The sequence below is a fragment of the Astatotilapia calliptera genome, chromosome 2 (assembly GCF_900246225.1).
Source record: "Astatotilapia calliptera chromosome 2, fAstCal1.2, whole genome shotgun sequence".
Classification (NCBI taxonomy): domain Eukaryota; kingdom Metazoa; phylum Chordata; class Actinopteri; order Cichliformes; family Cichlidae; genus Astatotilapia; species Astatotilapia calliptera.
Window position 1 is genome coordinate 34595756 of NC_039303.1, and position 111521 is coordinate 34707276.

The following is a 111521-nucleotide window of genomic DNA, read 5'->3' on the forward strand; positions in this document are numbered from 1 at the left end:
CAAAGCTGTTTTTCATGCTGTGCAAGAAGGAGTAGTATGAAATGGTTTCATCTGACTGGAGGAAAATGAGCCCTTATGTCTGCAGCTATGGTATCTGTGTGCAGATTCCAATGGGATTACAGTACATTATTGCTAATTATACTTATGTAAAAATGAAAGGCAGCCCACATTAATGTCACTTTAAATACTGAAAAATTAAGTCACAAAAGTGCCATTGCTAAAGATATTCAGTCTGGCTGCATGGAAAACAAATCACTGAGGTCCTCATCTTGCCCACTGGAGAGCAAGGTGATATCAATAAGGTCAGAAATGTGGTCAGTGCTAATAAAATCACAAAAGCACTCTGTCCAATTCAACTCCACGAGGTACTATTGAGGTCTCAACCTGTAAATTCATCTCAATGTTCCTCTTTGTAGGAAGAAAATACGAGACCAGACTGATTATTCATGATCACAGCATCTGAATCTGACCTACAGTCCCTTGTTCATTGTAAACAAAGAAAAATCTTCTGGATAAGAATATGCAATGTCACTACAGCACTTGGTAGGTTGCTAATTCTTAACGCTCTGCTAGAGTTACTGGAGACCCGGGGCAGACTTTAACAGAGGATGACATTTTCAGATCACTCTCCTGAATTAAAAAAGGAGAGAGAATAAAAAACACGCCCGAGACAATCTTTAACACAGTTTGCTTCCTACATAACATTATAAATAATGCAATCCCGAAATGCATTCTTAGGATTCATGAGAGGAGATTTAAACAAACCATGAAAGGCATCAGCTTTCCACTTTGATTTTGGATTAACCTTGCACCCTCCCAAAACTGTGAAAAGTTGTACAAATCAGAAGGGAAAAATGCTAATTCCCAGCCAGGGTTGGTGTGCTACTGAGCATGGATGTATGGAAATAAAAGAATTTACAACCTTTTACAATTTATCCATCACATGCTGTCGAGAGTGTCAAACCTGTTAATGTAGACTTCTAAAAAGGATAAAAGTCAAATGTCTCAAAAAATTCCCCAAAAGTAATGAAAATTGTTTCTGTTTGATGTCTAAAAACGAATGCATAAATGTTTCTAAACGCTACTAAAAGCATCCCAAATGGATTAACAACTGTAACAGTCGTGATTCACTGATTGAATAAGATAGCTTTCCAAGAGACTGTACAGCCAAGCGGTTGTAAATGTGGCCAAACCAATTGTTTGACATGAATTCAAATCCACATATTTGCATGCAACATGACGGCTGGTGTCAGGGAAGAGGTACTTCAGAAGTACTTCAGCTGACAGGGCTGCGAGTGCGTAGCAGACATAAAAGGTTGGGAACCCCAACCTTTACATTATCTGACACAGCGGCAGTGGCGCCGTCCTCTCCAGAATGAATAAATGACATTAAAACAGGAAGACGCTGAATGATTTCATCTATATTCCGCTGAAAACAGCTTGAGGGAGAGTGTGGAAAATGCATAACATGAAACATGACCAGCAGGCATGTAGAAGAAGAAAGGCGCTGAAAATAGAACACGCTCATAGTCCTTTTAGAGTCTTTCACAATTATAGCTCATCACTGCGTGGAGCCTTAAGAGTTCTGCCAAATCTGACTACAAAAGAGAAGCACATGATATGTGAGCTGCTAGGGCATATGCTACCATTATTAAACCCGCTACGTGGATTTATTTTTTAATATTACAGATGTTTTGCAGCTGTGCTCAAGATCAGAAGCTGTGCAATCCTGTCATCAAATCAAATTGGATTTCGGGAAAGAAAAAAAACATCTGATGGGCTTCTGATAGCCTTTGTGCTTGGAGGAAAATGCTCTTTCAGTGTAAGTACAGGAAGGTTACTGACCATAAAAATGCTCCAAGTGAATGCAGATTGATATAGCTGGAAGGTCCTGCAGAATGACAACATTAAAGCCATTTTAAGATGAAATTCCTCTTTGAGATAGGACGTCACTCCAAGCCCTTTTGGGAGAGAAAAATTGTGCGGCTCTTTTTCTTTACCAGCAAAATAAACCATTTAAAGCTCAGAGAGACATTCAGTTTCAACCTGGACTGGGCCATGAATAAGAGTTACCGGGCTTTATGATCACAGATGAAAGGAAAGGAATAAAAGAAAATATCACCGGCCTTGTAAGAATGAGGGAGAGCAAGGCTTTTGATGTTGAAAACCAAGATTCTTTTTTTTATATTTAACTGATTCTTAGAATAGCCATCACAGCCAGAATGTGGACACAGGAGCAGTGATAATATGGCAGATTTTTGAGGCAATGTCAGTCAGTAATAATGCAGAATATCCATAAATGAAAACTAAAATTGAGGCCAAAATATGCCAAACGTGTCATAAAATCGAAAAAATAAACTTTAGCATAGTTTGTGTTGACACCTGTCAGTCAGCTCGGGAGTAAGAGCGGGTTCAGATGTCATTTAGTTAGTGGGGATTTCATTTGGTTGACATTTGGGTTTAAATATAGGCTGCTGCTGCTGCTGTCACGTCCACGGAAGCGCACAGGATTACCTTCCTCTCCTCCAAATATATTCCCTAAATTATCCCACACTGTGTTGCATTCTGGGGCCCTGAAAGGAGTCTCGGGGCTTAAGACGCACACCGTGTAATTGTAACCATAATTACTCGCGACATCCAGAGTTCAAATCCGGCTCAACACCTCAGCCTGCCATCACACGTCAGTCTCCACCCATACAAACTGATGAGGCAGAAAAGCCCTATAAATTTTTCTTTCTTTCTTTTTCCCTGCAGAAAGCGACACTCGAGAGGCAACTTGCAGGGGAAGAGGAGAGGGATCTGACAGGCTCTTTTCCTGTGAGCTCCACAAAACAAGCGCTGAGCGCACACTTAATCACTGTCTTTGAAATTACTTCCTTTCCTTCCCAGTTAATGAATTGATAAAAATGTGGTCTGTGCACAGCCTCATTCATTCATTCATTCATTCAAAAGAAGAAGAGGCGAGAAAAGTCGAAAGAACAGTAGAGGTTGCCTAAACGCCCGACACCTTTTGATCTGGCAGCTCCACCGGTCAGAAGAGCGCGTACACGGTGCATACACAGGTTGTAGCCCTGAAGCTCATCCGGCAAACCTCATCCATCACACAGATGTCTGGTTTTAAAAATACATCTGGCAGACTGCGACCAGGACGATGGCCAGTACTCAACTGCAGCAGCACAGCCAGTTTCCATCTCAACACGCACAAGAGTAACCCAAAGGCAATTTAAGAAGCCAGTTACTGTCAACACCGCGTTCATCTGTTTGCTCTGAATGTGAGGGTAACCGGTTGAACACATTTCCTGCAGTAATCACTTAAGAAGAAGAAGAACCCTTGAACAACAATCTTACCTTTCTCTCCCTGGAGCGAGGATTTGGCTCAGCTTGGACTGACACGGCTCAGCTGCTGGCGAAGAAGACGCTGAAATAAATGAGCTACTCCGGTGGATGCAGCCGCGACATGAGCTGAAGAAAGTGAGGAGAGCAGCAGCGCAGAAGATTTGAAACGGCGGAGCAGCGCAGCGCTGTACCGGCGGCGGAGACTGTGCCTCTGACGCTGACATCAGAGGGCTGCTTTAAGGTGGCTCCGCTCGTTCACATCAGCGACACGGCACACGCGGGGAGGCTTCCAGGCGCCCGGTTTAACTATCGCAGTAAAGATTATAAGCTGCGAATAAAATGAAACTGTAATAGAAAACTTGCGTTGTTGGAGCTGAGGTGGGGGATCGGTGGGAGCTGAATGGGAGCCGTCCAAAGAGAGCTCAGGAAGTCATTTAGCTCAAGGTTGAGAGAGAGCGCGCACAGCTCCGCAACTCTTCATCATTTTACAGCAAACCCAAAACTTCAGTCAAGCCTGGAAGATGTGAAACAAAATTCCGACTTTCGGTTTTTCCTTCCAACCCAGTTCTGGGTTATGTCAGCCACAAAATATCAGCAAACAATGAGCATAAACCTTTCTGTTATAGGTCCATAAGTACGGAAAGGATGGCGCACTTCTAACATTAATGGAGAACTACTATGCTCATTTCCAGCCTTATATTTTATTCTTGGAAACCAACAGATTAGCTTTGCATGATCAACAGTTCAAAATAAACGCTAGTCACCCTTTAAACCAACTTTTCTCTGATTGGCTGCCCCTGTCAAACAGAAGATTTGAACAGCAGGTGGGCGGGGCTTCTGTAGTTGGAGTTTGCTGTGTGCCTGAGAGGGTCACAGTAAATATATCCCCACTTGGATGCCGGTTTAGCTCATTTGGTAGCGCAGGTGACCCATATGGCAAAGGCTAATTCGGACACCTGGTTTGAATTTACCTTGCTCGATCCTTTGCCCAGATTTTTTTATGTTATTGCAATAAAGGCCAAGAATCTACCTTAAAAAAGGGTATTCCTCTCTAAACATTCTGTAGAACAAACCATAGATAAACTTAGCATTTAAGGATTATTTTCATATAAACTGACCTTATTATTCAAAACTTTGGCCATGTTTATATCAGTGTGTGGTCTGTAAAGGTACAAGAAAAAAATGAAAGAAAATATAAAGTACTGGAGAGCGCAACACACTGCACCATGCACAGCACTCCAAGGATGCAACCACAGGGTTTGAGTCAGTGAGCTTTCATTTCCTCAACAAATGATGAAATTAATAATTTGTTGCATAACCAAGATACACTGTGCTCAGTTCGAAAAAATTTTCCCAAGGGTCCACTTGAGCTCAGGCAGTTCTCTGAATCTTTTAAATTATCCTGCAAACTGGGTTCTATCCAACCTTCATAGGGTATAACCAAAAAACTGAAATAAAAAGAAAAAAAAAAAAGAATTCAGCACTGAGTATGTGGGAGTTTTTTTCAATTGCTTTTAGAAAGTATTTTCTTCAATAAACTTCAAAATTATCCTGAAATGAAGAAATGTGGACAATATACACACACGTGCACAACAGAAGTTAAACATTCAAGATTCTGACTTAGGATAAAATAAAAAAAGAAGAAACTTCAAGTCCACGTAGTGCTTTTGTTTTGTTTTAAAGCATTTAAAAAAAAATACAAGTAGGGTATGATCCAGGTTGGCTCGCACCGAAATTAGACAAATACCATTTTATAATGGTGGACTAGAATTCACGAGAAAGAAGCAAAACTCAGGGATTTAAATTATTTTAAAATAAACTATGAACTGTGAGTGCTGTGTTCTTTAGAAACAACAGGTGTTATTTATTTGCATAAAAAAGGAAAAGTCTTACACTTATTTATTTTTCAAGAGTGCAATTAATAGGTTTGCAGCTGACAAGCTGTACAAGGGGAAAAAAAAAACACATTATGCCATCATTGTTAAATGTACAAGACAATAAGGACAGATAAATGTATTTACATAAAAACGACTCGCACACTTGGAAGAGGCGAGGGGAAAAATATGTACAAGTCTTTTTTAAAAAGGGGGGATATAAGAAGCGAGTTGGCGCTTTTTTTCTTCTCTGCCGGGTTCAGCTTCTACCTCCGCTGTGCGTCAACCTGACCATCGTCTGCTTTCAGCTGCCAGCTGATGTTACTCTGAACAAAATGTTTAAGGCCGTCATAGCCCTGAGTGAACAAATACTCCAGGTACCAATTCCATGGCTTGGAGTGCTGAAACACACACACACAGAAACATGTCAGGTCAGATTGCAGACATCTGAAGATTTGTGTGATCAAAGATGTCTCTATTAATCTATGAAACATGACCGATGCACATCAAACTACACCTGAACTTTATTATAAATGCAGGGAAATGAAAAGGAACCTCTCATACCTTTATGGAATTGAGGTCCATGTCCTTTTTCCCCGGCCAACACTGATGAAAAGAGAACATTAATATTTATCGACAGCCAGCCTTCGCGAATCTCACAGGATCACTGCTGGATGATGCAGTTGGACCCAACCAAAAAATAAAAAAGGTGCGGATATTATTAAACTTGATGAAAAACCCCATCTCACGCTGCACTCATTAATAATAAAATCTCCTTCTGTATTAATGCATCATCTGTGAAAGATACATTAACACCACATTTAGCTGGTCTGTAAGATGAATAACCGCGCTGCCTGCTGATTCAAATTCCCTGTGCGGTATGAAAATAAGCATGGGTTTTACTGTAGAATGTAGGATTCAATCCAAATCAAGACAAATGACGCGCACTCACCTTCTGGTGAAAGTTGACCGCGTAGCTCATGAAGGCAGGATGGTGGACGAGGTCGAAGCTCGACCCGTACTGTGGCACGTTACTCTTGAGAAGCAGCTCCTCTCCCAGCTGTACGCCCATCCCTGGATAAAACATTCTGGAGTTCCACAGGCAGTTGACCATGATGACGACGTAGTGGTTGAACTCACGGAAAGTCTGGCGGCTGATGTGAAAGGCCTGCTGAGAAGCACATTTCCAAAAGGAGAAACTAAGAAAGTGGAGTAAGAGTATAGCCGAACTACAGAGATCTGATGCTGCGATGATTAATCTGAATACCATTTACCAAGGCTGTTTTACTTAATAAAGGCTGCCAATGACATTTTCAGGCACACATACTGGCTTGACTGACATGTACTTTCAAATTCGCAGCTCACAGTGACTGCTGTAATAAAGGACAACTTTAAGTTCACATCTGAGAAGATATTAAAGTCACCAGGTTTAAGTAGATGCTTGTAGACTCCTAAGGAGCTTTACTATTAAATCTACGAAAGTGAATGAAGGGGCAAAACACAGAGAGAGCATCGACTAAAACATTAAAGCAGAAAATTAATGTATAATATTGTTCACATGTTCATTTTCACATAACAAAAACAATAAGCATCAATCTTTACCTCTGTCACTTTCTCTTGGCTCTTGGCTGATGTCAAGTTCACTTTGTACCTGATGAAAATAGAAGAAAAATAAATAAATAAAAGCAATGGACCAGTGGCCTCTGTGATCATAAATCACTGCACAACAGCCAGTTCTCTATGGTCAGACGTTTTAATTTTGGAGTCACGGCTTTTTACTCTTAGCTTTGGTAAAATTATTTTAAAACCCCAGGGTGTACTCAATTAGTTAGGCTATAAGGACGTGTGTTATTAAAGCCTGGAGTTATAAATGATACTAGAATTCCACGTAAGGAAAGAATCTGGGCTTTAGGGTATTGCCCCCTGGCCTCCATCATTAATAATGCCTTAACATGCAAGTTCAATTAAGCCATTTGATTCCAATTCAGTCCCTTTATCAAATATGTATAAGCAGCATATGACATACTACATTTAGGGCATTGCTAATGTATGCATTAAGATAAGCTTATGGCAGCTTCCCATAGAGGTGCTGAGCACCCACCTGTGCATGATGTAGGCCAGTCGGTCCACGCTGACGGGGTCAGTGGCAAACAGGGCTGGGTAAAAGACTCCAGCTGGAGGCATCACTATGAGAGGGAGGCCATACTTCAGAAATGTGTCACAAACCTGCGGGAGGAGAAAAACATGTAACAAACACCCACAGAGATTAAAAACGTTAAAGCAGAGGCTCAGACATAGAATATGCATCCCCGCTGAACCTTTTAGAAAGAGTGTGCTCTGCTACAAGTTGATCTTTAAAGCTGTTCAGGGAATCTCATGTTCTCTCCCTCTACTTGCATTTTGCTAAATAAGACTGGGCTTGTGTTTTTAAGGTGTCAGACCCTACAAATACCATCATTCTGCAAGGTAGGGGTGGTGAAACATCTCGAGGATGTTTTATTTTTTGTGTCACTATATAGAGACAATAACAAATCGCAAACACAGATTATGACAAAACAGATAAAATCATTAACTCCAGCTTCTTCTTCTTTTTTACCGTCTCATAGAAGTCCAGGACGAAGCTGAGGAGGAGACAGTGACAGCCTTCAAGCTGAAGGCCCACAGAGGCCAGTCGACCCACAAAGTGAATCAGCTCCATCACCGAATCCTTAAACCCCGACAGAGTCATGTTTCTGGAACACAGGGCAAAAGAGAGTCACTTTACCCAAAACGGATGTTAAATGACACCTGTGACAGCCTTTAACTCATGTCCTTTGAAACTTTGTTGCAGTTTTTCATATAAAAACACAGGAATCTATCCAAAGCAGCTCACTGCAAACACAAATGACAAACACTGAATCAAACAGATACAAACACAATGCGTGATCAATGATTTCTTCAATGAGTTGTACACTGGGTAAATACCACAGGTGAACTTGGAAATGGCACTGAGTAAAATGGATCTTTCCACTGACTGAAGGCATTTATTGCAGGATTAAACAAGTGATGAAGCTCAGGCATTTAAACATAATTGACTCGTACGCCACCCTTCAATTTGGAAGCTAGAAAATCGTTTCCCTGGAATATTAAGGTGCCACTTGTTCCCAAACAAATTTCAAATAAAGGACTTGTATAAACGAGCTCAAAACCCAAAGGGAAAACATACAATAAAGACTGATTTGCTTTAGCTGCCAGTGGATAACAGATGGATTCAATTCAAGATAAATAGTTGCAACATATACAAATGTCAGTTGTCTTTCAAGATTTAACGTAATCAAAAATTTAAAAAAAAAAAGTTGCAACAAGAGACTTGACATTTAACTTAATTTGCCAATAATCAAAATTAAAACTACTGTTTTGTCCTTGGGGAAAAGTAATTAGTCAATTAAGGCACAATAAATAAAAAGCCAACTTCTATGAGAAAGCATTTCGTGACACAAAGTACAAGTTTCAAGCATCAAGAAAGCAGGAAGCAGATGTAATTTTATAATTAGGTTATCATATTTGGCACTTTAAGTTCTCAGAACATGGGTGTCTAACCAGATATCCGCTATGTATTACATTACTTGGCCTGCAGGATGTGTCATTCACTCCCTAATAAACTTAAGCTTGAGGTCTGGCTTCTTTCTCTTTACAGTTCTACCAATATTCAAAAAATCCCATCTCAAAGCAACAGTGAAAAACTATATCATGGATTTTTTTTTTTAACTTCTAGGCTGAAAATCTATAATTCCATATCATCAGGTTGTTCTAAAGGCTTTCCAAATCTAGGATTACATTCAAAATCATTTACATACAAAGCCTTGAATGATCAAATTACATCATCATATTTTAAAGACCTCTTAATAATTTCGAACTTTCCTTTCTGATAAAGCCTATAGTTATGGTTTAAACCGAACCATCCACTGCTTATACTCCTACAGGCTCAGGCGGAACCTCCCATGATGTACTGAGTGTTTTGTTTCGGTACCTCTCTTTTCTTTCCTCTACGAATTTCTCACTATTGTAAGCCATTAACTTCTGTCTGCACTCTCCTGTAGTTTGTGTTTTGTTCTGTTTGCTGTTCCTGGTGTTTGTATTTTCCTCTGCCTTGTCTTCAGCTGTTGGTCGTGCTGACAGTTTTTACTTCCACGAGCAAAGCCTGTAATCCTGGAGAAGCTACGGAGAAAACAACGGGGTCTCAGAGCAGGAGCTGTTCCAGCGATCATCGTGGAGAATGTGAGGTGTTTGGACAGTACTATGGATGAGCGCGGTGAGCTGACTGAGCCCCACGGGGGAACACAGAGAGTGGAGTTTGATGTGCTTCATGGAGTGTTGCAGCGAGGCACTGACACACTCATACATACGATTCTGCTGCAGGACTCTGACTTCCTCCCTACTTTCTACTGCATGCTAACGTCAGATTGCTAAATCATGCAGGTTTACTTCCCTTGAAGTGACTATTGCTCAGAAAACACGCTATATACATGGAACTAAATATAACTGAACAGATGTGAAACTCACATGGACGTGTGGCTGTTGAGGCTGATGTCCAGGTCGTCTTCCAGAGCATAAATGGAGTGCCAGGTCAACCACTTCAACAGCATATTGTTAAGACACTCCATCAGTCCACACTGCAGAGATACAAACACGAAAGAGAGAAAAAGAACCAATTATGCAGCATGTTAAACACTGAACTACTCAAGGGCTTTGTTGCGCTGTTTTTCACTACTGCATTTTTTTTTCCTAATAACTTTGAACAGTAATGGGAGCAAGTTTGATCTGTTTGTGTCTGCGAAAGAAAAGCCTACCTTGAAAAACAGCGAGGATGTGAAGAAAAGCTGCATGAGAGGCTCAAACAGAAGCGTTCTGATCTCTGAAGGGGGAGACAAAAGGTCACTATTGTACCTGACGTACAATTCAATGCGTTACAGTTCCCTACATAAAGGACAAAATGACAGCTTGCTAAGATGAGAACATGACTGTGATTTTATTCAAGTGCACGACAAGATCAGAGAGAAAACCTGTGTTATGTAAGTGTACGTTGACAGACATAAGGAGAGAAAATTGAGCTGTGAAGAAAGACGGTCATAGAAAGCAGTGATCTGTGGAGGCAACACTCACGGGAACTTGGAACAACCGGAATGTTGCTCAGCAGGCCGAGGATCTGCGGACGGAGTAGTGAGCCGTCCCAAACATTCAGAAATTTATAGAGGAAAACCTCTGAACTGGAAAAGCCCTCCTGTTGGAGAAAATTATGATGTGAAATAAATCTTTGGCTCAGCGTTGGTACACAGCACGTATCAGGTACGCGTGTGGCGCCAGGTTAATGAGCATCAGAAATAATGACGATGTCAGTGAGCTGTGGACGTCGCTATCAGGGGCTCACCTGCAGAAAGTGCTGTGCAGACAGCAACTTGTTCAAAAACTGGAGAGCTTCTTCTGAAGTCTGACTGGGTCCTCCATCGCCACAGAATAAAAACTCTTTAAAAAATACAGTCAAAAAGGGTATTTACTGCGTGAAAAATTCAGAACACTACAAAGAGGACAGCAGGAGATTTCAGATGCACTGCATCTTCACACGGAGACATATTCTCATATGTCTTTAAACCCTTCTGTAAAAGAATCCCTTTAACATGGCAACAAAGTTATGTTGGGGTTCAGCTCAAGGTCAGCTCTGCTTTTCCTCTAACTTCTAGAAAGAACATGTCACAGCAGTTATGTAGTGTGCAGTGTGCGTTCCCGACTTACCTTCGTGAAAAGCGTAGCCTAACCAGAAATTGAGGCGAAGGAGGGCAGACTCATCCTGCACACAGTCCAGGTACTGCAGCGCCAGACTGGAACCCAGCAGCGAGCCCATCTGAGCAGGCAGCTGGTGGAAACACATAAAGCAAAATTATGATTAAGAAACTAAAATAACCAGAAAGACACATAAAGACAACAGGTACACAGAAGCAAAAAACAAATAAACAAACACAGAAGCTGAAATAAATAAGAGTGTAAGAACCAACAGATGATCGTGTCCTTATCACAGGGTTGGCCACCAATCTAATTTTAAGCCAGTTCCTCGGTATCTGGTAATCCCCATAATGGCAGTACTGGGACACTTCTTCCACCACACTGGATAGTTTATACAGTCCCTTATTGTGGCTGAACAGCTGCCTCTCAATATGGGGACTTTGTCAATTTAATACACGAATTAGAATGAGAGAAAGACAGACTGTAAATGGACACAACTCAGCTCTTCAGTAATTATGGAGCAACTGTATCGTTAAACTGAAAAAGCACCATTCTGCTTTTGACAACAAGAACGCCGGCCGTGAGGGAAATAATCAATGATCCTTTGTCAATGCCGTAACCGAATAGTTTTATGAGGGAAATTGATTGTACTCATCTGTCTTTCCTAACACGTGGCAAAGCACCACTCTCCCTGCCATAAACACATTTGGCACCAACGCCCTCCAAGCCTTATTGTCCACGTTTGCTTTGTGGGCAGTGAAAGAGGTGAATTTATGTAGCATGACGCATAAAACCCTGCAATCCTTTTAAAATGACTTACATTGGTTTATCAGGTCACTGAATCTGCAGGGCAAATAGACATTTATGGAGAGGCCTCTCTAAATGACCATTTGCTTTGCAACTTTGTCCAATGCATTACTCGGATACATCTCCACTAACATCCCTTGCTTTCATTACTCATAAAGGACAAATAACACGCTGATGATATCTGTAAAAATAAAAAAGCAACAGCCTGTTTAAAAAACAAATGACAAGCACTCTGCTCATGAAGTCAGTTTGTGCTCTAATATAATAAACAGCCACAGGCCACTTACGCTGTGGTTTCTCTAGGTCAAAGTTTTTAATGGCCAAGCACAATAAACTCATACAAATACAACAGTAACACAGCGCCACCCTGTGGCCCAGAGGATATATCACAATTTAAACACAGCTACTAAAGGGAAAAAAATTCTTATGGACCAGTCAGACTTGAGGTGTTGTGCCATTTTGCATCAATAACATGTCTTCTTTCCCACTTGTGAAAATAAAAGCCCAAAATACACATTTAGATATTTTTACTGCACTTTCTCTGCTGTTTAAGCAAAGTAATAATGTTGGATTTTGTGTATGTAATCAAATGGTGACGCTTCAAGTGTATGTTTAAGTAAAGAATTTATTTTACTAGTACATTATAATTGTATAACATTCTATAAATACTTGTACTCTGATCCAAAAATCCTCACTTCAGTAGCATATCCAAACTTTCCAATTTGATATCCATGCGCCCAAAGTTTTTACTGAGTCACTCAAAGCCTGCTGAACTGGTGACTTAAATGTGATTTGATCCAAGATCGGGATTTCTTGCCAATTTACACGCATAATTTAACTGGCAATGCCCAGTTTGCATATTTAAACATAAAAGAAAATTCCTAATACAAAAAAAAACTTCTGTAATGTAAGTAGTCACCTGAGGAAGTTGGTATTTTTGTTATACGCCTGTTATGAGACCCCTTAAAAGGACTTCTCCTTCTCTTTTGCCTTTCTTGTGAACCTGCTGTGGGGGCTCAGTATGAGATGCTGCATCTTTACATATATATTCCTTATGAAAAAGCCTGTTTAAAGCCACAGACAGCTGGAGTCCTCACGACAGAGTATTCTCTCCTGTTTTACTTCGTCCAAGTCCACTTTAAACTTGCTGCCTGGGCGCATGCATAGTTGACGAGTTATAATATCAGTTCTCCACAGGTGAGTTCCTTGCACTCACTCTTCAATGACGAAATTTACATGATAGGGACCCAAGCAGACACAAAACGTATAAAACCCGTTTAAGCCACAAGTTCTTGCCATCCATTCAAGTAGCCAGTGTACTTGTTCTAAAAGTGAAAAAGTAATTTTCATTATATATTCTCTTTTCTCTTAATTCCATGTTAGTAGTTTAGATCATAGATTTGTCTTTTGCTTCACTATTAGTCCATCCTGAGACCGCAGTGTTCCTTTGACAGCTGTCATCACTGCTGGTGTTTCTTGGTAGTTAGGAAGAAGGGATTCTCATTTTCCTGCTGCATCTGATTTACTGGGACACTTCAGTGGCCAACTAGAATACATTATATTCTGTTGCTGAAATGATTTACAGCTGATCTGTAAAATTGAACTAGATAAGAGGAAGCAACACAGCGAAAGAGTGTCGGCACTTGACAGATGCAGAACTCTGAGATTTATCACAGGAGAAATTACCTCTATACGATGCATATTTTCCAACAGCTGAGCAAAAGAGTGGAGCTCCACCAGTGGGACCATCCTTCTGCTGGAGGACTGCTCAGACTGAGCTTCTTTGTTCAGTGCAGGAATCAAAGCAGGAAATTCCAGGTGGCAGTGTTTCTAAGAAAGAAGCAGAAAGTAAAAAGCAAAGGAGTTAAAATCATGATAAACTGCTTGAATACAAATAATTATGTATCTCCTTTGACTAACAGTTCAAAACACAATGATAATGAACGGAAGGGAAAAAAGCATCAGGCAGCACAAGAAAATGTACAAAGTAATCAAGAAAATGATCTGCAGTGTACATCTGAATGAAAATATGCCAATTTTTTTTGCTGGCACAAATAAAGTACACACTAATGTGAACCTCCAACAAATGAAAAGCTGGGAAGGTACTGTCAGGCAGCAGCAGTAGCTGACGGTTGGCTACAAACCCAATTAAAAGATGCATACCCTTTTTCTTGGGTTGGTTTTATCCTTGTTTGTGACCAGACTCATGCTGGAAGCGCCTTGCAAACCGTTCCTCTTCTGGACAGCAATCAATGCTGATTGCCAGGGAGAAATGTGGTTCCTAAACCCACTCTGCAACAAAAGATGAAAACCACCATGTTTGCTTTGTTTTCCAGAGAATGGTCGTATTCCAAGAGCAAGTATGTTTTAGGTACAAACCTTCATCCGTGATGGAATGGAGAGTGTCACCAGTTCAGGGCAAAACACTTTGTAAAGTGACAGTAGGTGCAGGAGGAAAGGCTGTCTTCCCTGAGAAGAAAACAATAAACAATCAGTCCCATCTTTGTACTCTGCATCACATTTTTTGTTTCTTTCATAATGAGATGCGCGACATGGGCAACTGGAGGGTAACTGTTTATGGGAAAATTGTGCCGTTGCATTTCTGCAATTAAATTCCAAAATGATTCTCACACTGAGGAAGGAAATAATGAAATTCACTTGATTAATGACGACATCAAAACTGCAGGATGCTTACCAGTTTAGATTGTAGTTCCAGTAGCTTCCTGACTCTGAAGACTCGCACTACCGCGACAAAATGAGATGTTAAAAAACCTCAGAAAAGTGATGAGGAAAAAGGTGAAACAAAGAAGTAAACTGAAAAAAGGGAGAATAGTATTTTCATAGTATAGGGATCTGATTTCAAGGATAAAAGTATTTGGCTTACCGCTTTCCTTTCGGGTCAAAAGGTACAAGAGATGGCAGATGAAAGGACACTGAAAAATTTTGACAACATGATTAATCAATTCACACCTTTAAAACATAACTATTTATCTTGCCAGCTGTTAAAAACACAGTCCAGCTTAGTGAAAAGCGTGCCTGACATGTGTAAATGCCATCGGATTTGTCTAAACAGTCATTTCAACCCATTATTATAAAGATCGCCAGCACTTACCAGATTTTCATCTGTGACAAAGTTGAAGATGAAGCCATAAATTGCTCGTAGCTGGTCCTTTGCATCAATCATATCAAATACAGTCAATACCCACTTTATGAAAAGAACCTGCATGGAAGAGAAGTAAGTTTGATGGTCGTTAATGTCACACTCTTATCAAATAGAACAATGAAATTATGTCTTCAGTGTGACCCCAGGAATAAACAAGGCATAAAACTAAACAAGTCTGAACTTCAAAACACACCAGAAGAACTTCAGAAGTGGAGTATTTGAGCCTGAGTTGCATTTTATTTTGAAAATTGGCTGGTATCTCTTAACTGCTCCTACATCTCACTTCCTGCGCTTTTCAGCTGCTCTTTGGAATCCCAAAATATACCTTGTGCTAATTTTAGTGTGGCAGAGCTGAAAAGTTGGACTTGGTGGATTTACAATCATTATACTAAACAGACACGACTGGAGCTCAAACAGAGCTGCAACACAGCCAGACTCACGCGTTCCCTGGACAAATATTCCTCCAGACAATAATTAATGAACAGAAAATGAGAAGAAGCTTTAGGCACATCAAACAAAGTTTTACTGCCCCAAAAGTTAACTGAATCCCTAAAGAAGGATTGGAAGTTATAATATTTCCTTTAGTGCAAATATTTTACGTGCACTTACTTGAGTGCTGATGGGCATCTTGCCAACGCTGAGCCAAACCACTGCTCGAACAACAGCCTCCTGTGGCACCACAGAGGCAGGAATCAGACACTTGAGCACCCGGACACATGGAGAAGTCCCTGCACAGAAAATTCAGAGCAAAATTTATCAAAAGAAGCCTTAAAGAGTGCAGAACGACGTAATATCAAAGACATTACCACACATTTTTTCACACTGTCCAAATGACTGTACAATTAAAAGAATGAAACTCACATCACATCGATTAGAAATAATAATTCTTTATAAACTATACAATTAATATTATATTACTATATAGATCTTTTCAATTAACCTTCACAATATTACATTGTGGAAGACTACAATAGATCTGTTGTGCTTATGCTCTCTTTTTCTATTGACAGTACAAAGACTGGCAGGTTTGGTGAATTGTTGTTTTCAATTAAGTGTGTCTTCAGTTAAGTGTGAAAAGTGTAACCAAAAGTACATTTGCTAGGTCCTCAATCTGACAGACTCCTGCTCTCTATAATTCTGTTACACAAGCCCATCCTCCCTGCTGGAAATTCCCCAATTTACCCAGTTTGAGGCTGATGCAAAGACAGTCTTACCCATACGGAGGCTCATGGCAAACTCCAGCATAATAGAAACTGCTTCTGGGGGAAGTCCCTGACTATAGGCCACCTTTTCCACTTGCACCAGGTTCTTCTCCAGCTCATCATTCCCCAGAACAGGAGTCCCTGCTTCAACTACACGGAGGAGAGGTGACATTGTATTAAAGTGTGTACATTTATATAAATGGAAAAAACACTTACACTGATATTTCCTAAAAGACTTCAGGAAAGACATGATTCTAAATTGCCCATAAGTATGAATGTGAGTATGAAAGGTTGTCCGTCTCGATGCGTTAGCCATGCGACAGACTGTCAATCTGTCCAGGGTGTACCCTGCCTCTCGCCCTATGGTAGCTGGGATAGGCTCCAGCCTACCCTCATAAGGACCAGCGGAAGAGAATGGATAGATGGATGTAAACAGTTTTATGTAAAGAAGTGACTTGCAGGGCCTTAAAATGGAATGTGTTAATGAGCTGAGAAGCAAACAAAACAAAACAAAAACATAAACAAAACAGTTTCACACACTAGAATAAGTCAGCAACTTTGATATCGGATGACAGGGTATGAGCTGATATAAACAGTTTGCTTCATCAGACCCCCCAGAAAAACAGTTTATTACATGTTTACTCACTGCGACATAAAAACTGTCTGTTTTCGCAATTTAGCTCAGTGTTAAATCCATCATCAAATATTCACGCATTTGCTGGCTTCTCATTAAGAATAACAAAAACACACCACAGCGCTGCTGTCATCTAGAGTCAAATCACAGAAATAATTTAGACTTTTCCTGGTTACAAGGACATTGGGGGTTATTTAGATACAACACAGCTCCAGGGTGAAAATATTTGTCAGATTAGTTAAAAGTAATAACAAATTAGTTGGCTGATGCTAGACAATGTTTGATGCTTTATTGCTTACATGCTAAAGTATTTAATCAGAAGGTGTGTGGTACATTCCTTTTTCTGCATTTTCAAGAAAATAACAAAAAATACATTAAAAATGTGAAGACAAAAACAACTAAAATGATCTAAAATAAAACATCCAAGTGATGTCAGTCTCTTGAATCATTTCATCCTTGAATCCTTTTATGCCAAGTTAATTAATTAATGCATCCAATGCCTTTTAAGATGTTTAATAAGTTGCAGGAACCAGGGTCACTGTAGGCAAGTAATTCAGGAATGCATCACTAACAGTGCCTTTAACCACTTCATCACTAGCACTAAATAGAACTAACATAAAATAACAAGAATAAGAACACAGATGGTGAAGATATGGAAGAGAATCCTGGATGAATAATTAACTCATATCTAAATATTTATGAGAGATACTAATTTCTGGAGGGAAAAATAAAGCAAAGAGTCAAAAGAGCACAATTAAAGAAATATAAAGACTCTTGAAAATCACATGAGATGGTTCAAAATTCAATACAACACAGTTTTTCAGTCCTGTTGTCATGCACCACAAATGTTCAAAGTCATGCAAAAACCAAATCATGGGAAATCCACTTGTACTGGAAAGAACTGCAGCTCCACATATTCTTTCTGGTTAAGAAATGCTACACTAATGTCTAATCGGCTAAAAGACTATAATAAAGGTTGTGCTCAATTATTAAAAATGATGAAGTTAATCAAATTTCTGACATGTAGTAAAGCATAATGTAGTGTGTTGAAAGCCTTTTTACCCAGTTAAAGTTACTTGTGACTGCCGTAGGTCTATACTTTCCTGTTCATGTAAATACTGGAATGTTTGTGTTTTCAATGCTGGCTTAATACTAGGTCTGACAGAAGATTGCTTACCTGCTTGTTTAAAAATAATGATGATTACCCGTCAGTAACTACAAGTTACATCACCACTCCATTGGCTGCAAGTGATATTTTAGTTGAATATTTACATCTTAGGTTGTTTAAAATTACTATAAGACTCTTCTAACCACCTATTTGAAGGAAATCCTCCACATAAGTCAACAGATTTTGAAATACTTAGTTCAAAAGAAAGCTATCAATCTGTAGCAAACTGGTGGTCTGTCCAGGGTGTACCACACCTGTCACCTTATGACACCAGGGATAGGCTTCAGGCCCCGTGACAATGAATTGGGTAAGCAGACGATAAATCGATAGATGCCCCGATGGATGGTTGGTTTAACCACATAAATCTTTTAGAACAAATTAATCTATGTTTTCACTGAGAATGTAAGAATAATAGCCCTGTGATACAGTTGTGACTCACTCGCTGTCAGCTATGACACGGAAAGGGGCAAGTTGTTAAGGAAATGATTGGATGAGATGGATAGTAAGAGTGACTATTTTTCCATCGCAATTCAGCGAAACCTCTCAGGTCATGTATCAACTTTTCGTCCATGATTTCAGGATGAATCCAAGTCGCTTCAAAATCCTAAAGCTCTACTCCAAATGCTCCCTTTTACATATGTTAACATAAAATATTAGAAGCGCTTTAAAATATGCAGAATTCCAAAGCCCACTGTGATCCCAGTAAGTAAAACAATCAGCTTTCTGGCAACCTCCTTAAAAACTGAACTGCAGGAGATTCATAAAAGTGGAAAATATTCCAGAGCTGTATTACCTGATTAGACAACACGCGTACCCTAATAAAGAACTATATGTGCACCACATATAAACATCAAGGCCATCTTCATTGACATGAGCAGCAGTCAATTAACTTCTAAATATGGCATAACTACACCGAACCAAAACCTGCTTAGGGGAAGTGGGAAGACGTTTTTTCAAAATAAAAGATTAGATTTATATTACTGCAAAACATACAGTAACAAACTTTGGGTGATGAGTAGAGACTTTAATCAAATCCAGTGAAATACATATTTTAATTTGTTTAGCTCACAACGACTATGACTGACTTAAAATTGCTTGAAGTAGAGCTACGAGATAATACGAGTCCCACAGACGTATTAGAGTATTTTCCTCATTCTTTCTTGTTTTAAAAGAATATCCATGCAATCAAGTGAGAGGTTTAAGCGAGCTTGCTGACCCCTTTGTGTTTTGGCACGACACAATGCCTGTTACCTAATAGCCAAAGACGCTGATATTTTGGCTTCCCCGGGGTCCCAATGCTAATACAGGGGAGGCGTATGCTAGCTAGCTGCGTTACACGCCACATTAAATACAAAAGTAACGAAATCATACACTTTTTTTTTCAGGCCTCGTTGGATTTTCTCCATCTGTTTTCTGCTGAGGTTAAACACTGTATAGTTAGTAACAGTAACGCCACAGCCTGTTGTTGGGCGGAGGTTTATATTTAGACGTACCGTCAGAGAAGTATTTCAGAGCTAAAACAAACGGGTCCTCCGCCTCGTTCTTCCTCCTCTCCTTTTCTGCAACTCTTATACTTCTGTTACCGCTCCGACTGGACGCAGATTGGTCGCTTACAGACGATTGGTCTGAATCCGACAGATTTTGCGTTGCTGCCATCTCTACATTGCCAAAACTTAAAAACACGGTAACCCCCTTCGTCTTCGGCCATTCAAACAAAACTCAAATCATCCGCGCGACCGTTTGCCCTGCGCTTGCGCAGTCTGGGCTTCCCGTTCTGTTGCTTCGCGGGAGTTGTAGTCCTTTCGTCTTCCACCTCGCTGAGTGCCCATCGTTATTCTGTGCCTCATAGTCACTGGTGTAGATTTGTTCTTCATAATAAATGTTTTACATTTTTAATAAAGTGATGAACAGAATACAAAGGGACCGGTCAGATATCTTAAACACTCTGTGAACAAAGAAGCTGACACTCTAAAATTACTCAGGTATCTATGGGTTGCATTTATTTAAGAGCCGCAGGCCTAAAAAAACTGGACCCTATTTTGAGAAAGCAAAAATAATGCTGTGTGTTTACCCTAACTGTATGCATAGCAAGCCACTACTGCTCACTCTGTTTTCAATCCGTTATATGTTTGTAAAGCACATTTTTTGTGAAAATGCAGTTTACATTCATATGACACTTATAAAGAACTACAAATTACAGATTAATTACAGATAATGAACTTAAGGAGGGTTAGAAGCCTTCATATCAACCTAGAAATAGCTGATATATAGGCTATATCAGTCTTTTAATTTACTTTGGTGCTCACAGCAAAAAATTTCACTTCATTAATGAAGTTACATTTTAGCACCTCATATCTTGCCAGCCATTCTTGAATCCTGTAGCCTTCAAACGCTTTGTCCAAAATTAAATACCAACACTTCTGAGTCTTCCTACATATAGACGCCAGATCCTTAGTCGAATGCAGTCTACAGTGGGAGGACAATATCCCAGATGTATACAATCTTTTTTTTTTGTAGAACAAAGCTATTTTAATGCCCTTCTTGACTCAACTCCAGAGGGATTTATTTCTCCTCCCTGTATCAAACTTGGCATCTTTTGATTGTTTTAGGCAAATCTGTAAACCATTACACTATAGATCATCTCACATATATTCTGTGGCATAATTTCCATGGAATATTGATGCTTAACTAATTAATGTAACAGCCATATTGGACGTTATGGATTGGTTAGAATATTTTTGATAACTCGCCCTTTTTCCAGTCTTTTCCAAAACTGGCACAGAAAATCTTCAGATCAAGCCTTGCAGAAATCAGCCTTGTCAGGTGGATTTTTTTTTTTTTAAATCTGTCATTTACAATTTAAATCAAAAGCACAGTCGACAAACATCAAGTGGGACTTCGTATGAACTTTTGGAACAAAGATTGTAGCTCATCCCAAAATATCAATGTGGCAACCACGATAACAGCTTGTGAAAGTGTGGTGCTTCAGTGCCTCCTTATTTATCCCCTTTAGAAAAACATCTTTTGCAAGAGAAAATAATGCCCTCCTGTAATTCAGCAGCAAAACCCAAAATGCTATGTCTATCCTGAATTTTTTTTTTCCATAGTTATATGTATCTATGTTAGTAAATATGCCTGTAAAAGACATGTCCATATCTAAGAACACGCAGGGCAAAGGATCTAAGATGCCTATGCCATTTTGCAGGGATTGAATTAGTTTTCCAGAGATCATATTATATTTCATTTACCTAATATTTTCTTCAGTATGCCAGAAATCTCAGCTACAACTCACAAACAAATTTCTCTTTTCATGTGGACAAAGCTGTTCTGCAAACATCTGTCATAATTTGCCCTTTGGGGAATGCATAATGCATGATTTTTAAAGCGTGTCTTCTTCTTATAACTTTCATCCAAACTGTAACAAATATCCCATCCAGCTTTCATGCTCAGCAGGAGGAAAAGTGGCTTAAGACAAACAACCATCAGAGCCAGTCTGTACAGTGAGCCTGTTTGATTGTTGCTCATATGAGGGTTTTTTGTTTTTTTTTGCTGTGTCAGACACAGCTTTGAGTTTAGGCCATCAGGAGTCATCTTATGAGAAAATTCACATAAACAAAAAAAGGTGCGAAAGTCAGTCCCTTCTGACAATAATAACTTAATGCCAGCCTGAGTTAAGCAGCATTTTATAATAAACCAATCTATGTGCAATGGACAGAATAAAATGACCAAGACTTCTCTTGCAGAGCTGTTGCACACAGTACTTTTCTAGGTAGTATGTAGGATATGTGCTAATATGAAGGAATTACTTTGACAGGGACTGGCTGAAGTTATATAACAAGGCGGGGGGGGGGGGGGGGGGGGGCAGCTCGTGATTCATATTTAAGGTATTTTTAGTTAACTTTAATGGAATGAAATGCACTAGTCAGGCTGAGCTCCAATTCTTTATTTTAAGTATATCATTTACAGAAATATTGTGAGTCTCAAAATTGACAGTATTTTCAACCGCAGTAGGAATTATTTTCATATCTTTAGAGAAGAAGAAACAAACCCGTGATTAGAATTTAAGACTTCCAACTGTGAATTACAAATGGTAAAATTGAGTTTCAATGAGAAAATACTCTTCTGATTTGGTTGTGTTCTGCAGTACAAGCAGGCTGCCGACGTCTGAGGCAGCGAGCACCATCATTCCCAGCTAAACAACTTCAGTGTAATAACAGAACTGAAAGGATGATATTCAGCTTATTTTACTTTGAGAAGATTTCATGCGTACTTCTGCAAAAGTCTACTGAGATGAAAAATGAAAAAGGATTTATAGGTTGTTTTTTTAACTGAAGGAGTCACTGGGTAACACTGCATCAACATCAGACCTGGATATGTAAGACGAATTAAAAAAGTACAGCAAGTCCAAAATTCGCCTTATCAGTGCCTTTTTTAGTTTAAACTCTGTAAATTTGACCAAATTAAACATGCTTGAAATTCATCATTAACCTCTCCTACCTACAATATAAAAACAAATTAGAAAGAAAAACAACAAAGATTCTTCAATGAAAAACAGCATTCTCAAATCAACCTAAAACATAACAGAGATTCTTAGTAGAGTAAAACATTGAACACAGTGTAGGACTGAAATAAATAGGGAAACAGGGATGGATAAACGTGACAATGAGCTGAGCTCATCAGTTTCCAAAGGTACGATTGTCCACGGTTATGTAGAGGATGGATGGGTCAGGAGTTCTCAGTTTCACAGTAAGAGTGTAGAGGAGTAGGTGAGAGTCATCAGTCAGCAGCTGGATGGGACAGAGGATGTGTGTGTGTGTAGTATTATTACTAGGAGTGAATGTTTCCTTCAAAATTTGAATGACTACAATCCATAGACCAAGAGGAAAGACCTTAAGACTGCTTGACCTTGTTCTTTTCCTGATCGTTGATGTGCTGTTCCTCTCTGCTGTCCTCTCTTTCTGGCCGGTCATCACTCTGGCGAGCAATGAGCAATCGGCAGGTGAGCAGAATACCAAAGACTAGAGCGTGGGCGTACCGTTTCAGGGGGTCTCCTACTAGCTGGTGAAAGAAGAGCACAGCCAGCATGACAAGCAGCAGCAAGAAGTTGGCTACGTCCTTTGGCCGGCCTGGTACAAGGGTGAGAACCACCCCACAGCCCACCTCCAGAGAGCCAATGATCTTACGTAGCAGGACTGAGCTGATCCCGATCTTCTTCAGGCCCGGCAATGCTTTGGCATAACTCTTGTATGCCCTTTTCTAGAAAGAAAAAAGAAATCTTCATGAATACCTATAGTGTGTAACTTTGGCCTACAGGCTGCTATGAATGTCCTTTAGTGAGGCCATGTAAGGACCAGGTGGAGTCACCACACTCAGGTCAGCAGGTACAACATCTAGATGACAGTTTATCATCACTGTGGCTGCACAATGACTCTCCAGCCTATTGCTCACTATTGCTCACTGCTCAAGAAAACCTTCAAACTCATCCAATTATGATATTCAGTGAGCTTGGGAATGCAGTAATTAAACCAACAGGCATGCCATCGATGATCTTCCACAGGATAGTTCAACATCAGCACCCGCAGGTGCATCTCACAGAAATTGCTCGAATGCGCCACCATTGCTCTCCAACTGCTAAGTTGCTTCTCTATCTATCTTATCTATCCATCCATCCATGGGAGCTACAAGACATTTTAGGTTATAAAGGCCAATCTCTCACTTCCAAAACTGTTAATTATCCCGCATGCTTCTTTGTATCTTTAAGCTGAATTACAGCATGTTTTAAGAAGAAAGAAAAAGGAAGTGCTTTCATTCATTCATTATTCATCCATATTCAGCTAAGGATAGGCCCGTTTTAAACTATTTTATGTATGCTATCTGTTTACAGGGATGACTGCTAAAATAATTTGAGTCTTATCCTAAAACACGGTGGCTTAGCATGCGTGCTAAAAGTATTGTTGCAGGCAATAATAGCAGGTCATTTGTATAACCGTACAGGACTCTCCACTGGGAAAACAAGCAACAGACAGGCCTATTAAAAGAGCAACCCAGCATCTAAAACACTCATTTTCCCGTCCTTTTACTATTTAGGTCAGCTTCCCTACACATTGAGTCTGTAGTCACCGCAGAACAATGGCCTTTACCCCCCCCCCCCCAAAGATGCGGACACTTCACGGGTAAGACTCAACGCTACTCACCATTTCGTCGTATGCATCTTTGCTTAGTCTCGGGGTGAGCTTAATGGTCCCCATAAACACGAAAAATAAACCCAGAGCAAAAGAAAGAGCCACAATGGTTATTGTCCTTGGTGAAGCCATTTTTCAGTACCGTGCATGCGGCCGGGCGCTTCCCGCTGAGCTGAATGAAAGTCGGAACGTTTCCCAGTGAAGATGCGCGAGGGGGATGGGCTTCTGGATCTACCATAAAAATGGCGACCGGGGTCCCTGCCTGCTCCGCATCCAGCAGCAGCAGGAAGGGAGCTGCTGGATGCGGAGCAGGCAGAAGACCCACTTCTCATCTTAGTTTAAGAATAAGATTAAAGGGAAGGGACACGCATCCTACGTGAAACACTCATAGTGCTGAATTATGGCATTAGCTCACAGCCAAGATAAAAGCTCTGGGTTCAAGTTGCTTAACAACAACTTTATATATGAGTTTTGTGCCTCTCTGCGATTTTAACGAAAAGAGGTAACATATAAAACCCACTTCTGTGCTATATGCTGAGATAAATGTTTGCATGCATTATCATGGGCATGAATGACATGGTAATTTTGTGCTTTCAATTATTTCCAGAGTGTGAATGGTTATGCAGCATGCGCCTTTAATGATTTTAAAAAACAACAAATGGGTGCACAGATTTGAAGTGGCTCAAATGTAAATCTGCATCACCACTGATATTTGCTTGAATGTCCCTTAATAAGTTGCACCTCAACTAGATGCTTGTGGGAGCCATCAACTAGCCTCTGACATAGTTCTGGTTGGATATTTGACCACTCCTCTTGGGAGAATTTGAAGTTTATTTAAATTGGTGGGTTTCCTGGCATGGGCCCAGCTTATAAGTGCAGTCCACAAATTCAGTAGGGTTTAACAGGGTTCAGGTTGAGAAGCTTAAAGTTGGCCTGCTTTATCCATTCCAAATCCATCCTCCAAATTTCAGTCGAGCTTGAAGATGTAGCAGGGGCTTCTTTCATGGTTGGCACCCTCTCAGCCCATGGTGAAGAAAACCTTGCTTCACTGTCAATAGTGACACTGGTGTTCCAGCAATTTCCATTTCATAACAGGCTTGAGCCTTGCTGGTCGCTGGGTTGCTCCTGAATATCCTGACAAATTTTCTCTCATATCTGGGTGCCAGATATTCTTCCTGACCTTGGTGAAGGTCACATCTAAAGGACTTATACAATTGTACATCTTTTTGGTGACTGCTGAGGTCTTTGTAGTCCAGGACAGACCAGCATAAGCCCTCACAGTCACCACTGATGTAGACAGGGAGCTGGTCTGCACTGACATCTTCCCGATGTCAAAGATGATTTGCTTTGTTTTCCTGGTGTTCAGTGTCAGGTTGTTTGCTGAAATCCAAACTAACAATTTCAGGATCTTATCTCTTTTGGTAGACTTGTCACTATCTGAGATGTGTCCACAAACTGTGTTATCATTTGGTAATGTGCTGATGGTGTTACTGGTATAGGCTGGACTGCAGTCATGGGTGTAAAGAGTAAAAACGGGGATCACTGGTCACACAACGGACAAAAAGGAGAGCAGTTGTAGAGTTTCATAGGGAGTAGTAGGAACTAAGGCAGCAGGGTTGAATGAGTCTGTGCGAGAAGGTGCTCTGCTCCCTTCTGTAGTATGGAACGAGATGAGATGAGTCCATGATGGAGAGCAGTTTGTCGAGTGACCTCCTGTCGCTCACTGACTGAAATGTCTCCGGATTCTGGGCAATAATGAATCCACCCTTGTGTATTAGTTTGTTGACGCCACTGGCATCTCTGATACTGCCCCCACCCCCCCCCCCCACCACCAGACAAAAGGAAAATAAATTCCACTATGAAAATGTGGTATCATTGCAATCTGATGATTGGTTTAACATCAGCTTTCAGTGAGTGAACCATTGACAGGCTGTCAGTGAAAGCTGCACTCAGCGATCCGCAAACTGCGAGCAGCTGTGGAAGCGCGACAGTCCTGCCTCCTGTGGAGGACATGGCTGCTAATGCAAATTCATGTTTTCACACATCATATTTGCACATGTTAAAGAAATTAGACATGAAATGTTGACACAGCTCTTTCACTTATTAAGTGGATTTTGCAGCCATTTCCTCCTGCGTTAATTGGCAATTTTCTTTTGTCTGCACAGCTTTAGAAATAGGATTTTTGTAGATTTTAAAGATTGAGTTACAATTAAATGAAAAATAAAGCATATGTTGCTAATGTCGCCAGACTTTGGCATTTGATGATCAGAGCACCGGGTGGTATTTTAGGATCCTAAAAAGAAAAGCTTCCCTAAATATCCCTTTTATATAGTCACTAGTTTCTCTTACAAATTGAGCAGGTTTTTATAAAAGACAAAAGAAATATCTGTTTAATGTAAAATGTGAGTCTATAATGTATTTAATTTACCATTCAACCACTCCTTAAGCGAACACCCATATTTCTATGAGAGCTGTTCAGCTTATTTCATCATATTTGATTGGATTTATTATACTTTTCTCCTTGCAGTAATAATGCTGTGACATATTTTAGGACAGCACTTTCACCAGTTTAATATGAAAAGGTCCAAAATTTATCAGTAAGAAATGAAGAAACCACAAGCTTCATCATAACTGATGATCAGGACCACCGAACAAATCACAATTATCTACATCTTTTGTTCCTTTAGTAGGTTTTGCTGAAAGCTATTGAAGTGCAGCTGATATGGATGAAACTCACAAATCATTCTGCCAAAGCCAGAAACTGCAGAGCTAAGTCTCAAATCTGTCGAGCAATCTGGTAAACAGTTTCTCCAGATGGAAGAAAGGTGGAAAAATGCATGACTAATTATCAAACGACACCTAAAAGTACAGATTCAGCACCTTATACTACATTTAAGCCGTTCAACCACCTTATCTTCACACCAGTTAACATCACGTGAATGTTTCTGGACTGTGGGAGAAAACAGAGGAGGATTGTGCAGCCGCTGCCCAGCACGAGCCAGTTTCCTGAAATTATGCAAATGTATTAACAAATGTTTATTATATAATATATACTAGTGTATTATGCAAGTGATCCACTCAACAATATGCAGAACGTTCCCCAGTACACTGTTTATTATGGGAAAATGTTTAAACAATAATTACAAAAAACAAAACAGACAAACAGTTTAAAAATCCAGTTTTCTTTTCATTCAAAACTGCAAAAATGTATATAAACAAAATCCTCTTAGATGTATTGGCCGTGTACACAAGTTTATATTTAACACATTTTATTTTTACAATGTGATATTATTTTATCAAAGCACAACTCTTCAGACCTGCCCTTCACTACACTTCGGAGTCTGCAAATTCCCTCCAAAGGTTCAGGAATCAGGTTGAAAGTCTACAATATGGAAAGAGATACAGAAATAGTAGTGTGTGTGTGAAGGGATGCAATGTGTTGTGTACGTCTGCTGTGGACCCACATCCTCACACTCAGGTGGCAGGACACACGCACGATTCACTCTCACTGTCCCTGATCCTGACGCTCTTTCAGAGCTAGTATTGCTTTCCGGTAAAGATCTGTCAGGAGACAGGTTGAACTTATAATATTAAAACTGCGATTTCATGCTGTCAGAGTCCAAAGTGTGGTTAGTGTGTTTTATTGTTGGGTGGAAGAAGTGGATGAGGCTCACCAAAGGTTGCAGAAAGGTCCACGGGCTGCGAATAAGCTGCTGGCATCTCCTCTGTGTTGATCTTGTTTTTTCTTTTCACTTTCACAACTCTCTTCTTCTTCTTCTTTTCTCCTTTAACTAGACAGAAGACAAAAAAGTAGATTTGAGATTCTTAAACAGCTAACCACTAAAACTGAGTGTAATCCAATCACTGCTTTTGGGAACCTTTCAGTGGTTTCTCGTCATTCTCTGGTGATTCTGGCACATCCAGCGTCTCTTCTTTCACCTTTGTTTTGCGTTTAAGTTTGTCCTTTTTTGGAGGGATCAGAGCACTGCTGGCTTTGTCTCTGTGACCAGAGTTATCTTGCTCTCCTTCATTGGCGTCACCGTCCTCTTCCTCTTCGTTCGGCGGTCCCTCATCTTTTTCACCTTCCTTCACCTTAACTGTCTTCTTCTTCTTCTTTGTCTTTAGCTTCTTTTTCAGCGAAGTGTCCTGGAAATAGATTTAATTTAAAGCAAAGTGCAGTTTATACACCTGCCACATCACCAAAATGAAAATTCAAAAGAAGAGAATGGGAGAATTTGTTCTCCAAAGCTGAGGTGGGCATTTTTCTGTATTTCTGAAAATGCAGACTATTAAACGAATTGTGCATCCCGACATTTAGACTTATCATCAATAGAATTGGCAGATTAATCATTAATCGTAGCCCTATTGAAATGAATTTAAAACAGAACATTTAATGCAACAGATAAAATCATAGTAGAGCAAACACATGAAGACAGACAGCATCTACATGTGCGGTTTAATACAACCCAATACAACAGATATGCCACAGAAACAAATTTAGGATTTAGGAGTTTTTGCTTATACAAGTTTTAGTGTGTTTCTTTGAGAATCACCATCATTATTTGCGATGGTACCATCATTATTCTATGAAGAATTTATGGCCTAGCTGCTGATCGCATTACATTTTATAAGGTTTTATAAAGAATGCAAGACATTTTTCTGACCTTTTGCAGCATATTCCGAATGGGTTGCAGCTTTCCTTCGCTCTTGGGTTTTTTCTCCTTGTCTTTGGGCCGATGAACCTTGCGCAGATCTGACTTGCTGGATCTTATTCTGAGGTAATAACAAATTCATGTTAAAACATTAATGCCTTTATCTGCAATATTTGAGCTCTGAAGGCCTTTCTTACCGTTCGACCTTGGTTTTTCTTTGCACTTTCTCTGCTTTTCCATTCCTCTCCCTCTCTCTTGGCTCCAGAGGCCTTTTGCTGTCCTGAGCTACACGAGCACACAGCTCTGGATAATCCAGACAAACAGCTCGCAGCAACCAGCGAAGACCTCGCAGAGTCTTTCTGTCTGACCAGCGCCGCAGGTCCATTAAGGCTGAACAAGGCTCCTGAGTGGAAACAGAAAGAAAGCTCAGTTTCTTTGCACATCTAAGGAGTCCCCCTTTAATGCAGCGCTGTCTATATTTTATTAAATAAGATTTAAGCCTGATTAGATCATTTTGAAATATTACTTACAATATGGCACAGAGAGCGGCTCTGGTTGACCAACTTCTCTAAAGACAATATCTCAATCAATTCACTACCCAGCAAAGCATTCATTTTATCCTGTTTGTTGGCCAATCTGAAAGCAAAAGAGAAGTGTCACAATTAATATTTTGTTCTGTATTTTTACATGTGAGCCACCAGGGGGCATTGTTTGCACATGATTTGAGATCTGATGTAAAATTCAGACATATAAAACAGAGTGTAATTACACTAGTAGAGGTTTTCCTGCTACCCTCGGCTGCTTCAACAGGTCCGAAAGAACCTCCCTGACTTCCTTTATCCTCTGCCTGTCACCAGAGTCCACAACAAAGATGATGCCATGAGCCTCTCCATAGAGCTCCCTCCAGGTGCCACGGGACTCTGCTGATCCTCCAACATCCAAGAGTGTGACCAGGTAATTCTCCACCCTCAGCTCATGTCTAATGCAGCCATGTGTGGATCCTGATTCGACAACATTGGCGACTGAAGGGGGGAAACACAGGTGGTTACTTGTTGTATTTCTGAAATAAACACTTGAGGTTGAACCCTTGGTAAAGCCACATGCATACCTCTTAGCATGCCTCTGATGGAGGATGTTTTTCCCGCTTTGTCAAGACCAACCACAAGAATGGTCACTTTCCTGCAGACGAATGCATATTGATATTAGCTTAAGATGACTTCTGTGGATTTTAGGAACAATCAATGAGCTGATGCTACAAGAATGTCTAAAAATAATCTCCTCGAGTGATTGAGAGAGGAAGCGTTTTATTTTTAGTAAGTTCAGCAGGAAGATTGCGAAAGTGTAATATCTGTACCTGATTGGCTCCTGTATTTTGGAGACCCAGTTGCAGCAGTTGCTCATCAGGTTGAACATGTTTACTTGAGGTGAGCAAGGTGTGCACAGTGGCCACCATCTTTTCTGGAACTGGTACCTGCAGACAGATGGTAAATCTCAGTGTGACTCACACACACATACGCAGATAAGGCTGGAAGGTTGAGTCACTTGGGAACGAGGCCAGATCCATCGCAAAGATGCTTTGTGTCTGTCTCCTGTGGACTTAGGAGACGTTTACAGATGGTCACTCGCGACAGTGCATTCACTGCCCAGGGTTATCCAGGGCACGGCTTCCGGGCCAGTAGAAGCCCTCATTGGAATTTTATATGGCCCTTCATGAGAAGGAAAGAATACACTACTTTAAACAGTTCATGTCTATGCATGATAGTTGCAAAAAGCAAGACTGCAGGCACATTTGTCTTTAACATAAACTCTTCTGTCCACTGAAGCAGATAAAATTTCCTAAATTTGATGTGAAGACATATAACAGCCCCCTCATTAACAGGTAAACAACCGTAAACCAAGTCATAATTGAAAACATGAAACACCATGCTCTCTACTCCAACTAAAATGTCCATTATGATGCAACTTATCCATGTCGTCCTCTCATTTAGCCTCCTGGGCATCACAGTTCTGAGAATCCCACCACTAACACCAGTTAGTCCACCATAATAGCTAATCTAATTTTGAAAGCTTTTTTTTTCTTTTCCTTCTGGAACCGATGATCTATCAGAACTACATCAAGTGAGCTTCCCTCCCTCCAAGACATCTACAGGAAGCGCTGCCTGAGGAAAGCGGGGAGGATCATCAAGGACTCCAGTCACCCCAGCCATAAACTGTTCAGACTGCTTCCATCAGGAAGGAGGTTCTGCAGCATCCGGTCCCGTACCAGCAGACTGAGAGACAGCTTCTTCCATCAGGCCATCAGACTGCTGAACACGTCATAGACACCTCAGCTTCACTACTGGAACTTCAACATTATGCACTCCACACTGTATATAAATGCCACTTGTTTTGCACATATTCAACTCTGTATATTTTATTATTATTATTATTATTTTATTTTATTTTTTTATTATTATTTTTTTTTTACTATTTAATTTGTAAAAATGTGTATACACACACACACACACACACACACACGTAGGAAAATATTTAGTATACACATCCAGAAATGCATACACTATTATATATTGTACATATATTTATTAGTTTCAGGTTGGCCATTCTTGTATTTTGCTCGTTTGTGTTGTTGTGTTTGCACATCTCTGTTGCTTGTGGGGCTCGCACACAAGAATTTCACTCGCATGTGCTGTGCCAGTGTGCCTGCACATGTGATGTGACAATAAAAGTGATTTGATTTGATTTGATTTGATTTCTCAACAGCCACACTCTTCACAAATACTTTCTTAATTGCTAACATATCTAACATATGGGCTCAAGCCTCTCCAAGTACCCCTGAGATAGGCCATTACAAGCAAGTATTGCATGATGTTTCTCAGTAACTTCTCTTGATATTGTCTTTATGCCACTGAATGTGTGTTTGCCTCATAGAAGCTCTCTAACATGTCATTGGATGCATGAGCAGTCATCCAGTCATCCTGAAACTTCCCAATAAACACACAGCAGGTGCATCTGAGGTAGGGCATGTGCTAAAAACACACACACAAGCAGATCTTCCTTTGTCAAGTGCATCTGTTCAGGTCCTGTAATCTGCTAAAGCCAGTTTAGAATGGCCTGCTTTTACAGTGTTGTTAACAAGCTGCCCCATGTTTGTACTGGCTGTAGAAGAGGCCGCCCCTGTTTCTGCTATGGTGTAAAGAGGACTGGTTTTCATATCTCATTGTTTTAGACATTTAAACCAGATTAGTTAGTCATGAGTAGTTTTGAAACACAAGGGAATCACCAATCCAGGGTACTAAATGTGCATGTTGCATGTATTAATTTCAATGACTTCAGTACATTTTAGGCATCACACCCATGTAGCGCACAAAACATAACATTAAATTGTTTATAAAATACAAAACATCAGTTAAGTTTTATCATTTTAAGAGGCATAAATAAAGAAGAAACTGGACTACTAACAATGGAAAATAAGAAACAGTTTTATCTAATTTGATAAAAAATCCCAAATAATCAGAACAAAAGATTTAAAAAAACAACTTTTTATGAAAACTTTTAATCTACCATAAAAGAACGGTTAATCAATTTGGATTCCCCACTAAAACAAAGCAGCAGTTATGACTGATATTTTTTCTACATGGGAAAAACTGCCCTGAAAAAAATCATTTTTCATACAAACACCAACAGTGTCACATGCCTGGTAAAATGCAGTGACTCTATAACTCACAGAAAAGCATTTTAAATTCAGCAGGAGCTATTAGCTGACACCACTACATATAAAAGTTGCAAATTTGAAAGATTTAGCCTTCTGCTCAATGAATACTCACAGAAGTATGTCTATGTCCATGCATTTGTTTGGGTGCTCGTCTTCACTGACATCTTGTACCCATCGGCTACAGAACTAATCAGGCTCACACTAAGCCTTTGGTCACCCCATGTGGGAGGTGCAATCTGGAAAATGTTGTATTGGCTTTTCAACCAATCCCAGAGCTCTCTGAACCAACTTCTAATCCCATTGGATGGCGTGGTCCTTCTGGAACTCGACCAAATGAAGGCGCTTATATCCACCCCCGGAAAACTAAATTTGTCGAGTGGTGTGATCTGTGGCGTGCTGTGATCTCCTTTTCTTGGTCAAGACAGAAAGTGGTAGCAGAGATGGATTTAGGCTGCACAATCTCAGTCTCTCAGTGAGATAATGACACTATGAGGGCCGTTTAGTGTCACACTGAATTTACAATTAAAACAGAAAGATTACAGCCACCTAATATTGTGTTGTGCCTCCTTGTGGCTTGAGAGCAGATCAGACCCATCAGTGCTTGGACAGAGGATGCCTGGGGGTGTCCTAGTGGGATAGGCAGCTATTGGGGGTGCAAGTGCACTAGGAGAGGGTGCTTTATAGGCAGCAATGTTTTTATTGCTTGGGTCTTGTAAAAATAACATCCTTGGGAACCCTACTGAAGGTTTATCAGGAAAACATAAAATGCCATTTGGATGTTTTCTCCTTTTTTGGCTCTCCTTTGATATCTTTTAGCTTTTATGACAAGAACTTACCTGAAAAAAATTCTCTTTAATGTGAAAGTAAAAACAGATTTATACAATTAAATAAAAATATATCATGTAAAATAAGTTACTGCATAAATATTTCCCCTCTTTTAAAGTGACCGATCTAATTCAAAAGCGGTCCAGCCAGATGGTTGCAGCAACTGCACAATTTGTGAAATGGATATCACCTAAGTGCAGTGAATGTGTCTCAAGTGATTTTAGTACAAAGGCACCCATGTCTGGAAGGTCCAGTCACTGGTTAATCAATATTTCTGGCTACAGTTACACCATGAACATAAAAGAAGACCTAAAGCAACTCAAAGAAAAAGTTATTGAAAAGTATAATTCAAGGAATGGGTACAAAAAAAATCCAAGTCACTGAACATTCCCTGGAGCTCAGGTAATGGAAATGTAAAGCGGCACATGTGTAAGTCAGCCTAGAGCAGGTCATCCTCCTAAAACTGAGTGACTGTGCAAGAAGAAGAGTGGTGAGGGAGGCCACCAAGACAGGACACCTATGACCAGTCAGAAGTGCCTAGAAAATTATTTGCTAGTGCTTAAAAAAAAAGGTAGAAAAATCTCTTCGTTGCAAAGAAAGACCCAAATCTCGCATTCATCCAAGGGCATGTGGGAGACTCCGCTGTTGACTGGAAGAAGGTTGTTTAGCCTTCAGACTAGATGCTATGTTTTGGTGCACATCAAGCCATGCACACCATCTCCACTGTGAAACAGGGCGGTGGCAGCAGCAGGCATTCAAAGGCTTGTAAAAGTAGAGGGAAATCCTGGAGGACCGTCTGATTGAGTCTCCGAGGGAACTAAGAATCATTAGCTTTTATTCAGCAAAAGCTACACAGCTATGCAGAAATGGTTTAAAAACAACAAGATGAATGTTTTCAATCAAATCAAAAAGAGTTGTTCACACCTGATCCCCATGCAAAAATAGAGCAAAACTGGCGTTCACACGTGTGAGGTTAATGCTTCTATTGTGGAAAAATATGGCTATACTTGAAAGGGGTGAATATTTCTGCAGCCAGTTACTTTACATGATAAATGTTATTTTAAGTGAAATTAATGTAGAAGTCTTTCTTTTTACTTTGACATTAAAGAGGGATTTTTTCTACTTTTTAAAGCCAAATTATAGTGACCATGATTCTATTTATAAAAGGAATACATGGGAAAATATTCTAGGGAATTAAAGGGGAACTGTAGATGAGGCTGGATAATGAAAAAAAATGCAACAATTATTAGCGGATGTATGCTCCTTTATGCATATCTGTGTGCATAATATTGTGCATATGATTTTGTTTTTCATTTTCTTTCTTTTATTTTTAGGGTGACTTTTTACCATGTCGGCTGGGATATTACTTGTGACTTTTGAGATCTTTTTGTCTTAATTTATTCCATTTCTCAAAGAGCACAACAACAGCAAACAGATAAAGATAAAAAATGTATTGAGTGTGAATAATTAGGAGGAAATAAATAACGTGTTATTTTATTTATGTTTTTTTTTTCTTTTTAAAAAAAAGCAAAGTCAAGTTTGTTTACATATTTATTTATGTAACAGCCATTCATTCTAACATTAGGAAAGCATCATCTGAATATATTACATAATGGTATTAATACCCTAATTAAGCCGCCCGATACAGTTTGTGTGTAACATCATCCGCTAGATGGCGTCATAGACACCGGATCTATTATTGTTGCCTGTGACTGCTGTGCACCATACAATCTAAATCCAGAGTTTTTCCTGGCTCAGCATTGGCTCAGAATCCACACAAGCACAATCACTCCGAGTATATTAAAGGCTGTTAGTCTGTGTTGTCTTGTTTTAATCAAATCGATATATTTTCTTGCTGTTTCTGACCATTTGTAAACAAAAGTGTGAATGAGTAAATGACAACCAAATTTTGTTCTTTGTCTTTAGTAGATAAAACTCTTTGGCGGAATTAGTTATGAAAAATTCCTCAGTGCAGGTAAAACCCTTCAATACTATAAATTAATCTCAAAACAAGTCACCTTAAAGATTCCCCCAAAGCCCGATGCTCAGCGAAAAACCCACACATAGTTAAGGGTGAGTGAAAGAGGTGGGGTTTCTGCAGCCATGATTTAATTTGTGAGCAAATAAATATGTAATGGCTTCTTTCAGAGACTGGGATCAGTGGCTTCTGTGAGAGCTTTATCTCATTATGTCATTAAACCGACTTCCAATCAGCCACTGCCTCCCTCTGCTGAGTAAACTCATCCAAAGCTCTGACCACAGCCCTGCGTCAGCTGACACACACATACACACACGCACACACAGTGATAAACAGCAGCAGTTCAGCACCACACCCCTATCTCCTCCTGTTGTCCACACTGCTATCATGTTTCAAAGACCCCCAACTTCCAATATTGCTACTGCTTCTCAGCTTACATTAGGCTGCTTTTCACATTCTGGTTTGAAAAACTGTCGAGCGAACTGTTAGATATTTTGGAAAGTAATCAGTGTATTAATGAATGTATGCTTGGGATTGCATTGCTCTTTCTTATGTACACATTTGGACAGACCCAGGGTGACTGTTAAAAAACTGTAAACAGACAACCAGCGGCGCACCCTTTTCCTGACCTGACTGACCAATAACACGGTAATGTAATGTTAGGTCCCTTTCGCAATGCCAGGCATGATTAGTTACAGGGCAGCTGATTAGACGAGAAGAGGTCACGTTTGGGTGAGCTGTGTTGAAAAACTGGAAAAACTTCCTCTGGTTTTTTGTTTGTTTTTTTTTGTAGAGAAGAGGAAATTATGGCACAATGCTATAACCACAATGGTGTAAACTGAGCTTCTTTTCTTTTCTAGTTCAGCAAAATAAAAAAGGAGGGTGGGGGCTTATTTAAAAGCTTTTGGTCCACCAGCTTTTTAATCTAATTGATCAGAAAAGGTGAAAATCCCAGAAAAAGGCTCAGATACTAACTGAAATGAACCCCCACACTGAAACCTAAATGTGTGGTTGAGTGGAGGTGTCAGGCAGTTCACTCCAGCTTGTGGCTTTCTCATGCTCCTTGAACAGTGATAACCCTTGTTTGCGTGAATAGATGAGCAAACAACCAAATGGTTCCCACTTGTACTGCAGAGCGCATTGACTAATGAGTGCCCTTCTAACTAACAGTTACATAGGGGGGAAATATCTCTGTGAGACTGAGTGCAGTTTTAGGAGTTCCCTGCAGCTGTTTGTGTGCCTGCTCCACTCTCAGGCCTGAAGGTTACTACAATAGAACCAAGCCCGGCCTGCATGTGGCAACTAAAAATGGAAGTGAAAATGATCTCTGTGCTCTCGCCCTCACAGTGTTTTTCCATTTGTATACTCTATGCAATAAAAGTGTAGTGCTGTTTCTCACTGTTTTACCTCTGTGTGTGAGAGAGGAGAGGTTAGTCTGAGAATAAAACACAACAATTGTTAGGGTTTGTATAACATTTTCTAACAGATTATTAGTACTTACTGAAGATGAACACTGATGCACTCCTCCTTCAGTTGTAGTAGCTCTAGTGCCAGTGGGAGTTTTCCTATGCAGCCAGCCACATGTTTGCCCACTGAAATTAAACCTTAAACACTTTTTAAAACTTCTATCTCCTTTGTTTTGCTATATTTTAAACAAAGGCTGACTATCATTAAAAGTTTCTTATCTCTGATATCTACTAATTAGGTACATACTCGTTTGATTAATCGTGAACCATACTGTATTTCATTGACAGAGTAAACTGCACTTTAACAATTACAAATAATCTTTATAATATTCCCATATTGTGTGTGTGTAGCCTATATTTTTTAACAGTGTTGGGAAGGTTACTTTTAAAATGTATTCCACTACAGATTACAGATTACATGCCCCAAAATGTATTTTGTAACGTATTCCATTACGTTACTCAATGAGAGTAATGTATTCTGAATACTTTGGATTACATACTATATTTTCATGCTTTTTACAACTACATGAATGTACTATTGCTGTGTGATTTATTACTATTACTGAAGGTCCGCGGCTCCGAACCGTAGTAAAGGACTTCTGGCTAATACTCGGTTCGAGTTGGGCTAGTAGCCGAAAACTAGCTTTACTTTGTTGTCTGGGTCAACTTTTCTAGCCAGAGACAGAGAGAGGCGTTGAAAGGCTGCTCCAACGGAACTTATTGTTTCAGAGGAAAACACGAACACAGCGTACAGTCGAGTCTTAATAGCTTACTTACAACTGGGCTCGTCAGGCTCTCTTCTTGGCTGCAGTGGTTATTATTATATTTACATGCTTCCAGCTCCCGTTTCTGCTCGATGACAGCTCATACTTTTCCACTCTCCTTCTTCTTCGTCCTCGCACTCACAGACACATAACGTGTCGCAGTCCATTCTCCCTGCAACACGGACTACACTGCCCACGAGGCTACATTCTTTAGGGCTATGCCTGTAGCATTCTGCCTATTAGCTTAGCACAACAACAACAACAACAACAACAACAACAAAAAGGCCTCTCTCACCCAGGAAACACACAGTCGCAGAGAGAGCGTCACCCTGTAACCACGGCAACCATAACGCTGCCGCCCTGCCTGGAACAACGGCACATAACTGTCAAACAAAACCCAAACAGTCCTGACCCGCAACAATATGAAACAGGAAAATACCACCGTGTAATCCATTTATTTCAACAAAGTAACTGTATTCTAAATACCACCTTTTTAAACGGTAACTGTAACGGAATACAGTTACTCATATTTTGTATTTTAAATACGTAAGGCGGTACATGTATTCCGTTGCTCCCCAACACTGTTTTTAATATGAGTATATGTCACCACTTCTCATTTCCTTTCCTTCCACCTCGTGTACTCATTTGTGCACACACTCAGCATGTTGAATAGTCTTCCTTGTACCCGTGTATTGCCCATATTTGGGGGAGTTTACCTATAACCCCATCTTACCTTCAATGAGCTCGTCTTATTTATTTTGAAAGCTGCCACCCATCATTTCCGGTGCCTCTCTGAGTTTCGGCCTGACTTGACGCAGCTGTTGCATGAAACACTGAAAACATGACCCGACAACAGCCACACGCCAACACGGAGGCACTCAAAAAACCTCCAGCCCGGAGCCAAGTCCTCTCTGTTTAACCAGGAACAAGTACGAGCGATCGGAACGCTTCAGATCACCGCCGAGTTTAGACGATCGTCGGGCGGTTGGAGTTATTGTGAGGGTGTATGACTGGGCTGAACTTTGCCAATCCTGCACACTGACGCTGCACAAACGGACAGTGAGGTGATTTCCATTTGGCCAAACGCGGAGACACCGAAACGCAATATAAGACGACGACGACGACGACGACAGGAAAACAGAATACAAAAGCCTCCGGGGGGAGTCGGGGATGAGTGAATGCCTGCAGTCGGATAGTCAAGTTATACGTAATGAGGAAAGTTTGGAGGGACAGCGCATCAAAGGAAATATTTTGGAGGCAGGTTCCTATTAAAGTGGCACTCTGACTTCAGTGGCGTAAACATCAAAATTACTATGTGCGAAGTGGCCATGGGGGAGCAGGACGGGGAGATCTCGGACGTGGAGCAGTGCTCCTCTGTGGCGGAGAACGGGGTCATGTTGGTGGTCAATCACAGCCGGGCCCGTCCTCCCCTCAGCGTCGTGCTGGCCACCGTGCTCTACTGCGCTGAGTTCATCACGGCCGCCGTGCTCTGCAGCATGTACCATCACACCGAGGATGTGATCTGGATGAGCTTCACCATCGTCTTCATGCTGGTGCCCGCTGTGCTCATTCAGCTAGCCTTAACTTTCATCCACAGAGACCTGGGTCGGGACCGTCCTCTGGTCCTCTTCCTGCACCTGCTGCTGCTGGGCCCGGTTATCAGGTAATTGGGAAACGTGGCCAGTGTGTGCGCTTGAAATCAGGATACTTTACTGCTTGTCATTTTTGTTATTACACCTTTTTACCCACAATAATAAGGTTCGTCTGTGATAAATTACCATTTTAGGGGCATTTAAAAGCAGAAGAAAACACCCCCAGTACCCATGAATCCAGTTTAATTTCCAGTCATTCCATTTTTGATTTTACACTGTAGGGAAGTTCACTAGATGTCAGCCACTGCTGACTGCATGAAACGGTGACAAGTAGCACATAAACAGACAGTTAAATATATGTTTTAGCAATAATGTTACAGATTTTTACAGACTTGATGTTTCTTTATCTGCAGTGCAGTATATAAACACCGTACGACTTTTAAAACTGAAAAAACAAGAGCGGTTTTTCACTGATTGCTGACATGTTCGAGACAAAGCAGTTAACAGAGGAAACTTGCATGTTGAATCTCATTAGTTCTCCTTAAGTCCTAAGTGGGCATGCAACTTCCAGTTTCCATGAACAGTGCAGGACAGTTAATGGTCTACAAATTGACAAGTTCTGCAGAATGCATTAAAGCCTGGCAGCAACCTCTGAGAGCTGGAATGACTCTGCAGCAGGAGAAAACTATGGAGACAAGTTGCTTAAAGACGTAAGATGCATGATATAAATGAAAAGTAACACCGGTTAGGGTTCAGTACCTTCATGAACTACAAACAAACTGCCACTTTAATTAAATCTAACAAGTCTAACAGTTGCAAACGTTGGAAAATTTCATTAGCTTTTGCTCGCGTACCCAGTAAACTGAAAACTGCATAGGACTATCAGTCATTTTTGATAGCTCATAATCTCCTGTGGTTGTAAGGCAGATATAATCTACCCTCTCAGATGAGTTTAAGCTGCCTTTTTTCTTGTAATATCTGTTTTTTGACATTTCATCAAACACGACAGGAAGTCATCTTTGACTCTGCAAAGCTGTAATGAACTCTAATCTGGCCACGCTTAAATATATCCACATCTACTGATGTCAGTCCCTTGCTGTTCACTCTTGCAGCACTATGGTTGAACCAGTGTTTTTGCACTGAATAAAGATTTGCAGGTTTGGTAACCGAATCACACTCCAGATGGAAAGCGCGTCCATTGTGACGAAGAGGCTAGATGAGTGAACATCACAACCTCCCACATCCTTCAGTGTGTTGACTAGTAATAGACTTCAGAACAAACAGCTTGTCCGATGATATCCGTCGCCTTTTTTAAATGAAAGTCTCCCTGATGGCCAACCGCTCGACGGTTGTGGTCACTCTGTCAAATGACTGCACAACACTTACTCATGCCTTTGTAGCACATGTTTCACACTTATGACTTGATGCCACTCGATAGTATGACCTCATCTTATGTTAATGGCATCCAAAGGTCTCTGTGCTGCAGACCAGTCAGGCAAGAGAAAGAGGAAAGGGGTTTTGGATGTTGCTGCAAAGGTTTCTTGAAATAACGCATGCTTTATTCTATTCTTGTAGGTGAGACAAATGAGCACATCTAGGAAAAAATAACACCAGTGCATACATTTCAGTCAAGCAACAATGAGTGTATGCTAGCTTTGATAAAGCTAGTTCGTTTTTAGAGGGAGGAGTTCTGTTTAAATATGCTCAGCTTGCACTTCCATGTCCGTTGATCTGAGCTGAGATACCTGTTTGGCACATGTTGACTGATGTAAGAAAACACAGGTGGAGGCGTACCATGTATGAAAGGAAACATGCATGAACTTCAAACCTATGCTTCCGTCCCTGTTTCTCTCCCTGAACTTTGATTTGTCTCTGGAGTGCTCAGACGTAATGACGTGCATTTACAGTGAAACTATAGGGCGTGTACCCTTTTGTCTTCTGTTGCAGATTAGGTGCCCTGGAAAGAACAGTTTGCAGAAGGAGGCACGGCTAAAAGTTGCCTTAATTTATGGCTCAGCTTTCAGCAAAGCCTAAAAAAATCCCAGTTTAAATATATTTGAGCATAATTTACATATTTAAAAACAGATTGTGATTAAATTATAAATAAATGACAGTCACAGGCAATGCTTTGTAATGCCAATCAAAAGTCAGGAAATCTCAAGTGCTGAGACAACACTATTGATCTAAGCTTATATTATGTAGTGTAGTGTTCAAATATGGTAAAAGAATTCAAGACTCACGTTGTTCCTGTTTTACCAGTTTTAGTAAGTGAAAATTGCATCGCAAATCATAACAATGTAGCAGCGACATATAAAGAGTATCTACTTGCATGCTGGATTGCAAAATAGAGCAGTGGTTCTTACTGTAAATGAAGTAAGGCCTCAGTATCTGGCATCCAGCCACTAGTATCTAATTATTAACATATATAAGAGATAAAGCCACACGAAAGAGTAATACAGAATGATATTGGGAGATGTTAGCAGCAGGAAGCACAACTTAACATTGGTAAAAATTTAACTACATTTACTCAAGTACTGTACTCTTTACAAGTTGCACAAAAAACTTTACACTGTCTTTAAGACAAACAGTCAACACACTATGTGTCTCCAAATGTGGTGTTTTTGAGTCTTGGTGATGAACTCAAGCTTTAGTAACCTGACAAAACAATCTTAATTAATGACTTATTGATTCTCTTGAGTGAGCTGGACGATAGAGAAGCCTCCATTATGGAGGCTGCTATCAGAAGACGGGCACACTGTGTCCAGAACGGAGTAGCTGTGGTCAGCACTAGTACAGAGTCAGGCTGTTGGTTTGCTTGATGCTCAGTTGGCACTAAGAGTCCCAAAGTCTGCCAAAACATTATCCCCCACACCATTGCATCACCACCAGCAGCAGCAGAAGCCTGAACTATAACACAAGGTCGGATGGATTGATGCTTTCATGTTGTTAACACCAAGTTCTGACCCTGCCATCTGAAAAGGCGCTGCAGACATGATCAGACTGGTCGGACCAGACAGACTTTTTCTAATCTTCTCTTGTCTGATTTTTGTTAAGCCTGTGTGAACGCTAGCCTCAACTTTCGGTTCTTAGCTGGCAGAAGCGGCACCCAGTGTGGTCTTCTGCTGCTGTAGCCTATCTGATTCATGTTCAGAGATGTTCTTCTGCATTCCTTTTGTTGAATTTGAGTTACTGCTGCCTTCCTGTTAGCTTAAAGCAGTCTCGCCATTGTCCCCTGTTGTCTGGAATCAGCAAAGGCTTTTTGGCGAGAGAACTGATGCTTACTGCATATTTTCTCTTCTTCAGACAATCCTCTGTAAACCCTAGAGATGTTTGTTTGGGGAAAATTCCAGTAGATCAGCAGTTTCCGAGATACTCAGACCAGCCTGCCTGGCACCAACAACCATGCCACATTCAAAGTCACTTAAATCACCTTTCTTTCACATTCTGATGCTTGGTTTGAACTTCAGCAGGTCATCCTGGTCATATCTACATTCCTAAATGCACTGAGCTGCTGCCTTGTGTGTTTTTGCATTTGCATTTTTAAAGCAGTTGAACAGGTGTACCTAGCAAAGTGGCCAGGAAGTGTTTGTTGTTGCTTCCACGTCACAGCTAAATAACTTCAAACACCCCTGTAGCTGGATTATGAAAGGAACCAATCAGAAGAAGACATTGTTTTAAATAACAATCCGGTTTAAAGTATTACATCTAAAGGATATTAGAACTGTGAGTTATGCACAAAAGTTATAGTAGACTGTACGCATAAAACATAAAAGGGGGAAAAACCATGATTGGGACCTTCTAATTAATAGGCATAGATAATTTCACATTTGGCGCTTTAATAAATGGGTCCTGATCATGTTAACAGTTTCAGATTGTGTTTTAAAGGAGCTTAGAGTGACTGATTAAAAGGAGAAAATATCAAGGATGGTCCTGCTGCCGACCTTAACAAAAAACAGCTGGGTCTGTCAGCTGTATAAGTTGCTGTCTATCCAGCACACATCTCACCTCCACCTAAAAAAGCTTTGCTCATGCCAGTGATTCAAAATGGCCTTTGAAGCAGTTTTCTGCTGACTGCATGTCTAATGCTTTTCAGTTATCATCCATTGTGTATCTGATGCCTGCCGGTAGTGCAGCAGTGAGGCCGGAAAACAGACACCATGATTGTTTCTGCAGTACAGCTCATCCTGTTCTGCATCATTATGGACCGCGCTGCTGTGAATAAATCACCTCTGGTGCTTCTTGGCTCAGATGGGAGGCTTCCTGTGTGACTTAGGGATGGCGTAATTGCTGATCTCGTGGCCACACCGTCAGACATACCATATCTGCTGTCAAGAGAGGAATCTCAACCCTTGATGTTCACAGATAACTGTATAGATGGTCCATTTTTTTCAGAGCCTTGTATTACTGGTGCATGCATCTGAAAATACTCTGACAGTCAACGTAAAACAAAGACGTTATCTAATGAGAAACTTGTCTTGACTTGTCTCTTTAAGTGTATGAAACCAAACCAGGGATACACAACACATAATTGCTTTTTTGTCAACCAGGACTAGTTGAAACATGCTGAGCGTCTTATGTGTCTCAACCTTAACAGTCTGAGGAGGCTTTGCCACTGAAGCTGATTGCATAATCCCAAGTGACCAAAACAGGAGGATGTTGCTAAAGACTTACTGAAAGAACTTCCTGAATGCTCTTCTTCCCTATATAGTCAGGAATGTCAGCATTTCTTGAGTTGCTCGACCTTGTGTTTTTTAAAGGCAGTTCCTCTTCTTTCGTGGGGTATGTGGCCCGCAGTGCTGCTGTATTTGTACACTGAGGGGACAGATTGCATGTTTAGACTGCAAATACAGAGCAGCAACCAATGTTTCCTTCTATAAATCTATAAGATGCTTCTGTTGAAGTCGGGGTATTGATCCTCTTTGCAGGTTCATTTGTATGTCATGCTGTTGTTGTTTTTTTTCCTTTCTCTAAGTGAAATTCAGCCTGCCTCTTGGTCGTTTTACAGACTCCTAAGTGGAGACTGGCTCAGGTTCAGTGCCATCATTTTGCATCCCGAGTCTACTGTACTGCCAGAGTTCCAGGAAATGATATCAGATTGTGTCTTCTCCGTAACGCTGTGGCAAATCCTGTACATGAAAGTCAAGTGGCTTTCCTGTGACTGCCAGCATAAAGAATAAAGTATGCGTGTGCTTGTGTGAGGCTGAGTGACTATGCGATCTTTTTTCCTACTTGCCATCTAAGTGTGGGTCAAACACAGTTCAGGCATTGAACAGTGGATCACATAAACACTACAGCTTTCCTAGAAAAAAGCAGCTGAAGCAACAGTGTCGGAAAAGGCATTCCAATAGAGTGATGTGAGATTTAGTGCTCCGGTGGGAATACTCAGAGGGCTGTGTTTTGAATACAGATGTACAGCGCTGTCCGTTCCTGATTATTTCAAATGAATATTATTACAGTGTTGGCATACTTGCACTTTGGCTATATCACCTAAGTCCACATTCAGTTTATTTTTCCTTTTCATGACGTTTGTTGAGCATTCAGAGGCTTTATTTGAAGCAAGCAGCTATACATTTTCCACAGAAATCCTTTTCAGTGCAAAACCTGTTTTCCCCTCTTTATGAATACTGCTTTTTTTCCCCCCTCTGTGACCAAACACTGAGAGCATTTACCTTGCAAACCTTAAGGGAACCACACCCTGAGACTTTCTGGTAATCCATCCAGGCCTTGTGGAGCAGGGTAGTCCTCCTGCTGAGTGCCCCCTGCTGGACTCTCAGTGCTGTGTGCATTTATAGCTGTGATTTGCAAACAAAGGCTTGCTCATTCTTCTGTGACATGCATAAGAGCAGTGTTGTGTCAGTGCCGTAATGTCCCAACCTTTAAAAACAAATTCCCGACACATGAGCCCCAATCCTTTCCCTTCTTTCCTCTCACACGTCTGATTTGGATCCTCTGCTGCCCTTCAGCGCTCACACTCTCATGTGCTGATTCCACAACACAGACATCACAACATACCAGCGTGGCGTCCTCTAAGTTAAACCCAACATCGCACTGCCCTCTGTTGGTGTGAAAACATTACTTCGCTCACTCTCACACACGCCTCTCTCTCTTCCTCAGGTGTTTTGAGGCTCTGGTGATCTATTTTAAGGCAGGTAAAAAGGAAGAGCCTTATGTCACCATCTCCAGAAAGATCAAGCTGAAGAAGGGAACGGGGACAGAGATGGAGTGGGAAATTGGCCAAACGGAGCGCATCCTGGCCACGCACAGGAATGCCTTCAAACGCACCGCGGTCATCCAGGCTTTTCTGGGCTCCACGCCGCAGCTGACGCTCCAGCTGTACGCCACCATCCAGGAGAAATACATCCTCCCTACAAGAAGTAAGAATCACGGGGGGGTTTCAGATGATTATTCCAGTATGAGGGTATCTTTAAAAGAAAATCTTAATAATATTAAAATGATGAAAATCATTCAGGTTGGCAGCTCTTTATAACTATGAGTCATCACTTTGATTTGATAGTGTATCAAAGAAACTGCCAGTGTTAGTTTATGTAAATGCAGTCCACAAATACTGGGAGATTTACAGCAGAGCTATAAAATGTTATTTAAATGTCACATTGTTAACAGTTGTATCACCTTTAGTAATTACAATATCTGTAGATAAGTTGTCGAGTATGGCAAGGTTTTCCCAAGCCAGCCAAGACTTTGTAATTCAGTGTGTGTTGTAACTGAGCTCCTTGAGGAAGACGCCTGTGCAGACACCCTGCGGAGGAGGATGCCAGCAGAGTTTGAAAAAAAGTTGTTGTACGACTTCATAAAGAGAGAGAAACATGCAGGAAGTTTGTTTAGCAGCTAAAAATAAATGGATAAATGAATCAAACCGCATAGAACCAGTCATGGCATGAGTAATCTGATACACGTTGGCTGTGTTTCTGGAAATACTTGGATGAATCTTGAGAGTGGTGCAGTCTGTCTCTGAGATTTCAAAAAAGCAAAAGCTCTGTGTAAATCTGAGTTTCTGTGACAGCTCAGACGTGGTGAAAGAAACCACAAAGAGTCGACCTTTTATGCACAAAATGCCCGTTGCTTGCATTTTGACACAAAATATTATTGGAAAACTTCGCAAAATAATCTGAACTGATGTCTGCAGAATATTGAGAGTGCGTTCTTTTGTCAGATGAGGTTAAGATGGATTTGTTAGGCTCAGATTTTAGCTTATCGTGTCGGCTGTCAACCCACAGAGGTGGGTGTTGGACGGTAAGGAGCCGTTAAAGTGCAAAAGATGTTACGTTAATGATATTCATGGATGGCGCCGTAAATGTCTGTGAATGTGTAAAAATGCTGGCTCACAGGATTGCTGCCATTTTTAAAACAAATCTGGCAGAAGGAGAAGGATCAGGCATGACAGTGATCCAAAGCACCTTGAAAAAATTGTCAAGTCAAACTTTGACCCGGACGCGTTGTCTGGCTTAAGTTTAGAAAACATTTTGGGTTTTTCAAACTAAAATGACAGAAAAACACAAACTGGAAACAACATTGCCTGATAAATAATAGAAATCGGTGTTAAAGAACTACACTTCCACGCCAAGCAGGACGGGGTTTGCATTAAAAAGTAAAAGGTAGAGATGAGAAGTGTGGAGGGGGCGGAAAAAAACAAGATTTAAACCGCAATAGTTCAAACGTGTACTGACTTTTGTTGCTTTGGGGCATGTATTCTTAACAATGTATATTTAAACTTTTTTTACTTTCTAATTTTACACAATTGAAAATATGCAAATATAAAACGGATGCTCTAACTTTAAGCTTGGTGACATCTGTGCTTACAAGCAGATGTGGTGTAATAGTTTTTAAAGAACTCCTGGGACCCAAAGCAAACTGGTGTTCTGGGTTTTTTTTATTTACAGCTTCAGGCATAAATGTTGTTGTTTGTTTTCTGTGAATAATTGAGATCTAGATTTTTTTCTGCACACTGCTTAAGCGTAAAAACGGCAAATGTAAAGCTGCTGAGAAGCTGGAGGTGTGCAGTCTGTTGTCTGTGCTCGTTTCTTCTTTTTTGACACTTTGCCGTTTCCATTTTTATTTTTACATGATTTTATAATAAAGTGAAGAACATTCATAAGCAAGTCATAGGTTTGTAGACTTCTACATTTATGCAAAGAGTCAATGTTGGTCCTTCTTTACAATTTATGCAGTTCTCTTTTGCATGGTGGATTTAAGCTTCTGTGCTAAATTCTAATTGATTCCGATTCAAGTTTTATCAGGACTGAGAGCTGATCAATTTGTAGGCGTCTGCCTTTCCACTTGCTTTTTAAGAAACGACCATGGATTCTTAAGCAGATGAAGATGTGGGGAGGTTACTAGTCATTAATTCAGAATGTTAATTGATCATCTCTGAGCCCTTTAGACATCACTATCATGTTGGAAAGTGTTCAGATTGTCACCACGTTGCTCCTGAGGGGCCACACGAGAAATTGGGACTGTTGTGGACGTCCTTAACTTGTGCAGCCGTCCACAGTAGTCCCAGTTTCTCATCTGCCTCTGCCAAAACATCTGGACATGATTATATTATTTTGCCCTTTACCAAAGAATAGTGACTAAAAAAAATAATAAAATTTAATTTTGTTTTATTAAACATTATTTTTAGGTATGTGTGGCAAAGTATAGATGTCCTGTGGCTAAAATTAACAAACTAAAAATAACTAAAATTCAACCTGTGTTTTGCAATTAAAACATTTTTTTCATGATGTTCTGGAAGTAGGAGGTATATTATGTGCAAGAGCAGTAAATAAGCCACAGACAGACAACACAGAAGGTCTACGGAGCATGTAAGAAAGCACATTCTCACTGTTTAGCTTGTTAACACGTCAGTCTTTGCACTGCTTTTAGGACAACTTGAAATTTTGACCTGATGATGGCACTAGAGGAAAGACTTTTTTTCCCTCTGTCCATCTAAAAGTAGTTGAGATTGTTCAGAGTGGAAGAGAATGATACCCAGGCCAACAGCCCAACTTCTCCTCCCCTCCTGCCATGCTGCTGGTGCAGTTAAAGAACAGTTTGTTTGTTTTTAACTCAAATGCTAATATCATCTTGTTGAATTGGCAGAATTGCAAGCTACATCGTGACCTTCAGAATATATAAGTGCTTCTTAGTTGTTTCTTGGACTTGACACATTTCTGGAAAACCTGATAATCCATCTGGATATTTCTGGAAAAGTTGCCTTTTTCACTCTTAGTGTCCCATAAATATTCTGAGGGAGTTCAAGTCAAGTGACTTAACAGTGATTTCAAGTAGTCCTTCAAAGTTTTGTGCTCATTATCCTGCTTCAGTGGGAATCCTTTCCCCAAAAAATGCATTCGAGAGAATGAAGCAGGTCTCTGATGAATGGATGTCTGCTTGAAAGACTGGTGTTGATCTCCCTAAATCCAGTGAAGGCTTTACCCCATCATGTTTCACCACCATTCTCCGGTTCTTTTTCTGCTACTTCAACAAATCTCACATTTTATCAGCAGCATGAACTTTTCTCCATCATTCACAATGAAATGCTGCTTTGTCTCAGCTGACCATTAGATTTGGTTTCCCATCTTGATGCTGCTCGTCTCAGAGAGCAGTATCAGAGAGCATTTCTCCAATGAACTTTTACTGATTGAAGTTTTTCTTTGTTGAGAAAATCACTGTTTTTCTGATGAAGGCGCTCTTGTGCTTTTTTTTTTTCAGTGATGGTGTGAACACTTTCGATTTGGAGCCAACAAATTCAGCTCCTACAAAGACTAGATTAATGCTGAGCCCCTCTTTCCTTGCAATAACCGATCGATCTCTGACACCTTCACTTAGTTCTAACACCTGATGCTTCCCTCTTTGCAATGCTCTAGTTATTGCACTGCAGACTCTGCAGTATATTTCTTATTTTCGTGTCAATGAACTTCCTGAGAATTTCCAGGTTGACATGAAATTTTGATGCGGTGTCAGACCCTGCTGTACGTCTGTTAAATTCTGATCCTTTTAAGTGAATAAATCATGTTCTCTGTGCCCAAACTGTTAATAAACCTACTTTGTAACAGTTTATAGTTTCTTGTGATTTTTGAGAAGTCTAACAGGTCACTTGTGTCTGTGTTTCCAGTGGTGCTGATGGTCATCACCCTGATCTCCATCACCTACGGGGCCCTCGTGTGCAGCGTTCTGGCCATCCAGATCAGATTCGATGACTACAAATTACAGCTGCGCCCCTGTGCTTACCTGTGCATGATTGTCTGGAGAGGCTTGGAGATTGCTACCCGGGTCACGGCGCTGGTCCTCTTCAGCACGGCACTCACTCATTGGACGATCCTTGTCGGCATGGTTAACCTTCTTTTCTTCTTCTTCCTCCCCTGGGTTGAGTTCTGGGCCAGGAAAGGCTCTCTAACTGAGAATGTGGAGAACAACTTTTCTAAGCTGGACACTGTGGTGGTGCTGTGCATGTTCACGTTGCTGTACGCCTGCATAAACATCTTCTGCTGGTCGGCGGTGCAGCTTGACCTCACCCATCAAGAGCTCATCGAGAAAAGGCAGCAATGGGGCCGCCTGGCCATGTACTACTGTGGGCGCTTTATTGAGAACTTCCTCCTCATCACGCTCTGGTACTTCTTCAAGTCAGACTTTTATGAGTATGTGTGCGCCCCGCTGTTGGTGGTCCAGCTGCTGGTCTGCTACAGCCTGGCTGTGCTCTTCATGCTGCTCTTCTACCAGTTTTTCCACCCTTTCAGACGCCTCTTCAAGTACAACGTCCACGACTGCCTGCACTGCGTCTGCTGCCATAAAAAAAGGCGTGGAGAGCAGGGGAGTCGAGGGAAGCCGGCACACTCGTACTCTACGTCAGCCACCATGGTGGTTGGGGCGGAGGAGCCGGTGGAGCTGCTGGACACTCAGGGTTCACAACCTCCTGACCTCACCAGCCAGCTTGGAGAGCGGGAGACGGCTATTGTTGACGATATGATGGAGGCGGCCTAAGTAATCTAATATAAAGGTGCATCGCTGAACAAAGTCTGGAGTAGCTAATATGTGTGTTTTTTCAGAGAAAGTGAGGTGGCATGTCAGAGAACAAACTTTTGCCTTTTTCTCTTCAGTTCAAACTTCTCGTTCTGTAAGGTATTTAGGGTGACTCCTGGTGTCCCATACACTGAGGGCCCCACAAAGGTCGGTACACGAAATAATGTAGCGTGCCGAGATATGCAGCGACACACAAAGGCCGCTGTTGAGAGGGCCGCCTGAGCCAGGTGTGAGGGGAAACGTGCCAAGTGGAGTGTCCCAAACATCGACCAGGAGACCACACTGTTTACTTAATCTCAGGGTTTTCATAGCATGAAGGCCCTTTTGCACAGGTTTGCATCTGAAGTAGGAGACTTATTAACAGGGAAAAAAAGTAAAAACACACTAACAGGAGGATGACAAGTAAAGGTCAGAAGATGAATTTATCTTCCTCATACCAACTGCTGTGATGAATACCTCGTCTTGTTCATTGTCCACTGTGGCTGGCTTTTGTTTAAAAAGAAAAGGAGGGGCTTTGTGTTGTGAAACAGAAAATTACAGATGTCTAAAAGCCTATGAGAATATTTTTGTGTCTTGTGTAACACACAGGAAACTGAGAACTAGCCTTATTTTTGATGTTGCATTAAGGAGACTGACACTGATGAGCTTCTATTTTATTGAAGTGCTTTAAAAGTCATTCTTATTTTTTAATGTTTTGTCCTGTTAAAACAGTGCCTTCACTGCTACTACTGTGTTACTTGAACAATAAATAAAATTATATCTGAATATTCAGGCTTGCTTTTGTTTATTTTTCTTTTATTACATTTACATATACAGCAGTACACCTTTTCTTGCCATAGAACAACTTGCATAGCCGATCAGCGAAGTGAGATATATCGTATTGTGCAACATATACTTCCTCATTCCTGCCATCCATGACAGTTGATCCAGTTTCCGGGAGGTAGGAATGCGATCAGCAAGACTCAGGAAAACTTCCTGAACAGCGCAATTTCAGCCTCTGCTGCTTTTGTTTCCTTGTCTCATCACCATCACACACCTGTAAATGAAGGAGGAGTCCAGACAAGCAGGGATGAAATAAAAGTGCCAGCAGCTTAAAGGATGCAGTGAAGCTGCTCGAGTCGAGATAAAGAGCTGAACATGGCGAACTGCATTGTCAACTACGGCTTTTCAGCCTTCATACTGGTAAGTTTTTCATATTCACACGTTTGCGATTTCAGTTTTCAACGGAGGGGTTTTGTAAACGCAGATGTGGGACATTTACGCACAGCTTTTGCGCGCAAAGTCACGTATTTCAAATACATTTTTTCAATGCTTGCAACCATTGTGTGATGGAAACATTGTTCTGGTTATGTTTGCAGTTTGTGTGGATGGCCATCAACATCTTCCTTTTTGTGTATTTTTATTTCTTCTACGACTTGGGGCCGCAGTTCTTCTACACGCGTCATCTTTTAGGGGTGAGTAAAGATCTTTGTTATGATGCTCGGTTCATTACTTTTACCAAAAACAATTACTGCTTCTCTTCTTTAAGTGAACTTAAGTTCAGACGAACGGGGATGTAAATAGCTGAGAACAGCAATGGTGTTGAGCTTTTAACTTAAATGCTCTGTGTCGAAACTATGTTAAACTGCATCAACCCTGACAAGTACGAATTGCAATAATATAGAAGAAAAGCGACTTTAAGTCACACATAGACTATTTGTATATATATGTTTTCCCCTTTATGTATAGTGCGTCGTTTGGAGAGTGTTGTCTGTCCCATTCTTGTAAAGATGATGGTTTTTGAACGTGTCTTCAACCGTTCATCTCCAAGAGATTAAGCTAAACTGTCAGAGAAACATATAATATAGCAATAAAAGTACGTTTGTTTGTAACTTCGATCTCAACTGATTTTTAAATACAGTGTATTAATTAAAACCCCATATGACTCAGAAGCATGTACCTTGATCTGCCCATAAGTTGTGAGATGTGGAGGCAAAATATTCTTCTTTTTGCATAAATGTCTTTATTACACACCGAATGTATTTTAATTCATGTAAACTGCAACTTGATGTGTTCAAGCCCCATGCAATCACACAGAAGTACTTCTTAGAATGTTGCCATATTAAAAATTCAATATCGTTGGACCCCAAATGGTTATTTAAATAAGCAATGTGTAAAATTTAAGGGGGAAATTTCTCTAACTGACAGCAGACTTTTTTTTTTTAGCAACAGTGAGAGGCCAGGTCCAGCAATAAGGCAAATGTGGTGGAGGGTAACGCCTTTAAATGGAAATAGGAACTTAAGTATATTAAAAAATGCAATGACTATTACCCTCTGTGATTTTTGTGAAATGATGCTCATATGAAGATGCTTTTTATTTTAGTCTGCTTTGCCTTGGGCCAGAGCTCCTGCAGCTGTTCTCAACTTTAACTGCATGCTCATCCTCCTCCCAGTGTGCAGGAACCTGCTGTCTCTGCTCCGAGGCTCTTTTGTGGTAAGTTCCTCATGCTTTCATTAAGGATGGACCGATCCGATATTATGTATCGACATCGGTCCGATACTGACCTAAATTACTGGATTGGCTATGTAAAAATGTAATCTGCATTAACAGGGAAGGGGGGTACAAAGAAATACTCTTTTTTTTTTTTTTTTTTTGTTATTCTCATGTCTAGCTTTTAATAAATAATTATCTGAATCTAACAACCAAAGTTTTCATCTGATGTAAAATGTATAGAAGTCCATTATTGTATATAGTAACGATTAAGTCTAATAGTTCGTAGGCTATAGTACGTTTTTCTTTGGGAAGGTACCATCTGTGCTGGCTGCAAAAATAAACCCCCAAAACTGGTCAGGTGGCCACCCACAACCTCAGACACCATTAACCAGCATAACAATGTGGTGCACTCGTAAGGCGTCCTGGAATCAAACCCCTGACATCTCATGTCTGTTTTGTGATGAGTTTGCATGTTCTCTGCATGCTTGTGCAGGTTTCTCATGCTGTCAAACTATGTAAGGTTCAATTTGCTTTGTGCTTAGAGCTTAAGTTACTTTTTACTGCTCGCTGAGATTATTACAGAGAAAGGATAACTCATCAGGTTGAGTAGCTTTCTGTTTTGTAATAATGTCACTCCCATGTTTTGCCATTCACTCCCTTTCTTTCTTTGTCTTTTCAGCGTTGCAGCAGAACAATGAGGAAACAATTGGACAAGAATTTGACTTTCCACAAGCTGGTGGCATACATGATCGCTCTGATGACAGGTATGTAATGGTGAATTTAATTTATATAGTAAACGCAATGTAAGGTGAAATTGTGCGTCTGTTCCTCCTTATGTATCTTATGTCTCTTTTAAGTAGATATTGGAATAAAATCTGGCAATATTCTTCCGTTTAAAGATGACATTTCAATGTTGTTTCTGTCTATTTTTGTTTTGTTTTTCAGGTGCTATAGTTGTGCTATAGTCATAGCGACATGAATTATGCTCCAACAATAAAAGACAAAGAGACAAACTTCTCATTTTCTTTTCAAAAATGTGTTTTTGAAAAGAAAATGACACCCGTGCATGGGTGTGGTTAACTATTCGCCACACTCTGCAAATGTGCCTACATGAGTGATAAGCACATGTTTACTCAAGTCTCACAGTAACACGTATCTCAGTCTATTGTGAAGTTACAGTAAAACTGACAGAAAGATTAATTTTTCTCCCTTCCTTCCCTCAATCACGCAGCCACACACACAACACACACAACAAGTCAACAAGTGATATGTAAAGATCTGGAATTAATTTTGGCAAGACAAGTTACAGGGAAATGACTAAGAACATATGATAACAAAAACCTTTTCTCAAACGAGCGACTGCAAATATTTGAAACTCAGAAAGCTTGAACTGTTTCCTTTGATCAACTTGTTAAAAACACTTTTCACACTTTTTTTTTTTTTTGCAAACAAATACAAAACTACATAAAGCAGCCGTGACGTGTCTCCTCTGTGTCTTGTCACAGCTGTTCATACGATCGCTCACTTGTTCAACCTGGAGCGGTACAACAACAGTAGACAAGGTCTTGACGACGAGCTCAGCACCGCTCTGTCCGATCTGGCTGACACAGAAAACACCACCTACCTGAATCCAGTCCGTATAACCAACCTTGTAAGTCATCTACGGATTGCTCCGAAACTGACATGAAATGAAACGCATCTCTCAACAAATACAGAGCTTTGCATAAAACAAATAACAGGACTCATACTTATCATTTATCAAACTGCAAAATGTGGGGGTGCCGCTTTCGCTCGCAGGTGGAGCAGATGACCGCGTGTCTCATGACTTAATGTAGGTAACCCAGGTTCATTTTTGACCTGAGACCCTTTTACTGTGTCTAATGAAGACAAAATAATAATACAATTTAAATAAAGCAACTTATAAATGTGCCGCTTGCAAACTTAAAGGGGAGTTCTGCTCTGCTAATGGATCAGCTGGACATGTGAACACTGTGACCAAGACCTGAAAGCTCACGCGTCTGCTTGTGTCTCAGGATCCTCAGCAGATTCCCACCTACTTTGCCTTCACCACCATCGCCGGCCTCACTGGTGTCGTCATCACTCTCGCGCTCATCCTCATCATCACCTCCTCCATGGAGGTCATCAGACGCAGCTACTTTGAAGTGTTCTGGTACACGCACCACCTCTTCATCATCTTCTTCGCTGGTCTCGTCTTCCACGGAGCCGGGTACGAGACAGGCTTCAGCCTTTGTTGACTTTGGCTTGCGTGTTGTTATTTTTGCAAGCAGGTTTCATTTGTGCAATTTGCACCTGCAGGCGCATTGTGAGGAGCCAGCAGAGGACAAATCCACCACACAACACAACTTTCTGTAAAGATCACCCTGATGACTGGGGACAGATTCCTGAGTGTCCCATCCCTCAGTTTGCAGGAGGGTTTCCACAGGTTTGTCCTTTTGTACAGAGAGTAGTAAATTAAAACCTTCATCAGTGAAACCTCGTTAACCTCTTCTTGGTTTTTTTTCAGACCTGGATGTATGTGATTGGCCCGATGGTTATTTATCTCTGTGAGCGCCTGGTTCGTTTCATTCGTTACATGCAGAGAGTACAATACAAGAAGGTATGCTAGACTCACATTTCACCTGCTGCTTCTTCCACTTTTTTTGCATGTGATCCTAATCCATGTGCTTTGTCTTCAGATTGTCATGCGACCCTCTAAAGTGCTGGAGCTGCAGCTGATAAAGAATGGTTTCAAAATGGAGGTGGGTCAGTATGTCTTCGTCAACTGCCCAGCCATCTCACAGCTGGAGTGGCACCCGTTCACCATGACGTCTGCGCCCGAGGAGGATTTCTTCAGCGTCCACATCCGCTCGGCAGGCGACTGGACCGACAAACTCATTGAAATCATGAAGAAGGTACCAGAGGGAGCAGAGGGACCCAAGTGAGTCAAACAATCTGACCTTATCCAATCTGTTACTGTAGATGTTTCATGAGGAGGTAACTATTACTACCTGTAATTTGTTTTGTTTTTTTTAAGCTTCTAATTTTTCTGGGTAAAATCAAAACTATTGTTTTTGTCTAAAACTGTAACAACACGCAAATACGTGACTCTGAAGAAAGAGTCCAAATGTCAAAGCATCTCTGAGCAAGATAACAAACTCGGATTGCATCAGGTGATCCCAGCTTCAACTTGTATACAGTGTAAGCGTGCATAACTGTGTACAAAGTATCCGGACTGATGCCATTATTAAACATTTTTAGGAGAAATCAAATTTCATGTTTCCAGATACTTTAATGGAGGCTGTTAAGCCAACTAACCCACATATATGGAACGTTTATTCACTGTAATGAGATCCATGGTAACTAAGTTTTCTCACAAGATCAACATTGCAGCTTTTTTCAAGGGTTTTTATTGTACCAGATTCCAGTTTGCACTTTGTTACAGTGTTGTCTTTTAGAGCCAAGGATCAAACGGTATTTTTGAAATCTTTGCAGTGAGATTACAGTTTCACTCTTTGTATGAATGAGTATTGTGCATGCATAAAAAGAAACAGCCACTGCAATTTAGCTGAGGTTAAAAAGGGTGTGGATTGGTATGTGGCATTTATCCAGATTACCTACTTATACAAATTTAAAAACCGATTTCCCAGCAGTCGTCTCCAAAGTTCAGGAATGCAGTTTGAAACTTAGGTGAGATGGACAGAGTCGCCCACAAAAATGCACAATAAGTGCACGACATAGCAACATCAACTTTACAATGAAATTTGGTCTGAAATAAAGGGCTTTAATTAAATGGGACTGCTAAGTCTGACATGACTCGTGTGTTGCAAGGCTCACTTATGGCTATGATTGTCATGTTAGTTAGCTAATATAACAAAGACAGATGCTAATAAATGCATATTGCAAATGAATTTGTGAATTTTGACACAGTCATAAATGACACTCATGTTTCAGACAAATTCCCTAGTTACACCAAAGAGTTGGTTTAACGAGTACTACTAGTACTTTAATTGTTTTTGATTATTGCTAAAAAAAATTGCCATTCTGTTATGTAACTGGAAAAATTGTGTTGCCATTCAAAATAGTACATCCTCCAAACAAACAAACAAAAACTGAAGATTATAGCGTAGCAATAAGCAACAATACATGTATATTTAAACTATAACAAGCCTAAGTGGGAGCCTTGGAGTGCGCCACAGGAAACTGCAAAAAAATCAAAACCTTTACAAACTGATACTGACGTCCAAAGTCACATCCAGCAACTCGTTTCTTGACGACCTACAACTAGCTCTTTGAAGACGTCTCAAAACCTGTAGTTTATTTTTCTTGTTAAAAAAAATTCTTTTTGCCCTCAGGTTGGGCGTGGATGGACCTTTTGGCACAGCCAGCGAGGATGTGTTCGACTACGAGGTCAGCATGCTGATCGGTGCTGGCATCGGCGTCACTCCATTTGCCTCCATCCTCAAGTCCATCTGGTACAAGTTCAAAGACTCTGATCCTAAACTGCGCACCAGGAAGGTAACTTAACCCAACTGCTCCCCATCAGACTGTTTATTATGAAATGGATGAAACCAATTCATATAAAGATTATTTCTTTATCCCCAAGGTTGGGACAACAATAACCTTAGTGTTAGTTACTAAATGCTTTTGACCTTATGTTTGTGTGAGATCAAACCAGCTCACTTCTTCTATTCAAACCTAACACAGGGCCTTCAATTGTCCTGTAAATAAAGACGCTTGTGTTTGAAACAGCACACCCATGCCAGAGGATGAGTCATTGTTTAACATGCATTTGCTTCCTGGTTTCAGATTTATTTCTACTGGCTCTGTCGGGAAACGCACGCCTTTGAGTGGTTTGCCGACCTTCTACAGGTGCTGGAGAAAGAGATGGAGGAGAGAGGCATGGGGGATTTCCTCACCTATAAACTCTACTTGACTGGATGGGATCAGAGTCACGTACGTGTGTGAATCAGTCATCAACCTACTCCACCCTCAGACCAAAGTCCACAACAGCAGTTTGATGTCATTTCATCTCAAGCTCAGTGGGGTTTTTTTTTCTCTCCCTCCACAGGCTACTCACGTTATGGTTCACTTTGATAAGGACACTGATGTAGTCACTGGGCTCAAACAGAAGACTCACTATGGCCGGCCCATCTGGGACAAGGAGTTTGAACAAGTCCGCAAAGAGAACCCCACGTAAGCTTAAAAAAAATTCTCTGGATTCAAACAAGTGCTTAAAAAGACTCAGAAGAACAAGAACTTTTCAAAAGTTACCTTAAAGCTTTGAAAATGTAAATATTTCAGAGCGAAAATGCCATTAGTTCTGTATATTTCTCCAGTTAACTAAAATAGCTCAACTCTGTTGCATTTATATGGCCTGAACTACCTACTTTTTCATTTCACTGATAATAAAGATAATGATTTTATAAATTCTCGCACAGTGAAATCTGCTTATTTCAATATGTTGGGTCTAATAATATTAATGTAAAGATGATATTGTCTCAAATGTCATCTTAATAATGAAATAATATTTAATATATTGTGCATTACACTTGAGGGAAAGACTAAAAAAGTTTAATTTTGTCATTATGGATTATTAAGTCTGAATTAATAGACTTTGACCTTTTAAACTGCTTAAATATAAAGCCTACAACCTCAACTACACAAAAACTGCAGGAGGCTGAATCCACTGTGTGTGTTATTGATTGTAACAGCATGTAGAATCTGAAAACGAGCACGTTTTCATAGCTGTAAAATAAATGAATGGAATAAAAGTTTGAATGATAAAGCAGCTTTGTTTTATTTTTCTGTGTGTTTTAGGTCCATTGTGGGAACTTTCTTGTGCGGCCCTGAAGCTCTGGGGAAAGTCCTGGAGAAGAAATGTGCCAAATACTCAGACGTGGATCCTCGCAAGACCAGATTTTACTTCAACAAGGAGAACTTCTGAGCAAAAAATAAAATAAAATAAGCAAACGAGAGAAAAACAGGAAGCGCACGTTTACATATTCAAAGTATAACAATCAGTTGGAACTTTGTCTCGCTTCAGAAGAGAAATGTCAAAACATCAAGGAAAACCAGCGTGACAGGACGAGTGTTTACAGACCTTCCTCCATCTACTCTGAAGGGAGTACAGAGGCATGTTGGGTCATTTTAATCAGTGGTGCTCAGGGATTTGCCCCATTTTTACCATTGTGAAGTAAGGAATCACTGAGGCTACATATATATATTATATATATATGTATATATTTGTGTCATATTAGGCTGCATTATTGTAGTACTTGACTAAAGTTACAGGGACGATTTATGCTGTTATTAAGATGAGGACCTTGGTTCTTAGATCTACTGAATATGAAGGTGTTGACAGAACGTGAAAAACTTTTACTTTACAAAATACTCACAAATGGAGTATATTTACTATTCATTATGATCTTATAATCGTTTATCTTCCACTCAAGACAACTGATTACACGGCTGATGCACGGTTTCTACTGTATATAACCCATTGTTTGAATGCATGCATGTAACAGGACACAAAAAAATTTATTTTTCTTGGCAGGAGTTTACCAGGAAACAGGTTTACTGGAAAAATATGAGGCGCAATTACGACCTCCTGTATTCGAGCGTTTCCTTATCAGAAAAACGTGAAAGATAAAACCATGCCAGTCATTAAAGTTAGTGGTCAATGATCCTCTAAAGATGTGGAAGAAAACAATTCACCTGCTGTTTTTCTTGTAAATAATTTCTCATGAATAAAAGAAAATAAAGGCAATTGGTGTGTTTTTGTTGTTTTATTCACAAAACAGCTACAACATAACAACAGTTGGCTTTTCTAGGGGAAAAACGTGACATTCTTGCTCGAGCTTTTATTCAAGTTCAACATTCACCATAGAAAGTGACTTTTTCTTGCCTTCACGTGAATCAATGTTACACAAAACAAACATTATGATTTAAAACAAAAAGAACAGGTACAATATTCCAGACTAAGATGGGATATCTTCAGATCTGTTCACACTTTGCAGCCTGGTCCGAGTGGGGCAGACAGGAAATTCTGACATGATGAAATGGGGGGGGGGAAAAAAAGGAGGATGTCACAACATTTCAAAAACCTTTGACTCTAGCGCTAAGGTTTTATTTGCGACTGGAAAGAAAGAAGCTCTGACTTTTCAGTACTTTAATCAGTCAGACCATCAAGGGGCCCCACTCGCCGTCTTCTGAATCTGCTCTTTGAGGATAAGGATGCTCTGCCGCTGCTCCGGCGGCAACATTGCGATCTGTTCTGGAGTCAACTGCAAGACCTGCATGATGAGGGCAGCCTGAAAGAGGAAAATGAAAATGTTGCTGAGGATGTTAAACGTGTTTTTCTGGCCAACAAGCTGAACAGAACAGTCTAGAACAACAGTCTAATGATAGTGTTCGATAACACAGAAATCATACAGCTTTGCCAAAAGCGTTTATACTTTGCCAGCTATTGTTCCAGAATAACAATAGTTACTGTTCTCAGGTAAGGCAATCAATGATCAGGAATGCAGAAAGGAGGCTTTCAGCAAGCTGATAATAAAAACAGGTCATTTTACATGTTACCTGCATGTACCTGCAACTCGGTTGGTATAAAATACTTCAGAAGTAATTATACCGAGATATTTTTAACCGACTCATCATCCTGACTGATAAAAATGCAGCAGTGACAAAGAGTGACACTCACCTTCTCTTGATCCTGTGTGGAAACCTGATTCTGACCTGGACTGAAGCCTCCTCCTGATGGAGGAACCCCAGAAATACCAGCACCCTGCAGATCAAATACAGTGTTACTGTAAGATCACAGTTCTTCACCCATCAATGATTATCCAGACAGCACAGATTTCTCTTGTATTTTGCAGATTTTCGTGCTTTTGTAAAAGCTGCCTATGAAACAATTTAGAGCATTCTGACTCCCTGAATGCCCTGAAGTATAGATGAAAACATGGAAAAAAATTAAAATAAGAATGAAGTAACGCAAATCGTACAACTGATGTCATAACAATATCAAGACACACACACACACACGCACGCGCGAGTGGTCTTCTTTTGGTAGTTCCCTTTAAGGATCGCAACAGCAGATCTTCAATATCCATCTCACCCAGGCTTTAGCATCCTCCTCTGTCACTACATCCATGAACCTCCTGAGGAATTCATCTTTTTCTAGAAATCCTGTCCACTCTCCCTCCATTTGACATCTCAGCCCTGTCTCTTTAAGTTTGTCTCCAAAACGCTCCAAAAACCTGAGCTAACCCTCTGACTTCTAACCATGCCTATCCTGGCCAATTCCAGTTAAACCAAAACACACAGCTGACACAGACATGCAGAGATGCAAACGTACCGGTCTTGCAGGTGGCGGAGCATTCGGACCCATTGCATGAGGGACAGGGCCTTGCATTCCTGGTGCTATGGGAACCCTCTGACCCGTAACTGGAACACGAGCATCCATTGCCCTTGGATCACGGCCTATGTAAGGACACATAATTAGATGAATTTACCCTCAAAGTACGAGACTTTCGCAAACTATGACGCCTCATAGGGGCAGGTACCTCTGGCTTCCATAGGGGGTCCCCGTGGCTCCATCATGGGGGCCGCCCTGGGGTCAACCATCATGTTCCGTGGTTCACCCATGGGTGGGCCTCTCATGTCCATTGGAGGCCTCATATCTGGAGGGGGTGCAACTCCCAACTGTGGCATGTGTACAGGCGGAACTTGGTGGGGGGGTGGAGGTCCCATGTAACCCCGGCTAAACGCACACAAAATAAGAGAAGTTAAACATTTTTAAAACCAAGTCATAGTTTTTAGACCATAAAGTGGTCTTTGATATAGTCTAGCATTAAAACTCAAACGATATTAAGCAAAGATTTTACTATATAGTAGTATTTCTGGTCAGTAGTAGAGTAGAGTAGGGCTTTATCATCAGAAAACCAGTCACAGGAAATTAGATGCATTTGTTAGTGAATCGTGAAAAAGAAACCAACAAAATATACATCTTTTAATTTATATTTTTCCACCTGGGGAATTATTAAAGCAGACGGCAGCAGACACAGTGAGCATCTCTGTTGACAAGCTGACACATCCATCTTCCATGTCCTGCTGTTTTGTGCAGCCAGAGACCAGACTTGCGTTTCAGTTGTTGTTTACCTTTCTTTAACATTACATTTCCCCCAAATCAGCCAGGACAAAATAAAGACTTTAGTCTTGCAACATCAATGACTGGAACAGACACTCCTAAAAGTCACACCCAAATGTATCGTTAAGGTAAAATGGGATGTCTTACTTGGGGTCTATGACCTCTCCAGTGACAGACAGCAGAGTTCCTCCTCTGGGGTCATTGGGACCATCTCCCAGCAGGCCTCTTGGGGGGATACCACCTGGTCCTTAGAGGAAGAATTCATAAATTTAACCACAACACACACACACACACACACACACACACACACACACACACTACAGATGATACACGAAACATCTGCCAGTTAATTAGTGAAAAGAAATGGAGATGTGTCATCATATCGAATGACTTTCAAAGCTGAAATTCCAGTTAAGAAGAACCACGCACACTCCTAAAAAGATGAGTGTTTGCTCAGAAGAAAAAAACCTACACAGTTAGCTCAAACTGCACAAAGGCCACAGCAAACTGCCACAGAACAAGGTCACAACACACAGATACATCAGGGACACACACACACACACACAAAGAGGAGGAAGGGTAGAGCATTGTGGTCTCATCAGCATTAATATGCAGATCTAAAGATTTGAAAGCAAATTTATATAAACACAAAACAAGAAGAAGAAAAACTCTGCTCCCACACGTATACACAAAGCTGATTTGAGAGTGTTCGCCTACTTGTGTCTTCTAAGTCTGACATTATTTGGCCATGAAAGCATGGCGAACAGAGGCATGCATAGAAAAGATCAAGAACAATGGATGTCTCATATTCCATTTATACGGCGTTACAGCATTAAGGCAACAACCTATAATGATGCCATCAGTTAGCTCAGTGCAAATTAGGCTAATTTACTGCACTTAAGCAGAAATATATTCATCACAAATGAATAGATCTTTTTCTGTTGATCTGGGAAAGTTAACGTCTTCTGATTTACTCTAAGGAAAACGAATTTAGAAGAAACTGATAAGATAAAGATCATCTGGGCTCCTTGTCAGTGTAACGCTACTGTGTTTGTGCAGCAGAGCAGCACCAACTTCATTGTTTACAGTCCTCTCAGTGGCACTTGTAGAAGAGTGTCATGACAGCTAAGCAGATGGTATTCCAGATGTCAAGCAGTGCCAACTAGCAGAGGTGTGGACTCGAGTCACATGACTTGGACTCGAGTCAGACTCGAGTCATTAATTTTATGACTTTAGACTTGACTTGAAATAATGTTCTAAGACTTGTGACTTGACTTGGACTTTTACACCAATGACTTGGGACTTGAATTGGACTTGAACCGGTTTACTTGAAAAGACTTGATATTTTACCCCAAATATAAAATTTAACATGCATATTATATAGAGATTGAAAATGTGACGTCATTCACGGGTAGAACCGCAAAGGATTCTGGGAACTCGTGGCAAGCGGTACTAGCGCACGCAGGCTTTCAATTAAAATCAGTTATACAGCGATAAAAAGAAACACAAAAATGTCAAGAAGCCGTTGTATTATTAACTGCAATAGCCGGTCGCATGACAGCCACGGGAAGCCGACGGGTAAAGAGATCGGTTGTTATCGGATTACGTCGTTGAAGAGAAATTGTTCAAGCCATGTTTCCGAAGTAACAAAGACGCGACGGATGGCCTGGATTGCAGCCATTCAAAGATCAAATATAACGTCCCAGAACACTCCAGCTCACAGGTTAGTCTGCTCCAAGCATTTACACGAAGGTCAGTGTTTTTTAGTACTTAATACGTCATTTTCATAACATAATTGGTGATATAGGTTACAAGCAAGTCTGGCGCTGAACAGAAATTGTCGCGCTATGCTCCTTTATTTATTGTGCATAAATAGTGAATTGTCCTGACACAATATTGCGTTTCGCTTCTGTTATTATGGTACATTGACCAAAAACATATACTTTTATTCACAGGATAAAACAGGTTTTTTTGTATCACTAATTGCCCAGTACGATTACAGCATACAGTATTATTGTCACTGCTACATTTCTGTAATGAACCAGAAATTATTTCCACTACTAATTAATTACCGTTGAGCTCAAAGGTCATATTAATAAACGGTTAACGAATGTGTATTTATGACGACGATTTGTGAGACTGGTAAACTTATGATACGTACAATGGTCTTTCGTTCTACACGGTGCATTTCAAGGTCCTGCACCCATCCGTCGGTAAACTGTACCTGGGCTTGTTGCAGTGACCGGAAGTTACTAAACTTCATGAGTGTATGCACTCACTCCAAGAACCGTATAATTATAAATATGCATATAAATATGCTAAGATGAGATAACTGACTTCATCTAACTAGCAAATGTTGTCCAGGCTACGTTGGTGATACAGTTTTTTTTTAATGTGTATGATATTTTTGTCATGCGATTTTAAAGCTGGTCCTACAACCGCATCCAAGAATAACATGCAGCTTATCTCAGAACTGTCGGTGAAAATTATTCTTGGAGCTAGGTTTAATTGAGCTGCATTTTAAAGAGGTGCAATTTCACAATTTGTGTATATTTTCTAAGTTCACTATTTTGTCATGTGTTGAGAAAAACACAGATTTTAAAATTACATGGTCTAATATTTACATTTAGCATAACTGCAACATTATTTTTTCATTTTTTTTTTTTTAAAGACTCGAAAGGACTTGAAATTCAAAGTTTCAGACTTGTGACTTGACTCGGACTTTTACACCAGTGACTTGAGACTCGACTCTGACTTGCCTGACATTACTTGAGACTTGACTTGAGACTTGAGGATAAAGACTTGAGACTTACTTGAGACTTGCAAAACAATGACTTGGTCCCACCTCTGCCAACTAGTTCCTCACATACAGCATTGTTAACTGTGAAGCTCTGTATACACGTATGTAATGTGTTTATATTATATAGAACAACAGCAACTGGTCATATATTCACCTTCAAACATGTCAAGATTATTGCTGGGCACCCGAGTAAGAGCAACGCCGTGTCTGCGCTGGTTTGAATGAGCAGTTCTCATATTTCGACTAAACCGTGCTTGATGTGTGAAGGGGGAGGTGCGCACACAAGGGTGCGCTTGTAATGTAATCCAGTTTAATTGTATTTATAAATTTTCTAGTCTAACTGACCAAGTACAGCAGACTATGAATCATGCATAACTATATGTTAATAAAACACTTTATTCTATACATGTAAAGCTCTTTATCTACTTCACTTCTACAGCCGATGCATGCTTTTGGACCGTGCCTGGAGCACCCAGAGGCACAGAGAGGACATGCAACACAGAAAGGCCCCAGCTGGGGCTCGAATCGTCTCAAGCAGAATTTATGGTCTTGCAAAGGTGGCGTGTATGCCGTCTGCTCCACTCCAGGTGCTGCCCCTTTGCCTGCAGTGAGCTCTGTTCTCAGATGGAGGCAGTGTACAAAGTATGTGCTACAACCGGTCTGAGGGTACTTGTATGTTTGAACTGAGCTCTGCGCTACATCTGACTGACCAACATTCAAGGAGCTGAAGTAAAACAGGTAGTTAAAACCAATGAAGAGTGTCCAAATCAACCATCGCCTGTGCTTATCATGCTTTATTTCCTGGATCTGAAGTTTTTTAAATTTCGTCATTCTCCCATTCTAGATCAACTCCACTATTGTTCCCTTCTCTATTACGCCCACTTGTCAGCCAATCAATATTCGCCAGTTGCTTACATCATCTGGTTCCAGAGACATGCAGTGAGGATTCTTGGAGGACTGCATGGAAGCGTGTCTCTTTGTATCGTTGGGATACAAATGGTGACATCACTCCAGTCACTCTCCAGTGCAGTAAAAGCTATAAACTACAGCACAGCCTGTTAAAAATGTGGATTTTTGGTTTGTTTTTTTAAACTGAACTGGCTTCAGCCTCACTTCATAAGCGATAAGTGATGCTGACAAACACAAACAAAAGCCAATCAAGAGAGTAGCAAAGCAGCTTCATTGTTATACCGTACCGTCCAGCTTGAAAGCAAAGCCAGCAATTTCATGTCATTATCAAGTGACTAAGCTGATCCTGGAGTAAAAAGAAGGCCAAGTAGTCTCTTTCCATTAGTGCAAATGACACGTGCCTTTTCAAATAATGAATGCTGCTAACACAGAGAGCTCTCACTGTATGAGATATTTCACCGCTTTCATCTTTGTCTTTAGCAACATCCATAAACCGTCTCTATCAATAATAAACATCTCACATCTGAATTCGTTACCCTTCAGGCTCAACTCTACAGAAACGAGTGGTAGCTCTGTAAAAGTCAGCAGTCAGTGAATATCATTTATTACAATTTTAGAAACAGATCTCGTTTGATAATTAAAATCAAATCATTTTTGTCAGATATCTGCAAGCACACAGGTGTATGGATGAGAAACACCACGCCACTGGCTCGCTGACCCAAATTTACCCACACTGCCATAGCAACAGCGCCACGGCTAAAAATGTAACATAAATAGAGAAAATTAGAATAAGCGGGCCTTTTGGGAAGAAAAGAAAAATGTCCCGCCACCCCCTCAAAAACTAAGATCGCGCAAGTGTCGAGCAGGAGATCTCCTCTGACATCCATCAGTCTGGATCAACGGGAGCTCAAGTCTCCTTCCAACTTTGCCAAATCTCAAACAGCAGAATCTGCTGATCACTCTGTAATCGCCCAAATAAAGTAGTGACTGAAAGGTTTTAACTTCATTTGTATTCTGTTAAATTTCGAACAGAGAAGCAGAAAAACGAAGGAGACATATAAAACTAGCTAAAAACATGTCGAGGACAAGAAGTACAGAAGAAGCTGCAGTTCTGTGGAAATCAGATAACACCCTTTAGGATTCAAGGTCTTACTCTGTAGCCATTACCTGGCCGTGTACCCTGTCTGACCAGTGTTTAGATCCAAACTCAGATGACCCGCCTTGCAATTACACCTGAACTTGTACCGCTATCTGATATTCCCGTGTTACTGTTGTTCCTACAACATCATGATTAATGTTGCTCGAGGACTACAAATATAAATTCCCCATTACACTGCCGTGACGTCATTAGTTTAAGTTAGGCTTCCAGAAAGCAGACAAAAAGAATAAAAAAAACAATTCACATAATGTGGGCGGGGTGTGTCACAAAGCTGTCAACTAGGATTTGTTGACACATTTGTCTTCAGGGGTTTCTGCAGATTTTTATAGTTAGTGAAAATGTAACCCAAACAACTTTTACTGAAACTTTCAGCACTGTTCTGGTGCCTAAAAGTAACCAAACTACAACAGAGAGAGAGAGATTAAATAAATAAATAAATATAATAACTCATAAAAAATTCAAACAGCACATAAACCCAGGTATCCCAAGTGAGATGGATCCACTGATCCGCCCCAGTCTCCTCTTTACACGTGCAATGTTGCATTTTACACTTTGAAGCGGCTGTGATGACGATCCTGGAACAACATTAATTACATGGTTGTAGGAACAATAAACTGGGACGTCAGATGCACCTGCAGGTCACTATGAGGCGGTCTAAACTTCCTTTTGTATCACATAAACGCTCCATGAAATCGCATCAGTACTCCTTGTCATGATATCCATCAAGCTCCCCCGTGCAGGCTGACAAGTAGGCTGAAGGCTGAACACCTGCACCATCTGCACAAACTGGCCCCAGCTGCTATCTGGAGCTGATCAGCCCAACTGTGCATATCTTTACAACAACAAAAAACTAAACATTGATTGTACTCATGACCTGGTATATTCCTGTGTAGCTGTGGTAGTGCTCTGAGATTGTAATAATTATATACACAGACTTATGAACTTCTCTAAAGGCTGCATGTGTGATGAGTCATTTTTATTTACAGCGGAAATGCTGTCAAAAATATATGCTGTATATTTGAAAAGTGTCACTGCTTAGCAGGGCTGCGACCTGACTGGAGAACCGAGGAGGTACAGTGATACCTTGAGGCCGCTCGATAGCAGCTTGACCAGACGATCCTGTGGGAGAATGCTGAAGGTTTCCTGAGCCAGCATTAAAGTGAGAAGAACAGGAGACAAGACTCAAGAGGGCAAAGCACCATTTTAGCACGCTCGTGAAATCATCTCATGCACAAATAAAGGTACAGAAGGGTGAAGAAGAGGGAACTTTTACAAAATCATCAAGATGGCATACATCCAAGATTTAAGATAAAACACAAAAAGAGAAGACGATAACGAGGACACATGGCGTATATCGTTGTGGATAAACCTCCACTATTTATATGACTGTGGTGACACCTGCTGATCCAAATGAGCCATGACACGTGCAAAGTTTGGACGCAAGTGGATTCTGTAAGTATTCGGATCCCCTTCCTTTTTTGCAAGAAATTGTCATGTAGATTTAATCTTCCACTAGAGTTGCATGGAACTGCATTTAAAAGGACTCCATCAGCATGAAGGAAAAGATTTTCTGGTCTGATGAGACAAAACCTGAACTCTCTGGGCGGAAATGCAAACTGATTGTTGGGTTCGTGGTCACCTCAAATAATGAGGCTCTTCTTGTTGTGTTACACAGAAGAAACCCCTGTTTTCAATCAATGCCTTGGAACAATTTTATCACAGTGGTCTATAGAGAGTTAAATCGACCTCATGTCTTATCTTTTTTTCCCCTCATCCTAGCAAACAGTTTGGATTTCAGGATCCAGTAAAAACAGGTGTGCCTTTCTAATCCATGCTATAGATGGACTTCAAATCAAGTTCTAGACGCAGGCCACATGTAAATGTGTTTGGGTGCTGTCAAAAGCATGTAAACACAACACAGTTTTGGCTGCCCCACTTCAGAAGGTGGGAAAAAAGTCCTCACTGTGCAGTTTCACAATTTTTAGATTTTGTAGATATTTTTGAATTTGGTGAATTGCTATTAACAAAAAAAAACATGGCCAGCATTTCACAATCAACAAACTCAACCTAAAGTTAACTCCAGTTTATATTTTGCCCTTGGTCGTGCATGCTCTATCTGTGGTGGCTCTAAGCCCCACCAGCGGTCCCTGCCCCAGAGTTTGTGGGCCACAAACTTTGGCCAGTGAGAACCTGTTGGACACTTCATGTGTAAATAAACGTAAATGTCCTTTTTTTAATTAATGTAAATAAAAAAGGTAAGACCACAGTCTCTGACATCACGTGCCAAAAACTCTGCGCATCAATGAAACAAAGGAAGGCATTTCCCAAAGGTCACTTTCAGACCAAAAACTGTGTTTGCATGTGGACGAAGGCCAAAACACATGAAAACGAACCACTTTAAAAAACACAGAAAAAGACACACCTCAAGAATAATTAAAGCAAATAAGACGCACAGAATCTGGGAACCCATCAGCTAATGTCTGGGGTCAATGTTTCAGGCTTCCGGATTAGCCAGCTGATCTCGAGATAACAGATATCCAGGCCACGACTTCCCATTACATGTGCTGGCTGTGTCAGATTATGAATGGAGATGAATTTTAAAAAGCAAATATAAGGCTAAATCATCATGAGGCACACAGAGTGCTCCTCTGAATCCTGAACCAATCTACTCACCACATGGAGTGGTGACTGAACAAAAACCCTCTAATAACAACTGGACACCAGAAAGCTTTGGGTACCAAAATTCTTCACATTCTACGTATTCACATGTGGATGTGTGGTAATAGTAATTACCGGCTACAGTATGACTGCCACAGTAATCATGCGATAACTAATATAAACGACAGATCTCAGCTTTTGAGATTACCGTTTTACAAAGACCAATCTAGAAATAATGCTAATTGTATCCACTTTAAATTAAAATGTATGCAAAAACAGAAAGGGGGTAAATACTTTTTGAATCCACTTTTGTCTAATTGGAAACACTGCACTGAAAAACTGCTTTTCAATTACTGCTGTCTACCGACAAACATTAGCATTATTGGTGATTGTTTTATACGCCAAAGAAAACAGCTAATAAAATATGACAGGTTTTCAAATTTAAGACATGCCTTCATGCAGCTTATTCATTTACATGCTTGGAACATTTGTAACAATTCTAGATTATCGAATGTTTAATGATTTTATAAAGTTAATGTCTTAGAGATAGATACCTGCCCTGTATTTATGGTTTGTTTGTGTAACTTTATACTACAAGTGGCCAGAGTCACACTACCACAACCAATTTCACAACTTTTGCCATTTCAAGCGTGCATGTGGTCTGATGATTACCTGGAGGTCCAACTGGTCCCGGTCCAGGCCCAGGTCCTGGTACAGGCATGGGTCCAGGGACAACTCCCATGTTAGGGGGCTGCATCATCTGGGGCGCTCCATTGACATGCATTCCAGGCTGAGGACATAACAAAATAAAAATGATTAAGAAATGAATGGAAATAATATCTCCTGAAACTGTATCTATAAAGAAGAGAACATATGGTGCTTGATCCCCTCATTGAGGACAAAAACATGTTAAGTGACATTTATGTTACATTTCTGTCTGCATGTTTGCGCCATTTCAAAGTCGTTTGAGATCAGACGAATGAATTCAAGCATGGAGCTGGAACTCCTGCCAGCTCTGGACAAACCTTGTAGCAAAACATCCAATCTACAAGCAGTAGCATTGCCATCAGGCACTGCTTACAGCAGGGGTGTCAAACTCATTTTAGTTAATGGGCCATGTTCACACTGTTTGACAACAAATGGGCCGGACCTCCTCTACTACAGCACAAAGTATAGTCACATTTATTGATATTGGTGTTTTCAGAGTTAGACTGCTGCTATTAAAATTTACAGCTCACAGTGGATCTACAAAGGAACAACAACTTTACATGTACCTTTCTATAATTCCACCCTGACCACACCGACACAGGTATTTTATAAAAACGTAGCTTTTTCTATGCGCTTTGGGCGTTTCTCCACACATAGAGCCATTTTAGGTCACTGAAAAATTAACAAATCTCAAACAAATCTCAGTTTCTGCGTAAACAAGGAAACCAAAAATCTTCTCTTGCACCGTCAAAGGTGTGTGCCTTTATCTCCTTTTTGGTATCATAATCTACCCTGTGTTATTGTTGCCCCAAGGCATCTGATTGGCCAACATTTCTACACGGTTAATGGTTATATCGCCGTCTGCTGCTTGACAGTAATGGACACTGGTTTTGTTTTGTTTTTTTCAATACAGCGCTTGTGTGGATGTGACTTTCTTTTTAAACCAAAGCAGAAAATTCTTGTTCTAAAATGTATTAATGGACTAACCCACAAACTGCCATGCCACATGGTGGTGCAGACGTTGCCACGGTTGCCTCACAACAATAAGATTCTTGGTTCAAACCTTCAAGTCATCTGGGGCCTTTCTGTGTGGAGTTTGTGTTCTCCCTGCACGGTTTCTCTTGTTTCCTCCCACATCCCCTCATATAACCTCCTGTGTCCTTTTCCTAATCACCTTTCTCTAACCTCGGTGAAAACGCTACGAGGTGTGAAGGGGAAGTTATAAGGACTTAGAAATGGAGAAGCGTGGTGCTCAGAGAATCCAAATGCACATACATTAGGCTCTTTAACAATGTGATGGTGCAGTGTTGAAACTACAATGTCCAAAAGATGTATTAAAAATGCACATTTTACTTCACCCCAGAGTGTTCTTATATTGTTGAAGAAGAACCACTGGGAAAAAACATCATATCATTACAGGTGCTGGAACTTTAAAGCCTATAAAATGAAAAGCATCTTATTTTCTTATTTTTCCTACTGGAGACTGATCCAACTCATCCCCTCCTCCTTGTTTAGGATTTCTATGAAATTCCCTGTATCCAGCACTTATCCAAGGTGGCTCTAAGAGAAAATTCATTGATGATAATCCTAAAAGCTGGCAAAACAACAAATGCACTGAGATCAATTAATGCAGCGTATGATCAGGATTTAGAGAACATATAAATCTGCACTTCTCATGCAAACCAACTCCTATTCACAGACAACCAGTGGGTTTAACAGAAAAATTAAAAACATATCATCAGGTTATGGAAATGGAAAATGCACTTACAAATAACATTTGCATGATCAGGCCTACTTTATCAGTTATGTTGATCGTTTTTCAGGAACGCTCAGATGGTCCTTCGCTATGACTTATGAGATAAAATTGATCTACTTTCCTTTCATAAAGGTTGCTTCAGCGTATGATCTACTAAAGGGGGTAATAAAAGAAGCACTGAAGCCGTTACTTATCATTTTGAGAATTCGGATCACCACGGACTACGTTCCTCAGTTTGGAAACTTCATAAGCAAAATGAATTGTATTGTAGGTTAACTGATGATTCTAAACTGGCTGTAGGTGTTAGTGTGAGCGTGAATTATGGTCTTTCTGTGTTAGCCCGGTGATAGACTTGGTGCGTGTCCGGGATGTACCCGGCCTATCACCCACTCTCAGCTGGGACAGACTCAAACACCTCAAGCAAACTACTTGTTGAGATCTAGAAATATTTTAAACTTTTCACCCCGCACATTTTAACACTTCCTGAAGCCAGACCAGGACTTTTGGTGGGCCAGACTTTGTGATCCTTTCACCAGTATTTATTCACTCCATGGTAAATTAACTGGTTCATATACAATGCTTTTCTAGGCAAAGCACTTTATACAACATGCCTTATTTGCCCATTCATACAAGCACTTTTTCAACACCTAATTGCTTTCTATCTAACATTCACACATTCATACATCAATGAATGCATCAGAGACCAACTTGTGGCTCAGTATCTTGCCAGAGGATACTAGCCATGCAGGCTGGAGACTGGAGAAGCCAGACTGAACTTCTAACCTTTTGATTAGTAGATGACCTGCTCTACCTCCTGGGCTACAGCCATCCCAGCAACCCTTGCATGCGTGCACATTTTTCAGGACACACAATGGGAACATTTTGTTGAAGAGAATACACAGTAATATGACAAAAGATATGTTCTGCTTACCACAGGTTGAGACACGGGCATGGTCGGCTGTGTAGGTGGAGAAGTGACTGTCGGTGCTCCTCCGCCCTGTCCACTGGGAATCAGAGGCTGGACTGTTGTTTGACGATGGAGCATTTTCTATACAAGGAGTGAGGGGAACATAAAAAAAAAATACTGCTTGCTTTGGCTTTAAAATGCAGGACAGAATAAACATTTACTGAGTCGAGAACAACTGTCTTCTGACTGTGACTCATCTCTTCATTCTCACCAAGGCTATCTCAGGATCAACAATCCGCATGACCACTTGGGCCTGCAGCAGAGCGTAGGCCAGCTGAGGGTTCTGCAGCAGCATGTTCCGTGCCTCCTGAGGACTGTTCTGCACACACAGCTGGAGGGAGAGAGAGAAAAAAAATTTTTTGAAACCAAAGGGATCTGATTTTAGAAACTACTAGAAAAATCTCTGACTACATCCTAAAAGACTTAAAAAAACAAACAAACAAAGAAAAAACACTCTAGTTTTTAATCCCACCACCACTTTTTACTACCCACTCATGACTCAGACATAACTCCCTAACAAACAGGCATTAGACCACAATCTGCAGAAATACCACTACTATTAAATCTGGAGCCACTGACTCCAATCAGCATCTGGAGCGTTCCTACTGACACAAGCTTTTGGTGAAACAAATGACTTTCTGAGTAAAGCAAAAGACGTCTGCAGTGTGGCGTTTCTTTGGGCTTAATGAAGCAGACTACCAGCTGTACAAAGACGAGGCTTCACTGGCAGAGCTGAGAGTGGCAGGCTGCACAGCACAGCCTCTGTTAATGAAAGGGAAGGTGGAGCATCTGCATACAGTTAAGCTGGAGGTGATTCAGACTGTGTGAAACATTTGTCACCATCCTTACTACTGACAATTAAAAAAAAAGAAAAAAAAAGAGTAAGGAGCCTCATACATACAGTTTTAGATGATGTCATTTGGGAAAACAAATTTTTTACTTTAAAAGACTCACTGTTGTTTCATGCATTTATTAAACGCTCAAACGCGAGAGGTTTTATTAAATTTGGCTGTGTACAGGAGACCATAACGTTTTACATAGAGCTGAACATAAAGTCATCAAATTAATTCTTAAATGCACCACAGACTACCCATTTGGCAGATGATTCTACTATTGATAAGTTCACCTCTCACCGAGAGTACAGTAAAGAAACCTCAATCACCTCTCTGGAGATGGTTATAAGTGTATATGGGGGGGGGGGACACACCCTACCTTCATTTGTTTCATGAGTTCAAACATCTGCTCAGGTGGCAGACTGGCTACTGCTCTGCTGATGGACTCTGGGGCCTCCTCTGGCTGGATGCTGTCTCCATAAGGAGACTCAATAATGGGGGCTCCTGTTCCCAAACCTGTGCAAGACAAAAATAGCTTGGGTATTGAAACAGATTATGACCAGAAGCTTACCTAAACAAACTCGAGAGGAAATTAAAAACTTACTTTTCAGCTCTTCCTTGTTCTTCTCACTGGCTGCGTTGTCAACACGGAGAGCCCGACCACTAAACTCTCTCCCATTCAAGTTTCGCATGGCACTGAGGGCAGTCTCCTGGTCTTGGTATTCACAGAAACCATATCCCTTTGGCTTTCCTGTCTCCCTGTCATACACTAACCTGAGTACAAGAAAAGGGAACAATCCACATTTAAGACTGTCTAAAAGGACTTATTAAAACCCTATAAAACATCTTAGTTCAGAGAGGACCAGGTCTAGCGCGTTCCTTCACTCACCTGAAACTGACAACAAGTCCGACTTCAGAGAAGATGTCTTTCAGCTGTTCTTCTGTGGCTTCATACGGAATATTTCCCACTAAAACAATTAATACACACAATATTTAGTGTTAGTATGACAATAAACAGAAGAAGGATTTGTAATTCGAGGCTCCTTTGCTTGCTATTTCTTTTTAACTTTCCCTCGCGCGGTGTTCAGCTAACAGCAACACTAGCCTGACATCCATGTTAGCAAGTTTTGATTCACAACCCGCTTCCTTACATTCTTCCTGAGCACCCAGAGGATAAACTTACCCAAACACAGCGACCTAAAAGCAACAAACTTACCGAACACCGATCGTAGTGACCGGTCAACGGCTGGGTCTCTATTCGCGGCTGCAGCTGCGGCCGCAGCAGCGGCGTTGGCAACAGATACGTTCGCCATTTTGGGGACAGAATTTAATGTTACACCGGAAACTAGAAGGAGACAACATCCGTTCATAAAAAAAAAAAGAAAGAAAAAAAGGGGGGCAGGGCGGTGGGTGGGGGAAAGGCCAAATTAAAATCCCAGCAGTGCAACCATTCCTAACGTATTGAAAAAGGTTTTTATTTATAAGTATTAGCACTTGTTTGTAGGCAAAGAAGAAGGAGGTTTGGTGAGTGATTCTTAAAAACTGCTTACTTTATAACGGTTGAGGGTTATTATAGGACTGTTGATAGTAAACTGGCAACACCTGGCTAACTGAATAGCGAGGCTTTATTGTCAGCGATTATTAATTATTATTTGTTCAACTATTTTATTTTGTTTTATTTCCATTTTATTTTATGTAGTAAAACTGTCGTAACGTATAATTTCTGGTGCACCTGGATAATCACACACCTGTTGCCATTATTAATTGTTATTATTAATTAATGGGTTACAGTAAGAGAATGCAAAAGCAGCCTTAGATACTTTAAACTGTTGAATATTATTTTTATCCTGTTATTTCATTAATTAAAAAGTATAATTAAAATAGTAATAAGTGCAACAACCCAGAGAAAAACAAAACTCCCAGCGTGGGAGACAAGCCATTGTTGTTGGGGGGAGGGGTAAACTACCCAAACCTACCTGCCTCTGTGTGAAAAAGGTACTGCACTTCCTGTGAAATCATGAATGAACTGTAAATAGCCACAATTTTTTTTTAAACCTGAGTTCAATTACACTAGTTCACACACAGTCCTTATTACTCCCAGACCTGTTGAATGAAGAAGTCACTTATATAGAAGCTGTCTGATAAAGCGAAAGAAGCTAAAGGATCTCAAAAAGCAACACATCATGCCACAATCTAAAGAAACTCAAGAACTGAAGGGAAACAAAGTCATTGGCATCTATTACAAAGATGTTGCAAACTAGTTTCTAGGGATTCAGGATCCAGCAAACTACAGTGACAGCCATTACCCACAAATGGAGACAACTTGGAACAGTGGTGAACCTTAACCAGAGCAACCTACCAAATTTACTCCAAGAGCCCATTGTTGACTCATCCCAGAGATCACAAAAGAACCCAGAAAAACATGTAAAGAATTGCAGGCATCACTTGCCTCAGTTAAGGTCGGTGTTCATGATTCAACAATAGGAAAGACCATTAATGACCAAAAAGAACACAAAGGCTGCCAAAAGACAACAAAAGTTGAACTTTTTTGGTGCTGTTAAAGTGATGGTCTGGAGCCACTTTGCTGCTTCAGGATGCTGTAATTGATGGAGCCATGAATTCATCTCTGTAACAGAAAATCCTGAAGGAAAATGTCCTGCAGTCGGTTTGTGCCCTGAACCTCAAGCACACCTCCACCTCTGAGTGGCTCAAAAAAAAAGAAGCTAAATTAAGATTTTGAAGTCACCTTATCAAGGTCTGGCTATCCAATCACATTGAGATGCTTTGACATGACTGTGAACAGCCCAGTAATGCTCAAAACTCCAGTGTCACTGAATTAAAACAATTCTGCAAATAAGATAGGGCCAAAATTCCTCCACAGCGATGTAAAAGACTCATCGCCAGTTATTGCAAATGCTTGATTGCAGTTGTTGCTGTCAAGTGGTTTAACAAGCAATTACTTTTCACGTAGGGCCACTTAGGTTTGGATAGCTTTTTTTTTAAATACATGAAATCATCATTAAATGTCTGTATTTACTCAGGTTATCTTTGTCTAATTTTAAAATTTGTTTGATGATTTAAAACCTGTAAGTGTGGGAAATATGGAAAAACTTTCATAGATGCTCTTCTGCATACCTGGATTGTAATGAGTGGTTATTTGAGTTGCTGTTGCCTTCCTATCAGCCTAATGCTGCCGGGTCACTCTCCTGTGACGTCTGGCATCAACATCACTTAGAGAACTGCCACTCACTGGGTATTTCCTCTCTATTGGATCATTCTCTGTAAACTCTGTAGATATATTCTGTGGAAAAATCCCAGTGGATTAGCAGTTTCTGAAGGAAAAGCCTGTCTGGCACCAACAACCAGAGTGTCAGAGTTACAATCAGAGTCACTTAAAGCACTTTACTTCCCCATTCTGATACTTTGTTTGAACTTCAGCAGGTTGTTTTGATTTGCAAAGAGTTGGTGTCATATGATTTGCCAGTTAAATATTTGTGTTAACGAACAGCTGAAACATTGTACCTAAAGATGTGAGTGGAAGTCTAATGAAGTCTAGAAGTTTCTTTTCATATGGGCTGTCATTTAATGTCAAAACCATGGTCTCACAGTTCTACTTAAATTACTATTTTTGATATTGTTCTTCCGCATCGTCCTACTTCTTCCTCCTTTACGTCACATTGCTTTCACCAGTTATTGGTATCAACCTTCAGCTCTCGCTTGCTTTCTGAGTCCTCTAAACTGTCTTGTTGCAGTTTAATTACCTCAGAAAAATTTTGCGTTGTGTTTGATAAATGACGTCTGTGCTGTATTGATATCTACTTCTGCCTCGTGTTATTAGAAGTTATGCATTGCATGCGAATCACTGTGGAAAAATGTGTTTAGGGAGTGATCGCATGTTTATCATTTTGAAATACAGTTAAATAGGATCTGCAAATTGTGTCTAAGTAGGTGAAACTTGTTTTGCCAAAAGGATGATTGATTCAGTTTAGGACACGGAAAATATGGTCTTGAGAAATGGGAGTTAATGGGAGTTTTTGTAGGTATGTGTTTGCAGAATCACAATACTAATTACTAAATTAATGCTGTTAAAAGATAACAATAAGATAAAATATACTATATTTATCTCAGGTGTGGGAAATTCTTTTGTTACACCACTTCAATAATAAAAACAGCAACAATGATAATAGCATTAAAAATTATAATAATTAAGCATTTCAGAATCAACAAAGCAAAAGTAAAATTCTAAAATTCAGTAAATAAAGTTTTGTTACCACATAGGATTCAAATAAAATGTCTAAATGAGCATACAGAACATTCAGATGATTTTCTGCTTTACACGTGTTGTACTGTAGTTATTGCCTGCGGTATGAAGGGTTTTCCGTTTCTGTCCTCGTGGCAGCAGAGCTGAATTGGTCTGGTAGAGAAGGTTCTCCAGTAAGTCTTGTAGAGGGTGGTTAGAATTATCCCAGATAGAAAGCAGTTTGTTAAGTGACCTCCTGTCCACCGCAGTTTTAGAAGTGTCCACCTTCCAGCCAGTGCCTGCTCACCCTCTTCTTGTATACAGCCTCTTCTAGTTCAGCCTGTTGTCGATGTGTTACTTGTAGTCGTCCACCACGCCAACATCTTACCCCAGGATAGACACAGGCCATGTAGTCTTCATCTTCCTTCTGAAGTTGATCCCCAGCTTTCTGCTGTTATTTACATTTAGAAACATGATTCTTGTTAGACCACGGCACAAAACCATCCACTAGTGGTGTGTAGCTTCCTCTTGCCCATCACTTATTCATCCAGACACTGCAGAATCATATTTCTGTTGGGCCTGTTGGGGCCTTAAAAAGAAAATTTACAGGCAGCCTTTCAAACCAGTATTTTTCACCATTAGAGTGTAAATAATCTCACACCAACAAGAAACTTACACACTCAACTCGGTCATATCACGGCCAACAAGTGGACACATTAGGCCAGAATGACAGACGTATAGAAGATCTACCTGTTTTCAAAGAGTAACAGGACAACCTGTTAGTCTTTAGACAGGTTGTCCTGTTACCCTTGCTTCATATATGCTTTTTTGCCATTCAGAGAATATCGCTATGTATTTTTAAGTGGAGTCCAGCCTGAAGTTTGTATATTTGCAAAGTTTTAGAAGTATAGAGTAAGTGTACATTAGTTTCATTTTAATAATTTATCAGCATAGTAACCTACCTACTGCAGAGGCTTCCACTCAGTTTCGAAGCAGAAAAGTATTCCTGGTTCCACTGGGGCTCGAACCCAGGACCTTCTGCGTGTAAAGCAGACGTGATAACCGCTACACTATGGAACCAGCTGATTGTCTTTTCCGAAGTGTAGCATAATAAAGAATACGCGATACATCTAACGTGGCTAATAATTGCTTGTTTTTCCAATATGATGAAGGAAAGCCGCTTCGAGAGTCCGCTGGTATTCGCTGCTCTTTCAAGCGGTTCCCTGTGCTTCGCTGCTTTTTAGACAAAGTGACGATGAGTGTCAGTCTCTCCCAGTAAGTCATCTCGCTCGGATACTAACCTAACTACGTCCTAATCTAACCTAGCTGCTGCTGTTTTTAGTTCCAGCGCCAGTGGAGCCCCCCTTTTCTTTTTGCTTGTTTGACCGATCACACGTTATGGTAGCTAGCACCGAGGTGCTACTTGTGAGCTGGAAATAATCGAGCGGGGCGAGTCGCCTCCATTTGTCCGTGTGTCCAGCCTTCCGACTGCATGAACTAACAACATACCAAGTCAGGATTAGCGTTTCTAGCTTAGGAAGCACTCTTGGCTTATCCGGCTAGCATGGCTCAAGTGTGTTTGTTGCTCAAACATGTGATTCCAGTCTTGAAAACCTCTTTTGCCACATAGCTGAACACTGTAACTGTACTTCAGTGTATTGTGAAAAGAGGAAGCAGGCACGATGTTAGATCAAAGACTAACACTGAAAGTTATTATTTACCTTGGCCATGTGTTAAAAACACACATTTAATGCTGTAATATTTACACTACTTAGCAGGTTTAATCATTACACATGGCTGTATGTGACATTTAGACAAGCAGAATAACGAGGCAGAGAGCAGCAACAAGCAGGGTATTTAAACATGTCCAGCAGAAGCAGTCTAGCTTTTTTAACGCTGTCCTGCTTATCTGTATCTGTTGTATCTATTGTGCATTATTCATCTCAAGAGCTCCAGAGGTGCCCATCAGAGGGTTCAAATATAAATTCCTAAGCGCTCTCATCCTCTTGCTAAATTGTGATAAGTGTGTTTGCTGCTGATTGGTGAGGCTCCTCAATCAGGCTTCTGTTCAAATGGCCGGTCCCTCCTGTTTTTTTTATGCTCCTGTGGGGTCTGAAATATGTATTCATATTTATGTTCTTTGCAATGACTTGATCTTCAATCATGCACACTATAAGTTATTTGTTCCAGAGGTTTTCCTTTCGCTGGCCTCTTGAAATCGCCTCAGCATCTCATTCTTCCATTTTTAGCTGTTTTGACTCCAGCTTTCTTCGGTGCCAATGAGGGAAGGGGAGTCAGGCTGGCTGAACAACGTGGGGATGACAGCTGCGTCTGTTTATCATGTGGGGTACAATAGCACACCTTGAGAGCCAGCCAGAGCTTGTATTCTCACTGATCCAACACAGCAGGCCAGAATTAATCATATAGATTCATATGTGGGCAGGATCAAAATGCAAGACATGCTAGATCTGTGCCACAGACTTCATTTGACCAAATGGTATCTGTGTATGACGCTAGACAGGCCATACAGTATCACAAAGTAAACTTGGAAGTTAAAAGTTAAATTGCTAAGGAGATATTTTAAATTATTTTGTTAAAAACACTGAAAAGCTTAAATTGCTTACATTTTCTGCTCAGTTCCCTGAATCCCAGTGTATTATCTTTGTCTGATAGAAACTTAAAGTATGACACAAAACTCAAATAAGATAGCAGAATTACCTTTCATAAAATAACTTTTTAATAAAAATTGTTTTTTTATGTTTAAACTCTCTTGTAAAGTAAATAGAGTTATTCATCTAAACACCTTGTAGCCTAGACTATTTAACAGTTTTTAAATAGTCATTTTCAAACAATTTCAGTCTTATAAATATTAATTTTCTACACAATTTCCTACCTGACCTCTTTACAATGAGCAGGGTTTTTTTTAAGTATGTATGTAAGATTTTAAAAAAAAAATCTTTATCCCCCAAATGAGAAATCACTGTGTTAAAGCAGCTAAAACATGAAAAGCAACTTAGCTCAGTAACATGTGTACAGTATCACAAAAGAAAATAGCTTGAAAAGTTTTAAATAGAAAAAACAATAAGTTAAGAGCTCAATAAATGTAAATATAATATAATAAGTGCCTTAAATCTGATGATTTGGTGAAGACCTTTTGTACGTGTCCTTGTGGCAGCAGAGTGCAACAGAGAAAGTGTTCAGCTGCGTGTCCAACAAGTGCTGCAGAAGGTGGTGAGGATCCATTAACTATCCGTAGCCATTCACTACATCTTCACTCATTTGGATGACCTCCTCATCAGCTGATGGAGGAATCCAGAAAGTGTGTTGACTCTAACTGGGGCAATAGCGATGCTAAAATTCATCAGCGAGTTAAATGGATGCATTAAAACAGCTTTACTCAGTGTTTAGACCCCACAAACATTCTTTCACAGTACCGTGCTTCGGAATGATTTAATTTACTGAATTAATCCAAATTTTTACCTTCACAATATGCATACTTTCTGAGTCAAAGACCCTAGAAGTACACCAGAGGCTCCAAATTCATGACTGTTAAAAAATGCTGTGAGTTGTTATAGCTATTTATCCCACATTATATGATGCACTTTTCAAAGTTTTCTCAAGTGATAGAACATCCAGGGCACCATTGCTGGGCTCTGTTACTCTGGACCATGAACATTCAATTGATGCAGTTTTGTTATTGAAGCTATAATGTATCTAGTGGAATCGATGCTCATAGTTATTCATAGGACGAAATTGTCGTCAAACAGATTTGGTTTCAGTTTTTAACAGACGTCAAATGTGTTAGTCATCCCTGAAAATTTTATGTGGATATGTCCTCTACTTAAGCAGTTACAGATGTTTAAAATGCTGGGCAAAAGGGTCAGCTAAGCCATTTCCTATGTACTCTGTATATAGGAATTGGCTTATCTCACCTATGTACAATTTTGAAATTAAGTCTTATATTAATTTCCATTTATAGATCAGATTGAATTATCTTAGAGCTATGTTCATTTTAAAGGACATTTTGTGTTTCTGGTGTCAAACAGAGATACTGAAAGCATTGTTTTCTTTGTAGCACATTTGTAAAGATTATTTAAAATTGCTTCTTTTTTGGCTTGAATTTTAACTTCACCAGCTGTCAATCACCTTAATAGTGCGTGGAATGAAACAGGATCAAGGTTTGGGACCAAGTTTTTTGTCAAATGAGGACATATCTGCATGTACTTATGTCCACTATTGATGCTAGGCAGTTCCAAATGCCATTTCTTGGACTTGTAATAAACTGCAACTTAAAAAAAAAAATTTGGATTATTGCCGAGAGTTGCACCAGCAAAATTTTCTAAAAATAAATAAATTAAGATACACAGAAGTTAAAAGTAAGGTCTGTGTTGTAATTTTAGATTTATATTTACAAGTAATGTGATCACAGTAAGAGAAGGTTTAAATCATCAGTACTCTCTGCCAAGGAAACCCCTGTTAGGGACGCTCCTTTCAGGATACAAATGTTCAAATTCTGGGCAGAGAAGACAAACAGCGGGAGTGAGAGGTAAAGGGGGCTATCTGCATACGTCTGAAACTGACCGATGCCACAAACTATCAGCCCTTTTATAATGCAGTCTTACGATCCCTTCCGAGGCAATTCAACTCCCATTCACACCTTGACCCATGTGACCTTAATGACTCACACAATGGCAGGTTGTGGCACTGTCTCACAGAGAATTCACACCTTGGCTCATGTCACCCTAAAGACTCACTGGATGACTGGGTGGGTCAGTATCACCTCCAAGGTGACAACTTCAGTTAAGGTTAAATACCTGGGAATCATATCACCTTTTAGAACTAAAGAAGCCTTTCAGATCAGAATGTCTTCATGAACGTTATAAAAAGAAGGCCAGTAGCTTTTTTCTCAAGCACTTAGGACAAGGATGACTGGCTGGACCTTATCCTATCTGACTTTGGGCTAGATCAGAGACAGGTAAAAACACTTTCACAGTGAGTGGAAACCAGAATACCCAGGGGAAACCCACATTGCCACAGGAAAAGCATGCAAACTTCACACACAAAGGCCGCAGCCGACCATAAGGTTCAAACCAGGGGCCTTAGTACAAAGCGAGAGAGCAATCTGAGTCCTGAAATAAACAAAAGATTGGAATATGTTTGCCAGTGAGCAGATATGGATCAAAACAGTGCTCGATTTGAAATGCTTTAAAATTGGCTTAGTGTTAATGTTAAATGTAAAAAAATATATATTTTGTTTGTTTACAAGAAATCTCCACAGGGCGTCTTGTTGTGGAATATTGCTCCGTAGTGTCACTTGTGGTCAAATATTCCAAAGCATGCCTTTAACACAGGACTGAAAACAATGCATTTTGGATATATTTGTATTGAAGACAGCATGGCAATGAAACTATTCTCCCCCCCCTTACAGCAACAAGGTCCTAGGCTTGAATCTGGCAGCTATATAGAGCCTTCCTTTCTGGGGAGAGTATCTTCTGTCTGTGTGGGTTCTGTTATGGACTCCGGCTTCCTCACAAAGTCCACATACTTGGTGATTATTGTAGGTCGGAATGTGAGCATGAATGATTATCTGTCTCTATGTTAGCCCTATGATAGACTGGTGATGTGACCTTGGTATACCTCACCTCTCTCCCAGTGACAGCTGGTATAGGCTACAGCTTCCCAGTGACCCTGAATTGGATAAATAGTTAGGAGAATGCATGGATGTGTGGATGAAGCTCTTCCTTTATGATGATGTGTTCTAACAACAGAAAGAGGCCGGCCATAAAAAACTGAAATCACAAATGCACTTGTGATAAACAGAGAGAATGTGGACACATAGAGGTGAAACTGAAACTGATAATTATTTGATGCAGTGCACTTGTGTGATTTATAGCGAAGCGTGTAGTGCTACGCTGCAGACCGGTCTGTTAACAGAGTGACAGCTGTCTTGTATAAAAGGTTTGTGATGCTTTGAGTCAATCATAACTGATTAGAAAAATGTAAGCTTCAAGTGGGTGAAAGAATTTACTCCTAATCTTCTTCTACACAATAATGTGTACCCGCCATCAAGAGTAGACGGCCTGATTTGGTGCAGACCAATGCAGATGTTGTACCATCTTGAAAATCAGTCACTGGAACTAAATTGCTGTTTCAGTTGGACTTTAATCTCTGCAGCGTGTTCCCAGTTTTACAAGCAATGTCATTTGCTGTTAGATGCCTGTGGCCATTTTGATGGTCATCTTCTCGGACTTACGCATGATTCCAGTGACTGTAGACCCGGAGCCCTGGAGAGTGTGACCTGCAGAGCCGTCTATGTCTCAGTCGAAGGTTTGTGCCATATCTATAAGCGACATCTACGGTTTTCTCATTCTGAATCATCTTCCTTTTATGTTCTTGTCTGTCTATTTGTCTTTTCTCCTCATGAAACACCTTAAATTGATCACATGCCACATGAACATCTGGCTGGTTGTCAGAATTGCTCAAGAACATTTCATTTAGCCCTAGTGTTGTGGGTTGCGGATGTTGTGCTAGTGTTTCTTGTTAAGTTTTAGGTCCCCCATCCCAAAATGATGCATATTAATATAAAATGTGTTTTTAAAAAATCAGCTGCAGTGTCCCACTTACTCTGGATAATTCTTAGATGTCACTGTCAGCAGTTTCCATAGACTCTGTCCATCAGTGTGAAGTTGTGTATTTTCAGTGACAACTGCTCACAGCAAGGTCTTTAGATCATCCAGACTGTCCATTATCAGTCAGATATCTCAAAATCTGGGCAGATAAAATCTAAACTGTGAAATCCTAAAGCTTTCATGTGCAGTAAGCATGTATGTCATTTTGTATTTGGGCTTACAATTTAACCGATATGATGGTGTCTAAAAAATAACCAGCTCAGGTTAGCCTGCAGTCAGTCCCCTAAATAGATAATTGTGTGAACATGAATTCAGTGGAAGCAGTGGCCATTACTGGCACAGACAGCTGTCCTACTGTGCAGTGTGTGTAGCAGTTGTCTGATGAGGCTTTTATAGCATCTCTGACAGTTTTGCTCGGTCAGATCCTTTATGAAAGATCTCAGGTACTGCTCCCCAGTTCCTCTCTTCAAGAAAAAGAAGTATGTCTCCTCCCTAAATCTGCAGACAAGCCTCATTTGGCAAATAGACCACGGGCCCTATATCATAAACTTCCACTAACACACATTCAATCCATCCATTTTCGCTTGTGTTTGCTTTTAGCGCTTTACCTACTGGTTAAGTTTTGATCCGTTGAAGGTTTGTATCCTGGAAAATGTGGTACTTTAACAGCAGTGATGATTTGTTCACTGACTTAAGCTACTTTTACAGCCTCTAATAAGTTGCCTGGGTGTCCCGACCTTTCTGGCCCTTTGGGAGGTCCAGGCATAGCAATGCAGCAAAATGCTTTAAATGAATTTAACTAAAATGAATTTGTTAACTGAAATAAAATAGACATTGTGTTATGTGAATCTCACTCACTTGCTTTTTAAACTTTATTTTTCTAACATCTATATTTGTGCTGTTGTAATATTTATTCTGTCTTGTCTGTCATGTTGCCAAGAGAACAAGCTATTTCTGTTTTTAATTAGCCTCTGTGAGCTTCTTTCAAGACTTTTAAAGTGATTCATTAGTAACTCAACAATATATTTATCCACAGGTTTGGTTTGTAAAGCAAAACCTTTGGCCGTCATATCTACAGATGATGTCAGACTCTTTATTAGCCTGTGTGGGTGACATTTAGGACACAGGCCCTCCATCTTGCTTGTGCATATTTTGGTTCTTTTTTTTTTTGGTTTTGTTACTTCATCTGTTCACAATCCAGAGACAGTGAACTGGCAGAGAGAGGGAGGTGTGGCATGCAACAAATGCCACCCAGCGTGGAGTTAAACAGTTACAGTTAGAATAATATGGTATGCCCTTAACCTTTTTAGTATTATGCTGTATCAGTTTGCAGATTCATCATAACACTCACTGCCCTCAAGTGCTGTTGTTTAGAGACTGCATCTGAACTACGATATTTCATTCACACAGGAAATATATATAGGCTGTCTAACTCGTGTCCAAAGCTTCCTGCCTTAGCAGATTCATATTAACACCCGCTCTAGAAAAGGTATTACTCAATACCTTTATTTTACAGCACCACACAGAATGGTAAAGCTACAGCCCGAGCAATATAGGATGTTTTAAATGATGGACAGACCATGAAACAGTGACACGACATAAACAGTATTCAGTATTTAGCATCTGAAATTGCAGTTGCGGTATATCTGCTGTGAGCTAATATCAGCAAATATAAAGCCCACCAGTAAAGGTAGTTTCTAACCATTTTGTCTCCACTGCTAAACATGTAAAAACTTATTGGGTAAACTGTGCAGCAGTGGCAAAGAAAATGTATTTACACTTCATGTAAGTGGCTACGTTTTAACAAACAATGAATGAACCTTTACAGTGAAAACTGGTCACTTTGATTTTTGGCTTTTTACTTCTTTTTGCACATCTGCAGTGAGCTGGATGGCCTCGTAGGAGACTGCAGCGTGCCGTGATTAATTGGGCTGCACGGGTCTGACGCTAAACCATCATTAGAATGTTAAAGTAATGCGTGGGCAGCTTAATTGGACTTGAAGACACGCTTAATCAAAATTTAGATCACACCTTTTTCTTTTCTTTTTTTAAGTGACCTCTAAGCAGAACATCTAAATCTGCTGTGAGAAGCTGCTTTATAAGGACTGTATGTCTGACTCGCCGAGGATCGTTCATTTAAAGATTCAAGCCCACCGAGCACCCAGCGTGTTTGTTATTCACCTGTAGGGCTTTACCCGGCGCTAGGACCCAGGGTGCGCGATTTTCATCTCCAGCTGCTGCAGACCGAAAACTGGCAATAAGGGAAGATCGCGAGGACAAGCCAAAATTACATACTGTATTCATTCTACTTCAAAATCACATCCCCGGACCCGCAGCGAAGCCACCGTGGAGACAACAATAGCTTGTTGCGCTGTGTGTGAAGGCTTTGTGGCTGTAGACGGCTCGGAGCGCAAGGTAAGACGGTGCAATACCATGCGATTACTAATAACAAAGGCGTTACGGGCGAGCAGGGGGCATTAAAGGGGGCATTGCACAATGCTATTGAGGGCGAGCAAAACTCTGCCAAACTTTGACCTGGATATCTGCATTTTCTAGTTGTCGCTGTCTTGCGGGAGCCGCTACCGGAGCCTGTAGTTGCGGAGATGTTTCGCTGTTATCCCACGGCATTATGTAGGATCGTGTCACATGTAGCCTATGGACAAGCCAACTTGTGTGTCGAGATGACATCTGAGTGTGCAGTCCAAGCGTGCCGGCAGTGGATGCAGTCGGTTACCCAAACGCGGACACGGTAACTGAAGGCAAAGAGATATGTTTTAATTTCAGGCAGATTTAAAAGGCGATGTGGACGGCGCATCGGGCCATCCATTAACCTGGAAAATAAGAACATCACCCTGACTGTTTCTGTGATCGGCTGCCTTCCTCCTTTCGTTCGCTGTGGAATAATTCATTACTTAGACCAAGATGGAAGAATAATGCGCTTGATTTTCACTCAAGCGCGTTATTCTTCCATCCTCCCAGCCTCGACATTCAACACTGACCAGGTGAACCACCAACTCAGACGGGACATCCTCGTCGCTGCTGGAGAGCATGGCGGCCTAAATAGGTAGGGTCGATAATCTCCAATATGACTCACAGATAGATGACTGTGAATGCCCACTTTGAAGACGGTGTATTCTTTCATAAAAAGAGATCGGGCCTTCGATATAAACAACGTGCCTTCATCTATATCGCAGTTGTCATAGTGCATGTGCGGACTGCTACATCCCTGCTCGACTGATTTACAAATGCACGTATAACAAGTTTTTTTTTTTTTTTTGAAGCCCTCAGATGTCCGATGTGCAGCCCGTGAACCAAACTCGTCTATAATTGGTGAAGCGCCGAGCGGCCGGCCACTACCGGGATAGCTCTTGCGCGGTCGTTGAGGTCTCCGGGTTACCCCGACTCAGACACAATGCGATGTGTCAGCAGGCGACTTTGTGATACTCGTGCTTTATGCTCGGTCCTCTTCGGCGTTCTTCCTCCGTTTTTCCTTCTTTCTTTTTTACTGATCGGCGTTTTTTTTTGTTTCCCAATTTCACGTTTGGCCATCTGTCAACGATTTGGCTGCCTGCACGCAGCCATTACTGAGCGAATGGCGAAGGGCATGTTAGAGGCTCTCACACACCGATCCACTCCGCGATAGGAGAGCAGCAGCGAAGTAGTTTCTGCTCGCGGTGCTCTCGGCGGATGGACGCGATCGTTTGTCCTGCACCGCCGTGCTGGTCAGGATCCGACACAGATCGTGCATGGTAGTAAACAAACTCTTTTTCAGTGGCGCGACGATGTCAGGGTCCCCCCGTGTGTATGCATGCACGGTTATTTCCTCACCATCGCAAGTATTGAGAAAAGTAGGAAATTTGTTGGCCTAAAGGAGCGGATACCCTTGTAAACAGCAGGCCTGCGCTGCTTTCAGGATTCAGGTAAGACAAGTGGCCTAATTACAGCAGGGTAACCTGTACCGCTTAACTACTGAGCCAAAATGTGATTATGGAGTGAGAGGGCTAAATATCCTGTGGTTGTTTATCTTTTGAGGGGAGAGAATCGGGCAGGACCAAGTGTAAACCTCCTGCTCCACAGGCTGGGTTGAAACTTTAAGGTTTTTTTTGTTTGTTTGTTTGTTTGCCTTTGTTTGAATGGAAGCTGCAGATGTGTTGTCATTCAGTTCATAACTGCACACATGAGCTGGTGGTCGACAGATATCCAGCTCCCTGCAGTCAGAGAAGGAGGAGGCTGCTCATGTTTCAGTGTGAACTTGTTCCAATTCACAACAGGCTACAAATGGTTGTAAACGAATGGGGATTTTGTTCTATTACAAATGAGGCACACAACCTTCTAGAGAAGGTTGTAGATGATATTACCTTTGCAATAACGTGTCTTGTTTTGTATCCTGACCCTCTTCGGTTGTGTTAAACACAGTGTGGCTTCTATATTAAGCATGTTTGGATTGTTGTCAGTAGGTTGTAGGCTCTTGTCCTTGTGCATTGGGTCAGCTGTCTGGATTTTTATACAGAGAAGAAATCTGAGGGCTAACATTAACATTCAAAACCCAAGCCTCATCCATATTGTAGTTATGCCTTGAACTTGTCTTAAAACCACTTCTCTCTATCCAGTTAAAACCTGAGCTGACCTGATAGTAACAGGAAATGTGATTTTGACACACAGCACTGCAAGAGGTGAATGACAGGGAACTGAAGAGGCACCGCTGAGGGAATGGCACTCTGTTTGTTCATATATTCATTATAAATGTTTATTAGCGGCCGTGTTTATAGAATTGCTTCACAGCATGAGGCCTGGACTGGCTCATTCCAAGTGTCACATAAAATATTAATAATAATAAAAATCACATGCTTCAGTTGGGATGTTTTCAGCATAATACATGTGGTGACTGTGCATGGCAAAAAGGAAGTAAATTTGCAAAGAAGAATGAGTTGTGTTCTTGGTGTTTTCTATGAAAGAGAGCAAGCATCTGCGAGCAAATTGTTGATGTGAATAATCCTAACTCAGCACTTTAATAACATCACTTTTGGTTTGTAAAGCAATGTGAAAATAGTTATGCAGATAGTTTAAAATCAGTTCGATTAAACACGATGAAAACACAGGTGTAAAATTTCCAAAAGAGCTTGCAAGAAAAAGTTGGGTTTGAGCTGAGCTGACAGAGGTCAGTGCTGGAAGCTTAATCTCATTCACTGGTAAGGTTGGATGCATGGTATCGTCACAAATAACGAAAAAATGTATGTGAGGATCATAGGTTTCATGCGTATCTATTTCAAAAGAATCCAGTAAAATAAAAAAGGAAAAAAGTAAAGCTTTCCCCTCCACATCTTCACCCAGCTATAGTCCGCCAGTCTGCAGCCTACAGCATGTAACTGGAGAGCCTCCAACACCCCGGAGTCTTTCTTCCTCGCGTTAATTCCCCTGCAACGGACCCAAACCTCTCCCACTCTTTTTTTTTAATTCATATTGTGGCCGTTTAGAAACCATCACCCACAGCTGACTGTTAATTGACCCGCTGACACCCAGGCGCGCACGGACATCCAGCGATACTCGGGGCTAAATTTGTTGTTGTTGTGGGTTTGAATAAAATGTTTTTGTTTTTTAAACGAGGTTTATTACTTCGTTACCCCGATAAGCCTTTTCAGTTTAGCGCACCGTTACACTCTTTTGGTCGCGATCCCCCCCATTCCCCTTGAGCGGCTGGAGCTCGCGTTGCATGCCGGTACCTGCAGTCCTCACCGCTCCCTGCCTCTCCAGCGTTTAATCCTGGGCGTGGATAGCCGAGCACTACATCTCCCATGCTGTCACCGTGCACCCTTCTGCTCCCCCCCACCCCCTCTCTCGCTCTCTCTCACACCAGACTGGAGACTGGAGATACGGAACGGACCGTCTTGGCGACCCCCCCTCTCCTACCCTCCCCTCCTCCCTCCCCCAGCCCCTCGGACTTTTAGGACCGAAAACCGTCGAGATCAGTGAGCAGCCGCGGACTGTAGAGGCGAAAGGCTGGACACGGCCGTATCACAGTCGTGCCTGCACGGTGGTTCACATGCCATCTGGACGAGCAGGTTCGTAACTGTTTGTGTCATTAGAAATCTTTTTATCCCTACAGCTGATTGTCTTGGGGACTATTCAGTATTTTGCGTAGAAAGAGAAAGCCCGAAAGGGGCCGGAGAGGAGAGCAGAGGACAGGCTCGGTGGGTCGGGGGCTCTGATGAATGCCTTTCCACGCCGAAGTGGCTCAGTCGGTCCGCTAAAGGGCCGATAAGAGGGACGGGAGCACTTCGCATTAGGTCGGGGATAAATAACAGTAGCTTGCCTCAACATGCAAACCGCCGGGAGAGCTGCGAGGGCTTCGCGGAGAATCCGCTGCGCAGGGAAGCTGGAAACCTAACGTTGCTGGAGGTGGTGGTGGTAGTGGTGGTCAGCGGAGTTAACTATATTGTTTGCCCCCTTTTCATGGCCACTCCAGCTGCACAATAAGTTGTGCCACCCACCCCTATGGTCGTTCTCCTGCTGGTTACTTTTCTTCCCCCCCACACACACTTATCTGCCAGTAAGTCTGCGCCTCCAGTTTTCTGTGCTATCAGCGGCAGAAACGGATTATTTGTTTGTAAAAACGTCTACCGGCAGGGTTACTTTGTAGGCTGATGAAACGGGCCAGGAGTTTAGTTTGTTTGGCTCTCCCGTTGTTCTCCCCGCGTCTTCGCATTGATGTTCACTTACCTTATCAGGGGGAGATGTGACACATTGTGTGCTCCTACGTCGTAGCCCAGGCAGCCACTAGACAGGAGCGGAATCTCTCGTGTCACTTTGCTATATTTTCCTCAAACATCTGTCTTTCATCTCTGGACCTTTCCATCCCATCCTCTCCGGGTTATTTAGACGAGGTTCAGAGACGCAGACAGCCTGTCTGCTCAGTTTGCGCCCGTGTTTTTGTGCGGATGGACCGATCACCTGAGAGCCAGTTGCCATTCTCTCATTATGGTGACTGCTCGCCATCTCCAGCGAGAGCGAGAGGAGGGAGCGACCCGGAGCTCTCCAGAGTTTTTTCTTGCTGATAATTATAGCAGAGGTAAACGTGTTGTTTTCGGGGTTCCCTAACGCTTCAGTGGGCATGTGTTGTTATTGTGCACTTTTCAGATGTGACATTGGGAACGTGTGTCTTTTGTGCCGTGTACGTGGGCTGGGCAGCGAGCTGACCGGGTGGAAGTAGGCTACATCGGAACAATTTGGCTTCTTCGCGGCTGTTTTTCCTCAAAGGCTTTTTCTTTCTTTCTCTCTTTTCTCCCAGGCTCGACTTTGTGTTGTCCACGGTGTGTGTGTGAGGCTGTCTGTGTGCGTATGCGCGGACTGCTGCATATATTTACTGGCCTACATCAGAGCGGATGAATTCAAATGTTTAGTGGCGGAGTCGACCGCGATCGCAGCACAAAGACAAAGTAGCTGTAAGCAACTGTTGTACGGTAATGTATGCAGACCGTCGCTGCACACAGCGGCATCTGCATCGCTGGATTTCCCTTTTTTCAGTCGTGCTCGCAGATTCCAGCAGAGATTGGCTTGTCAGTCATTATGTGCATCATCTTCGTTATGTTTCACTGATTCAAGGGTGAAGCATTTCCCCCCAAAGCTTTGGCACAGATTTTCTTGTTGCACAGTCCCTTTTGTAGTCGTCTCATTTGCTTGCAGATGCGCTCGTCTGCGCTCACCTCTATCTACAGTAAATACTAGGGTCAGTTCCAGCGTGTGTCCCCAGTGTAAGCTGTGTACTTATATGATATGAAGTTGATTCACGCTTTAATTATAATTCCTAATCGTGTGTATGGCCATCAGTGCTTTTTAACTTGTCTTGTGCGAGTTTTCAATAGAAAAGCAGTGAGTGGGATTGTCTGGTCATTAAATCTGGCTGTTGAGCATTTAAGGCTGCATGCCAGTAACTGGTCCAGTTATGCATAATCATTAACTATATGCGCACATGCAAAAACCTTTGCTCGTTTCTTGTCACTCGTGGGTGTGCATGACTTAATCAACACAAAACACACACACTGATGTCGGCTCTAACAAAAGATCATTTGAGCAGTAACAGCTGATTGCCTCATGGATTACTGAATGAGCCTGCTGGGGACAGGCCCTGGGTCGCCTTAGGAAGAGCCTCTATTTGAAGTGACTGTTAAAAGCATTTCTCACTGGGCTCCTGCAGTAAAAACCAGGGGTATCCCATTCATGTTTTTTTTAATCCCAATCTTGTAATATTGAGATTTCGCTGATTCCAGGTCTAATCTAGCATTGATATTTATTTTTTGCACATTTTCCCCTAATGCGCGTGTATGCCCAGGCTGCATTAAAGTTAGCACATGTTATCCTACATAATTTTCGCTTTTTTTGCTAATTGTCCCTTGATGTTCTCAAGTGTAATAGATATTTTTGCTTATTAATGAAGCTTCTGGCACAGTTTTTGTGCTGATGTTAATGTCAAATAAGGAGGTTTTGAGCTCTGCAGTTACTGAGTGAGTAGAGTGTTGATGACATATTGCATAGTGTAGTTGTACATGGTGGCCGAGTTGCACTTTGCAATAATACCACTTACAGTTGACTGTGAATTGTCTAGGAGGGAAGAAATTTCACATTCGTTGCAGTGATGGCATCCTATTACAGTACCACTCTCAAATTAATTGAACTCTTTAGAACAACCTATTTTTTGACAAATGTTTGTAAAGGCAGTTTGCATGGCGAGGTGCTTGGTTTTGTGGCAATGAGACTGAAAACACCTGAGAGATGTGGCTCGGTATTATTGTTCCTATTGTGTACACCTGCTGAAGGGGAAACCTCCTCTGTGTTCAACCAGGACGATTTTGTAAAGTCACAAGCTTGAGCGAGAACCTCCAGTGAACATGTAGACGTAGAAATTGTTATGCCCATTTTTATTACTGAAGACAGTAATAATTATTTGAACACGATTCAACTTTTTGGCTCAAAAAAACTTTGATGGTTTCTCATAATTTTCTTTTTTGTATGATGTGATATTTTGTATGTTATGGACTCTGTGGCAGGGAGGTTGTCAGAAGGATTAAAACCATCTCCTTTAATTTCCAACATAAAAAGTTTCAGGAGTACATCATATTTAAGGTTAACTTGCAGAAATGAAATGGAACATGAAAGAGGTGATCATTTGTGGTACTCCTCCAAAAGTTGATTCTGTTCATCTGGACGTAGCGTTTTCAGTGGGAGAAACGTTTCGTCACTCATCCAAGTGACTTCTTCTGTCTCAGCTGACTGCAGGTTTTCCCAGCCTTATAAACAGTACATTTGCATAATGACTGAAATCAACCCACTGAAGGAACAATGGGCTGAGAGGTCAGTTCCTTAATCATAATTATGCAAATTCTCATGACCATTGATCAACAACCACTGACCAAAACCCACTGATCAAAGACCACTGATCAATGGCCATGAGTACCATTCACCGAGAGTTGGGGAATGGCTGCAATCACAGCATTGTAAGATGGCGAAAGATGTACCCTCAGGCCCCCTCCTCGATTCAGAGATGGTCTTTCCCTTTTCACGTAAATGGCCTCCTTGATTCCGCACTCAAACCAGCGTTCCTCCCTGTCCAGGATGTGAACATCCTCATCATTGAAAGAGTGTCCACTGGCCTGTAGGTGTAAATAGACTGCAGAGTCCTGGCCCAGCCATTCCCCAACTCTCTGTGAATGGTACTTATGGTCTTTGATCAGTGGTCTTTGATCAGTGGGTTTTGGTCAGTGGTTGTTGATCAATGGTCGTGAGAATTTGATTTTGACGTCACTTGGATGAGTGACGAAACGTTTCTCCCACAAAACGCTACGTCCAGATGAACAGAATCAACTTTTGGAGATTTACTTTCCTGGATGATCGAGAATGCATCAAGACATCATTTGTGGTAGTTTCTTACGTGTCTCTGCCAAGGGTTCATTGGATCCTAATCCTTCTATGCTTCAATTAATGCATTAGATCTCATTTTACGCAGTGAATGTACAATGTTCTTTTAGTGAAGAGAGTTCACATTTCAAATGGATGAGCACTGGCAGCTTTCCACATCCCCTATGTGCAACAAAATAAAATCAAAGGGAATAACACAACGAATACGTGCCATCAGTTTACCACACTTCTCTCTGCTGCTCTAGATTGTCTCCTTGTTCTTAGGAAATTGTAACACAGCTGAACTCCAAGCATATCTTAAAGAAAGGAAGTTTTCAGTTGCCCAAAGTTAGTTACTTATTTCTTCTTCTCGAAGGTTTAGTCGAACAGATATTTTCTGTAGCTGAAAGGAGAACGGTGCTAAAGTAATCACAGCAAGTGGTTTTATGTTTTTTCTCTTGTGTGTTTTGCAGCATATCACTGTATTTGAAGGAGAACTCTCACCTGACTGACGCAGATACCCCCTAAGGCATGTTGTGCTAAAGAAACACCTATGCAGGTAATTGGCTTTTTTTTTCTGCTGAAGTTGTATTGCTTGAATAGCGCATCCTGTCCTCTTATCTAATTAACACCAGCCTCATGAACTTTTCTTATTACTCAGGTGGATCCCACACTAATGAATGTAGGGGATGGAGGCACGGTGAGCAGAGAGATCAGTGCTCCAAATAAAGCGTCTGCTAGCATGGTGGGAAATCCCCCCCAGACGCTCCCCCCTGAGTTCAGAGGAGATGTTGCTCTCAGTCAGCAAAATAAGACAACTCCAACAAAAGACTGTAAGACTGTAAAAGCCTGCCCGGACAACTACAACCACAGCCCCGAACTTTCTCCACCGCAACTGCCCAACAATGCACCAATGTCCGGCTTGGTCCTCACCAGCTCAGAAAAGAGAACAGACAAAAGAGCAGAAACCTCTAAGCTCAAAGCTGATGGTTCTGGGGTCTTCCCCACTCCTCAGTGGTCGAGTGGTGTAAAAGTTAGCCAGGAGGATTCACTCAGCCCCTGTCACAGCAATGTGACATCCAATAAGAAATCCCATTCACAAACACAATCTGTGCAAAGTGTCCCACCTGGGTTTCAGTGCTCTGCCATGTTTAAACCAGCCCAGCCTGTTGCCTTCCTTCCCACAGCAAATTTTTCCTCTCCACTTTGTAAAATGAATCTTCCACCAGCATTAGGTCAGATTGCAGCATTGAGAGAAGCCCCAGCCACGCAGTTTCAGAAAGAAAGCCAGCCTCAAAGCTCAGGTGTTGCTGGGCCACCTCTCATGCGGACCTATCCCTACCCGTTGTCTGTGGCCCGGACTCCGGCTGCAGAGAAAAAGACGGGCACGTCGACCTCAAAACTCAGATCTAACCACGCATCAAGTAAGAATGCTAAATCTGTTGGAGAACATAAATCTTTAGCTTCTGTGGTAGCCTCACCAGCTATTGCCCTACCATTGCAACATCCATCATTAACTTCAGCTGCACCCACTCACTACACCTTGTCTCCGACTGCTGCCATTTGCTGTGGCTCTGCTCTGGCCAACATCGCCTCACAGAGCAGAATGCTGAACCATGTAGAGAAAAGCAACAGCATAGATAAGACAACCATGGGCTCTCTAAAAACCACACCTCCTGCAACAGACGACCACACAGTCTGCTCAGTTGAATCAAGAGATGTACCTCTTGATTTGTCCGCCAAATCAAAACGCCCTAAATGCTTAAATGACCCTCCTGTTACTATGATGGAATCCCACAATAATGAGTCAAATCAGAGAGAATTTCTGAATTCAAAGAAGACTCATTCTGCAAATTACGGCTCCGCTCTGCAATACCCCATCTTACCAAACACCCACCGAAATGGATCTCATCAAAAGCAATTAAATAGGTCTCAGAATCACCAGATCCCAGAGGTCAAACCAGCCTGGGGTAAGGGATCTTCACAAGATTCAATAAAAAACATCCCTGGTACATATGTGGGAGTTGCTAGTCCAATATTGGCTTCTACTCTAAGGGGCAAAGATGGAAAAGGGACGTTTGTGGATGAATTTCAGAGTTTTGCAAAGCAGGAGTTTATATCTATAATTGACCAGGGAGAACATCTGGCCACAGGAGGAAAGAAGCCATCCTGTCTGATGAAGGGTAACCAACACACTCACAGTGTCAAGCATGTTAAAAACACCAGCACAACCATAACTAAGAACTGTCCCTCAAAAGGAGCCCTAACCACTGCGTTGTTAAGCTCAACCAATGCTCAAATTCCTCAGAAATGTGGGCCTGGCAAAACAGCGGTACCATACTCTGCTCCCCTTGTCAGTCCAGCTTGGCAGCAGGCATCTCATCTCACATCATCACATCAAGCTTCTTCTAATCATCGAAAAATCACACAAGGATCTCCAAAGACTAAGGGCACCGCAGTTACAGACAGTTGTAAGTTTCCAAGTGCCCATCACAGCCCGTCCAAACTTGAGGATGATAAGTGGGAGAGAATGAAGTCTCCTCTGTCTAACCTTGCGTCCATTGTAAAGCAGCAAGCTCTTGATACAACAACACTGACGGATGAAGGTAATTCCCAAGCATCGCCTGTTGCATCACGAAAAGCTGATGGTCTGAATACACTCACGGGAAATCAAGACATACAATCTAAGCATACCTCTACTTTTGAATACCCACCATGCTGGTCTGTGGAAAAGTGGCCTAGTGCACCATCTCAAGGGGATTTCACTCAAGCTATGAAAAGACATGACAAGGCAAATGCCGCTGAGCTTTTGGAGAATAACACTGACATGCACACCAGTCAGGGAGAGCACATGGGACTTCAGGTGAAGCAAGGCTCCTCAAAGCCCGCAGGCCAGTCTCATCTCTACGGGAGCAGTGCATCAACAAATGGGAACAGGATGGAGAGTAAACTAGCCCAGGTGTTAGAGGGGGAGATATTGAGGAAAGAAAGTGGGCCGTCAGACAGTCCTCCTGGTGACAAATTGGAGGGCATGGCTGCATCTATTCTTACAGGCCAGTGTGCAGGGGGAGGCGACAAGTTTGAGAAGAAAACAAACGGAACCAAAGAGGAGTCGCCAACCAAAGCAAAAGCTGCTGCCGTCAAACAAAAGAAGAACAGTCCTAAGAAGCCAGCAAAAGAGAAATCTCCAACAGATGCATTACAGAAGGCTGCAAGAAGGAAAAAGCAAGAGACAGAAAATACTCCAACCAAAGTGTCCCCTAAAAAGAAGGTAAATTATTAATTCCTATTACTCTCATTATTTCTCTTTGGTTAAATTTGAAGAAATATTTAAGGTAGCAATCGTCTTTTAAGAGTTTAAAGAGCGAAAAGGCTATTCAGAGCTCCCTTTCATATTATTAAGTTATGACTGATGGTTTCACTTTCGAGGGCTTATTGTGAGTCTCTTGCATCCTCTCTGTCACCACGAGAGGCTCATGATCAATAACCTCCAATAGAGCGTGCTCACTCTGTCCCCTGTGTATTTCTGCAGAAGAAACAATGTGCACCTGTGCTGGAGCAGAGTCTGTCAGCGGGAAAACCTTCCCCTCCAACTAAAGAGGCGATTCCAAGGGAAAAGATCAGTCCCAGCAAGGCCGAGCAGCAAACCTGCAACAAATCAGGTAGAGTCTTTGTTTCTTCCTTAATCCTATAGCTTTTACATTTTTTACAAAAATGTAAATTTAATGATACTTTTATTTAGTTAAAAAAAGTTTTGTTGTAGTATATGGTTTGATTACTCTGGGTTCAGTTTCAGTTTTAGAGCTAAGTAACCTGCAGTCAGTGTCTCAGTCTTACTCTCAGCATAGAGTCTGGTGTGAATGTGACAATCAGATGTGATTTAATCAGTTCCAGATAGCAGTCCTCAGACTTTGGAGACTTCAGCGTCTCTCATTAGTCCCGCCGTATCCACCAAGGAGGCCGAAGCCACAGAGTGCTCCTTCCCAAGACTGAGGCGAAGGCGGCGGCGAGTTGATGACGCTCGACTTGACCTCTGGGGCTTTGCGACGCCCTCCCCTCCACCCCCGCCAATGCCTCCTCCCCCAATATCCCCTTCGCCCTCTCTGACTCTGCCCCAACCTGTTCGCCGTCCGAGAGGGAGGCCTCGATCAAATCCTCTGCCGGAACGTACGCTACAGGGCAAGGGAAAAACATCTGGCGCTGAGGGCGATACGCCATCTCGTAAGAAACGTCGGCGATGTCGTAATAAGAAGTATCAGACTGGGGACTACATCACAGAGAAAGACAAGCTGGAAGATGGAGAACACCTCGAAGAATCGAACTCTCTGATAAAGGACGCTGGAGTCCCAGAAGGTAGAGATCAGTTAAAAGTTATCCTGGTCAGAAGGTTAAAAAAGAAAAAGATTCACATATTACAGTATTAAAAGAGAATGACTTGAGAATCAATGAAGTTCAACATTTGAATACAGCAGCTGTTGAATATTTTTATGCAATCCAAAGCTCACTAAATGACCGGTAGTAAGTAGGCATCTAATCAGTTAATCAACTGACTACTTAATTGCTAAAAAATTGATTTTCAGCTATTTAAATTATTAATTGTTTTAATTCATTTATTTTTCAAAAACATCAGTGAAAATAGTCAGAAGTGTAATTGAAAATAAAAATTATTGTTACTTGTTTTTTAGTCCTTCAAGCACATCAAACATTAGTTAGAAACAGCCTCACAAAAAAGCCTGAATCATTCTCTTTTAATACCATTATACATTAATCCTTTTTTGGCTGCTGACCATAAAAAGCGACAAAACATTTGGCTCTGTTGGCTCGTGACGAGTATTTGTCATCTTTTCTGACGTTTCATAGACTAAGTGATTATTCATTCTTTAAAAAAAAAAATCTGATGAATGAATCGGTACAGACAATAATGTAAAGCTCTGTTCTACTCTGTGAAGTAGTCAGTATACATATACATATAAATTTAGCAACAAAAAACTAGTTTGCTGTGTATTCACTTTAATCTTTTCTGATGGTTGGTTTTAGTACAGAAGTAACAAAAATGACCAATTCATGTTGCTTTGATGTTTTTCTTCCATTATAATTCCATATTTATTTGGTCAAAATAGAGCTGAGTAAAGCTTTAAAAAGCCAAAATCCTCCAGATGTTATGGCATTTAAGGTAAATGTTAAATAAAATACACATATTCGTAGATAACTTAGTTACTCACAGGTGACGATGCTGGTTTTCCCTGAGTTCTGAGATTGTTCATGAAAGAAATTTCTGTTTAATGAATTTAAGAATGAATGACTCCAAACTGTCACTTAGCTTGGAGACTCAAGCTGTGTCCATGCTTGTTGCGCACTGCGTTGTCGCTGACAGCTGGTCGCTAGCAGACATTCCAGTCTACGGTTGCCAAGGTAACCGTCTAACGTATTTAATACCGTGTGATAGGTAGTCACTTCAGTACTTAGGTTCACAAAGGTTTTGCTTGGGACCCGCTCACATTGCGTCTCTGGCTGTTTTTTCGCAGTAATAAGATGTTTTAGCTCCGCTACCTTTGCAATAACTTTCTTCTGATTGGCTGCCCCTCGAAAACCAAAGATGTAGAGAGCAGGCAGGTGAGGGTGAGAATCTGTGCTCACAGCTAGAGCTGAGCGCCTGGGAGGATGATGTTAATAATGATATTCCCTCTCGCTGACATGATACAGTAGGACTGTGCAATTAATCTGTGGCATGTTTAGTTCAGCTCCAGGCAAGATGATGGAAAGAGAGGCTTTGGTGAGTAGCAAAACCATCAGCTGTTAGGAATCACCTTGGTTTGGTTTTTCTGAAGAAATTACACAAATAAATTATGGTTAAAAAGTTGAACTTCATCGAGCAGCTCTGTCCCACTGAGGAAAAAGTAGAAAAGACTGTCTGAATCTTGAGATTTTGACTCACAGGTATTATTTATTTATGTATTTACAGATGTCATTATTTTAAATTTTTCCTATGTTTAATATATGTTCTATTCAATTAAATTCAGTTTTATCTATAGCACCAAATCAAGGTGTTTTATATTATATTGTAAGGTAAAACCTCACAATAATACAGAGACCAGCTTGGGGTCTGTCTGTCTATATCTATATATTTCTCTCAGAAGATCCACATCATCTATCTGTTAGTGTGGAAATGACATGCATCGTGAGTGTATATGTAGAGAAAAAGCTAGGACATGGCAGATTTGAGCATAAGATTGTAAAATCAGGGTAGAGTAGCTGGCAAACAGCAGTTTTCTTGTTTACGTGGATAAGATGGCTAAGCTTCCGGAAGTACCAGACAGTCTGATATCAGCACCTAAATTATTCCATTCTCCATGTTAGGCTTGGCAGATGGGGATGAGCACAAAGCTGCATCAGTGCAGTGTTGATAAATGAGTGGTGTGTAAAGATTAGGATTGTTGGTGTATCTCCTGTCTACCACTCAGTATAACGGCAGGTCTAATTTGCCATTTCAGTTCCACAGGTGGAACATTGTCCGAGTCCCGCTGCCCCCAGTCCAGAGCCTCTTCCCAAGAGACCGTCAGTCACTCGCTCAGGATCGGTTCGCTACCAGGAGAGTGAAGAATCTCCAGAGTGCAATGATAAGCCTTCAGGGAAGAGGAAGTGCAAAAGCAAACACCTATGTGACAGTGATGAGCCGAAGGTAAGCTGCCGATGCTGCTTGTGGGAGGATAGCCCATCACAGATCATGCATAGTTGATAGAAACAAGGTACAATGGATATACAAGCTTACAGTGCCCCCCTGTGGCCTGATTGAAATCTATGTTTCTCACGTTTGTGATGGCAGCTGGAAGTTCTCTAATCAGTAAATCTGTGTTTTAGAATAAGACCAAACGCTGCAGTTTGGGCAAGAGTAGCGCCTCCCTCACCTTGGATGATGATGGAGCTGATGCAAAAGTACCAGTTAGCCCATCACCAGCTCCAAAAAGTTTGCCATCCTCTCCATCTAAAAAGAAAAGCTCGTCAGGAAGAAGCAGCGGTCCAGATTCTCTGACCAAAAGGCCCGTTCCGCCAGAGGTTCGCCGGCTGATTGTCAATAAAAATGCAGGGGAGACGTTGCTGCAACGTGCTGCGCGCTTGGGCTATCAGGTACAACCCGACACGTTTACTGGTAACAGGAATTTTGACATCAGTGGAAAAAATGCATGATAATCTGACAGTTTATCTTTCCTTCCGGTGTTCTGCAGGACGTAGTCCAGTATTGTCTTGAAAAGGACATCCGGGAGGTCAATCGGCGTGATAATGCCGGTTACACAGCTCTCCATGAGGCGTCCTCCCGGGGCTGGACTCAGATTGTCCAGATGCTGCTGAACAATGGTGCAGATGTCAATTGTAGTGCTCAGGATGGAACACGGTGAGGCTTCAGGCAGCATGACAGTGGCTTTCATCAGAGACTTTATAACAGAGAGATGTGTTACTTGAAAAATCTTGAAATGAGATTCAACCACAGAAAAGATGGTGGTGGAAGTTTCTTAAAAACCTATTTAAAGATAAGCTTTTTAAAGACTTAATTTGGGGCATATTAGTAATTTTTTAAGATTAAACTGGGGATTGTCTACATGACATTTTTATGTCCTCATGACCATTGAAGTTAAACTATTTAGATAATGCTTCAAAATATCTGCCCAGAGGTCTTTCATTGCAAAAGTTTCTTCTAGCAGGACTCTTCTTGAGTTACTTGTCATATGTGTAACCTTTGTAATAAATCTAAGCATGACCCCTGGAAACAGCATGTATAACTAAAGTTAGATGTCATTGTCCTACAGTCTTCAATATTTTCTGTGTAATGTAAAGTTGTGCAAATGCTAAAAGTCTTTTGTGTTTTGTCTGTTCTTCCCCTCAGCCCACTTCACGATGCAGTAGCAAGTGATAACTTACCAATAGTCTGGTTGCTTCTGAACCACGGTGCAGACCCAACTCTGGCGACCTACTCTGGACATACACCAGTCAAATTGGCACATAGTGCAAGCATGAAGAAGTTCCTCACAGGTAGTTCACCCTTCTTATTCACCTTTACACCACTGGACAAGAGATTAACAGTTTATTCTTTGTTAAATTCATTTTTTTTAATCATCAACAAACATTTGGTGACACAGCAAATGCTTTCATAAAGCTATTTAGAATGAGACGGGAAAATAAATCATTGAAGTTGTAACTTTACAGTCATCCATCAAGCAGTGTGTCAACACATTAGTAAACTCTGCGCCCACTCCCACTGCATCGCTTTTGAGAATTGAACAATACAGGTTACATGAAGAATACATAAGAATTTCAGTCAAATCTTCTTCCACATCCACAAAGAGCCTGACAGTTGTTTAAATCATTGTTTTTGTTGTCTTCCAGTTGAATTTGGTTGTGTACTACTAAACTGAAACAAACTGAGCTCATCAAATATGTCTTGTGACTGATTAGGTGTTGATTGATTTATGCTTAATCCTGTTAGGAATGGTTTGTCAACTGATATCACACAAAGCAGATATGACATTAGATAACAGTCCAGTGCACTTGTGAGTTGGAGAAAATCAGCAACATATGGGTGTGGCTGTGGCTCAGGTGGCTGAGTGGGTCATCTACAAACCTGTGGACAGATGCCTGCCTGACTTTTCCTGGTAATGTGCTGAAGTATCCTTGGGCAAGATGCTGAACCACAACACATCCAAGAGAGTGTTTGTGTGTTTGGATGTTAGAAAACAATTAGGAGACATCACTGTGTGTTTGTTATAAGAACCAGGATCCTTAGGGGTTTTTTTGTTGTTGTTTTTTTAAGTAACAAGGAGAATTTAAGTAAAAAGCTGCGGTGATGAGCTCTGACATGTCTGTTAAATTTGGAAGGACTTTTTAATAGATTGCTGTTCTGTAAAAACAGAAGAAAAACTTTTCTGAACAAATCATTTTTTGTGCCGTAAGCTTTTAATTCATTTTTATAAATAAGCATTTGGAAGGATGACATATGATTGCTGTAAGTTGCCTCCCTGGAATCAGTTAAAATCTGCTTTCCTCAGAAACTGTTCCCCATCCAAAGTTACTGCTTTGTGTGGCTGCAAGAAAAAAAACCAAAGCCAGCTTGTTATAAACATTAGGGGTGCAACGATACACAAAATTCACGGTTCGGTTCAGTTCGATACTTTGGTATCACGGTTCGATATTTTTTTCGATACAAAAAATGTTCATGCCTTTTTAATTTATCATTTATTAAAATTATAAATATATATTTTAACTCAAAAGTACAGTTTTTAAATTTAATGTTGCTGAAATCTGATTGAGGAATCACTCATCTTTGGAAAAGAGAGTTTATTACAGAGAAACGTCTCTTTCCAAAATAAAAGCTATACTATACGCTTCTTCTGGGCTATATTCTCAGCAGCATATTAAACATATCAGGTCACATAAGGAGAATCCTGTGCTAACGGCTGTCTAAATGAGTCGGGCAAAGTTTGTAGCATGCTTGCTTGTTGTTTTTGTCTGCTTCCACTTGTCTTTGCACTAGGATGATGTCGGAGTAAATGTGCAGTCATATTCGTTGTGTTCCCACTAGTGCTGTCAGCGTTAATCCCGTTGAAATGACATTAACGCCATAACGCGGCAAATCTCCGTTAAGAAGTTACCGTGGGGGGTTGGACGGTGTCAACACAAGCTAACTGCGCTGACGCACTAGTTCCCACAAATTGAGCATTGCGTGGCACATCCGACATACTGTTTTACTTTAGTCCATGACTCGCTTACCATCAGGGTCATGCTTCACATGAAAACCAAGATAGTTCCAAACGCCAGATCTGAATGAGGGTGGGGGAGGTTCAATTTCGGGTAGCGTTGAGGCAGTTGCCATGTTGCAACGAGCTTAGCTTCTGTCTTGCCAGCTTGCGCTGCGCTCAGTGGATCTGCACTCGACAGTGCAGCCTAGGCGGAGTAGTCGAACGCAGATCCACTGAGCGCTCAACACAGACAGCATCGTAAGTTGATAAAATAAATAAAAAATGTTGTATTGTTCATACATATGCGTACCGAACCGAAAGCACAGTATCGAACGGTTCAATATCGATACGAGTATTGTTGCACCCCTAATAAACATGACCACTTTCATGCAATGCTAAAGGTGTCTTTTCAGCACTTTGCCAGGTTAAACAATAAATAATTCACATAAGTCAGTGTTTGCTTGCTGCTGAATCTGGGTAGCATATTAGTCTCACGTCGTACGTGCATCTCCAGGCAGTTTTTACACATCAACAGTGTTGAGAGAATAGAGTGCGGATATTATCCAGAGTTGCACCACACAACAGGAGATGGATGATGTCAGCCACGTTCTCACTGTACTGTCTGGTTGAGGTGAAGGGTGGCAGCTCAGATGAGCATGCACGAGGCAGGCCACATGACGCATTTTCACTCGCTGTGAATTCAGACTGTCAGACATCACCCCTGCCTACCGAGCAAACACCATTTATTGTCCGATCTCATTTATTAGGGCACTTTGATTGTCATAGACACAAGATTACTTACAATTTTGGGTTCTCACAATTATTAAAAATAATCAGGGTAAATTGTTTGCATTCTATTTCACAGTGAAGTTAGAGGTCCCCGTCTTTGTTTCGTCTTTCAGTTCGCCAAACTTTTAATTTTGTTGCTCTCTACGAGCTCACAATTACACTCCACCAGGCTGTGGCTTGTTTAGTTCAGCTCATATCTCTTTCGTTGTGTTTTATCAAATAATTTTTTGTAGAATTCGTGTTAAAATTTAATGAAAGCCACAGTAAAGAAGACAACTTGGTTATTTTTATTGAGTTTTTTCTGTAAGTCTGTGACTAGTGGTGTTAAATAATTGTGATCTCAGTTTTGACTAAAATAACTGTGTTTATATTTGCCATAATCAAGCAGCTCTGCTGCAGTGCATGTGTGAAAGTGGCTACAGATAAACAGAGAGATGAAGGCTCAGTAGTTGGTACAGAAAGACAGACATGCAGCTCTGATGGCCTGTTTTCTCCTTGCACTGGTAGCTGCACAGAGCTACACAATGGACCGTATCACATGCACAAGCTCTAACTTTGTTTTCTTTGCTGATGGTCTTAATTTAGTCCACTTTTCTTTCACCCTTATACCATTGTACGTTTTGCTTGGTCCAGAACAAGCACTAGCATCAGCCTTCATCTACATATTTCCACGTAGAAGTCATAACATGCAAACAGCCAGAGTCATAAAAAAAAAATAATACCACGTATTTTTTCTTTTCTCCAGAATATTTCACAGACCTGGAAGGCCGCAATGAACAGGATCCTAGTTTACCCTGGGATTTCTACAGCAGCTCGCTGTTCGGTGAGTAACCTTCACGCTGAACCTGTCAGTCTGCTGAATGTCAGCCCATTGATCAATCAAATACCCAGCTTTAATTTGTAAGCATGGTGGCATAAAAGTAATTGAAATTGCATTCCTATGCTGCTCCTGAGTCACAGGGAATGGAAGCCAGTTTATAGACTGGGCTCCAGCTTGACCACTGGCACGTGGAGGGGGTGTTAGCTTTGAGTATTAGCATCCGTGTTTTGTTGTAAACAGCCACAGGGAGCCTGTTATCTAGTGGAAGGAAAGCAGGATTAGAGTTGCATGGAAGGACTGAAGGAGACTAAAGACAAAGTGGTCTACAGCTTCTGAACAGTCTGAGTCACAAAAGATAATCAGGTTTTATAACTGCAGCGGTTTGTTAACTTTTAGTTTTTTTTGTTTTTCATTGAGTAATGCCAGCTATTTCAGTCATTTTATCAAAATCTGCCAGTCAATGGCAGCATGGATATTATAGTTGTCATTGTGCACTTTATATATCCACTGTAGAGGTTTGTATTTTGTTTCCATACAGGTTTAAAGGAGACTTTTATGTTCATTTCCAGTTCAGTGTTTCTATTCATTGACTGAACATGTGCTTCATCCTGCCTGGAAAAAAAGCTGTTTTAGCTCCTCTCCCTTTAAGCCAACTGTCTTCTAACTGGCGCGTATATATATGTGTGTGTGTGTGTGTGTGTGTGTGTGTATATGTGTATATATATATATATATATATATATATATATATATATATATATATATATATATATATATATATATATATATATATATATATATATATATATATATATATATATATATATATATATATGTATATGTATGTATATGTATGTATATGTATATATATATATATATATATATATATATATATATATATATATATATATATATATATATATATATATATATGTATGTATGTATATATATATGTATATATATATATATATATATAAAAAAAATTTCTTCTTTTTTTTCATCTGCTTTTATATTTGAAGCTGTGACTGACACCATGAAGTGTGTTTATGTGTATTTTTATATGTCACCAGTTGTATGTGTGTAACTGTTGGTATATACTGCCCACTAGAGGGCATGCAGACCTCGTTCATTAGTACAGTAACAGCCAGCTTGTCCGCTCTTCCTCCCTTTCTCACCTCAGTGAACTCTTCCCTTCACAGAGACTGACCAGGAGCCGTGCTGGGACTTCCTGCTGTCTGAGCAGAACCAGGAGTTGGAGGAGAATGTAACGGGGAAGACCGAGCAAGAGTCGGACAAAGATTGTCTTATGTTCGAGTTCTCCTCGGAGCCTCTGCTACCCTGCTATCACGTGCAGGTGTCATTAACACAGGGGTAAGTTCATAACGATGAGAGTTTACTGGCGACAAACCACACGGTAATAAATCAGATTTTTGGGGGGTGATACAATATCAGGCCACTCAAATGTCATCTAAATTTGGTCACCGCTCTGCAATATGCCTAAGAATTACAGCAATTTAGGGCAGATAGGCTATGATGATAGCAGATACTGATGGTTAAGACTTATAAGTAAACAGCAGTTGCTTCAGCTTCTGGTACATAAACATTTATTGGAAATGTACTAAAGATATCTGCATGATGTTCCAACCCAACATCTTTAATGTCATGAGTTGTTATTGTTCCTGCGTGTAAAGGGGAACAAGTACAGGATGATATGAAATATTTCTGCTTTTTTGTCTTCAAAAACACAATATTTAAGCTTCCGTTTCATTGGTCAGGTACTTTAATTACTATCAGATGGTGATGCTAGTATGGGGAGATGTTATTTCTGCAAAGAAAACCTTAATAGATCAGGTCATTGCCTCAGCATGTGTTACCTTTGGCAAATAGGTTATGGGTTTAGTTCAGTTTGTTGCATTTTTGTAGGATTACTCAGAAATTTGAGGGATTTACATGGGGCATTTACCAGAGTTGGGGCTTGGCCCAGCTTAGTAATGATTTGGTTTTGAAGCTGATCTGGATCCAGGACTTTTTGGAAGGATTCTTAACCAGTGTGCAAGCGGGCAAAGTTGGATATTTCCCATCATTTTGGGGCAACCATATTTTTTTCAGGTTATGCCACTGCTTTGTGACACTTGAAACGATATGATACTTAATAAGTGTCTCTGTGGTGCATTAATATATTGTTGCTTTTGTTGTCTGTCTGGACAAAAAACTGGACTGTAGTTTCATGTTTGTTCATTTGACGACGCTTACACCTAAACTGCCAGCTCTCGTGTTGTGCATGCCACCTTCAGCTGATGTCTGATGTTTTGCTTTTGCAGTTTTTGCAACTGGTTCCTGCTGACGGATGTCCTGAAGCGCCTGAAGATGTCTGCGCGGATTTTCCGGGCGCGGTATCCACACTTGGAGGTGGTGAGTTTGTCGCACGCTGAGCTCTGGAGGCAGGTATCGGTCAGCCAGGTGAGCTCCGCTTTGGTTTCTCCCTACAAAAGCAAAACTAAGGAGGAAGAGAAAGAAGAGGAGGACGAAGACGGACTTGTGGATCTGGTGCGTTGTGTACCGGAGCTCCAGAGACTACTGGGTTCCTCGATTCACATCCTACAAGAGGACGAGGAGGAGGAAGAGGAAGAGGTAGTGACAAACACAGGGAAGCCTCACAGCCGATAGCCTCTCTTGAGCTGCGCCCCAGCACCACGCAAACTGTCATTTTGTCAGCCTTCCCTCCAGGCAGCAGCTCAGTGGAAACCTCTCCGTCCGTTGTAACGAGGGTCAAAGATTTTATCTCCAGCTACAGTAACGACTGACACTCCACCGATGACCTCTGACCTTTGGCAGAAGTCATCTGAAGGACCTGCACACAGGAGTTGTCGATGCTGGATAGCAGCTTTCAGGTTCCTATCTATAGGTATATTTGAATACATGAGAACTATTGAGTAAACCTTTTTATTAATTATGTATGTACATGGTAGTGTATATGTATATCTTGCCATCAGGGTAAACACATTTGATTCTATAAATGTATTCTTGTGGCAGAGGACGGATAATGTTTAGGACTTTTTTGTTTTAGTTTGTTCCTGAGGGAAAGCGATATTTTTCGACGGGAGATAATCCAAGGCTTTTATCTTGGTGAAGTCTTGCGTACAGCTAAGACGCTTAAGTCAGGGAGGCCATTGGCCCAGATGGTTTCTCTGTCAACCTGAGAGATCTGGAGACCTGCAGAGAAGAGATCGTGGCACATAACATTCAGACCTAATCACCTGCTCAGAGCCTCCTTTCCATTTTTCACTTCCGGTGTCCTCGAGATCATTTCTGAATGGACCTGATAATTTAAAGTGTTGATTTTTTTTCCTGTGCATTTCACATAGTGAGGCAGGCCCACGAAAGCTGTTCCGGTCCCTGGTTGCAGTATCAAATAAGGCTGTTTCGGACATTGAGGCGCAGAGTTTGTTTACAGAACTGGACAGACAGTAGTCTTCTCTACGCGTCCTAATACAGAATCCTGTGGATCTCTCTCAGAGGAAACTTTCTACCATCTCTGGAGTCCAGAGGAGCCACGACGGTCCCCCAACTTCCCAATATGGTGTTTCCAGCTCCCAGAGTGCTTTGTGTTGCAGTGTTTTATTTACACTGTTTGTTGTGCTTAATTTAATAGTCATTAATATATTTGATCTCTTGTGTATCTGACAACCCTATCTATGAAAAATACTTTCTATGGTTGGTGCTTCATTCTGAAATGTACTTATTATTAGGATCCCTTTATTCTGAGATTTCCCTCCTTCATTCAAAAACAGTATTTCAAAAACAAAGGAGAAAAAAAGAGAGAGAAAAAAAGCAAAAGTACAGTTTTATTGTACTGGTGCTACACTAGATTTTGTGTTGACAATCAATGAAGTTTTGGTTTGAAGTCACAAACTAACAAAAGATATTTAAGATGAAGAGACTTAAGGTGTAAAGAAAAGTATAGTTTAGTTAAAGAAAATGGGATACAACAAGTGTGAGATCTTCAGAGAGCCTTTTATTTGATTCTTTTATAAGAAATAAACAAGAATAAAGCATGATTGTGAATCACAACTTAATGTCTTTTATGTCAAATTTATGTATAAAGTCCAATTTTGACATATTTCCTGGTGCGACTAATAATAATGATAATAATACCAATATTAATAAGAATTTTGAGTCAAGAAAGGGGCTTCACCTGCTTTACAGTTGAGTTTAGCTCGGTAATAAGCTTTTCCTCCCTTTGTTCAGCAAACAATAAAGCCCTGCCTGCCCTCGTAGTATCTTAATATAGCATTTGTATTTATTTATTGCACCTAAGATTATCCTGTAGCTGAATTGTTGTATTGTCACCTTTTAAGTTGTTAAAAAGTCATTTGTGTGCTCAAAATCATGAACAAGTTTACAGTTTAATGACAGCTGAGCAAACGGTGAGGGATAGTTTCAAAGCTGTAAACCACTCAGCTGACCTCAGCTTCAGTTTGTTCTGGTAACTTCTGTTTACAAGTGTCAGTGTGGGAAGGGATAAGTGACTGCATGCTTTCTAGCAGGCTGCTCTTTGACCCGTCCAGTGATGGTTGTTCCCATCATTGTGGGCTGCAGTGATCATGATTTTTTTTCTGGCTATTAACATGTTTTTGCAACAACAACAACAACTTAAAAATGCTCATAAAAATAAATAACTGACAACAAAGAATTTAATTAGGTGGAAAGAATAAATTATTGACTAAAAAGGTGTGGATACACCTATTCTGTTTATACAGTATATGCTATATGGCAACCAATTTATAGCTATGTTTCACCAAAAATTAACAACATCACAGTAAAGAATATGGAAAAATGTGTAAAAGCTGTTTGGTTTTTACACAGCGGTTGATGTATAACTTCCAGGGGCGAATAATAATCTTTTAAAAACTAAATCTAACTGGATAACTGATCAGAATAATTTCCCGGGGTTGTTTTGACTTGCTTGTAGAAAGACTTTGTCACCCTGCTGGTGATCTGTTGCTGTAATAGTATTCCTGGTCTGTAACAGAGCTGCAGGTTTAGTCATTTGATGCTGATAAACAAATGTCAGCAAGTCTGTCAGTACTAAAGCTGAAAGCAGCAATCTACTGTCTCTTAAAGCTGTTCCCAGTAATACATTTAAATGTAAGATTTCGATTGACTAGCACTTTATGATTTGTGTGCATATGTTGTGTTTTTTTCTTTTTGTTTTTTAATCATAGGGCTTAGATGCAGTTGTCAAACAGTCATCAGGGGCATGAATATCGTGGGACTTTGAGCTTTTAAAGATTTATTTTAAATGCTCTGTTATCAAGGTGGAATGATTGGGTGCGCAGGTTTGACTTTATTTGGGCTTTTCTCACATCAACAGAAGTTCAAATGTTACATAAACCCATTTAAATGTTTTAATTATAGTAGAACCCTCAGCACCACTGTCTTTTAACTCGACAAGGCCTCTGTGAAGCTCTGAGAAGTTTTTGAATTAGGAATCAATTGGTTGATTGATTAATTCTCTTGGAGAATTGAAGATCTCTTGGAGACCTTTCTAAACAACTGCAGATTCCAAGATCATCAGTTCAAGCAATTGTACGTAAGTACATTTTATTCTGATGTGTCATCACTTTCCCAATATCTGGAAAGACGTCCCAAACTGTCACCCTCGGATTAGAGGAAATTGGAAGTGGAAATTGCTGGATCACCAGCGTCACTGTCCAGAGTGAAGCAAGTTTTACATCTGTGTACTGAGAAGGTGCTGACAAAGAAAGATGCTCCTGCTACAAAATCAACACCTTCAAGCTTGGTTTTCCCAATATCGGCTGTACAATCATTCCACCCGGAAAAAAGCTAAAAACTGTTTAAAAAAATGATCAGTGAATGCAAACTTAAGACC

General features: G+C 40.9%; 7 protein-coding genes and 1 non-coding gene across 23 annotated transcripts; 3 read left to right on the forward strand and 5 right to left on the reverse strand.

Moving 5' to 3' along the window:
• Positions 1-5176: 5176 nt before the first annotated feature.
• On the reverse strand, positions 5177-19778 carry cenpi (centromere protein I). Of its 2 annotated transcripts, none has more exons than XM_026145397.1 (20): positions 19435-19778; positions 16152-16289; positions 15547-15665; positions 14887-14994; positions 14659-14707; positions 14470-14516; positions 14154-14243; positions 13938-14066; positions 13461-13604; positions 10980-11100; positions 10618-10712; positions 10353-10470; positions 10040-10104; positions 9753-9862; positions 7807-7942; positions 7312-7436; positions 6813-6861; positions 6163-6378; positions 5775-5816; positions 5177-5611 (listed from the first exon to the last, which is right to left on the reverse strand). In XM_026145397.1, the coding sequence occupies exons 1-20, from the start codon at positions 19595-19597 to the stop codon at positions 5477-5479; spliced, it is 2199 nt and encodes a 732-aa protein (XP_026001182.1). In that variant the 5' UTR covers positions 19598-19778; the 3' UTR covers positions 5177-5476. The 2 variants fall into 2 exon arrangements, with proteins under 2 accessions (XP_026001182.1, XP_026001172.1); XM_026145387.1 differs by having other exon boundaries at positions 6163-6381; positions 19435-19777.
• Positions 19779-21836: 2058 nt separating this feature from the next.
• On the reverse strand, positions 21837-24437 carry tmem35 (transmembrane protein 35). Its single transcript, XM_026180582.1, has 2 exons — positions 24136-24437; positions 21837-23197 (listed from the first exon to the last, which is right to left on the reverse strand). Exons 1-2 carry the CDS (start codon positions 24253-24255, stop codon positions 22832-22834), a joined length of 486 nt encoding a protein of 161 aa, XP_026036367.1. The 5' UTR covers positions 24256-24437; the 3' UTR covers positions 21837-22831.
• Positions 24438-27214: 2777 nt separating this feature from the next.
• Positions 27215-37075, reverse strand: arl13a (ADP-ribosylation factor-like 13A). Of its 2 annotated transcripts, none has more exons than XM_026145568.1 (10): positions 36792-37075; positions 30130-30246; positions 29884-29954; positions 29545-29797; positions 29306-29411; positions 28973-29178; positions 28788-28896; positions 28002-28269; positions 27798-27914; positions 27215-27684 (listed from the first exon to the last, which is right to left on the reverse strand). In XM_026145568.1, the coding sequence occupies exons 2-10, from the start codon at positions 30186-30188 to the stop codon at positions 27629-27631; spliced, it is 1245 nt and encodes a 414-aa protein (XP_026001353.1). In that variant the 5' UTR covers positions 30189-30246; positions 36792-37075; the 3' UTR covers positions 27215-27628. The 2 variants fall into 2 exon arrangements, with proteins under 2 accessions (XP_026001353.1, XP_026001344.1); XM_026145559.1 differs by lacking the exon at positions 36792-37075 and adding an exon at positions 32600-32757.
• A 973-nt stretch (positions 37076-38048) lies between these two features.
• Positions 38049-50895, forward strand: xkrx (XK related X-linked). The gene is made up of 3 exons (XM_026145551.1): positions 38049-39183; positions 45227-45486; positions 49224-50895. The coding sequence occupies exons 1-3, from the start codon at positions 38834-38836 to the stop codon at positions 50087-50089; spliced, it is 1476 nt and encodes a 491-aa protein (XP_026001336.1). The 5' UTR covers positions 38049-38833; the 3' UTR covers positions 50090-50895.
• A 52-nt stretch (positions 50896-50947) lies between these two features.
• On the forward strand, positions 50948-59358 carry nox1 (NADPH oxidase 1). Its single transcript, XM_026145500.1, has 13 exons — positions 50948-51310; positions 51487-51582; positions 52491-52601; positions 53281-53365; positions 54107-54252; positions 54635-54828; positions 54918-55044; positions 55126-55218; positions 55298-55539; positions 56954-57116; positions 57408-57554; positions 57670-57794; positions 58419-59358. The coding sequence occupies exons 1-13, from the start codon at positions 51266-51268 to the stop codon at positions 58543-58545; spliced, it is 1701 nt and encodes a 566-aa protein (XP_026001285.1). The 5' UTR covers positions 50948-51265; the 3' UTR covers positions 58546-59358.
• Positions 59359-59370: 12 nt separating this feature from the next.
• cstf2 (cleavage stimulation factor, 3' pre-RNA, subunit 2) lies at positions 59371-74887 on the reverse strand. Of its 4 annotated transcripts, none has more exons than XM_026145530.1 (14): positions 74753-74887; positions 74426-74504; positions 74141-74310; positions 73916-74052; positions 72915-73034; positions 72668-72784; positions 69945-70062; positions 67698-67757; positions 61894-61993; positions 61163-61359; positions 60955-61079; positions 60301-60384; positions 59769-59911; positions 59371-59646 (listed from the first exon to the last, which is right to left on the reverse strand). In XM_026145530.1, the coding sequence occupies exons 1-13, from the start codon at positions 74847-74849 to the stop codon at positions 59786-59788; spliced, it is 1530 nt and encodes a 509-aa protein (XP_026001315.1). In that variant the 5' UTR covers positions 74850-74887; the 3' UTR covers positions 59371-59646; positions 59769-59785. The 4 variants fall into 4 exon arrangements, with proteins under 4 accessions (XP_026001315.1, XP_026001308.1, XP_026001299.1 ...); XM_026145523.1 differs by having other exon boundaries at positions 59759-59911; XM_026145514.1 differs by having other exon boundaries at positions 59371-59911.
• Positions 74888-74923: 36 nt separating this feature from the next.
• On the forward strand, positions 74924-109905 carry bcorl1 (BCL6 corepressor-like 1). Of its 11 annotated transcripts, none has more exons than XM_026145411.1 (13): positions 86457-86820; positions 90260-90464; positions 94767-94852; positions 94955-97564; positions 97826-97955; positions 98182-98646; positions 100785-100972; positions 101152-101418; positions 101517-101683; positions 102173-102318; positions 105556-105633; positions 106828-106999; positions 107950-109905. In XM_026145411.1, the coding sequence occupies exons 3-13, from the start codon at positions 94847-94849 to the stop codon at positions 108293-108295; spliced, it is 4575 nt and encodes a 1524-aa protein (XP_026001196.1). In that variant the 5' UTR covers positions 86457-86820; positions 90260-90464; positions 94767-94846; the 3' UTR covers positions 108296-109905. The 11 variants fall into 11 exon arrangements, 10 of the variants coding, with proteins under 10 accessions (XP_026001217.1, XP_026001225.1, XP_026001253.1 ...); XR_003269994.1 differs by lacking the exon at positions 86457-86820 and having other exon boundaries at positions 107950-108533; positions 108994-109905; XM_026145488.1 differs by lacking the exon at positions 86457-86820 and having other exon boundaries at positions 107950-108040; positions 108994-109905.
• On the reverse strand, positions 78784-78856 carry trnav-uac (transfer RNA valine (anticodon UAC)). Its single transcript has one exon. It is a non-coding gene; the product is annotated as a tRNA-Val (tRNA).
• Positions 109906-111521: the final 1616 nt, after the last annotated feature.

Coding starts and splice junctions, on each gene's coding strand:
- cenpi (XM_026145387.1), bottom strand. CDS start 19,597: ATGGCAGCAACGCAAAATCTGTCGGATTCAGACCAATCGTCTGTAAGC. Junction 14,995..15,546: donor AGATGCCCATCAGCACTCAA/GTAAGTGCACGT, acceptor TCTTCCATGCAG/GTTCTTTTCATAAAGTGGGT. Junction 7,437..7,806: donor TCCTGGACTTCTATGAGACG/GTAAAAAAGAAG, acceptor CTCCTCCCGCAG/GTTTGTGACACATTTCTGAA.
- tmem35 (XM_026180582.1), bottom strand. CDS start 24,255: ATGGCTTCACCAAGGACAATAACCATTGTGGCTCTTTCTTTTGCTCTG. Junction 23,198..24,135: donor AAGATGCATACGACGAAATG/GTGAGTAGCGTT, acceptor TTTTCTTTCTAG/AAAAGGGCATACAAGAGTTA.
- arl13a (XM_026145559.1), bottom strand. CDS start 32,619: ATGGACATAGACATACTTCT. Junction 29,412..29,544: donor GCAGGAAAACCTCTACTAGT/GTAATTACACTC, acceptor TTTTGCTTTCAG/ATTGGCCAACAAACAGGATA. Junction 27,685..27,797: donor GGACCTTTCTGCAACCTTTG/GTGAGCCTCATC, acceptor GTCTCCTGACAG/ATCTTTACCGGAAAGCAATA.
- xkrx (XM_026145551.1), top strand. CDS start 38,834: ATGTGCGAAGTGGCCATGGGGGAGCAGGACGGGGAGATCTCGGACGTG. Junction 39,184..45,226: donor CTGCTGGGCCCGGTTATCAG/GTAATTGGGAAA, acceptor TCTCTTCCTCAG/GTGTTTTGAGGCTCTGGTGA. Junction 45,487..49,223: donor ATACATCCTCCCTACAAGAA/GTAAGAATCACG, acceptor CTGTGTTTCCAG/TGGTGCTGATGGTCATCACC.
- nox1 (XM_026145500.1), top strand. CDS start 51,266: ATGGCGAACTGCATTGTCAACTACGGCTTTTCAGCCTTCATACTG. Junction 51,311..51,486: donor GCTTTTCAGCCTTCATACTG/GTAAGTTTTTCA, acceptor TTATGTTTGCAG/TTTGTGTGGATGGCCATCAA. Junction 57,555..57,669: donor CTGGATGGGATCAGAGTCAC/GTACGTGTGTGA, acceptor CTCCCTCCACAG/GCTACTCACGTTATGGTTCA.
- cstf2 (XM_026145530.1), bottom strand. CDS start 74,849: ATGGCGAACGTATCTGTTGCCAACGCCGCTGCTGCGGCCGCAGCTGCA. Junction 72,785..72,914: donor TTGATCCTGAGATAGCCTTG/GTGAGAATGAAG, acceptor CTCCTTGTATAG/AAAATGCTCCATCGTCAAAC. Junction 59,912..60,300: donor CCACACAGGATCAAGAGAAG/GTGAGTGTCACT, acceptor TTCCTCTTTCAG/GCTGCCCTCATCATGCAGGT.
- bcorl1 (XM_026145432.1), top strand. Junction 100,973..101,151: donor GTGACAGTGATGAGCCGAAG/GTAAGCTGCCGA, acceptor TCTGTGTTTTAG/AATAAGACCAAACGCTGCAG. Junction 105,634..106,827: donor CTACAGCAGCTCGCTGTTCG/GTGAGTAACCTT, acceptor TTCCCTTCACAG/AGACTGACCAGGAGCCGTGC.